Source organism: Mustela nigripes, chromosome 6, assembly GCF_022355385.1.
Source record: "Mustela nigripes isolate SB6536 chromosome 6, MUSNIG.SB6536, whole genome shotgun sequence".
NCBI lineage: Eukaryota > Metazoa > Chordata > Mammalia > Carnivora > Mustelidae > Mustela > Mustela nigripes.
This window is the reverse complement of record NC_081562.1, coordinates 103,546,043-103,689,378: the sequence shown is the minus strand read 5'-3', so window position 1 is coordinate 103,689,378 and position 143,336 is coordinate 103,546,043. Positions and strand designations below refer to the sequence as shown.

Genomic DNA, 143,336 nt, shown 5'->3' with positions numbered 1-143,336 from the left:
AACAAAATCAGAGGGAGCTGGCTTCCAATATGTGAAGTTATCACCACAAAAGGTAGTTAGATTCCTTCTGCAAAGAGAGGTAAAAAGGCTGGCTGTAAAAAAACAGATTTTGACATATACATTTGAGAGTACATCATACTGCTTGAGACAATAGCTTGGGCCCTTGACATTTCATTAAGCTGACAATAAAAAGCCAGCACTTAATAATCCTTGAGGTATGGCAACAAAGGAGGAAGGCTGCATCTCTTACATTAAACAAAATCTGTCTTTGGGGGCATGACAAGCTCTTCCTAAGGGTTTCTTCACTTTTGTACTGTATCTGTACCATCTTGTTTATGTCAAAACTCCCTCAAGTGGCCATTGCAGTTCCAAAGCGTGTGTCCTACTGTATTAGAGAAATAAGGAGATGCCTTCACACATTAGAAAAGAGGAAAGCAGCAGGCTTCTGGCCCAGGAGAATGCCATCTTACATAAAGAAGACCCAAAGAGAGCCAGAATAGACTGTAAGGAGACTTTCTGTCTGGAGCTTGGTCAAAGGCCAAAGGCTGATGGTCACCAATCAGGGGCCAGCTGAAAATCCTCTAGATTCCAGGCAGATGAGGCATTGGCAGAAGCAGTTTTCTGGGACAACACTAAGACCAAATCGGGAAAGAAGCCTTTTTGAAATGGTGATGTGTTGTAAAATCTGACCCAAAGAATTCTGATCTGAAGAGATCTCCTGAATTCCTTTGCTACGGAGACCAGCTTAAGGTTGGACTTCTTAGGCCTGTGTCTGTGCTCTTCCTGTTGATTTCTCCACCTAAAAACTAACAATACTTAGGACATTAGACAGACATATGAGCAGCTGTTAGAAGGCTACTCAAGAATTTCACTGAAGAATAGTTCAGAACTGACCAGGTAACTGAGAAGTTTCACAACATCAAATTTCTGGGAAAATAGAATAAGCTGAAAGCAGAGGGGCCTCAAAGAAACATGGGAATTCAACTCATTCTGAGCTTACCTCCTAGCCAGGAGCCACGTAGTTCCCCAAACAGGCACAGAGTTAAGAGGCTTCAGATGTGTGCATACCATAATGGGGATGGGAATCTCTTGGTTCAAGGAAGGGAGTGTTTCTGCCAACTCTCAGCAGAACTTTGATTTCTGCCAATAATCTCCAGTTAAATACCACCATCAAGAACATACCTGTGGGTTCATTGCCTTGTTGCAAGAAGGAAGAATGTGCACCAGTAAAGGGAATGTTAGAACATAATGAATTTTGACTTGTGTTTGGTGATTTTCCAGGAGTGTTTAGGAAGGTGATGGGGCTCTTCTCTCTGAGTTGACTCTATCAGTAAGCAAGTGTAATGCTGTGATTGTGTATCTTGAAAAATCTTATCTAAAGGTGAGAAGGTTGAGCAAGCCTCCAGTCGTGGTTTAGAAGCAGCAGTCACTTGTATTATCCAGGATGGGGAGGTGTTTGATAGTTCTGTGATTTGCACAGTAACCTGATTTTTTTTCAGGGCTTCGACAAGATTACGAAGTAGCGTTGTTTTTTTGTCTCCTTCCCATAGAGGGACTGTGTCTGATGTTGGTGTCCTGTGAAATTACGTTCAACAGAATATCATGGCTAGCTATGAACAAACTGAGCTCTAGTCATGAACATCAGGCCTATTCTTAAGTGTCGGGGCCACTTTTTTCTTTCTTGTATGAGCCAATTCTTCAGTACCAGTGGGAGACTCAAAATAGAAAAGAGGTATAAAAGGATTCATAAAAATGGAGAGCACAATGGAAATGAAGTGAATGACTTTTGACCCATTTCTCACCTGGGAGGCACTAATCCAGAAACCTTGGCCATTGAGAAAACAGTCGGGAAATGGAAAGCAAGCAGGTAACACTTCTGGGCGCCTGAAATAAAAATGCCCAAATACCCCACATTTTTACAAGATGTTAGAGTTTTCCTCAAGGTATATTAGTTTGTTTTGCACACATCCTAACAAGTTGTGCTATCATGCTCCCAGAAGATTAGAAACGCAAGGGAGAAGGTGAAGGGAATGCTTAGAAGCAGGAGCCAGATGAGTAGCAACAAGGTCTGGCACACAAAAAGGCCCTGAAGACATTATGCTAAATGAAGGGGCCAGATACCAAGGACCACAGAGTGTATGGTGCCATTTCTAGGGAAGTTTCCAGAAGGGGCAAATCCAGAGAGAGAGAGAGGGTAGACTAGTGGTTGCCAGGGGCCGGGCTGGAATGGAGAATGAGGAGTGACAAGTGATGGGTACGGGATTTCCTTCTGATGGTGAAGAAATGTTTGGCATTAAACAACTTTGCACAACTTTGTGAACTTAGGAAGAACCACTTTAAAAGGGTAAATTTTATTATATGTGATCTATGCCTCAATAAAAAATGTTAGAAAACAAAGAGTACTCAGATCTGGCATCCTGAGAACCTGATAGCAAAGCAGGATTCAGGCACTAAAGAAAAGTTGACTTCCAAAGCAGGGCCAACAAGAGCCACGAGCTCTGCCTGCCTCCCGGTCTATAACCTCTGGAACCTTCTTCCTTGCAACCCCACACATGCAGCCCACACCCCTGCGTGACCGCATGCCGGCCAGGGTGTGGAGGGATATAAAGACAACTAAGACATGGTCCCTGCACTCTGGACGGAACACATCTCAGGGCAACAAATGGTGTTCACACAAATGACCCCAAGCAAGTCATCACGAAAAGGGGACATTATTTTCAAAATGCTTACATTAAAAAGGCAAAGGAGTGGGTCATATGGAATTTATATTAAAAAAAATTCTATCAAAATTGCCAGCCTTTTAAAGGAATCTTAAAGTCTCTGGTGTCAAATTTCAGGTAGCTAGGAAGATAACGCATGTGAAATGGCTCATTTCCCCTGGAAGCTAGAGAATGAGATGCCACTGGACCTGCGGAAAGGCAACCAGCCCTTTACACCTCAATAACCCCAGAAAGCAGGTGTGTCAGAGTGTTTCAGATCCTCAGTCTCCTGGGCATTGGGATGTCATGGTGGCAACAGCAACAGTTATACTAACTTTTGTGATTTTTCCACAAGATTTGATGTGCCTCTTACTTGGAGGGCCAAGGGCAGCACTCAGCTACAGGGGAGGGAAAGAGATCAGTGCATAATGGAGGGCTGTGTTTGGGGCTGGGATCCACTGATGGGGGAGACCTGCTCAAAGCTGTCCCCTTCCAGCAGCTCTCTGTCATTTGTTTTCTCTTCTCAGTGGGGCAGGGGGGTGAGGGAAGGTGGGAGAACATACATGCTAGCCTTACCTCCATCTGGGCAATTACTGCTGGTATAGACCTATCTACTGGTTTTCTGGGTAGAGGACACGGGGCAAGTGTGAAGTGAGCACCCATTTTAGAATGGTCTCTCTGACTGTAGGAATTAGGCACCATCACAAACCATGGCCTCCAGTGCCCAGCTATGTCCATGAGTGCCCTCTGAGGGAGACTCAGGGACTGAGGGAGAGGATAAGGGAAGCCCTCCTTCAGCTAAACATGAACCTAGCGACTTCAGAAGAACTCCTTAGGTCTAAATTCCCATGTCCATTCTCAGGCTACTTCAAGGGACCCAAGCTTCCAACTTGCCACAGGTCTTGGGACACAGGGCCTACCCTTGAAAACAAGCACTTAAGAGTTTTTTTTTTTTTTTTTTTAAAGATCTAAGTTCAAGCCCACTACTGGAAAAGATACATTTCAAGGGAAGACACTCTGCTTTAATGTAGTGGCTTTCCACTGGGGCCACTGTTGGTGGAGTCTTGAGTTCTGGCAGACTATGAGGGGGGTCAGAAGGAAGAGTGGTTTCTTCATGGAAAAGCAAGGGCAATGATGGTGGTCCTTGGGGAGCGTTTCAGTGGTTGTGCTCTTAGAGACTGAGAGAACCAGATCTGGGCTGTTCTTTTTGGCAGAAATGAGAAGGGCAGGAAGGAGTGACAGAAATGCGGAGAGCCTTTGTGTGGTGACTCACCCGTGCTCCCCGCCCTCCCCCATCCATTCCCGTGAATCTGTATAGGTTTAGAGAGTATTAGTCAGCTTTCCTTGGGGGCACAGAGACCCTCTCAGAGGTGACTTCAAGTAATGGAGATTTATTGTAAGGATATTTCTGGAAATTGGGAGGGTGCCGGAGCCTTGGGGTTCCATAATCACTGAGGGCAGATTGGCTTCTAGGAGCTTGGAACAGGATTCTGGACCTCAAGCAGATCCAAGTTATCTCCTCCTCTCTACCACAAGGTAGAATTCCCCAATCCTGAAGCTTAGTTCTCTGCTCCTTTGTCTCTGCCTCTGTGGATCCCAAATGCCACTGCTCTGTACGACAGCAGGTGGTTTCTGCTTATTCATGGCTTCTGCTTGCTTGTGGCTTCTCTCTGTGTCTTTTAAGCTTCGAGTCACACGACCAGCTGCCTTTTCTTCTCACATTCAAACTTCTCCAGAGAATTCAATTAGACCACTGTTGCCGTGGCCCATGTTAGTAGCCCTTTCGTCCTAGGCCACCTCCTTGGGCCACTGGCCAATAAATGGGGTGTCCGTAAATCAGATGCCTATTCCTGGTCCAATAAGCAATTTCTGGGATAACAGCGTTTTCTCCTGTGTGGAAAGAGACTGTTGGTTGTAGTGTGTGTGTGTGTGTGTGCGCACGCGCACGCACGGGTATAGTGGGGACTGTGGGGGTGCTCAACGGGGGGAGTACAGGTTTTTTAAGACTTGGCCTATCTGAACTTCTATCCTGGCAATAAGAAATATGCAGCACTTGGCAGTGAGGGAGAGGGGTGCTTTGAAGAGATTCCAAAGGCCTCTGCAGAGTGTGTGTGGGAGACAGCAATGCCCATAGCACTGTTTTTCAAGTCACATCTCCCCATCAGGTTGCAGAGAGTGGTAGACTTGGAAGGTACAACCTCATTCTGACTCTCTCTTCCTTTTCTGTCCTGTAAATGAGAACAAGAAAAGGTGACTGGAAAGGTTTGCAGAGCTCTTTTCTGGCTCTAGGAGGTGATGTGCAGGTTGCCATGAGAAATGGTCCTCCTGTGGCCCTGGCTATTGACACCTCAGCTCCTCTGAACTTTTTCCTTTTTATACTAAACTTAACATTTTTAGTCTTGAAGTAGTATTTGGAACTTAGCAAGTGCTCAAGTGTTTAATAAATGAATAAATGGATGAGAATGAAAATACGAATTTGCGATCAGCCCTTCAAGGGAGGCTGGCTAGGAGAAGGTCGAGGTTCCTGGCTTTGGTAGAACGAAAGCCTACCTTTGAATTCTGGCTTTGCTACTTGCAAGCTGTGCGACAACAGGACAAGTTACTTAACTTCTCTGAGCCTCCCTTTCCTCAACTGTAAGGTTAGGATAATGTTCGCTTCAAAGTTCTTTGGGAAGTCCAAGGGACTACATACTTTGCTAGTGTGGGCTCTGACACAGGGTGCTCAAGTGTTGAGAGCTGGAAGTATCAGGAGGGGCCTGGAGGATAAGAGCAGGACATCTACCTGTGGACATGAGTGCACAGTTCCACTGGGAAATGAACGTCTTGCCTGTGACTATGGAGAGGGGATCATGAAGGGAAGCCCACACCCCAGCTGCTTGTCTCATCTCCACCTCCCGGGGAGTTAGAAAGGCTGTGCCTCAGTACTCAGTACTCCTCAGTACTCAAGTACCAGATCCAACAGGGTTAGGCTACAAATCCGGCAGGCGTGGGCTGTTTCCAAAAGTCATCCGATTTAGAAGCAGCCAGAAAACATCTGGATCAATTACTGGCTGATGCCACCTGTTGTGCCAAATCTATATGGGGTAAATGAAGGCTTAGTCAGAGAACAAGTCTGTGGGTCAGTTTGGGGAGAAAAGCTAAGAGCCAAGAGACAAATAGGTCAGAGAGTGGGAAGTCCTGGCGTGGGAGGGGGAGGATGCTCTGCCGGGAGAGCAACCTCTGACTGGAGGCCAGGAAACCTCCCCTTTGTGTCTTCCCCACCCCCCCCATCTGTTTTCAAGATGCAACTCTAGAGTCCCAGTGTGGGCCAGCTCGTGGCCAGGCAGGCTCTACTGGTCTGAGTCTGTGATGGGAAGTGGGGAAGGGAGGTTCTGGGCAGGGAGAGATGCTAGGTTCCTGGAGAAGCTCCAGTGGTGACACCTTGCTGCAGGTGACTGTTGCAGGCTTATGGTCTGGTGGAGACAAGGCTGCTGTGATTGCGAATGCTTGTCACTCCTCCGTCAAAATCACCACCTTCCTCCCCACTCTCCAGAAGTGCTCCACCTCTTAATGCTGAAATTCTGGGGTCTCTTCCATCCCGACTTCTGGTCTTTGCAGTTGTCAGCCTTGTGACTTCGAGGCCTCACTGTATCAAAGACTAAGCCTTTCCATTTTCTCCCAAGACCCCAAGAAGTCCCCTCATGCCATCACTTGCTTCTCTGTGATGCATTGTGCCAACCACCCCAGTGCCCCTTCACTCCTTCACCTCACTGTCTGCCCCTGTTAGCCTCTGGGGAGGAGCCAACTCAGTCTAGCTGGATGCCTGCTTTGCACCTGGCTGGGGTGGTGAACCGCTGCCCAAGGTCGCACCACCTCCTGCATTTAGGCCAGCACTGGGTTTCCAATCTGCACTTTGTCCTCAGTGCTGCCACTTGCCCGAGGCCCTTCCTTGGACCTGGCCAGCTTTATGCATGGGTCCCACAAAAGCTGTCACAACCAACCCCCTGCCTCCTGCCGACTTCGCTTTCTTTCCTACTAACTCCTCTGTTCCCACTTCCAAATCCCAGCAGGCTCACCTTGTACTTCAAGGTCAAAGTAAAGTTCATTGTGTGGAAGGATCTTGCTCACTCTCTGGTCCCTCTGGCCCACTCTTCCATAACAATGGCAGGCAGCTCTTACTTTTGGGTAAAGCTAATACTTGCCCCCAACATTGAGTCCCATCTCTTCTGAGTTCCTCAGTGAGCTTATTCCATGGATGCTCCTTCTTTCATAGAGACACAGCCTTTTCCTCACTGCCAGTGGTCTCCCATTTGCATTTAAATGTGCTCCTGGCTCTTTCAATAAAAATGACAAAACTCTCTGTCAAGCAGGGCCTCCCTCCCCCATCTACCATGAAACTATGGCCTGTCACTGCTTCTCTTTACAGTGTTCTTGAAGGTACTCTCTGCACGGTGCCCTTTCTCATTCACTTCTCAACCCTCACAGTCTGGTTTCCTAGACCTAGCTTCCATGAACACTCTGTGCAACCCAGATTTCAGCTGAAATCACTGTGGACCTCTGGATCCTAAAGCCCAGGGGATACTACTTCTCAGGCCTCCCAGATCTGCTCTTTCTCCTTTGTTCACTATCTTGATAACTATCGTCTCCAACCACTCAACTGGCCAAATTAACTTTTATGTGAGATCCAGCTCCTACTAACCCCACTGGGTGCTTTCTCTGTTCCTCCCGCTTAACTTCTGGCAGTTCATTCTCCTTTCTACCCAGACCCAGTCCATCACCAAGGTCAATCGATTCTACCTTCTTACTCACTGTGGAGTTCATCTTCATCTCCGCGGCCACAACCATACTCTGGACCCCCATTGTCTCTCACTGGGATTTAGGAGCAGGCTCCCTGCTTGCACTTCTTGCCTTGATGTGTGGACCCCTCCCGTCCATTCTCCACACAGTTCTCAGAATGAACTTCTAAAAAATGCAAATCCGTTCATGCCCTATCCTCTGGCCTAAAATTTTCCAGGGCTTCCCCGATGCCTTCAGGATAAAGTCCAAACTCCTTAGCGGGGTGTCCAGGGCCCTTCACATCATGTGGTAATAGAAGCATGACTAACTAGTGTTTGGACTTCGACAGACTCGGGACAACTCAGATAGACTCCTGTTTAAATTGTGGCAGCACTTTGGCTGTGTGACTTTGAGTAAGTTACTTAACCTCTATGAGCCTCCGCATTCTTATATATATAATGAGGGTAATATGCCTACATCAGGCAGTGCTGTGAGGATAAAATGAAGTAATGTATACAGTGTCTTTGTTTTTATACTTGTCTAGCAAAGTGCTTTTCTCATTGTAGGAATGCAGCACATGGAACCTGCTATTCATTGCCCCTCTCTGCCTCTTGCCTGTCGGCTTTTCACCAGATGCCCTCTGATCCAGTGCCCCCGAGCTGCTGTCCTCAACAGAAGACACCACACTTCCTTTTCTCCTTCTTCCCAGTTTATACTGTCTGCTGCTCTGTGCCTATCCTAGCCCCTTCCTCTCTTTGCTTGAATAACTCCTCATAATCAGTTAGGGTTCTCCTCTGGAAGTTTCACCTGAGCACCCCAAGACTAACCGCTGGGCCTGGATGTTTCCATAGCAGTCATTTCACACTCCTGTCAAGGCCTTCATTGTCTTAAAATTATCTTGTCAAATGCTCCTCCCTGTGCGAGGCATCCCCTCCTGGGTAGGGATCATGTCTTACTTATCTTTATATCCCTAGAACCGGGCGGTTAGTAAACATTTGCTGAATGAACAAACTTAAACTTGAAACTCTATCCAGGTGGTATTCAAATACTTACTCTCATTATTTATTTGCTAGTAACATGCACATTCTCGTTTATTTTTCTGTTCCTCTTGGGAGTAGGGGCCATCCGTCCTTCAGATTGTAAGTTCCCTGAGGGCAGGGTCCCTGGCAGAATGGTGCCGGTAGAATTAGCATGCAGGCGGCTCTCCTCAGGTATTGCTGACAACTTAGCCTCCGAGAGGAGGGAAATCTAATGATGAGGTAACTGGGTCTTCATCTTATTTTGTGCAAATCTCAAATCAAACTTGGTGGTCATGGAGGGTCCTGGGCTGGCTCCGAGGTACTGCAGTGGCAATGGTCACAAAGGTGGCGTTGGGGGCTGAGAGCAGGGAAGATTTGAGAGGGGGAGGTGAAGAGCAAAGTCCTAGAGGAAATGCATGATTTCTTATTCTGGTCATCTGGGAGAATTGTGGACATTTGCCCCGGGGACTGTCAAGCAAGGACTGACCTTTACCACTGAACTGGCTTTAGCTTTTGTTTTAAAATCAGTTTTCAGGCAGGTGAGAGTGTCTAAATGTCACTTCCCATCACTTCATGGGTGAACCTGCCTGTTTTTAGTGAGAGGGATCCCTGGGGGTTTCTCCCGCCTGATGACCTGAGTTGATCTTGCTTGCTAGTCCTCAGCATGGCAGAATCCTTAGGTCTATAGAACCCTAACATCTCCTGAGTTGTTAGGAATGACTGGGGTACTCATTACTTTTGATCTCTAATAGAAGTGGAGGTAGACTACAAGCCATCTGTAGACACCCCTGTCCCCCTACCCCATCTGTTGTCCTGCAAAAGCCAGGGCATTATTATTCCCTGTAGCCACACTGACAGGACAAGCTTGCCTCCATGACCACCCTACCCAGTAGGGTGTCAGAATGCTGAGTCCTGGGGAGATGAAGGTGCAGACGGCTGCTGAGCTCCCTCCCAGGACAGCCCAGTGCCCCAGGACACTCTTGTTTGTTAGGCTCACTCTCTTCCACGTCCTGTAAGTGTATGAGGTATGTGGAGGATGAGGGGCCAAAGACTGATTAATTTTGCACCTTAGATTCTTTTTAGACCCCTTTTCCATGTCAGAGCTCTTAAAGTTAGCTTTCTGATGACTTACTAAGAAATGAGGTTGGGCTGGGTGCTCAGGAGATCTTTAAGAATCAGGTATTTCGTCCACTAAGGGCCTAAGCATTTTTGAGGAGGGAAGACCTCATTTGAGTAACTGGTCTTAAGACTGACTTTAATTAAAATTCCTTTATCCTCTCTCCCAATACTGTGAGTTTCTAGAGCAGAGGCCCAAACATTTTCTGGCCCTACCGGGAGGCCAGCCCCTTAAAGGGAGTTTGAAATGTATGTGAGAACTGTTTAGGTTAGGCAGACACTTCTTGCTAGGAGTCGGGGTGCTTGGGAATGACAGAGGTTGAAGCTGCTTTTCCAGAGGCTTCTAAGGAAGATAAACTCTCCTCTGTGTGGAGGGACAGAAATGTGGCCGGCGGAGCAATGGAGGACTAAACCATCTGGTCTTCCTGAGGGTAGACCCTTTTTTAGATATCTGATTCTCTACTTGAATTAGGTTTTGCTATTGGCAGGTTTATAAACAGTGAACCAGGGAAGTGTCTGTGAGTGGGTCTGCATTTAGAGGGAAAGTCCACAGGTGTTCAAGGCCCCTCATTAGTAAACATATGTTCTCTCTCTTTCTCTCTCATCTCTTAAGGCAGGAATTTTGCTCAATACTGTGCAGAGAGGTCACGAAATGAGGCAGATTGAATGGGTCTCTGCAAAAACCCCCAAAAATGGGTCTCTGCAAAAACCCCCCAAAATGGGTCTCTGCAATCTCTTTCTCTACTTTCTGCCTAACAAAACGTCTGCAGCTGTTTGCAGTTCTGGGACTTGAGTATCCTAGCAGGCAGGTAAATAAGGACTAGGCTTTGAGTCTGCCCATTTGGCATGTGGTGGAGAGAGGAGGGCTTCTTGGGAGCTGGGCCCCCAAAGCTCCAGCCTTGGAAAAATCAGGCAGGATTTTTAAGGAAATCAGCACCCTGTATTGTCTTTTTTTTCCTTCGGGAATTTATATCTGTAGGGTGAGCCTAGAATGTGTTTTATTGTAAGAGAAAAAATTTTCCTTATGGTAGTGCTGGGAGTGAAGAGGAACTAAAAGATGAGTGGTGATGAGCACTGTGAGGCTGCAGTGGCTTATTTACAAGGCTTCCTAGTTGTTCAAAAATTATTTTAAAATACCCACGTCCTAATCTTCCTCCAGAATAACAAAGACTGTGAGCCTAATAATAAAAGTTAGAGGAAGGGATCAGTTTTTCAGATACATTCATTCATTCATTCAACTAGCATGCATTAGCACCTTCCATGTGTTTAGCACTGAGCCAGACATTGAGATGGAAATGAAACAGAAGGTTGTGACCCTGCTGTCTTGGAGCTTTCAGCTGAGAAATCAAGAGGAATGGCCAGGAAATGGCTAAGCGTCTGCAGCACAGAAGGGGAAAGTGGTTTGACTTTTCTTTATTCAACTTGGTTTGGACATGGGGTGTACCATATACTTGGATTTTCCTGCAGCAGATTTTTTTGTAACTTTTGAGTTCTGAAACGTTTTATTGAATACTTTTGATGGGAGAGCTTTAAAAAGATAACCTCTTCTGCCTTTTAAAACAATTCACAGAAAGCAATTTCATCTCTTTCTAATGGTTTGGTTCTAACTTGACCTTTTCTTGAATATCCCCCAAACTTTTCTAGTTATTGGTTCTTTCTTCCAAACCAATGGTAGTCATTTCTTGTCAAGTTCTACCTGTTCTAGCTGCTACTATACCCTAATTGTCTGTAACCATTAGAATTGAGGATGGACTGGAGAAATGAGAAAGCTATTTTTGTTTGATGAGCAAGCTTAACTTCACATTCAACTTAAGGGTAATAAGCTTTGGCTTGGTGGTTGGGGTATTGTATGGACACTGTGATAACTATTCTCCTTTTCTGAGTAGTGTTTTCCTTTCCTATAGCTGTGTTCTGCATAATCACAATTGTTGGATCTAACTTTTTTTTTTTTAAAGGGGAAAGCAACCGTGTGGTCTCCTGTCTTTTATTTTTTTTTTTTTAAGATTTTATTTATTTACTAGACAGTCAGAGATCACAAGTAGGCAGAGAGGCAGGCAGAGAGAGGGGAGGAAGCAGGCTCCCCACTGAGCAGAGAGCCCAACGTGGGGCTTGATCCCAAAACCCTGGGATCATGACCTGAGCTGAAGGCAGAGGCTTTAACCCACTGAGCCACCCAGGCGCCCCGGATCTAACTTTTGGCCAAGTAGGGCAAAATCATGTAAGATGAGGTATCAAAGTCAGTGATACTGTCTATTGCTGTGAAAGTTTAAAGAAAAGATTCCCTCAACTCCCTTTTCCTCTCCATCTCCCCTCGTCCTCCATGCTATTTGTTATGCTCCACAAATAAGTGAAGTTGAGGGAAATTGGAAGGGGGAGGTGAACCATGAGAGACTATGGACTCTGAAAAATAATCTGAGGGTGTTGAAGGGGGGGGGGGGGGGATGTTAGGGGAACCAGGTGGTGGGTGTTAGAGAAGGCACGGATTGCATGGAGCACTGGGTGCAGTGCAAAAACAATGAATACTGTTACATTGAAAAGAAATAAAAAATTAGAAAATTTAAAAAAAGAAAGAAAGAAAGAAAGAAAGAAAGAAAGAAAGGTAAAGATTCCCCATGGGCTGGGCGGCCACAGGAAAGTTTTCATGGAAATGAAACTTAGTGAGACCTTGAGGTCATGACAGGGCTTTAGTGAGTTGTATGGGAGTGGCTACATTGTTCAGAAAGGGTATAACTGTAATGCCATGTCATCTACCCTGCCACTCTGGTTGGGGATTTAGTCTACAGAATTTGGTTAAGTCCCTTCCACACTCTGTGGGAAGCCATGGTGCATTTGGTAGCCATAAGGGCTTCTTGCATTATGAGCATGAATTGCAGGACAGAAATGTGTACCCTGGCTTTCACCAAGAGGACATAAAATGAAACAGTATCACTGAAATTCTATGTGTACTTCAAAGGTAGAGGAGGAAGAAAACTGGGTTCCTCTCCTCCTTGTGCTGTCAAAGGCCCATCCTCTTCTCTAGAATCCAAAGTTTCCTAATACTTCATAAAGATTACAAAATTACACTCAATATCAGGAGCCACCAATGGGTATTAATATTAGCTCATGTGGGCATCTGTTATGAATGAAAAATATTAAGGTCTTTTTTTTTTTTTTTTTTTTTTGACTCACCAGTCCTTGGAAAATAAGGAAAGGCAAGAAAAAACATGCCACTTGGTCTTGATTAAGACCCTACTAACTGGGGCACCTGGGTGGCTGGCTCAGTGGGTTAAAGCCTCTGCCTTTAGCTTAGGTCATGATCCTGGGGTCTTGGGATCAAGTCCCATATCAGTTTCTCTGCTCAGTGGGGAGCCTGCTCCCTTCTCCCTTCTCTCTGCCTGCCTCTCTGTATACTTGTGATCTCTCTCTCTCTGTCAAATAAATAAATAAAAATTTTAAAAAACTTAAAAAAATATATACCCAGTGCTAGAAAACAAGAAATAATGTCTTTGGTAGATCCAAAACTGAGGAATCCTTGAAGGACAAAATAGTCAAGATCTGATGAAGGAAGCTATAGCTCCAAATGCTGCCATAGGATTCCTAAAAAATTTGTTTCAGGTCTCAAAATGGCAAATATGGAGCAGAAGGAAGCTCAGGCAAGAAGGTGATTCCCCAACACACTACATTTGACTTCCTTTGGGTAGGCAGTGAGAAATAGAGATTGCTTGGACACTTGAGTCAGAAAGTCAGAGTAGGCTCCAAGTGAAATCTTCTCCCCTATACTCCCTACTTTACTCCCTACTGGCTCACTATACTGACAGCAGCCACCTTCTCTCACTTATGTTGGACAGGCTGAAGTAAAACCTGCCCCACAATACATCCTACTCTTTCCCTCTGTTGACCAGGTTAACATAGGTTTTCTGATACAAAGATGAGCATGGGTGTAGGATTTAACAAAAATGTGTGGAAAACCAATAATGTGAAAAAGAGATACTGACTGCAGGGGAAAAAAAAAAAGTTCACACCCAAGGAAATGTTAGTAGTGCAAGCAGAATAATTTTCTGGAGCTTTTGAAATAAGTATTGCTATGGGTCTATTAAAAAAAAATCAACCAAAGACCTTGGAACCTAAAAATATTCACAACAAAATTTAAAAACCAACAAATGGACAGTACCATGGACATAGCCAAAGAGTAAGTTAGTGAACTGGAAGATGAAATGGAGGAACTCTCTTGTGTCACCTAAAAGGATCATGAGATGAAAATATGGAAAGAAAAGTTGAGATTTGGAGAACATGAATTGAGATATTTTGGTATCTGCCTACAAAGAATGTCAGAAAAAAAATAGAAAAGAAACAATATCACAAAATTTACCAGAAGGTATAAAATAATCAGTAGAAGACAAAAGTCCCAATATTCAAAGATGATGAATGAAAAAAGACCTGTAGCTGGATACATCACAATAATAAAGTTAAAGGAAATCTACTAAAAAAGAGAGAGAAAAGGAAAGAAAAAGAAAAAGAAAAAAAAACTTCCAGAAGGGGGAAAAATGAGAGTCACAACAGACTTCTCATGGGCAATGCTAGATGCAAAAAGGCAGTGGAATTGTATGCATATAACTGTGGGGTTGGCTGGGGAAGATATTGTACTGGAATTGTATACCGAGCAAAACTATCATTTAAGTGTATCTATGAAAAAGAGTCATTTTGGACATTGCAGATCAGTTTACCATTCACTAGTTCCCTCTATAAAGATTACTAGAGGTCATAAAAATGAAAGAAGTGGGAAGGAAGTCAAGGACCTACTCTGTGCTAAATGCACATACTTCTGTCATAGAGGAAGGCAGTTTCAATTAGTTCACATCTGGTTGAGGGAAAGTGAATGTATCTGTCCTCTCCATAGGACAATTAGTCAGATAGAAGCAACTGCCCAGACAGAAAGTATGAGCTGAGCTACCTGTGTTGGTTCACTGTATTAAAGAGTGGAATGGGCAGGACATGCTGGCAGTCTCCTCTCAATCCTGATCCAAGCCCTTGGTTTTATCTCTGGAGCCTAAAGAGGCATGGCTGGAGGTTGCCATTATGTACATTCTTTCTCTTCTCAAATCCATCCCATTAGTATTCATAGGGGATGAGGTTGGGGAAGCTATCTCTCTCCCTGTACTGATGGTCTGGATTGCAGTAAACCCACCTGTGTGACTTTTCCTGATTAGAAGCACTACAGTGGCAGTCTTAAATTGCTCAGAACATCAGGCATATGCCCAGCTGAGCAGAGGGAACATGGCCTGGGCCTCTGGGAACTCTGCCCAGTGACCTGTCAATTTGGGACACTGCCAGTTCTCCTGGATTGAGGGGGAAGACCAGTAAGGAAGAGGCCCTGGCAGTCCTGGGAAGAAGAGAAAAAAATTACTGTAGGAGGCTGTATGTACCAGAAGTCCAGGTGAATTCACAAAAAGCTACTTTGGGAAACCTCCTGGTGGGTATGAAAGGGGCATATGGGGCTGCCCCACAGGTCAGCAGAATCTGGGCCAAGACACAACAGATTCTGGCTGGGAAGTGGTCTGGGTCTGGATCTTCTCCACAGAGGAAGGTTTGGAAGATTTTAAAAAATTCATATGTTATTAAAGTAATTTCCCCCCCTCAAATTTCTGTCCTCTGTATAATTGTGCTTGAAAAAACCAAGTGGGGCTCATGTTCTCCTCAAGAGTTTGTGCTTCTCTGTCAGCTTCTCCTATTCGAGGTTGGGCCTGGTCTTAACCCTCCCTCCACCTACATGGGTCTTTGGTGATTCTCCCGACTCTCCAGATTGGAGGGAGGCTGGGAACCAACCACACTCAACCACTTGACTTCAGAAGAGTTATAGGAACTTGGCTAATATTTTTTAGTCCTTTTATTGTAATCATAGGTTGTATAACTTAGTAGGGGACACTTGGAAGCCACATGTCCTGTCCCCTGGCTCTAGGCAGGATGGAATTAAAGTTATTTTCCTCAGATAACACTCTTCTCTGCTTTAAAACAACAACAACAACAACAACAACAAAAACAACAAAAAAACCCCAAAAACCAAAAACCAAAAACAAAAAGCAAAAAACCTTCAAAGAAGCAGCTACTGCAGCATCTCTTGGGATGGCTTTCCTGTGTGTCACTTGTTGTCAGGCAAGAAAGGTTGAGACACTTTTCTGAAGACTCACTGGGGAAATGGCCAGCCTGAGAGTTCGTCCCACCCCCCGCCCCCCGAAAGAACTTTGAGTGCACATGAACTCATGCCATATGTGCCTAGGAATAAAAAGACCTCTTGATTCTTGGACCTACTGTGGGGAGTTTTTATGTGTTACATGTTCATGTCAGGTTAGACCCTCAGATGTTTTTATCCATGCTTCAGGCACTATATGCCACTTAAATGCAACAGTACAGGACTACAGCAAACTCTGACAGCAGGGGCAGAGGGTAAGAACTGTGATGGGAAGGTGATGGAGGAACAGGCAGCTGCTTAGGCTGCATTGCAAAGAGATACCCAGGAGTACCAGTTGACAGATGCATTTCATCAGCCTGGCCATAGCATGTACCTGGGTAACCCTAGCTGACATGTTTCTCTGTAAACTTCCAGCTAGACAGATCTTTTCTGCAATTCTACCATAGACACAGTATTTCATTTTATTTTTTTGCAAATTTAAAAAAAATTTTAATTTTTTTTAAGTGTTCCAAAATTCATTGTTTATGCACCACACCCAGTGCTCCATGCAATACATGCCCTCCTTAATACCCGCCACCAGGCTCACCCCATTCCCAACCCCCCCTCCCAAAATCTCCAGTTTGTTTTTCAGAGTCCACAGTCTCTCATGGTTTTTCTCCCCCTCCGATTTCCCCAACTCACTTCTCCTGTCTTCCAATGTCTTTCGTGTTATTCCTTATGCTCCACAAATAAGTGAAACCATAGGATAATTGACTCTCTCTGCTTGGCTTATTTCACTAAGCAGACAAAGTATTTTAAAACATATGATTCCTACCAGGAGACCATGAGCATTTGAGCTCCTCAAGGTGACATTTAAAGCCTGCCCCCCCCCTTTTTTCCCCCTAAACAAAAATTGCATTTTTGTTTACCTATCTAAGAAGATAGGTAGGTTTGGGTATTCTTAAGGCCAATGTACCTGAGACTTTGGAGCACAAACTTTTCTAATATTTTTTCCTGGGGACAGCATCTCTTCTCTGAACTCCAGCCACAGGGTTCACCAAATAGGATGAAAGAATTGAAAGTGACCCATGAATTCAGCTGGTCCAAACTCCTCACATTACAGAGGAAGAAAGAAAAACCAGAACTACAAAGGGCTGTGAAGGCAGAAATGAGCCTTAGTCACCCCCTCCTTTTACTCAGAGGTCTCTGTCTTGACACATCTCCACCCCAGGGTCCTCAGTAACTTGTGACAGAAGTGGAGCTAGAATTTGAGTTTCCCTATTCAAGTTCAGTGCTTTATCCACCCCCCCTCCCCCCAAGGAGCTAGTTCCATGCTTTCTCTGTAGCCTGTAGGCCAGGCCAGAACTCACTGGCAGGAAGAAGAATGAAATAAGTGTAATGATTCTATAGAGGGCATGTTGACCTTCCACAAATCATGTTCCCACCAGTCTGTCACTGATGCTTGACCTTCCACCATTAGAGATTCATTCTTTTGTAACTTGGAGGTGAGGTAGACTTCCAGAGTCTCCTCTTGAAATGTAAATACCTCTGGGAAGGCCACGAACAGTTGATAGCTAAGAAACTGCCAGGCCTGTTTCTCCAAGAGCATTAATAACCAACAGTGTGGGGGTATGGAAGGGAAGCGGAGGCAGAGAGATTTCAGAATTCACTGAACTAGGAGGACAAAGTTGGGATGGATGTGAGAATGGGTCCACCCTTTTGTAGGCGCCATGAATGCTATTTACCTATCTAATTAAATATGTAAGAACATGGCCCAGACACGTTGGTGAAAAATTCCCTTCTCAAGGCATGAACTAATGTTTGGAATCTCAAAGGGAAAGACTGTGCTGCCCACACCCTTCTGCCATCAGAGGGTGTCCAGGTTAGGGCTTTCTGTGTAATGGGCATTGAGAGATCCCCACTTCTACTTCAAGGCTTCCTTTGCATGAGCGGACCTGCATGGATATTTTTGTTTATGGCTGAAGAAAAGAGGAGTTTGTACTACTCTTCTGTGGGTAGAAGACTGAACAAGAGAGGGGATGGTGTGTCATCCGGCTACCCTGACACTGGCCTTTGTGCCCTTGTAGAACAATGGAAGAGTTCAGACCAGAAGCAGAGGGGCTGTTTCTCCAAGAGGCTTGAGGAGACACAAAATTCAAAGAGTGGGTTTGGGGGCTCAGCAAATCTACTCCTGCATTTCATGACATCCGGAAGTTGCTGGGTATGCTGGAAGATAACAGTCCTGGTGCAGCTGTCAGCATCCTCATGAGGGATGTTGCTGACATGGTTAACGGCAAGTCTCCTAAAAGTCCCCTCAAAGTCAGTGGATATGTGCTAAGGGAAGCCAGAAATGCAGAAGAAAGAGGAGGAAGAGACTCAATGTGAGTACATATGATGTTGTCCTATAGAGTCTCCTGGAAACCCTTGGGAGGCTCTTTGTAAAGGGAGAGGGTGGTATGGGATTCTCCGTAACAAGAGGTCCTAAGAAGAGGAAGTTTGGGTGATTTTTATTTAGTGTGACACAGGTGATTTTTATTTAGAGTGGCCTGGTTATACTGGAGTTCCTACTATGTCATTTGAACCCTCCCTGGCATGCCAATAGACAAAAACAAACTCTGATCCCAGGGCCAGGGAAAGGAGACCTTGGTTCTGATTAGAGAAAAGTCCAGTAGCTCACTGGTATAATCTCCCTCTTTCTTACCCACCCAAATTTAGGTCATGATTCTATAGGACTTGAAAGTTTATTCCAAACTCAGTCTGGGAAAGAGCAGTAAGAAGAAGAGTGTCAGAGCCTCCATCATCCAAACACTGGAAGGAAGGAAAAGCCCAATCTGGTCTTAAAAACTTGAGACAAAATGAGGCACAGGGAAGAAGACAAGATTTGTTCAGAGCCTCCCAGCTGGAAACCACTACCCGAGACTTCCAGGGTCTGGTTTATGGGCCAGGAGGAGAACATACAGATTTTTAAAAGACTTTAAAAAGAAAAGAAAAGGAAGGAAGGAAGGAAGGAAGGAAGGAAAGAAGGAAAGAAAGAAAGAGAAAGAGAGAAAGAGAGAAAAGGCTATCTTTGCAGGTTGGAAAAGAGCCAGAGCATACATGCAAAGTTGTTCTGGTATCATTCTCTCCCTTCTTCCTCCACCATCCACCTGTTAAAGTGCCGGGTCTTTCCTTCCTTCCTGTGATTAATCTCACATTTGTTCAGCATGCATTAACTAGGTCCTGATGTAGTTGTATGGCAGATTTGGCTACTGAATAAGCGGAGTTTTCCAGAAGTTGAATAAAAAATCAACATCCTCCATACCTGGGACTGTGGTATGCAACCCGGAATGACACCACGCAGAGCACTTACTAAGTGGATGTGACAGGAAGAACCGCAGCAGGAATGCAGGTTGATAGGTGCCATTTCGATGGAGTGACCTGTCTAGAGTCATTGTCAGGCTGACAGATACTCTGGCCTCTGGGAGTGGGGTGTACTTTTTATACTTGGGCCTGTGCTGGAGAGTCACATAACAGCAGGTGAAGTCTTGCTGGGTCAAGTCGGTCACATCCGGCCACATGCTGTATACCATCACACCCCTTTACTGAGTTCTACGGTGAGCCTCATTCTGGGTCAGTCACTTTATAACAACCGTGAAGTAGGTTTTGTCAGGCCCACCTTTTATTTATTTATTTTTTGCAGATGGGAAATTAAGGACTCCAAGAAGTGAAGCCATGTGCCCAAAGTCACAGTTAAAATGCAAGAATGTGGACTGAAAACCAGGTCTGTGAGGCTCTGGGGTCTGGGCTCCTTCCACTGGTGGAGTCAGAAAGATATGGGCTCTGAGCAGTCTTCAACCCCTTACCAGGTTTGTGACTTGAGCACAGGTCTTTAACCTTTCCAAGATGCCCCTTCTTGTTCTATAAAACAGGGGCAACGATGCAGCTAACTTCCGGGGGCTGTGTGAGGACTCGGTGTGGATAGTTTGCAGAATGCACTTAGCACAGTGCCTGGTCTGGAGTGGGCAATTGGCCCAAAGTCACTATTCTGAGGTCACCAGCTCCTTCTCCCTTTTGTGAGGCATAAGAGACTAAGAGACAGCTCTTAGCTGTCTTCTTTGCAAGCAGTGTTTTCAACCCAGCTGTCTTCTTTGCAAGCAGTGTTTTCAACCCAGGAGAGGAAAGCTTTTCCCTCTGGGAAGCCACAGCTGCATTTGAATTAAAAGCATACCTGGATGGTCCAAGAAGTGGAAGCCACTTTTCCCTTGCCATGTGATTTTTAAAACATCACCTAACCCGTATGTTGTTTTTCCTATGGAATAACTTGAATAATCCATGACTCAGACAGGTGTGTTAGGATGATAATTTATTTTTATTCTCCCGCAGGTAAATTAACCATAGAGTAGACTTGTCCTGGTAAGATGAAGACCGTGGCTGCTTCTCCAGCAACTCAGCTCACTGCTTTCTGGACCATCATCTGTGACCACTACTGTGTACTGTGAGACAGAACGTTAATTGGAATATGTTTCGGAGCCAGGAATCATTAGACAGGTAGAAATTCTATTTGAGTGTCCCTGGATACATAAAATCAGTCATAGAGAAGTGACTTTTGGATAATCTGCTGATTTGCCACATTCAGGCATTGATATGGACCATTGAGACTTGATGGGGTTGTGCTGACTACAACCTGAGAGCCTGTGTTGCCAAGAAATTCACTGGTACAGGCACCTGGGTGGCTCAGTCGCTTAAGCACCCACCTTCAGCTGAGGTCATGATCTCGGGGTCCTGGGATCGGCTGGAATCCAGTCCCTACTCAGTGGAGAGTCTGCTTCTCCCTCTCTTCTGTCCCTCCCCGTTGTTCATGTGCTCTCTCTTGCTCTCTCTCTCTCTCAACTAAATAAATAAAAATCTAAAAAAATAAAATCGCTGGTTCTCCCATTGAACTCTATCCTCTGAGAAGTGTTGGAGAAATCAAGTGATGACCACTTATAATGACTGTTTGGCTACAGTCTTTGAGGCTGCTAGCATTAGGAGGTACTGTTAAGAAAAAAAGAGGTGGGGGGGGGACTCCTTTTGACCTCTAGAAAGCCCTAATGATAGCCCAGTGCTGGAAGAAACATTGTAAGAAACATTATCTACAAGTCTCTTTTGTAAATCTCTGACCAGAGAGGAATGTAACTTTCCACTCAATCACTCTTATGAGTGGGAGGGAGAGGCTCATCTACTACTCCTCAGCCTTTGTTTAGGCCATCAGAGTTGAATTTTGGTTCCAGATGCATGTGACCAGTCTTCGTTGTGATGGGTGTGATTAGAATCATAGTTTACACCATGCATAAAATGACAAAGGGATGTAGAAAAGGGATGTAGAGCTTGTGTTCTGCGAACCTCCTCTTTTTAAGAAATGGGCTCAAGAGGTAAAGTGACTTTCTCAAAGGCACCCACCCATTTAATGCTGGAGCTGGGACTAGGGCACAAGTCTGGTGACCCCTGCAGCAACACTCTTTCTCCACATGGTGCTGTGTCTCATCTGATGTAGGTAGATACATGGTATTGCATGATGAGATGCTGGGAAGGAAACTGACTTTTATTAGAACGCTGTTTCCTAGGAACCACGTTAGGTGTTTCATCTACACCGGCTCATTTTATTGTCACACTCTTCTGCCAGGGCGAGATCACCATTAAGCCATTTTCCCACAGATGGAGAGAGGTTAACCTACTGGGCTGTAAGACCACAAAGCTCTTTCCTCTGGGAAGAGAAGATAGTGATAAGGGTGGTGAAATGGTCCAGAAAGGAAACAGATGGAATCTTGCACAGTTTTGTTTAGCTACCTCCACACATTGTGCATTTTCAGGTGGGGTTATCCCTGAGACACCAGAGAACAGCCCTGTCCTAGGGCAGACCATAATATGTCATGCCTCAAGTGACATCAGTATATAATATATCTGGGACAGGGACAAGGCTGAAAAATTTTTACCCATAAAAGTTGCAGAGGCACACAGGAACTTTAGAATCTTGAGAGAGAAGGTGTCCCCAGCTTTACTTGCAGGGAGAGGCTACTATGTTTCTGGTCCAGACCCTAACGCCTCCAGGATTTCTCTGTCCATATCAACAGATAAATATTTTTGCAGGGCCTACTTGACTATAAACCAATGATTATAGCTATATCTAACCTATTAGAACCAATCTATATGACCCTTGATAGGACCTAAATCCATTACCAACTTTTCCTGGGAGAAGAGGTATCATCAGGATAGGTATAGTCCTTTCATCTTTCAGTCCAGAATGCCTAGCACAGTTCTTGGATCCTAGTACTTAATATAAGGGCTAATGGAAGCAAATGTGTATTGAGCTACCGGACTGGATAAATGAAATCGCTTTCTAGTTAGCCTTGGAAGATTCAGGAGGGACTTTCCAGAAAAAGGTGAGCCTTTATGAAAGTTATGAAAAAAGAGGAAAGAAGTGGAGTATACAACTTCTTCCAAGAGGAAAAAGCCAATTTCTATTGTGATAGCATTTTAGAAGGGATATTTAAGTACCTTTATGTTTCTGCTACTATCCCTCTTCCAGGGCCCTTCTCTGAAGAAGGTTCTGTTCCATCATAGGTCACCGAGAAAACCTAGATGTCTTTTTGAGTCCTCCTCACCCTGAAAGAAAGGCAGGTAACAATGGTATTCAATTTTTTTTAGGGGTATAGAACACCAACGATTAAGCTATTAGTGTAAACCTACTGAGAAAATGCCTCTCAAGTATTGTGAGAATAAATAATCAAACCAAACGCTTTCATATCTAGCACAAAACAACAATGAATTGATTTACTCAGACACGATCAGAGCAAGAAAGAAATAACATTCTGGTTTTAATGGCCAAAGGAAAGGAAAAAGGAACCCAAACTCTGCAGGTGCTGGTGACACTCTGGCAAGTTGTCCTTTGGGATGTAATTTAAGAAATAACTGGCCCTTGCATTAGGGAGAAATAGGACTGCAGAGGCTTTTGTGCAGGAGAACTGCCCAGGTGTGGGGCTGCATGGAGGCTCAGCCAGGTAGCTAGCTGGCTGCTGCAGCCTTGGCGTGGCTCCCATTTGGCCCAGAAGACACTAAGAACACTGCTGGGTGAGCTGCCATGAGGTGGTGATGGATCGCGTCTGTGGCCTGATTCCTGAGGAGCCATGGATTCACTGCAGCGTGCTGTGGCCATATGTGAGCCCAGGCCACACGTGAGGTTCTCCTAGGAGGAGGAAGGAGAAGCCACATGACATAGCTTCTACATCTTTTATTGTAGCAATCATATTTGAATGAGCCAGAGTCCAGGCTTTCCCAGACAGCATGGTCTGCAAGTTAAGAGACTCTGTACCCTGATGGCAGGGCTATGGGATTTGGGGAAGCAATGAAGGGTTGACTGGCTCCTGAAGTTGAGCAACTACATGGTCTTCACCTCCTGGAGGGCTCAGAAATGAAAGGAGACAATTCTGGAGCCACCACATGGGATGGATGGAACCTCCGAGGCCTTGTTCAACCTTCTAGGGTTTGCAGTTCTCCTGCAACAGCTATGCCAAATGATTACTCTGACTGAACCCTTCTAGTGGCAGGAAATTCACTCTCTGGGGCATCTTACAAAGCTAGATAACTTTTCCAACCTTCCCAAGAGTCCCATTCCAACCTGTATATGCTGGGTCAACCATCAGCACATTTTCACTCTCAAGAACTTTGTGGCTGTCAAGGTGTGTGAGAGGTGTGTGAGAGATGGACCTTTCCATACCGGGAGGGTTCCTATAGTTTGGGGAGGGGGATCCTTTCTCTAATTTAGGGGCCTTCTTTTTCTGTGGGCCCTTTCATCTTTTCCACATATACTTATCCAAATTGTCCTCAACCATGACCACACATTAGAATCAACTAGAAAATTAGAAGAAAAAAAAAAATCTTAATGCCAGACCTCACCAAAGCATCCTGTCTGGGGTTTGAACCAAAGCACTGGTATTTTTAAAGTTCCCCAGATGATTCCACTGTGTTAAGTTTAAGAACCACTTGTTCTATTCACAGAATCTGGTTAACCTCTTTAAAAGGTCATGCTGCAGAATAAAACATCCCAGATTTGAGGCCTCTCTCATTTGGGCAGCTCTTTGTGTTGTTGTGTTCTCATGTGTTCTTTGGGGATAACAGCAGTCCTGTCTGAAAAGAGTTGTCAAAAGAACTGCCCGAGGACAAGCTAAGTCTAGAGGGTCTCTGGCATGTAATATGTGTTTTATAAAGTTTGACTCAGGGCCTGGGACAGGGCCTACCCAATGTTAGCGCAACATATGTGGTCTTACTACAAGCCAAGCCTTAGCCTATACAATTCATATGTACTGGTTAGCGGACTTTGTCACCTCGAAGACATAAGCAAAATGTGTCTTCAGGACATTTTACCTGGCAGGGCATATTGCTCCAGATTATCTATTTAATGTACCTCTCAGTGAAAAACCTGTATCTCTTGTCATCCCATATGTCTTCTTGCCTCCCACCAAAATCCCTCCTAAAGCTCTTCTATGAAAATTCTGTACACTTTCAAAACTAATTTCCGAGCTCCTCAATGGTCAGTCAACCTTTTCTTGTCCATTGTCAAGCCCACTGTTTGTTAATGAGCTAGGCATAACAGATGCCCAGTAAATTCTTTGTGGAATGATGAAATTGATCTTGGAATAACTATGCTAATATTTTTAGGCAAAAGAGAGGGAGGAAGACTGAATTCTCGGGAATGGTGAGGTAGTGGGGGATGCCTACTTATGTTCTAGGCACTTTTCATGCATCGTTAATTTTCACAACTGTAGGAGATGAATGTTCAGGTAATCTTTTGCTGTGTAACAAAGCACGCCAGGACTGAGTCTCTGAAGGCAACAATTCTTTAGTTTGTGAATTTGTAATTAGGTGGGAGCACAACAGGGAGAGCTCCCTGCTCCCAAGATAGCTCCACAGAGGACAGCAGCATCTTCTTTCTTTCTTTCTTTCTTTCTTTCAAGATTTTATTTATTAGATAAAGATCACAAGTAGATGGAGAGGCAGGCAGAGAGAGAGAGGGGGGAAGCAGGCTTCCCGCCCAGCAGAGAGCCCGATGTGGGGCTCGATCCCAGGACCCTGGGATCATGACCTGAGGTGAAGGCAGAGGCTTTAAGCCACTGAGCCACCCAGGCGCCCCTAGTATCCACTTTCAAGACCACTCCCTTCAGCCATTATGGAACAACCTTGGTAGCCTAGGGTCCTCACTTGCAACCCCAGGTTGGCTCTGGGTTGGATGGATTAGAATAGGAAACTCTTGCCAGGAGAATGCAGCTCTCTATCTCAGCCTCTCTACTCCCCATTCTAAGGGGAGCTGTGTCTGTGCTTGGGGAGAAGCCAAGCCAAGCAAAAGATTTCAACAGAGAACGGAGGAAACACACCCACTGAGGTTCTCATAGCAACACAATCACGCACAGGCAGCAGCCTATTTCGGTGGGAGCTTGTCTCAGCTCCCCTCCTCCCTGGTTAGTCACAGAATGGATGCACTGCACAGGCAGAAACAGTGTGGGGTAGGGTGGGGGGAGAGTGGTGTACTGAAAGTCCAGAAGCTGGGGAGCTGCTCTCAGACGTTCCCTCGGCTGACCAAAGGAACATGGACAAATGTCATCCTTTCTCTGATCGCCGGGTCATTATTTATAAAATGAGAGGACGAAACGCCATGAGGACCTTTCCTTTCTGATTTTCATTGATTGTATGAATACCGGGGCTCTCTTGGTAGGGGATGAGATTTCTCAATCTTTTGTTTCTGAGAAAGATGCTAAGAGAAATTTGGGTCCAAGAGGGTAAAAGTCATTCTTCAGGTTCATCACATTCATCCCCCTGTAACTTTCTGCATGTTGGCAGGCTGTGAACAGGAAGGAGGATGACCACATGTTGCAAAAGATTCTGCTCATTCACCCCAACGCTAGTCAAGGTCTGTGGTCTGAGAAAGGAAAAGGTTAAGGAGTTAGGCTCATTCTTTCATTTATATTCACTTCTTCTACAACACACACACACACACACACACACACACACACACACACACACCCCACACTCCCAGGAGCCCATTAACTTAAGCCTATTGCCCATTGTCTCATCACTCTTTTTCCTCTCCACTCCCACTTCTCTCCCTCCTCCACTTATTGCAGTGAATCCTCTCTTTCCCCTAGCATCAGGTGATGGAGGCATCTTTAGATTCTGGCCCATTTCTTCAATGGACTCTGAGGTTAGTTGAGGACAACCAGGCTCACATTTCCTGGCTGTCAAAGGTGATGATAAAAACAAATAGGGCATACATGCGGGACTGATCTCCCTATGTAAGTACGGGGCTGAAGTGAAGAGAGCCAGGGGGCTCAGGAGCGTCTTTCAGGTTCCTGTCCTTGACTTGTGGGTTGAAAGCTTGAAAGTGCAGCTGTCTTTGAAGAGGTCCAGCCTGACTGGCCTGTTGCAAAGGGAGAGACAGAGTGCCTCCCCCTTGTTCTATTTCCCACCCGCCTGACAGATGGCCAGTAAGACAGAGAAAAAGAAGCTCTCAAAGTGAAGACAAGAATGCATTGTATAAAAATTCACACCCCCTGCTGCCGCCCAAACTCCCTTAAAAAAGGATCAAGAGAATCCTAATGGGTATGTGACATCCTCCCTCTCTCCCATAGAAGGGACTTCAAAATCTGGTGACGATGGGGGAGGGGTGAAGAGGGAAAAGAGAAATGTGTGGGCAGGGGGCTGCTAGGGAAGACTGAGGTAGGGGGAACACGACTGCAGGCGCATCCATTTGACTTTCTCCTTCTGTCTTTCCCAAACCACCTCTGACTGAACCTCTGGCCCAATGTCTCAGCCTGACAGAGGCCTTGAGTGCCTGGACAGGGTCAGTGGGAGAAAAGGAGAGATGATCACACACTTAGTCCTAGAGTTGAAGGAGTTAAAGACCCTTCCTCACCCAGACACCCACCCCTTCGCTCCCGAAACCATAATTTGCCAAGGAAGGAACCAAGAACTGACGGAGGAGCTGGGGAGTAGGGGGTGGGGTGGGGTGGGGGCGAGGTAACTATGGCCCAATCTTGCCCAGAGCTGGTCCTCGGTGGGAGGACGAACACCCGGGTCTAAGAACCTGCAAGAGCCCAGCTCCGGCGCCTGCTTTCTCCGAGCCTCCCGCGTGCCCCTGCAGCGTCCGCACGGCCCTTGCCCTCGCTCAAGTTGTCCACAGCGCCCGGGAGTGGAGGCGGCCAAGAGACCCCTGGAGCCGGGAGGGGGAGGCGGCGGGCCGGGGGGCGCTGGGGGGCCCTCCGTCTGCGCCCAGCCGCCGCCCGCTCTACCGAACCTCCTACCCCGCCCCCACTCACCCGGCTCAGCCCCTAGGAGAGACGCGCAGGAAGCGTGTTGCTTCGCCCAGCCGATCTGCAGAAGTTGAGAGGAGTTGGTGTGGCTGCCTCCGGCCGGCCGGACTTTGAGATCAGCGGGGAGAGGAGACGCCGCCGCTGCCGCGGAGCCTTCGGGACTGCCTCCCTCCAGCTTAGCCCGCAGCGCGGGTGGAGAGGGGCGGGGAGGGGGTCGGGTGCGCGAGAAGAACTTGAAACTGTGTGAAGGAATCCGAAGCAGATGAGAAGGGAGGAAAATAAAACAAAGTGGAGACTGCAGAAAAGACTCAACCGTAGTTGATTGTATAGGCTGACGCTCCAGCAGAGGGGCTGGGTTGGTTTTTTTTTTTTTTTTCCCTCCCATTCTCTCTCTCTCTCTCTTTTTCTCTCTCTCTCTTTTAAAGCTACACCAGCTCTCTCTTTCTCTACTATCTCTGTATCACCAAACCCTTGCTGGCTCTTATGGGCATGAAACACTCCTCCCGCTGCCTGCTCCTAAGGAGGAAAATGGCGGAGAACGCTGCCGAGAACACCGAGGTAAGAAGGCGAGAGGGCCGGGGCTCTCGGCGACCCGGTCAGCCCACCCCGGACCACCGCGCCGCCGCCGCTGTTGCTGCCGCCGCTGCCGCCGCCGCCGCCGCTGCTCTGCACCTAGTGCCAAACTTTCCCCGGCTCCATCCCGCTTGCTTCTGCCGGCCGTGTGTGTGTGTGTGTGTGTGTGTGTGTGTGTGTGTGTGTGTGTTGGGGGAAAGACAGTGCCTGTCTCAGGTCCCCTCCCTCTTGAAAATGCAAAAGAGTCGCTCTCACCCCATCTTCCTCTCCTGCCACCCGCTGCTCGCTTCTCTTTCCCCAAGTCCCAAACCCTGGGCAGCAGGGCTCCCCTGCCCTCTCCTCTGGGCTGCATTAGGGGTCCAGAGTCCCGGCTTTGTGCAAAGCTGGGATGGGTGATCCTGGGGCCACGTTTGCTCCCTGCAGTGCCTTGACAACATCTCCAGCAGCTGCCTCAGCTTTACCCTTCAAGCTCGTGTCAGTCCCCAGTTCTCGGTCCCCGCAGTACCGCGGGAGAGCTCCGGGCCGTTGGGGGGTGGTGGGGGGCAAACCGCACCGGTGGTGGGACTTGGGCACCACCAACAGACCCTCCCGCCCAGATCCGGGCCCGGGAGAGGTCTGCAGTCCTCGAACATTTGAGCCGCCTCGCGGGCGCTAAACCCGGGTGGGGAGCACTGGCCGCTGCCACCTTCAGAACCAGGGACAGCGCCCGCTCCTGCCGCAGCCCAGCCCGCGCTGGTGGGGGCTCCGCGCCGCAGGCTGCAGCGACAAATCGGTCTGCAACCTCTGGTCCCGCAGCAGCTTTGGAAGAGGTCGCTCTGGCACCGCAAATTGCGTTCTTGCTCCCCTTTCTCTGCTCTCGAGTTGGCCGTGAGCCTCTAAGAGCCCTGCTGGGTTTTGCGTCCGGAGACTGGAGGCTGTGTTGCCTAGCCTCACACTGCTGTCGATACAACTGGACTAGTCCGTCGGCTCTAGGCACCTGTAGTCACGAAGGGGATCAGCGTGGGCAGCCCCCTTACCTTCCTGGAGAAACGGTGCGCCGAGGTGGGGGCGGAGTGGGGGTATGTGTGTGAAGATCATCCCTTACTCGGTGGCAGGAAAAAGACAGAGAGCAAACTCCCGGGCTCTATTAATAGCCGGGTGTCTGGTGGGGCTGCCGTACATTTCACATATGGTTACCCATATGCAGCGTGGGGCGGGGATGGAGGTGTGGCGCGGGGATTGTCCCTCTGTCTTGCTGGAATGCAAAAAGGTGCAGAGACCCTTCCGATCTTCTTCAGTAAGGTCTTAACTGCAGCTAACCCTTACCCCACAGCATTGGCAACAAAGCTTTTGCAATCCCTATTCTCTGAGAGGCTAGAAGCAGCATGCATTTGGCAATTGTTGATTTCAAAAAACAAACACGCTGTGGGGCTTGAAAACAGTAGGACATTCAGTAGCTAACGCTGTCTCCTTGAGTTAGGGCAAAGCCAGCATGCCTACCGTCCCCTGGACACTTCCTCTTCCCAGCCAGCAAAGACGCCTAGCCTCACAGCAGAGAGTTAGCTTTACCAATCCCCTTGCACTCCTCCCTCTGATCGCCCACCCCTGGAAGAGATTGCTAAAAATAGCTCAGAGGCAAGGCTGCACTTCTGTAAAGTGTTGGACCAGTGGGCACGTAACAGTCCCTGCAGCCAGGTGGCTGGAACAGCTTTCTCCTGCTCCCTGCTCTTCCCTCCCCCATCTCGGTTTCTAAAAAAAAAAAAAAAAAAAAAAAAAAAAAAGTTTTCACTGGTCTCTAAACCCCCGCACTCCGGCTGTTGTGCTTGGTCTGGGGTGCAGACCCCTGCCAGATTCCGCAGTGTGCAGTAGTGGCTGCTGAGCTCCCCACCTTGGCCAGGGTTAAAGGCGTCCAGAGCAGGCAGAGTGATGCACGCCAGGCTATTTTTACTTGCTTCCCCCGGGCCTCCAAGCTCCCCCTTCTCAGCAGTTGCACATGCCAGCTCTGCTCAAGGCATCAATGAAAACAGCAGTAGAGGCAGCCGAGTTCCTGGGAGGAAAAAAAAAAAAAAAATTAAAACACGTTGCATGCCTGGCACAAAGGTGGGGGTGGGGAGGGAGAGACCCAGCTGGGGCTCTTGGAGAGGAGTGAGTCTGGGGGTTCAGTACTTAGCAACTTCCCTTGAGAAGGAGAGGATATAGACTTGGTCAAACGTGCCCAGTGGAGGCATCCAGGCGCGTGACAATCACTTGGTTTTCCTCCAGGAACTGGCTGTTTTTGGAATACACCAAGACTAGAGCAGTATTTCCAAAAGTGGAGGTATTATGGGTTTGCCTGCATTATGGTGAGAGAGAGAGAGAGAGGGAGAGAGAGAGAGAGGCAAGGACACCTGTGTGTGTGTGTGTATGTGTGTGTGTGTGTGCATGTGCGTGCGCCCAGGGAATGCTGATTGTGGTAGTGGTCCTTGTTGACAATTCAATGTCTTTATCAGACACTGTAACCAGGAATAATAGGTACTTTAGAATGAAAGATGGAGGCAACCAGGTCCCAGCCCATAAGGAGCTCGCAGTCTGGTGGACCACAGTGCCCAGTAATTCGGATAATTCTGTAGCATGTTTTCTTGCCTTTTGTTAGTGTTGTTTGCAAGCACTTTATCTCCTTTCCTCTTACAATAATCCTGTGAGGTAAGCAAAGGTTAGTATTCATTTCATGTCCGCATATTATAAATGAGGACACTGGGGCTGGGAGGTCAAGCAGTTTCTGAGAGTCACCTGATGGGCTAGGATAGCCCTGGGACACAGACTGCCGCCACTTCTGACTCATTGCCCTTTGCCCTACACTTGCTACTTTAAAAAAGATGGCATGTGTGAATGGAGTGGGTGAGGAGTGGGGGGGGCAGAGATACTTCGGAAGGGAGAGATGCAATGTTGGCGTGGGCAAGGACGATGACAGAACGCATTTTTTTCACAAGGTAAAGACAGGCAGTGGGAGAAGAGGAAGAAAGTGAAGAATAAAGAATAAAGCTACTTATATTGTGAGCAAAGCCTCCCTCGTTAAGTGAAGTTCAGGGCTGGGGCAGTGGGAATATCAAGGGCGCAGGCTTGGTGGGCACAGTATGTTCTGGGTGGCCCTGTGTGCGCTCTTTAACTACTTTGACTTCAGTCCCCCATGGGTTCCCCTTATGGTACAGACTAGGCATAGGATACAAGGAAATGCTCTGACAGCCCCTGGCTCAGGGTATACACAAAGCAGTATTAGATCCACTTACGATGCTTTATCAGGTTCCTTGATATGTTTCTCCTCCTCAGCTATAGGTATTATCACTTCTGCTCCCTACACATCATCAGAAACTTTCTGACATGGCCTTCTGAAAGGTCTGCAAACCTCTAATCTGACTGTTCTGTTCTAATGTCTTATTCAGCTCACTATCAGTGCCCAAGGCCTGTTATCTTCACTTTTGCCTTCACCACAGCAGTAGTGTATCAGCCACAGGTCCTCTTCTCTAAACCCACCCCATTATCACTCAGAAGCACAAATTTGCTCAGGATCACACATCTCTTTAAAAACTTGCCATGTTGTCCTACTGCATACAGTATACAAGATAAAGCCCAGTTTCCCTAGAATAGTGTACTAAGTCCTTTAATATCTCCCCAGTGCAATTCGCTGAATAGACCACTTCCTGCCCAAATGCTTTTGTGTGTACTGGTCCCTCTGCCTGGGCTGCCCTTTCCCCTTCTTCTCTGGAGAAAAAAAAAAAAAAAATCTTCCTTAACTGGGTGGAAGGTCATTTCAACTCAAAAGTCATTTTCTCTGGGCAACCTTCTGGGATCTCCCCTCATGGACAATGAGTACTCATTCTCCTTCTTCTGTGTTCTTACCACATGTCTCATTTTTCCCATTGTAAGCTGATTGGCTTTTTATATGTCTATTTCTTCAGTTAAATGATGAATTTTTGTTTTTGTTTTTGTTTTTTGTTTTTTTTTTTTTTGTTGTGGTATACCCTGTTCCTAACACTGTGCCTGACACACAGTAAATAATAAATGTTGATTAAACTGATTTTTATGATTATGCACAAGCAAGCTCATGAACCTTCTGGGTTTTAGTTACTCATGACTTTCTGAAAATTGGGCTTTCTATCTCCTACCCCTTTGCTACACTTCTGCTCAATTGTGGACATTTAAAACTCAAAATGAGTAAAGATTCTTGGAATCAAGTTGCTGCAGCAACTCAAAACATGGATACCTTTTGGATATTCATGTACCTATTCAATATTCTGTAATGGCTGACTCTTATTATGGGGTGTTCATCTGAATATCAGATAAATTGATTAATCACAATGCCCAATTATGAGCCATGGGGGAATAATGGGCTTTTCTGAGCTGTTGCTTGCTTTGCTGATTTTTGGTGAAAGCCTGATGCATTATTTATGATAATGACTCCCTGATTGCGGTTTTAGCACCTCAGAGGAGAGCCCCCAGGGGTGAGAAAAGAGTTTTAGCAAAGGAATCATTTTGGAGACTTTTTTTTTTTTTTAACGTTCTATTGACTTATTGACCCAGGGAGAAAGAATAATTATGGGTTGGGGAAAATCTTACAATGGGACAATAGGGTTAGGGTACCAGTGAGTGCTGCTCTATGAATTGTAGGGAGCACAGAGCTGACTTCTGACATGGTGGAATTTGGTGGCTGTGGCTGAGGGATTCCTCTCCTCTGGAAGTTCTTTTCAGCTGAAGAATGTGGTTCTATAGTGCAGAGGTCAGTGATTTGAGGAGGAAGAGAACAAAAGATATCAGGATACAGGCCCGCTTCTTTGAGGATGGTCTGCATCCATGTCTCTTTCCAAAGAAAGCATGGGAGCTAACTATCTCAGCTCTAGAGTCAGACTGCTTGACTTAAAATCCAGCTCGGAACTCAGTAGATGTGGTGTTAGGTTGAATATAACTTAATCTCTCTGGGCCTCATAAAATTGTTGTGATGATTAAATGAGTTAATTCATGCAAAGGGTTTAGAATATGGCGAGTGCTCAATAAATGTTTATGATTATTATCCTGCTAGCTTTTAGGAGTCTTGCTGAAAAAGTGCAAACCGGATGAACTCTCCCACTTCCTTACTTCTCCAGCTGAAATGATCCATAAACAATAATCCACATTGATGTTTCCTCCCTCAGCAAACACCGATTTCAATCCTTAAGTGAGCTCAGGAGAATTAGGAAGATACCCGCCCCCCCCCCCACCCCGTGAAATTCAGCTTTTCAGAGTCCTAAATTGGCTTTTGGCTGTCAAGAAGGGTGAAACACAACATTCTTGTCTCCAATTCAGGAGTGGGTTTCATTTCCTCTTCTTTGCTAACTGCAATGCAAAGTGATTATCACATACCAGTGTGGAACGTGCAAAAATCTATAAAAACAGTGCTTACACCTTGGAGTCTACTGTGCCAGCAGGGGAAAAGTGGGCAGCATGACAACGTGTGAACTGCCAAGGTAACTGGAAGCCGATTGTTGTGTGACTGTACTTATGATTGCACCATTGTGGAATGACTTAGTGAAAGCACGGAGAGAACACCAGCAGATAGGGACCTCCAAAAGGTCACTCTGTCCACACTCTCGCTGCTGAACATACTTACTTAACCCAGGACACCAAGCTGGTTGCTTGGTCTCTCACTGAAAAGCTCAGGAGAAGGTGATTTCCCCATCTTACGTATTTTGTATCCTGGTGGGAAGTTCTCCCAGAAGTGGAGTTCAGTCTCTTCTATTATAAATCCAGTCACTCTTGTTTATATTATTCCAAAAGGAGATAAAAACTGTCTGGTTGCCTTTGCATTTAGGGGCTGTGTTAGGACTGTCTCACCCTCACTACTGGCTATTGTTCCAAGGTGTTTCAGCCCCGTGTCTGTGATATTCTGACATTAGCCTTCTCCAATGAATAACTACCTATGATGGAGAGGGTTGTTTGTGAAGACTTGCCTTTCCTGTTATCCAGCCCATTGGATAGTTCACACATCAGATGGTTTTTCTACTTCACTTGTTATTAGAATTCCCTCAAGCACACGCTTTCCCCAGATTTGTCATGGATGACCCGTAAGTAAAGAGCTCTTTTAAAAGTGTAATTTTATAAGAGCAAACAGCTTTTCATTAAGTCATAGAATCTTAGAGCTGGATGGAAACTCAAATCATTTAAACCAAGAGATGGAAAATCTTCCCCAATATCACAGAGATTGTCAGTGCTGATGTTGAGACCATGTTTACAGCTAGGTCAATGCCATTTATACATTGGCATTTATTCATTGCCTTTGGTCCTTTAAATGTAGCATCTGATTTATTGCTCTTATTTTTTGTGCTAATTTTGTAGTATGTCCTGAAATGTAATATCAAAAACCAGAGTCTCTATACATATAATCTAGGAACTGTGTATAATGAGATCACGGTCCTTTTCAAATGACATTGAAAATGCTTTGGCCTATATCATCATGTTCAGTGTATGACATCACACATCATATACATACACACATGCAGAATATAGCGTATGTCAGACATACATACATAACATTATGAGTTACATATTATCCCCATCATACAGATTAAGAAGCCAAAGCATAGATGGTTAGTGTTACTTGCCCAAGATCCCACAAGTAGTAAGTGATGGAATCGGGATTCAAACTCTTCTAGCCACCAAGACCCGTGCTTTTTTCCAGTCTACCAGGTTATGAAGGCATCTGAGGAACAGAGTAGAAACTTAAAATATGAAGAGAAAGAATGGAGAAATTAAGAGGAGAAATGAAGAATGGTGGATTTGGAAAAAAAGAAAAACAAGACATCAGTTCCGCTTTCCTTTTTCCAGGCTTTCTTTCCCTGCCTCCCCCACCACCCTGCCACCCTCCTTTTCACAGTCACCAGTGCTATGCCCTGTGGGTGGCAGGGACCTGATATGACTTGTGGCTGGGACAATCCTCGTTCCACACCGCCTACTCATGTAAGATATCCTTATGCCTAGAGTCCTTGTGGTGGGCTAGGGGAGAAACTCTTGTCTAACACAGTATGCCTCTTTTGGGGGATGGGGTGAAAAGAATAGCAAAGACTTCAGAACAGGAACTTTGGGCTTTAAATGTCTCTTTGTGGTTTTATCACCTGTGTTTGTTTTCTAGGGATGCTGTAAGAAAGGATAGCAAACTGGCTGGCCTAAAACAACAGTAGTTCATTCTCTCACAGTTCTGAAGTCCAGAAGTCTGAAACCCAGGTGTCAGTAGGGCTGGTATCTTCTGGAGGTTCTTAGGGGGCGCTTCTCACTTCTTTCCTAACTTCTAGCTGCTGCCAGATATGCTCGATATTTTTTGGCGTGTCAACACATTGCTGCAATCTCTGCCTTCATCTTCACATGGCCCTCTTCCCCATGTCTATGTGTGTGTCTGCATTTCTGCCTCTTTATAAGCACACCAGTCATACTGGATTAGAGTCCAACCTAATCTAGTATGATCTTGTCTGAACTTGATTATGTCTGCAAAGAACTTACTTCCAGAAAGTTTCATATTCTTGGTGCAGGGGTTAGGACTTCACATTTTTGGGGAGGGTACTTGATTCAACTTGGTTCAACCCACATCCTCTGACACAGGGTCCACATGTATTAGGTCTGAGTTGAAAATGAAGACGAATGACTGAATGAATACATATTTCAGCCTGAGAATCGTTGCAAAGTTGATGAAGGTAGTTTCTCTCTTTCAAGTCCCTTTCCTCCTGCTAGCTCAGCTGTCCACCTTGCCCACTGGCTTCTCAGTGTCTCGACTGGGTCTTCCTCCCTTACAGAATAGAAATAATTATAATAAGAGCTGCAATTTTAACGTCCATATTGTGCATTGGGCACAGTGTTAAGTGCTTTTAAGCATCACTTTATTTAATTTACCCAAGAAGATTACAATGCAGCTCTTTCTATTTCTATTTTGCAGTTAAAGAAGTGGGAACTTGCAGTGGTTGATTACAGAGCTAGAAAGTAACCAAGGTGAGGTATTCTCAGAACTGTAATGTGCTTTGCTGTTGACTTGGGTCTCTCTCCTGTTTTTATCCACATCCCCAACTTTGAGCTTATTTGCGTCTTTGCCCCACACAAGCTCCCACTTGCTGAAAGCTTGGGGGATTTGGGAAGGAACTGATACACTTCTATGTATATTCCAGAAAGGCCCTATGGTGAATTGGAGCCCCTCCTTCTGTAACAGGCTCCATGTATTAGATTGCCTCAACCACCTAGGAGGTTTGCTTTGTCTTTGCCAAAGGAATTATTTCAGAGGTAGAACTGCGAGCCATTACTAGTTTCTTTGAGGGGAAATTCTGGAAGGCAGGAGGGATAAGGATTTTCTTGGTACCTTCCAGTTAAACCATGTGGGCTGCTGACTTCTCACTGGAGGTGGTTTTGTGTGAAGCGTACAGCCCCTGGGACTGGGTAGGCCTGGGGTGGGTACCATCCCAGGTACTTGCCTGCGCAAGGTACCATCATTGTCTGTGCCTTAGCCTCATCACCTATGATGGTGATAGCGGTTTATCCCATTTAGTTATCATGGGGATTAAACAAATTATTTCACATAAAGCACACTCCAGGCACATGGTAAATGCTCAAGAAAGATAAGCTATTATTTGTAATCTGGGCTTATCCAGTGCTGTCCCAGAAGGGGGGTGGATGGATAAAGGGCCTTTACCACTGATATGATAGAGCCAGTTTTGGCAGAGCTAGAGCAGAACAGTCAAAGAAGGGCATCTTTGATTCAAATTACTCAATCTCTGAATTACCAATTCAGCAGGAGCCGTGAAGACAAGGCTCTTTAGCCCCCTAGGGCTCAGGGACCACTAGCCCCCATGTGAAGTGTTTCAGTCACAGGAGGGACAAGGTTCTCTGTGACCCACAGGCTGGCCTACCCAACTCCCAGCTCTCGGAAGCAGGTGTTCAGCAACATTTAAAGAATGAGATGGAGACCTCACTGAGTATCTACAGATGTGAGAGAAATGGGAGAGGAGAGAGTTTCAATCATGCTTGGTTGTAGACCTTCTGAGGGACGGCCCAATACCTCAGACTTGTCTGTGCCCTTTGTAAGGCTTGCTGCTAGGAAGAGAGCAATTCCTTCTTGATTACTGGATTGATCAATAACTTTCCCCCATGTTCCTACTGAGAGAAACTGAGGCACAGGAGAAAGGAAGAGAGAGGATAGAGATATTGCCCAGGCTCATGTGACAAATCAGATGTTTAATGACTGAGTTAAACTCCCTGTCCTCTTTGCCATGAATCTAGTAGAATACATGCCCTGCATGTGAGGCCTGACCCGAGGGAGGTTCAGCTCAAAGAGAACCAGGCTAATGCCACTATAAAGGGAAGGGCCATTAGCAAATTCATCAATTAGGGCCCTATTTGTAGCTCTATTGTGAAAGGTAATCTCTTGTTAGAGAAGTGAAGTACAGTGGTGGCCGTTGAAGGCTGGGCCTGCTGGAAAATGAAAGGCTATAATTCCCATAGACGCCTTAAATTCAAGGACTTCATTTGTCCCTGACAAGCAGTTATGACAGTTGCTCTCTAAGGAGACTCCTTCAGACAGTCCTACAAAAATGATTACAGCCCATCAGAAGTGTAGACAGGATTCTAATTAAGGAATGCTCTTTACTTATGCACATTTGGTCAGCTCTTGCCTCCAGGTACATAGTAGGATAGCGAATAAAGGTAACAAACCTGCATATCACACATATACCACACCAGCTTCTTTTTGTTAGAATCTCTTTCTCCTCCCCCTTCTCCACAATTAAAATTGTTCCAGGCTGGGACAGGGAAGCTCTTTGGAGTCAGACTTGAGTTCTCCTCTTCATCATTTTGGGATTCTAAAACCCATTTTACAGGTTAGCCATGAGGATTAAATCTGATCATGGAGTAAGATATAAAGAGGAATCTCAACAAATGTTTTCTTTTTTTCCCTTCCTGTTATAAATGTTTATCTGCCCAGGTTTTGTTCTGTTTTTAGGGAAAAATCTGTAGTTCAAAGTGAGAACAGTCCGTTCTAACATTCAGTTGAGTGGCTATAAATGACCTAATCCAGACTGGAGGGTGTGTGGGTGTCTCTAGGCAGGGATGTGTGTGTACACCTAAGTTCGGAGGTCTTATCATGCAGGAGTACATGCCTGTACACTTACCTACTTATCCTATGTGGTTTGCAATCTGTAGTAGGAGATACGTAAGGTGCACATTTAATTACTAGCCTGGAGCTTCTGAGCCTGACCGAGGATCTGAGGAGACAAATGGGGGAGTGTGTCATATGTGGGACCCATGCTGGTGTGAGGCTGAGTGTGGGAATCTGACAGAGAGTCTTACAGAGACAGATCTGACTTGTAGGGTCAGGAAGGTTATGCAGCCCTGACTTTGCTGATGGGTAACATTGATTATGCAATTCAGGCGCTGTGGCTTTCCTCTGGGCTGGGTTCTGAGTCACCTTCTTTTCTTACTACCCACCCAGGCCGTCTTATCCCCTCTCCTGGCTTCATTACTAGTTTATATGCTGATCATTCCCGGACTCCAAGCTGTAGCCTAGATCTCTCCTTTGAGCTTGGGCCCACATAGCTGACTGCCTACAGGACATCCCCACTTGGGTGTCTCACAGGCTTTCCTGAGGGATAGCATTCCCTCCACCACCCTGCCTGCCTCTCCTCCCGCTAATCCTCATCCTGCTCGGTGTCCATTCACCCGTCGTAAGCCCGGACTCTCCTATCACCCCTTTTCCACAATGAGTGATGATTCTACATCCCACGGGTTTGTCTCTTTGTCCTGAACTTGTCCTCCCATTTCTGGTCCCACTTTTGTAATCCTGGTTCATGGCCCCCCAATCTCTTGCTTGGATCTCCACAGTGATGTCCTGGACACTATCCCCACACCCTCCCTTTCCTTGCTTAGATTTATTCTCCCAGCAGAATGAATGTGTGTTCTAATGTGGAAATCTGATTCTACTTCTCACCTCTTTAACCCCCTTCAGTGACTTTTCCCTTATTATTTGGAGAAAGGCCCCCTCCTCAGCATAGCTCATAGAGCTCTATGAGTCATGCCCCTGAGCTCTTTTCCATTTTCCTTTCCTTCTTTTCTTATAAGTCCTTTCTGCCCGCTCCAACTATGCTCAACTTCTTCCCTCTATTCTCTGGGTACCTACCACTCTTCCTTCAGGTCTTTGCTTAGACAGCACCACTTCCTGGAAGCCTTCCTTGATACCAAGTCTGGCTTAGTTCTGTCACCCACGTGATCCCATAGTACCTGTGCATTCCTTGTCATGGCACATATCACACTGTACTTGCTGGTTTCCTTGTCTATAAGCCCCCATAAATTTTGTGAGAGTAGAAAGTCTCTGCTGTTCACCATTGAATCCCAGCACCCACTACAGTGTCTAGACCCATTAGAGGTTTAAAACCATTGAATGATCAATTCAATCAATAATCATCAATGACCATTCAATCAATTTCAATCAATGATCATTGAAAATCAATGAATGATCATTGCTATATACACCTTTCCTGTATTGAAAATGTCCTATGGATGCTATTGTTTAAATGGATATCTATTGGTCCCTTCCTAACACACTGGTCTCAACTATGTCGCATAGGATCCCCTATAACAAGAAATCTTCCTGACCCAAAGCATGCTGTAGTTAAGTGTCCCATTTAGATGTCCCAGTAGTGTAGAAAGAGTTGCTGATGAATAAAGCTAGAATTGTAGGAAGAAGGTTTATAGTCAAGGCAAACTGGCTAAGAGGAGATTTTTGAACAAACAAGGGTGTAAGTTTAATACCCTCCTGAACAGTCAAGGTGTCTATTCCAGAAAGGGTGGGGGTCAGGATTTTGCCTGGGTGATTGGGAATTACCTGTACTTTAGTAGTGGCAAGATGCAGCAGAGAGACCATGGAGCCTCCCCTGAAAACTCTGAGGCAGAAGAGTTTGGGGGTTTGGATCAACAATATATTTATTCCCAGCCTTACAGGCTGATGTGAACAGGAGTCCTAGTGGTGTATGTCCTCAGATAAGAGATTCTGAACTACCCTGAGGCTTTGGCTCCTAACTTCAGCCTCCTGCTCTGGGGCTCAGATGCTCTCTAGAGTGAACATGACTCCTGCCCCTAGCTTTGCCCAGGCTCCTTTGTTCAGGGTTATATTGGTCCAGCACTGCTATTCATTCCTGTGTTTATGAGGTTAAAAACAAGATGCTCCATATTCTAAGATGTAGAGAAAACCATATCAATGTCTTGAGCTGCCAGTACTGCAGGGTCCTAGGACTTTAGCCACAAAATCAGATCTGGTGGCTTCTCTTAGAGGCTTCACTGAAGCTCTACCAGACCTGAACCCACCTCCTTTTCTTCTTCCAGCTCTACTCCAGCATCAAAGATCCACAGTCTCAGAGTTCTTGAAATCCACTCCCCCACCCCTGGAGTGTACTCTACTTAATCTAGTCAAGACAATCAGGTCCTGCCCTAAGACTAAGGAGGGACTGCCTCAACTTGCCTTGATTATTTGCTCCAGTTCCTTAGGCCCTCAGCTCATAGTAGGTAGTATAGAAGGAGTTGAGAACAAAAACAGGCAGAGCCCATGATCCTTACTCTTTTGTCATCTGCCTTCTACAACTCTCAGCTACCAAATGAAAAATGGATGAGTTGATCCTAATCTATCCTACTTGATAGGGGTGCCTTTGAACTAAATGAGACAAAGGGAGTAAGGCCATTTGGGAAAGGGAGGAGGTATTGTGCAAGACTCAAACTTTGTTGTGATTCACTTGCTATCTCAAGTGCCTCCCAGAGCAACGTTATGCCAATTTCCCCTTATTGAGTTGTCAGTGGAGTTGGAGACAAGCTCATCGCCATCCTCCACATGGCTTCCCCTTCCAGACATGCCCACGTGTGCTAAATTCGTGCTGTGCAAAATGGGAGATGTTTTCCCCTTCGGTGGCAAATGGCATAGAACGTGGAGGTTTGGGGAAAAGCAAAAAGTTGCTGTCAATCTGGACTTTGGCTTGGTGAGGAGCAGACCTTTTTAGGGTCCTGATTTGAACAAACAGTGTCAGGGTAGAGCTTTCAGGCAGCTACTTATCTGGCAAAGAGTGAATCTTCCTCCAGAAACCTCTGCCTTCATTTTTGTTTTCCACCTGCTGGCTCAGTCTGCTCTGTTCTCTCTCATTTCCCAGGCATGGCTTCTAGACTTCTAAGAGTAATGGCTCTTTCTTTTTCAGGCAGGAGAGAAGATGAAGGGCTTATCATTCAGGTGGCAGGGGGAGACAACCTTAGCTTCTTGGTTCTGGGCTCTGTGGGCCTGGATCTTGGAGAGCATCCAGGCTCTGGGAGCAGTTCTTTAATACCCACTCAACCAGGCAGCTGAGCATAACTTTACTGGTGTCACAGGTCTAGCCTGTTCTGAATGTGTGCAGGACTAAAAGGGCGGGGAAATAAAAGGGAAGATTTGAGCTTCAGATTTTTTGAAGCCATACTTCTTCATCTTCCCCAGTGTGCAGTGCAAGACCATCATTTCTAAAGTGCTGGGATCTGGCTTATCTCCCAGATACAAGCCCTAGCCAGGATGTCATACTCCTTGGTGTACCCTGGCTGGAGCAAGAACCTGAGCTTCATACTGAGGGCCTGGGGAAGGGCTGATCCAATGTTATGCTCTTCTGATGTGACCTCATCACCAACCTTGGAGACCTCCTTCCCCTATTACCAAATGTTATGGATTCTCATTGCACATGACCAATCTATGACATTAGACACTGTTGGTAGTTGTGTTTTTCTTGATAGCATCTCCTCTTTGGTGTTTGAAGCCCTACTTTCTCCTGCCTCTCCCACATTTCTGATTTTTCTCCCAATCTCTCATGTGGATTCTTTTCCCCTTCACCTCTTAGTGATCCTCTTTCCAGCTTACTGTCCCTCTTCCATGCCTTGTGATGTCCAGACCTTGGCTGGATTTCTCTTTCTCAGGGTTTTGCAGGCACTTCAATTTCAACATGACCCAAAATGAACTTATGTTTCCTCTGAACTTGCTCATCTGTGTCTCCCCGTGTGTGCCAGTCTTCATGAAGGCATTTCCATTCTCTCCTTCAGTCTAGTCAGAAATCGGGAATCATACCAGAGGCTTCTCTTATTCTCACCTCCCCTACCCTAATCCCAGATGATATATAACATAATCCTTTTTAACTCTACTTTTAATTCTACTCTAACACCTCCTTTTCCTTATCCCTATTGCCTTAGATCAGACCCTCATTGTGTCTTGTCTGAGCCACTGTAACTGGCTTCCTTCTTCCCAGTTCTGCTCTTGCTCCTTGCCAGTCCTTTAGCTACACCAAAGCACAATGCTAAGGCCGTGGAAGGACTCAGTGATGTTCGTTGAATGAATGAATGAGTGAGTGAGTGAATGAGTTATGAGTAGAGATTACCTACTCAGAGGAGCAATGCAGGGTGATTGTTCTGAACTGGTTGCCTTTGTGAGTTAACATCAGGGGTTCTCTATCTCATTTGGCATTGGTGCTGAAAGTTGGGTATTAAGTAATTTTAGGATGAGGTCTAAGGGATTTGGGAGACCTGGTGATAGCCCAGGCTCTGCATCTTGCTTGCTATGGGACAGTTCTTTTCCGAGGCTGTCCTTGACCCTGAGAGTACTGCAAAATAAAGAATCGGGGAGTTTGAAGTTCTCAGTTTGTTCTGCATTTACCATATAGCATTATCCTTTAGGAGGGAGAAGAACAAAGATTACAACAAAGAACAAAGATTATCCTTTAGGAGGGAGAAGAACAAAGATTAGTGTGACCCTGGAGAAGTGGTTGAAGCCATAAGGAAGTAACCAGGTATTTCCTTACATGAAACATTGTTTAATACCCCCAGCATCATCCAATTCTCTCAGAAAGTTCTAATGTGAACTTCCATGCCCTCATTCTCCCTCTTTTCCTTATAACAGAATGGGCTTTATTCCTGGGGAATCTGGAAGCCTTTTGTCAGAGCTCTGACTTGTAAACCAAATCTAGTTTGTACCTATTGAGTAAGGATTTTACATTTAGTTTGTGTAGCTGGTGTAGTTTGTCTGGGTGACCCTAAGAAGTCCCTTAGGCTATTTAGGCTGAGTTAATAACATTTTACTGATAGCCAGGGAACAGAACTTCATGACTCATTGAGGTCGCTTTCAGGTCTCTCTATCTGTTAAGTCAACTTTTCCAACTACAGGTTTTAGTGAATATAATTGTGCTCTATATTTGTACATGGTATCTTCTCTATCCATGGTAAGCTTTCTGTGTATCTTCTATACCTTGTTGTGCCTGGATCTTTTTGGAGAGTCGGCTACTTGCCTTTTCCAGGTCATTTCCCCACCGGTGTCAGGAAAGTGCATCACCTCAGTCCTTCTCAAGGTTTCTGGAGATGAGAACCAGGATATGAGTAAAGAAAGCACCAAAAGTTACCAGTCTTAGGAAAATATTTAGTAGCAACTATTTTAATTCAGTCCATCACTTCAACAGATCCATTCCTTACAGTATATTGTTTTGCAGTAGTTCATGCTACCCAATTTCAGATAATGAATAATCACTATTATATCAGGTATTGCTCTCAGATCCAAAGAATCTAGGGTGACTTGGCACATCTGAAAGATGAAGCACATCTTTCCAGGTACCACATCTGAAGAATAAGGAGGACCCAAGTGGAAAAGAGGGCAGGAATGAGAGTGACTCTTTCAGATGGGGAGGTTCCGAGTAGAGGCGATTTGTCAAGGTCAGAGTTGACTTCAGGGCCACAGCCAGGCTCTAGGCACGGATGATGCTATGTGTCAGGTTACTGTGTTTATTTTCCAATCTCTGCTAAATTCATCTTATCTTTTCTGCTTATTGAAAGTTGGTCTATTATGCCTTACAGAAAGCCAAGGAGTTCAGTTTTCTCCATACTAGGTGCCTAGACAGCTCAGTGTCAGAGTCTGGCTAGGTCTTGAACCAGGATCTTCTGGCTCACTTTTCCAGGAAGGCCAGTGATGAGATTGATGTTGGGGTGTGGCCTGCATTTTAGGCTGCAGGATGTGGACTGAATGTATTAGCTCTTTCACTGGAGGTCAGCAATCTGAGTTGGATTAGGGGTCAACCTGCTTCAAGGTCAGGTGTAGACCAAAGATATCTGGAGGCTCTTTTCTAAGTGTGTTGGTATCTTGCATTTGTTCCTCCAGTTTGTTCTCATCCTTTTCACTCTGATTTGTGCCCTGAAAGACTGAATTATATTGGACTGTGTCAATAGACTCTCTTTCCCCCTCCCCCAGGCCTCTGGCTGGTAGAGTTCCACTAGAGGGGAGCATCAGCAGATCAGAGAAGGGAGGGGAGTGAAGTCAGAGTAGTTATTCTTCCAGATCCTTCCCTATGGGGTCACTGTCTACTCTTTCTGAGAACTGAAGTTTTCATGTAGCCCACTCCGTATAGCCATCACCATCTCTGGGTTCCAATAACTTCTCTCCTGTTGCCTCCTCATACCTAGAGGTCATCATGGAGCTCCTGTGTTACCAGTCCCAGTGTACTGCCACTGGAGCTTCTACTGAGCTCCTTTTACAAACAGAAATCCTTGATGACATTCATTGAGTACTTACTATGCTCTAAGCACATTTCAAAGCTCTTTACATGGACTATTGAATTTAATTCTTCAGTGATCTTTTGAATAGCTACTAATAATGTCCCCAATTTATAAAAGAAGGAATTGAGACACAGAAAAGCTTAATCAATTTCCCAGGGTCACATAGCTATTACATGGTGGGCCTGGTTCCAAATATAAATAGTCATATACCAGAACCCAAATTCCCATTGGTTACCAATGTGGTCCCTGGACCAACCAGGTGGCAAGCATCATCAGGGTACTTGTTAGAAATACAAATTCTCGGGACGCCTGGGTGGCTCAGTTGGTTAAGCAGCTGCCTTCGACTCAGGTCATGATCCCAGCATCCTGGGATCGAGTCCCACATCGGGCTCCTTGCTCCGCAGGGAGCCTGCTTCTCCCTCTGTCTCTGCCTGCCATTCTGTCTGCCTGTGCTCCCTCTCGCTCGCTCTCTCTCTGACAAATAAATAAATAAAATCTTTAAAAAAAAAAAAGAAAAAAAAAGAAATACAAATTCTCAATCCTACCTCAGACCTACTGAATCAGAGACTCTAAGGGTGGGTCCTGCAATCTATTCTTCAGGTAATTCTGATGCACTCACGTTTGAGAACCACTACTCTACCCTGAATCTGCACATCTAAACACTCATCACTTTCTTTGAGAGCAATTCACTTTTTCTGTACCCACTGAGACTTAACATGGCTAAATTAGCATGGCCAACTTCCATTCTCCAGCCTATCCTACATTACCTTAAATATCATGCATTGTTCTTGGTTTTGGCAGTTTCTATCTTCCGTATTTTGGTTATTCTGATCAGCAGAAGCTCAGGTTTTCCTCATGGTTGGCTTCTCAGGGCTGTGTACCTATTTGTTCTGTTTTTGTCTTTCACTGACCTTCTCCTTTTTCCAGACCTCAGCTCTCTAGCTGAGAACACAACAGTGAAAAATAACGGGAACACATGAACCAAACCTGCGCATAGTTTGTTTCATTTGGCCTCATAGAGGCAAGCATTTAAAAATCAAGATATTTATGATCAGAAGATAATGTCATGGGATACTGGCCACCTCTTAGAGAAGGTGCCCATCCTCTCCCTGCCATAGTCCCTTACTTACCTGCGATGGGTGTCATCACCCACTCTACTGGTTCATGTCCCCAGCTTGGTCCCCTTGGACAAGGACATGGCTTTTAGATCCCTGGGCTCTGCTGTATTGAATCTAGTCCCTTCTCTTTCTATAGGCAGGAATCCAAGGCCAGGGAGGGTAAAGACTGACTGAAGGATGCACAGTGAGTTGGTGGCAAGCTGGAGCCAGAAATAAGAGCTGTTGGATCCAAATATGGCCCTAAGTAGATGAATTTGAATGGGAAATGTTTTGGGCAGGGGCTGTCATCGTTGGCCCTATAACCGAGGATCTTGACCTTACAACAACACTGTCTCTCCTAAGTCTATGTTAAAATTTGGGAGGCAGGTTCCTCTAGGCTTGATTCCATGTTCTTTCAATTTCTAATGCAATGACCTTGAAATAAGAGTTATATATTCTTTCTTCAAAAGATTGGTGTAAAGATCAAGTGAAAATAGTGAACGTGCACTTAGCATCGTTTCTAGTTAACATGGTAGCTCTTGTATTGTTTGTGGTGGTGAGTGCTGATCAGGATTGCTACATGCTCACCTGTTTTGAGTGAAATCAGAAAAGCAGACCTGGTTTGTGTGTCAAAGTTAAGCCCAAACAGATTTGAGGTCACATATGGGCTCCAGCCATCTGGGAAGACACCAAGAGAATGGAAGGGGAAACTGGACTTGGAAATCCTGCCTAGCGCCAACTCTGATGGCATGGAAGCCCTGACTTCTGCCATTTGCTGACATCAGGGACCTGGGAGGAAGCCACACAAACCCTGAGCCTTGGTCTTCTCTACTGGGAATGTTTGTCCACCCATTCATCCATTTTTCCATTTAATTAGTTGCTCCTTCAAAAAGCATTTACTGAGAATAAACTATGTGCCAGCCCCATGTCAAGCATTATGATAAGCCTTGGGGATGCAACCAAGTAAGAAACAGTCCTTGCCTTTGAGGCATTTATGCTTTAGTAGGAGAGTCAGACAAGATACAAGCCATTACAAGGGTATTATGGAGACTGAAGGAGGGGTGCCAAGGGAGCATCTATAGAAGGATGCTGTTGGGGACACCTGGGTGGCTCAGTCAGTTAAAGCATCTGTCTTTGGATCGGGTCATGATCCCAGGATCCTGGGATCGAGTCCTGCATTGGGATCCCTGCTCAGTGAGGATCCTGCTTCTCACTCACCTGTTGCTCCCCCTGCTTGTTCTCTCTCTCTCTGACAAATAAATGAGTAAAATCTTTAAAAGAAAAAGAAAAGAAAGGGTGCTGTTGGGGTTTGAAAAAGGACAAGACTTGTAATTTAAAATAAGACCTCACCATTTGCTAAGAACTGCAACACAGGAAAAAGAGAAGAAAAGTCATGCCCCCTGAAGGCTGTATGCTTCAGTTACCTCTGTTCCTTAACATTTCTTAGCACAGCAAAACCATAGGCTTTCTTTTATAGAGAGATGAAGGCTAAGTCTTCCCCTCCCTTATCTTGCTGTTGTGCAGGATAGGAATTTCATGACATTCACCAGGGAAAGGGACTAGGGCTTCATGGAGGGGGATATCCCATGATCCATTTTTAAAAATTTAATTTATTTATGTGTGAGAGAGAGGCAAAGGGATCATGAGTGAGGGGAGGGACAGAGGGAGAGGAAGAAGGAGAAGCAGACTTCCCTCTAGTGGGGAGCTCACCAGGGGCCTCAATCTCAAGACTTGAGTTCAAGACTTGAGCTGAAGTCAGATGCTTAACTGACAGAACCACCCAGGTGCCCCAATCCCATGACTCTTAATAAGAGATCTTAGGACCCTCTGATTAGTAACCTTAAAAATATGTCCTTAAAAGGAATCTTGTGAAGCATTGAGGACCTATCACTCTGTGGAAATTTATCTTTCTCTGACAGACAGATTGCATGTTCTGTGACCAATTTTTTTAAGGAGGGAGTTTATGTGGTGGGGAAGGTGATCAAAGAAGACTTGCTATAGGGAATGATATCTGAGTTTCCTTGAAGAATCACTGGAGTTGCCAGGAGTGGGCTGGACAGGCATGTGGTAGTAGACAGGGAGGATCGGGTGATTCTAGGCAGAGGAATAGCAGGTACCAAGGCCAGGAGGCCTGGGCACAACGCATCAGGGACACAGAGAAGGGCAGTAGGACTGGAGCAGCCCTGGAGGAGGAACCTAAGGAGGAGAAAAGGTTCAGATAATGGCAGAGAGTAGAGAGCTCTAACTCTTGGTAACAAATTTGGACTCTATCTGTAAGGACTCTGGTAGCACCAGCTTCTGCTTAGGCCTCATGAACAAAGCGTTCGCTAACAGCTAACCCAGTTTTCCTGGGCTCTGGAGTGCTCGACCTCCTTTGAGATAAAGCAGGGCAGAACAGGACATTCATGTGGAGAAACATCTGAGAGCCTGCCCAGAGTGGGGCCAGAGTCAAGCATGGACAGGTGGCAAAATGTGCCCTGGGGGCTCTCTGGGATGGAGCTGCCTGGTATAGGATGAGAGTGGGCCTCCAGGACTGACTTCCAACTCTCTATCATTCTCTCTATTCTCTCTATTCAGCACTTTTCTTTGCATAGCTCCTCCAGATACTTTGTCAAGAATCAATCATTAATTTATTTATTCATTCATTCATGCCTTCAACAAACATTTAATGAACACTCCCTCAGTGTTAGGCACAGTTCTATAAACCGGGGTTACAGTAGCACCTGATGGTGCCTGTATTTATAGAGCTTTCATTGCACAGGGAAGACAGACATAAACAATATCTATTATCAGGTACTAATAAAAGTTCTGAAAAAAAATGAAGCAGACAAAAGGATAGACTATGATGAGGTGGTTTGCAGATTGGGTAACCTGGAGAGGCCACTCTGCAAAAGTCATATTTGAATAAAGACTTAGATGAGGTGAATGAGGGAATTATTCAAATATATGGACAAAACAGGTGGGGCAAAGTTCCTAGGTGGAAGCAAGTTTCAGGTGTACAAGCAGTAGAATGAAGTCCAGGCTGACAGAGACTAAATAGTGGAAGGGGGTTGGAGAAGTTGCAGGTCCTTATAGGTATGAAGGGGATGCAAAACTTGGGGATAAAAGTTTGAACTCAGAACACTGAGGGGATGTCAGTTGGACTCTGTGCCTTCCTACTTCAACTTCAGCACATGGCATTTCTTTGCTTCTAGATACTACCTTTCCCAGACTCCAGGACCCATAGGTGTTCGCTGGGCAAATGGGCTCTTCATCTTGCCCTCTTCCTCTTTCCTATCATCATTTCTTTTCCCTGCTTCAACTTTATTAGTAATGAGGAAGACATTTTATTCTGCTTTTCTCAATTTTCTTCTTTTTTTGTTTTTATTTTATTAATTTTTAATAACTAACATAAAATATATTATTTGCCCCAGGGATACAGGTCTGTGAATCATCAGGCTTACATACTTCACAGCACTCACCATAGCACATACCCTCCCCAATGTACATAACCCAATCACCCTCTCCATATGCCCCTCTCCCTGGCAACCCTCTGTTTTGTGAGATTAAGAGTCTCTTATGGTTTGTCTCCCTCTGATACCATCTTGTTTCATTTTTTCTTTCCTTACCCCCAACCACCCCCCCACTTTGCCTCTCAAATTCCTCATATCAGGGAGATCATATGATAGCTGTCTTTCTCTGATAAACTTGTTTCACTCAACATAATACCCTCTAGTTCCATCCATGTCGTTGCAAATGGCAAGATTTCATTTCGTTTGATGGCTGCGTAGTATTCCATAGTATATGGTGCAGCCACTCTGGAAAACAGCATGGAGGATTCTCAAAAAGTTGAAAATAGAGCTACCCTACATATCTATTCTGTTCCATTGATCTATATGTCTGTTTTGTGCCAGTACCATACTATCTTGATGATGACAGCTTTGTAATAGAGCTTGAAGTCTGGAACTGTGATGCTGCCAACTTTGGCTTTCTTTTTCAACATTCCTCTGGCTATTTGGGGTCTTTTCTGGTTCCATATAAATTTTAGGACAGTTTGTTCCATTTCTTTGAAAAAAATTGATGGGATTTTGATAGGGATTGCATTAAACATGTAGATTGCTTTAGGTAGCATAGCCATTTTCACAATATTGGTTCTCCCAATCCATGAGCATGAAACATTTTTCCATTTCTTTATGTCTTCCTCAATTTCTTTCATGAGTACTTAATAGTTTTCTGAGTAGAGTCTTTGCCTCTTTGGTTAGGTTTATTCCTAGGTATCTTATAGCTTTGGGAGCAATTGCAATGGGATGGACTTTTTAATTTCTCTGTCTTCTGTCTTGTTGGTGTATAGAAATGCAACTGATTTCTCTGCAATGATTTTATAACTTGATGCTTTACTGAATTCCTGTACAAGGAATCAAAAAGAAAAGAGAAAGGACCCAATAAAATCATGAATGAAAGAGAGATCATAGCCAACACCAAAGAAGTACAAACAATTATAAGAACATATTATGAGCAACTATACACCAGTAAATTTGACAATCTGGAAGAAATGGGTGCATTCCTAGAGACATACAAACCACCAAAACTGAACCAGAAAGAAATAGAAAACCCAAACAGACCCATAACCAGTAAGGAGATTGAAGCAATCAATCTGCTTCAGCAGGTTTGGAGTGGAGTCTTTTGGATTTTCCACATAAAGTATCATATCATCTGCAAAGAGTCAGAGTTTGATTTCTTCTCTGCCAATTCAGATGCCTTTTATTTCCTTTTGTTGTCTGGTTGCTGAGGCTAGGAGTTCTAGTACTATGTTGAATAGCAATGGTGATAATGGACATCCCTTCTGTGCTCCTGACCTTAGGGGAAAAGCTCTCAGTTTTTCTCCATTCAGAATGATATTTGCTGTGGGTTTTTCATAGATGGCTTTGATGATATTGAGGTATGTACCCTCTATTTCTACACCGTGAAGAGTGTTGATCAAGAGGGGATACTGTACTTTGTCAAATGCTTTTTCAGCATCTACTGAGAGTGTCATATGGTTCTTGTTCTTTCTTTTACTAATGTATTGTATCACATTGATTGATTTGCAGATGTTGAACCAAACCTGCAGCCCTGGAATAAGTCCCACTTGGTTGTGGTGAATAATTCTTTTAATTACTTTTGGATCCTATTAGCTAGTATTTTGGTGAGAATTTTTGCATCCATGTTCATCAAGGATATTGGTCTGTAATTTTCCTATTTGATGGGGTGTCTTTGTCTGGTTTCAGGATAAAATGAGTTTGGAAGTTTTCCTTCCATTTCTAATTTTTTGGAACAGTTTCAGGAGAATAATTCTTCTTTAAATGTTTGGTAGAATTCCCCTGGGAAGCCGTTTGGCCTTGGGCTCTTGTTTGTTGGGAGATTTTTGATGACTGCTTCAATCTCCTTACTGGTTATGGATCTGTTTGGGTTTTCTATTTCTTTCTGGATCAGTTTTGGTGGTTTGTATGTCTCTAGGAATGCACCCATTTCTTCCAGATTGTCAAATTTACTGGTGTATAGTTGCTCATAATATGTTCTTATAATTGTTTGTACTTCTTTGGTGTTGGTTATGATCTCTCCCCTTTTCATTCATGATTTTATTAATTTGGGTCCTTTCTCTTTTCTTTTTGATAAGTCTGACCAGGTGTTTATCAATCTTATCAATTCTTTCAAAGAACCAGCTCCTAGTTTTCTTGATTTGTTCTACTGTTCTTTTGGTTTCTATTTCATTGATTTCTGCTCTGATCTTTATTATTTATTTTCTCCTGCTGAGTTTAGGCTTTCTTTGCTGTTCTTTCTCCAGATCCTTTAGGTGTAGGGTTAGGTTGTGTACTTGAGACCTTTCTTGTTTCTTGAGAAAGGCTTGTGTCGCTATATACTTTTCTCTCAGGACTGCCTTTGCTCTGTCCTACAGATTTTGAACAGTTGTGTTTTCATTATCATTTGTTTCCATGAATTTTTAAAAATCTTCTTTAATTTCCTGGTTGACCCATTCATTCTTTAGTAGGATGCTCTTTAGTCTCTATGTGTTTGGGTTCCTTCCAACTTTCCTCTTGTGAATAAGTTCTAGCTTCAGGGCTTTGTGGTCTGAAAATATGCAGGGAATGATCCCAAACTTTTGGTACCAGTTGAGAGCTGACTTGTGACCCAGGATGTGATCTATTCTGGAGAATGTTCCATGTGCACTAGAAGAATGTGTAATCTGTTGCTTTGGGATGCAATGTTCTGAATATATATCTAAGTGTATCTGGTCCAGTGTTTCACTTAAAGCCTTTATTTCTTTGTTGATATTTTGCTTAGATGATCAATTCATTTCAGTGAGGGGGGGTGTTAAAGTCCCCTACTATTGTTGTATTATTGTTGATGTGTTTCTTTGATTTTGTTATTAATTGGTTTATATAGCTGGCTGCTCCCATGTTAAGGGGATAGATATTTAAAATTGTTAGATCTTCGTGTTGGACAGATCCTTTGAGTATGATATAGTTTCATTCCTCACCTCTTATTACAGTCTTTGGCTTAAAATCTAATTTATCTGATATAAGGATTGCCATCTTAGCTTTCTTTTGATGTCCATTAGCATGGTAAATTGTTTGCCCACCCCTTTACTTTAAATCTGGAGGTGTCTTTGGTCTAAAATGAGTTCTTGCAGACAGCATAGCAATGGGTCTTGGTTTATTTTAATTTTTTTTATTCCATCTGATACCCTTTGTCTTTTGAATGGGGGCCTTTAGCCCATTTACATTCAGGGTAACTACTGAGAGATATGAATTTAGGATCATTGTATTGCCTGTAAGGTGAATGTTACTGTATATTGTCTGTGTTCTTTTCTGGTCTGTTACTTTTAGGCTCTTCCTTTGCTTAGAGGACCCCTTTCAATATTGAAAGGGGTATTTCAATATTAAAAGTTGGTTTGGTGTTTGCAAATTCTTTTAGTTTTTTTGTTTGTTTTGTTTTTGTTTTTGTTTTTTGTCTTGGAAGCTTTTTATTTCTCCTTGTATTTTCAATGACAACCTAACTGGATATAGTATTTTTTTTTAAGATTTTTATTTATTTATTTGACAGACAGAGATCACAAGTAGGCAGAGAGACAGGTGGAGAGAGAAGAGGAAGCAGGCTCCCTGCCAAGCAGAGAGCCCGATGTGGGGCTCAATCTCAGAACCCTGTTATCATGACCCAAGCCAAGGACAGAGGCTCTTACCCACTGAGCCACCCAGACGCCCCTGGATACAGTATTCTTGTCTGCATATTTTTCTTGTTTAGTGTTCTGAATGTATCATGCCAGTCCTTTCTGGCCTGCCAGGTCTCTGTAGATAGGTCTGCTGCCAATCCAATGTTTGTATTATTGTAGGTTACAGACCTCTCGACCCAAGATGCTTTCAAGAGTTTGTCTTTGTCACTGAGACTTGTAAGTTTTATTATTAGATGACAGGGTGTTAACCTATTTTTATTGATTTTGAGGGGGATTCTCTGTGCCTGCTAGGTTTTGATGCTTATTCCCTTCACCAAATTAGGGAAATTCTCTGGTATAATTTGCTCCACTAAACTTTCTGCCTTCTCTCTCTTTCTTCTTCTTCTGGGATCCCAAATCTTCTAATATTGTTTCCTCTTATGCTATGACTTATATCTCGAATGCTCCCCTCATGGTCCAGTAGTTGTTTGTTTCTCTTTTGCTCAGCTTCTCATCATTTGGTCTTCCATACCACTAATTCTCTCTTCTGCCTCATTTATCCTAGCAGTAGGAGCCTCCATTTTTTATTGCACCTCATTAATAGCTTTTTTAAAAAAAGTTATTTATTTATTTATTTGACAGAGAGAGAGAGAGAGAGAGGAAGAGAGATCATAACTAGGCAGAGAGAGGAGGAAGTAGTATCCCCACTGAGCAGAGAGCCTGATGTGGGGCTTGATCCCAGGATCCTGAGATCATGACCTGAGCAGAATGCAGAGGCTTAACCCACTGAGCCACCAGGTGCCCCATTAATAGCTTTTTTGATTTCAACTTGGTTAGATTTTAGCTCTTTTATTTCTCCAGAAAAGGATTTTATTTTTCCAGAAAGGGATTCTCTAGTATCTTCCACGCTTTTTTCAAGCCCAGCTAGCCCCTTGATAATCATCATTCTGGACTCTAGTTCTGACATCTTACTAATGTCCATAATGATTAGGTCCTTATCTGTTGGTATAGCCTCTTGTTATTTCTTTCTTTATTATTATTATTATTATTTGTGGTGAGCTTTTCTGCCTTGTCCTTTTATCCAGATAAGAATAAGTGAATGAGAGAACAAAATACTAAAAGGGTAGTAAGGACATCAGAAAAATAGACACTAACCACATCAGAAGAGACCCAAAACTAGTGGGAGAAGAAAAGAGGACAAAAAAATAGATGTATGCATTTATATATATTAGACTGGTGAGTAGAACAGAGGCACACACTTGATTTTGGCTGTATTTTGGTCATATTTTGGTCTGTTAGAAGAAACTGCCTCCAAAAATTTTAAAGAAAGAAAAAAGTATATATATATATAAAATAAGGGTAAACACGATGAAGGGATGGAATATGACTGTAAAGATGAAAATTTTAAAAGATTCTAAAAAAGGAATTGATAAGATAGGAAGTTGGTTGAAAAAAGAAAGAAGAAAAAAAAAGGGAGAGAATGTGCTCAGGCTGGAGACTAGAACAAAGCCATATGCTAGATTTAGGGTATATTTTGACGTTAGAAGAAACTGTATCCCAAAATTTTAAATAAAGAAAAACCTATATGTATACAAAAAATAAGGTTAAATACAATGAAGGGATAGAATATGACTATGACAATGAAAATTTTAAAAGATGTTTTAAAAAGGTACTGATAAGATAATATGTTTAAAAAGGTTAAAATAAGGAAGAGGAAAAATTAAAAGCAATAGAATAAGAAAAAATAACATTAAAAAATTTAACTTTGAAAGACTAAAGTATTATAGGAAAAAGCCGTGAATTCTATATTTTGCTTTCCCCTAGCTCTGGACTTCCCCAGTTCTCACTGATCAGTGAACTTTGTCTTGGGTGGATGTTCTTGCTAATCTTCCGGGGGAGGAGCCTGTTGTAGTGATTCTCAAATGTCTTTGCCAGAGGTAGAATTGCGTTGCCCTTGCCAGGGGCCAGGCTAAGCAATCTGCTCGGGATCGCTATTGGGAGCTTTTGTTCCCTGAATGCTTTCCGTACCGCTTTGGTGGACAGGAATGAAAATGGTGGCCTCCTGGTCTCTGGCCCGGAGGAGCCAAGAGCTTGGGTCCCCTCTCCTCAGTGTGCCCTCAGATAAAAGCAGTAAATACCCCCCCATCTCCCTGGTCTCTGGCCGTACTCTGAGCTCACCCAGCCTGTGACTGAGCATTTCTATCTCTGCCCATGGCCCCTTTTGGAGTCTCCAAACCCAGCAGATTCCTACAGCCTGCTCCTTTCCTGCTCCTCCTGGAGGAGGAAGGAGGGGGTCTTCCCAGATCTGTCACTTGTGGGGTCCCTGCCTCCAAGAGCGGTGGCCTGACTATGCCTCAGATCATGGTTTAATGGTAACCCTGATCTGAGACCCCACTGCTTGGCTCTGTCTCTACAGCCGGCTTCCCTGCTCTGATACCTGAAAACTCTGCCACACTCAGGCAACCCTGGTCTTTCTGTGACCCTGCAGGTCCTGAAACCATATTGTCCCTGCAAGGGCCCCACCCTCTCTCAGCCTCTGGAGCGACATCCCCCAGTGGAGCAGACTTCTAAAAGTTCCAATTTTGTGCTCCACTGCTCTACTGCTTGCTGGGAGCCAGCCCTTCCCCCCGTTATCTCTCTTCCATTATGTTGCCTCAGATTCACTTCTCCACATGGCCTACCTTCCAGAAAGTGGTTGCTTTTCTGTTCCTAGAATTGCTGCTCTTCTCTTTGATCTCCTGTTGCGTTTGTAGGTGTTCAGAATAGTTTGAAAACTATCTAGCTGGACTCCTCGGGCCTGTGATACTTGGGTCTCCTACTCCTCTGCCATCTTGCTCCACCACAGAATTGTTTTCAACATCACCATGGCATGGGCCATCTTGGAGCTTGAGATGAAATTCAGCTGACAATTTTCATAAGATGTGGTTTAAAGAAAATGGTCACTACTGTTCTTGAAGTTTCTGGAGAAGACTTTGTGGAGGCTATACAAATAACATTTTGTTTATCCATTCATTTATTGATGGACACTAGATTTGCTTCTACATTTTAGCTTTATGAACAATGGGTGTATACATATCTGTTCAAGACTTTGCTTTCAATTCTTTTGACTATGTACTTAGAAGTGGAGTTTCTGGATCATATGGTAATTCTATTTTTAATTTTTTGGAGGAAATGCCACACTTTTTTCCATAGCGGCTACCTCATTTTACATTCCCACTAACAGTGCACAAAGGTTCCAATTTCTCCATATCCTTACCAAAACTTTATATTTTCTTTTTCTTTCCTTCTTTTTAAAAAATATTAGCCACCCTAATGAGCATGAGATAGTATCTCATTGTACTTTCAATTTCCATTTCATTAATAATTGGTTTATTTGGTTTTCATATTTTATATATCTTTTATTAGATGAATATGCATTTGAAATTATGTTCTCTTCATGAATTGATCTTAATCATTATGAAAATATCCTTTTTCCTGATGTTATTGGATTTTACATCTATTTTGTCTTATGTTAATATAGCTACTTTAACTTGCCTTTCATTAGAGTTAACATAGTATGCCATCTTTCATTCTTTTACTTTTATATGCTAAAAGTAAGTTTCAAATAGGGTAGCATATGGCTGTGTTTAAATCTAATATGACAACCTTTGCTTTTCAGTTGGGGTGTTTAGACCATTTATTTATTTTTTTAAGATTTTATTTATTTATTTGACATAGAGAGAGTGAGCAAAAGAGACAGAGAGCAAGCGCAAGCAGCAGGAATGGCAGACAGGGGAGAAGCAGCCTTCCTGCTCAGCAGGGAGCCTAACGGAAGGCTTGATCTGAGGAGTCTGGCTGGGATCGTGACCTGAGCCGAAAGCAGCTGCCCAACTGAGTGAACCACCCAGGCTCCCCATAGACCATTTATATTTAATGTAATTATTGATGTTATTGGGTTCAAGTCTACCATCTTGCTATTTGTTTCTATATCATTTATCTGTACTTCATTACTTTCACCCCCTTTTTCAACTTTTTTTGGGGGAGTAATACATGAGTATTTGTTATGATTTCATTTTATACCCTTTCCTGGATTGTTGTCTATAACACTTTTTCCCCCTCCTCATGTGGGTTTTATTATTTATTTATTTGTTTTTACTATATTATGTTAGTCACCATACAGTACATTATTAGTTTTTGATGTAGTGTTCCAAGATTCATTGTTTGTGTATAGCACCCAGTGCTCTATGCAATGCATGCCTTTCTTAATGCCCACCACTGGGCTAACACATCCCCTCCACCCCATCCCCTCTAAAACTCTCAGTTTGTTTCCTGGAGTCCATAGACTTGCATGGTTCATCTCCCCCTCTGAGTTACCCCCCTTCATTTTTCCCCTTCCTTCTCCTAATGTCTTCCATATTATTCCCTATGTTCCACAAATAAGTGAAACCATATGGTAACTGGATTTCTCTGCTTAAATTATTTCACTTAGCATAATCTCCTCCAGTTCCATCCATGTTGATGCAGAAGTTGAGTATTCATCCTTTCTGATGGCTTAGTAATATTCCATTGTATCTATGGACCACATCTTCTTTATCCATTCATCTATTGAAGGGCATCTTGGCTCCTTCTACAGTTTGACTATTGTGGACATTGCTGCTATGAACACTGGGGTGCAGGTGGCCCTTCTTTTCACTACATCTGTATCTTCAGGGTAGATATCCAGTAGTGCAATTCCTAGGTCATAGGGTAGCTCTATTTTTAACTTTCTGAGGAACCTCCACACTGTTTTCCAAAGTGTCTATACCAATTTGCATTCCCACCAACAGGGTAAGAGGGTTCCCCTTTCTCCTCAGCCTCTTTAACATTTGTTTTTCTTGTCTTGTCAATTTTTGCCATTCTAACTAGTGTAAGGTGGTATCATAATGTGGTTTCAATTTGAATTTCTCTGGTGGTTAATGATTATGAACATTTTTTCATGCATCTGTCTTATTTGGAAAAGTGTCTCTTCATGTTTTCTAACCATTTTTTGACTTGATTATTTTTTGGGGGGTTGTTGAGTTTGACGTTCTTTATAAATCTTGTATATCAGCCCTTTATCTATAGTGCCATTTGCAAGTATTTTCTCCCACTCTGTGGCTTGCCTCTTTGTTTTGTTGACTATTTCTTTTGCTGTGCAGATGCTTTTTATCTTGACAGAGTCCCAAAAGTTCATTTTGCTTTTGTTTCCCTTGCCTTTGGAAACATGTCTTAAAAGAGGTTGCTGGGGGCCAATGTCAAAAGGTTATTGCTTATTCTCCTCTAGGATTTTGATGGATTCCTATTTCACACTGAGGTCTTTTCCCCATTTAGAGTTTATCTTTGTGAGTGGTGTAAGAGAATTGTTGAGTTTCATTCTTTTGTAGCTGTCCAATTTTCCCAGCACCATTTTTTTTCCATTGGATATTTTTAACCAATTTGTTGAAGATTATTTGACCATAGAGTTGAGGGTCCATATTTGGACTCTCTCTTCTGTTCCATTGATCTATGTGTCTATTTTTCTGCCAGTAACATGCTGTCTTGGTGAAAACAGCTTTGTAAAATAGCTTGAAATCAGGTAACGTGATGCCCCAGCTTTGTTTTTCTTTTTCAACATTTTCTTGGCTATTTGGTGTCTTTTATAGTTCCATACAAATTATAAGATTGTTTGTTCCAGCACTTTTAAAAATGCCATTGTTGTTTTGATCAGGATGATGGTGAAAGTATAGATTGCTCTGGGCAGCATAGACATTTTTTAAAAAAAGATATTTATTTATTTATTTATTTGAGAGAGAGGAAGAGAGAGAGAATGAGAAAGGACATGAGAAGGTGGAGGGTCAGGAGAAACAGACTCCCCCACTGAGCAGGGTGCCCAATGCGGGGCTCAATCCTAGTACTCCAGGATCATGACCTGAGCCAACGGCAGTCCCTTAACCAACTGAGCCACCCAGGCATCCCATATAGACATTTTAACAATGTTATATTCTTCTGATCCATGAGAATGGAATGTTTTCCCATCTTTTTGTGTCTTCTTCAATTTCTTTCAAAAGAGTTTTGTAGTTTCTGAAGTATAGTATAGATCCTTCACCCCTTTGGTTAGGTTTATTCCAAGGTATCTTAAGGCCTTTGGTGCTATTGTAAATTGAATCGATTTCCTAATTTCTCTTTCTACAATTACATTGTTAGTGTATAGGAAAGCAACTGATCTCTGTGTTTTGATCTTGATCCCCAAACCAGGCAAAGATCTCATCAAAAAGGAAAATTTTAGATCAATATCCCTGATGAATATGGATGCCAAAATTCTCAACAAGATCCTAGCTAATGGGATTCAACTGTACATTGAAAGGATTATCCATCACGATCAGGGGGGATTTATCCCTGGGATGCAAGGGTGGTTAATATTCACAAATCAATGTAATAGAATACATTAATAAGAGGAAGGAGAAGAACCATATGGTTTTCTCAGTTGATGTAGAAAAGCGTTTGACGAAATACAGCATCCTTTCCTGATTAAAACCATTCAGAGTGTAGGGATAGAGGGAACATTCCTCAATTTCATACAATCCATCTATGAAAAGCCCACAGCGCATATCATGCTTAATGGGGAAAAGCTGAGAGCCTTTCCCTTAAGATCAGGAACATGACACAAATGCCCACTTTCAGCGCTATTGTTCAACATAGTACTAGAAGTCCTAGTAACAGCAGTCATACAACAAAAAGACATAAAAGGTATTCAAATTGGCAAAGTCAAACTCTCTTCACAGATGACATGATACTTTATGTGGAAAACCCAAAAGACTCCACCCCAAAATTACTAGAAGTCATACAACAATTCAGTAATGTGGCAGAATATTTTCTACAACATTTTGTGCTTTTATGAAGTGGCTGCTTTAGACAGTATATATATTTAATTTATCACAGTCTATCTTCAAGTAAAATTACAGCACCTCACATATATTATAAGAATCTTGCGATACTTCCATTTCCCCCCTTCTGACCTTTGTACTACTGTTACCATACATTTTATTTCTGTATATGTTATAAATACCATAGGATTTTTTTTTCTTTAAACAGTGATCTTTTAAAGATATTTAAATAATAATAAAAAAAGTGGTTTTTTAAGATTTTATTTATTTATTTGACAGACAGAGATCACAAGTAGACAGTAGGCAGAGAGAGACAGGGGGAAGCAGACTCCCTGCCGAGCAGAGAGCCCAACGCAGGGCTCGATCCCAGGACCCTGAGACTATGACCTGAGCTGAAGGCAGAGGCTTAACACACTGAGCCACCCAAGTGCCCCCAAAGTGGGGTTTTTTAAAAAAAATATTTACCCATTTTCAGAGCACTTCGTTCTTGATGTAGATCCAAATTTCTGTCTGATGTCATTTTCCTTCTGCCCAAAGAATGTCCTTTAACATTTCTTATAGTGTGGGCCTGAGGATGATGAAATCTTTCAGCTTTTATTTTTAAAAGATTTTATTTATTTTGACAGAGAGATCACAAGTAGGCAGAGAAGCAGGCAGAGACTGACGGGGAAACGGGCTCCCTGCTGACCAGAGAGCCTGATGCGGGGCTCGATCCCAGGACCCTGAGATCATGACCTGAGCTAAAGGCAGAGGCTTAACCCACTGAGCCAACCAGACACCCCAATTACTCAGCTTTTGTAAGACTCAAAATATTTTTATGTTGCCTTTATTTATTTTTAAAGAATTTATATATTTGAGGAGTGAGTGAGTGAGCGAGAGAGAGAGCAGGAGCTGGGCGAGGGAGTGGGAGAAGCAAACTCCCTTGCTGAGCAGGGAGACCAATGCAGGGCTCAGTCCCAGGACCCTGGGACCATGACCTGAACTGAAGGCACACGCTTAACTGACTGAGCCACACAGGTGCCCCAATTATGTTGTAACTTGCTGTAATTTTTTCTGCTTCATATTTCTTATCCTCAGGGTTTGTTGAGTGTCTTGGATCTGCAAATTTATGGTTTTTATTATTTGGAATTTTTGAGCCACCGTTCCAATATTTCTTTAACTATTTTTCTGTTTCACCTTTGGGTGCTACAATCACATGTCAAGTAGGACACCTGACGTTGTCCCACAGCTCACTGATGCTGTTTAACTTTTTTTGTTATTCAAATATAGTTAATGTGCAGTGTTTTATTAGCTTCGGATGTAATATATAGTGGTTCTCCAATTTTATACATTTCTCAGTGCTCAAGATAAGTGTACTCTTTGTCCCCTTCATTTATTTCACCCATCCTCCCATCCGCCTCCCCTTTGTAACTATTAGTTTGTTCTGTACAGTTAGGAGTGTTTTTACTGTTATTGTTGTTGTTCTCTTTTATCCTTTTGTTTGCTCCTTTGTTTTGTTTCTTAAATTCCACATATGAGTGAAATCATATGGTATTTGTCTTTCTCTGACTATTTTATTCCACTTAGCATTATACACTCTAGGTCCATACATATTGTTGAAAATGGCAAGATTTCATTCTGCTTCACTACTTTTCAGTATTTTTTCCCTCTTTGTGCTTTATTTTAGATAGTTTTTGTTGTCTTGTGTCAAGTTCACGAGTACTTTTTTCTTTAATGCTTAATCTGCTATTAACCTAACCCAGCATACTTTTCATCATGTATAATTTTTATGTCTAGAAGTTCAGTTTGGGTCATTTTTCTATCTTTGATGTCTGTACTTAACAAGTTTAATTTCTCATCTAGTTTCTTGACCATATGAAGTAGTTACAGTAACAGTTTTAATGACCTTGTCTACAAATTCTGTCATCTGTCTCCTTTCTGGGTTGATAGTATGAGATTGGCTTTTCTCCTCATTATAGGTAGTATTTTCTCAGATCTTTGGTAAGTCTGATAAATTTTGACTGAATGGTAAACACTGTAATCCAAACCTTGAGATATTGTTGGGTACTGGATATTTTTTGATATATCCTATTTCTAGGCTTTGTTCTGGGATACAGGTAAATTAGTTGAACAGTTTAAACCTTTCAGGCCTTGTTTTTTAAGCTTTATTTGGTGGGATTAGAACAATCTTTAGGGCTAATTTCCACTACTAAGGGAAAAAACCTTTTAGCATATTCATGAATTATGAAGTTTTCTACTTCATAAGGGAAGTAGAAAGCCTTCAAGGGAAAGAAGTATTCCTGTCCCTCTGTGAGAACAACAAAATGGTCCCTCTGTCTTCTCAGTAATTCTTTCCCTGGCATCAGGTAGTTTCTTCACATGCATTGTTTGATCCACCTCAGCTGAAGGCTTGATTGACATTCTCTCCAGGTCTCCAAAGCCCCCCGACCACCTGTAGTCTTCTACCCTCCAGTATTTTGTCTTGTGGACTCTCACTGTCCTGCTATCTCCAGAGTCCCACCTCCATCTCTTCCATTAAAACAGATTTATAGCTGGGCTTCCAATCCCTACACTGTAGCCTGATACTCACAAACAGGAAACAAGCTGGGCTGTTGTAGAATTCACCTTTTTTGTTTGCCATCTCAGGGATACAGTGTCCTGAAAATTGTTATTTCTTATGTTTTGCCTAGCTTTCAAACTGATCATGGGCTTTGCCTGGGAGTGCTTTGAATAATCCAGATTCCTGGAATCTGTCATTGGCCCATTTGAGGCCACCTTTGGAATAGTGGCCAAATATATACCAGATGGCTGACATTGTTCTCTTTCTAACTGGAATGCCAGTATTTCCTGTGCACACTTGCATCAGAATCTCTGATTAAAGGAGTCAGTCATTTCTGCTCAGGATCTGAGTGGAACAAGTAAATGTATTTACTTGTTGTAAACGGGTTTGCTAGAACTACATAGAAAGTGTCTGGAAGAGTCCATGGAAACCAGATGAGAATCTAATGGTGTGGCTATGGTCTTGAAAATAACTTGTGATTTTCTTTCCGATGTATGAGCTCACTTTTATTCAGTCATCAGTTTAGTAGCAGATGATGGGGACTGAGGCTCTGTGAGGGTCAGCTCTGAGGTCCAGACCAGGTATGTTATATGGGCTGAATCTATCAGTCAGCTTCCCTGAGCTACGGTATCATTACCTGCATTTCTGGCACTGCATTACTTGGCGTGAAGAGGTTCTTGGGAAAATGTCTAACAGATACACTTGAATCTGTACTTGAAACCACTTGTAGTCTGTACAGCTGGAATTATGGGTACTGAGTAAATCCATTCCATATTTGAAAGATATTTTTTTCTTCTAGAAATCTCAGGAGATCAGGAGATAAGACACTTCTCGATAAAGACATGTGGCGTACCCTTGAACCCTCTAAGGAGTATTAAGTATTATTAAGATTCTGATAATTATTTTTCTCAGTTTTGTCTTTCTTCCTGCTGTCTCCTCACCCTTTCAAGGGGAATGAAAGGTCTCTGATTACATGGTGGGGAAAAAGTCTCCTTCATTCCACTTTCATAATATATTTATGAAGGACAACATCGACCCAATTGAAGTGTAAGGATACTGTAACCAACACATCTTTATTGAGCCCCAGCTCTATACCAAGTATTAAAGGAGAAATAATGACACATAGGATCTGGTTACTGGTCTGAAGGAATTTACTTCTTGGTTGTAGAAGCAACACCTACAATTGTGAGACCATATTTCAACAAAGTAGCACAGAATGTAACCAGTAGCTTTAGACCAGCAGATGCCATATGAGCTCAGAATAGAGTAGATGAGACCAGGTGTCAGGGGCTGGAAAAAATGACTGACTTTCCATGATGACCATGTTCCTGAAGATAGCAATTGCATAATACTCAGGAAGCGCCAAGGAGGGTGGTAGAATAGAGCCTAGAGAGTGGACAATGTGGAGGGGGAGGACCAGATTCAGGCAGGCGGAAGAACAGAATGCTAAGAGTAGCCAAAGCCAGTGTCTAGTGCCAGCGAAGAGCCCAGAGGACATCCAAAAATAGTATAAGGGCATAAATTCAGACTGCCACAAATGGAAGTCTCATACTTCTTTACCACATTTTAGAATTTCCTGCAAGTATTTACATACTCAGCATCTTTCAGTCATCACAGTAGGCTCATGAAAGAAGCAAGACACATAATTGTTGTCATTTGACAGAAAAAGAAACTGAGGATAGGAAAGGTTAAATTGCTTTTGCATAGTGACCTGACTAGGATAGAAAGAACCAAGACCAAAACCCACAGATGTCCCATCTGTACAGTCTCTGCCCGATACGCCCTGTCTCTATGGATGACCCAGTCTGGGGTGGGAGGCCATGAACCCAGCTCTGGTCCTACAGGGATGGTTTGACCCAAATACAAAATTAAAGCTTAGTCCAACTCTGGGTGAGGTGTGGGTGTGAGGACATTGGTTATGTCTTTCTGCACATGTGCCCGTACAGGAAAGCATAGAAGGAAGCCAAGTGAATGGTGACCTCTTTGAAGTCAAAGGAGAGAAAAAAATCTCCTGTTGCCTTGGGGAGGGAAAAGGGAGGAAGTGAAGGGAGTGGGGGAGAGTCTGCTTTTTAAGCCCATTAAGGAGGCAGAGCCAGGAGCCAAGCATCCAATTAACCTGACATCTCTTGCAGCCAAAATATCTGAGGATATAAGAAGAGAATTTAATATGTGGAGGCTTGGGAGAAAAGTGACTAATAGCTGGAAAACAGCCCCAGTTTATTTAAAAAATAGGTCAGGCCCAACAAACCCAATAGATTCCTTCCCAGCAGTTACTGATCCAAGAGACAGAGGGAGTGCCGTGTGGGTGCAAAACCATTTTGACTTGAAGCAGGCACTGCTGTTGTACCACAAAGAGACAGCCAGGGGCTGATGGGAAGCGCCCAGACACAGTGCACAGCTGCAGAGGACTGAGACACATCATGACCCTGGCAATGACAGCAGGTGAGGGACTAGCCCAAGGTCACCTGGCTCCCACAACGAAAGGTGACGCAGCTACACTCAATCTCAGCTCTTTCGTTGTGGGAGCTAAGGTGCTTTCTGTGAACTGCTGCTGCCTCTGAACCAGGTGTCCTTGGCTCTGCCCTGACACTGTTTGGGGTATCACAGTAGCACCAAGGCTACTCCAGGCTGGCCCTGGGGACTGCGTTAGGGGTCGGAGAATAATGCAGACTGCAGGTAGCTGTCCTCAGCTCTGTCTGGACCAGGATTTCATAGGGATCAACCAGGGGAGCTTGTTAAATGTGTAGCTTTTGGGGGCTTGCTCCCACAGGCTCTGACTTCCATTGGTCTGCGGTAGGGCCTGACTCCCATCCCAAGGTGGTAGATGGAGATTTTAATAGAGAAACACTATCCTAAATCAGAGTTCCCCAGATGGTTTCCTCAGAACATTAATTTCTAGAGATGTTTATAGATTGCTCAGAAAAGAAGGGTGTCGCAGCCATAAATTTGGTAGCAAAAGACACCCTCTCTCCCTCTTGGAGATTCACAAATTTGTTTTAGTAAAGTAAAGGTTTAAAAGTATTGCCATTAGGAAATCTCGTTACATGTTTAGTATATAGATATATCAAATCATTGTGTTGTACCTTAAACTTACATGTTACATGTCAATTATACCTCATTAAAGCTGGCGGGGGGGGGGCGGGGAAGAAAAAGAAATCTCTACAGCTTATTTGTCTAAATGTACTTGACCACAGAACCCCTTTTCTAGGAATATCTGGTCTGTGGAATACAATGTGGAAAAATGTAACTCTCTCGACCAGTGGAGCTCAAACTCCGTGATACATCAGAATCACATGGAGGCTTGTTGGAACAGATTGCTAAACCTTACCACAGAGATTATGATTCAGTGGTTTCTGGTAAAGGCTGAGAATTTGCATTTCTTACAAGCTCTCGGGAGATGCTGATGCTGGTGGTCTGGGGACTAGTCATTGAGAACCACTGTCTTAGACCCCTCTGAAAGCCCTGGATCAGCCAAGTGTCCTGCCAGGCCTCCTGGCAACATTCCTCAGTGCAAAGCATTCCGCAGTCGGAAAGTGGGGACTGACAACAGGGGGTGGCAGGACCCAAGGGAAGAGGATTCCAGGAAGGGCAGGCTTGGAGGGAACTTGAGTCTGAAGTAATTAGGCATGTGAAGATAGTTTCTGCCAAAATGCCAGTCATAGTCAGGGACACTGTAAAACAGGATGATCCCAGTGGGTGACAGCAGCTGACGCTCTGTGACAGGCTTCCGTGCCTGGGCTTGGCCCAAGGGGTTCTAGAGAGAGTCTATGACTTTAAAGAGCTAACTCTAGTGGGGGACATGAGGGTGAGTGTTGACATGTACAGGCCAGGGTGTCCTGGTGGCCATGTACAGGAAGGCAACACAGTTTCGTGGGACCAGCAGCATCGAGATGCTTCTTCCTGTCCCCCAATCTTGCAGGTTTCTGACTCCGAGAGTGAGAAGCCATGAGCTGGGACTACGTACTCTAGTACATGTGGGACTATGTACTCTAGCATAGCACTTCTTTGCGGGGAGGCTGGCTTCAATATTGCTTTGCTGGGGATCATCTTCAGCCCAGATGACAGGAAACACGGCTGCAGAAGGGTAGATGTAAGGGTGGAAACAAGGTTGTTTTTGGCCAAAGGCAGACATGAAAGCTATGTATTTTTGAGGTGATCTTGGACAACAGGAGAGGTCCACATGCCCAACAAAGCACTGTTGCCTGACATTCTACCATTAGAATTTTCTCCTTTCAGTTAAAGCTCTGGTCCCTATCTAAAGGCAGACAGATGGTGCCAGAAGAGCTCACCCTAGGTGATTATCAACTACATGGACCACAATATCACAATATTGTGAGTAAACATCAGAATGAAGAAAGGGTGTGATTAGTGTCTGGGGGGGCCCCTGGGGCAGGGGCCACATGTGAACATGGGCTAGAAGAAGGTGGGAGGGAGAAAGAGGCATCTGGGAAAAAAGATGTGGTGAGGACTGGCGAGGGGCTAACCCCTCCTCCCACACTCTCCTCTGCCACCTTGCAATGACCCACCCTTTGCAGACCCCTTTCTGTCCCCTCCATGGGACCTCAGGCCAGGCAGGCTGCTGCTAAGGACAGACGACTCAGGTTCGAAAAAGCTCTCTTGACATTTGGAAAACAGAGCAGGATTTGGCTCCTCCAGTGGAGCCTCTTGTTCTCAGGAAAATCGTTTTTACAGCTTGGGCTGGTGCCAGTAAGTGCCATTTATAGCCCAATGGGCTCGGGTTAGCTTCAGCTGCCTGGTGCAGGAAGTGCTGGCTCCTCTCTGCCCCCTGCTGCCTAGCTTCCCCCTTCGTATCTCCTTCCCCTCCCTTCTCCTTCCAAAGACCTCCTTCCCCACTTCCCCACCACTTCTTCTCTATTTTCTTAGAGATTTCAGCTCTGGATTTGCCTGTGTGACCCTAGAATGTGTCTAGGGTGGGCTTATGTGGGCTTCAGTTCCTCCGTCTATAAATGGGAGCTTACTGTTTGTTCCCTTTTGAACTCAGTTCCCTTGGAGAGGTACCTACTTCTGCCTACCTTCACCAAAGCATTTTCTTCCTTTTAGTGATTGCCTGTTGACCCTTCTTCCTCTCCCCAGGACTGGGGCTTCCTGTCTGGGGCAGCTTGGCCACCTGTTTCTGAGCACAGAGCTCATAGCAGTAGCTCAGTTAAGCTTGGTGTGACTGAACTGAGCTAACCACAGCATCAATGTCAAGAGCATGACTTTGGGGTCCAACAGATATCAGTTAGGCCCTGGTTCCATTACTTGTGAGACCTGACTGAATTTTTTGAGCATCAGTTTCTTTGTCTGTAAATTCCAGTGCCTCATGGAGTTATCATGAGGCTTTTATGAGATCCTCTTTGTAAAGTACTTAGCACAGTGCCTACTGTTAGGGATCTATCCATGTTAGGGATCGATCATTATCATTATCATCACCTATCGTCTACCCTTATTTTCAGATGGCAGTGAGTTTGGGGAAAAAAATGCCTCCCTAAACCGCCCCCCCCCTCCCGACCCCTTTCCACCCTCCAAGGACCTGCTCAAACACTACTTCAGGAAGCCGTCCTCATTTTGGTCTCCAGTTTTGGTGTTTCCACAACCCTTTATGTTATCTCAGGGTCTAATGGGACCTGGGCCCACTCAGCCCAGCAGAATGGGGTAGACTAGGAAGATCACTGATGATTTACTGCTGAGAAAAACTGCCGAAGATGCCTTGGGAAAGACCAGGTCTAGAGGCACGGCACAGTGTTTAAAGAGTCCCAGTCAGCAGTCGACACTAAGAGCAGAAGACAATGTCACAAATCCTGACAGTGACAGGTGCGCCTCAAAAGAGCAGGAAGGCAGGCGACATGCTATCCTGCAAATAGTGGTGCCCTGAGTAGGTGGGGGGTCCTTGGAGGAGGTGGGAGAGTGAGACAAGCTGGTCTGTGTGCACTGTGGTACCAAATATCCCACTGCACCAAGGATGGACCTCGAGAATAATGTGAGCACAGACAGGTCTCATACTGCAGCACTAGAGTGTTTAGTGGGAAGGAACCTGGGCACAGGGAGAAAATCGGAGCTGTGATAGCCACAGCTGTGGGGAGGCTGGGAGTCAGTCTGGTCTCCATCTCCCACTGTGATTCCAAACCCTTGTATGACTTACTAGCCAATATAGACAAGGTAAGTTGAAGTTTGAAGCTGCCTTCACTCAGAGCCTCTGGTTGGCCTATGGAGGAGTCAGGGCTTCTGACTTCCCAGATGAACTCACCATCTTCCTCCAAGATCCAACCTCTACATTGCTCGAGTCTTTCCAGGGCCATTCAGGGTAGGTAGATGTGGCAAAGACTAGGTTTCCAGATCCCCTCCAAAGGACCTTCCAGTATGGCCTAACCAACTTTGATAGCTTCCACAGAAAATTCTGGATTCCTATACTGGTTCCTATATGCCCATATGGGGATTTGGAGGGTTTGTATACACCTCGGTTCTTCTGCAGAAGCTGCACAGCACCTTGCCACAGCTGATATTCAGTAGGTATTTATGGAATGAAAAGCAACACCCCAAGTAGCCGAATGCCTGGGGACCACAGGCCACTGCTGTTTCCCACCCCACTCCCAGCCTCCAAGGATAGGACACATCTATCAGCTAATGGACAGAGGGCAAGTCCCCTCTGCAAGGGGCTGAGCCAGGCTGCCAGCCTTTGGGACCCGGGACTGTGCCACAGTCAACTCTTTGTCCTCATGGGTTGACCTGTGGTTATCAAGGTAAATGCCGCCCCCCCCACCCCCACAAATCCATTCACCTGCTTACCTTATGGGGTGAATGCGTGCATGGGACATGCATGGGACATGGTAGACACTTTGTAAGTTGGCCATGGAGGAAAGAACCTCAGGAACCCTATGGAGAAGGAACATCGGAGTCAGAGCTAAGGGGCGCAGGAGGCCCTTGTGATCCTGATGACGTATGCTGCCCGAACCAGCTAGGACTTTTTCTCTCTTTAATGTATTTAAATCGAGTCAAGATTGGACTCTACTTCATGCATGGAGACTTCTTCAGCTCTAGACGTGACGGCACATCTAGCCGTCACTAGCACAGAGTCCTTCTGGATAAGTGAAGCTAGATAGAAGTTGTCTTTGCTTTGGGGCTGTTAACTGGACACTGGAGTGCCTCACCTGGATTGCACATCCTCAGAGGAGGGCAGACACAGAACTGGAGGGATGAGGACACATTCTCCCTAAGCCTCTTCCCCCCAGGTTCCCAGGTGTCCCCAAGGTCCTCAGAGAAGGAGGCTTCTGGCTTCTCTCCCTGGCCCAGCCTCATTCCCCTCGACCTCTTTCCCTGGGGTTCTCTCCCAGGTGATCCCCTCAACCTTTCTCTGAGTAGATGGTCTCCATCTAGAGCGCTAGCCTCGGCTTCTTTTCAGAGGTCTGGGATCACATTTCTTTCTTTTTTTATTATTTATTTATTTTTATTTTTTGCCGATGTTATTATGCTTTGCTCTTTTCAGAAGCAGTACATGTTAATGGCATACATTTTACAAAGTGTCAACACAGGAAAGGAAAGAATTAACTGTTTTCCGTCCAACACCCTGTCGTAATTGCTGCCAATTCTGGTGACTTCTTTGAGTCTCTCCCCTAACACAGGCATGGATAGGTTTTAATTTTAAAAATGTGATCACACTGTCTATTCTTCTCCCACTTGTTCTCCTCAACCCACAGTTTATCGTGATCATATTTCTTTTATTAAACACTCTGCCACAACATTACAAGCGGATGCATAGCATTCTGTTGTGTGGATGTACCATCCTTTATGTAATCAGTTTTGTTTCATGGAACCTCTAGGTTGACTCCTATTTTTGTGTTGTCTGCCATGATTCTTTCCTCAGGATGAATTCCAAAAGAAGTAATTACTGGGTTTAAGAATTTGTGCTTTTAAAGGCTTTTCATGCATCTTTATCAAACTGCCTTCCAGAAAAATCCTCTCTAGAATTGTATAAAAGTACTTCATTCTCTACAGCCTTTACAAATGCAGTGTTACCGTAGTTGTGGGAGGAGCCAAGCTTATTTAATAATTAAAAATGATAGCTTTTGTTTTAATTTGAAGCTACCTGGTTTCTATAGAGGCTAAATATTTTTGCCTCATGTTCATTTGCCATTTGTGTTTATTTTTATGTGAATTGACCATAAGATTCTTTGTCCAATGCTAAATGAGGGGTGCTTGCTTTCCTTTTATTTGTTTATAAGAGCTCTCTACATATTAAGGGTATTCACTTTCTTTAAAACAAAAAGATTTTATTCATTTATTCGACAGAGAGAGAGAGAGACAGTGAGAGACTGAACAGAAGTAGAGGGAGTGGGAGAGGGAGAAGCAGGCTTCACGCCCGATATGGGGCTTGATTTCAGGACCCTGGGATCATGACCTGAGCTGAAGGCAGATGCTTAATAACTGAGCCACCCAAGTGCCCTGACTCAATGACATTTTAAACTTCACAAATCTGGAGTACCTGGGTGGTTCAGATGGCTAAGCATCTGCCTTCTGCTTAGGTCATGATCTCCGGCTTCTGGGGTTGAGCCCCACATCAGGATCCCAGCTCAATACGGAGTCTGCTTTTCCCTCTCCCTCTGCCTCTCCCCCTGCTCATGCTCTCTCTCCCTCTGTATCTGTCTCAAATGAATAAAATCTTCACAAATCCAAATGGAAATTCATTATTCCCCTCTCTCGCCCTAACTGTTCTTCCTGCTGACTTGCTTTTTCCTGTTAATGTCACCACTGTTTTCCTGGTCACCAGGCTTGAATTTCTGAGGTCATCTTGGGTTCCAACGTTTCTATTTTCCTCTCTATCCCGTCCATTACCAATCCATAGGCAGTCTCTATGGAGATTCGATTTCTGTGGTTTCCCTGGTGGGCAGGCCCTCTAACACAACAGTAGTTCCCGTTCTCATGATTTCTTGACTGGACTTTGAACATGGCCTCATAAGTTCATATCTTGCTCCCCCAACCCCGGTTCCTTGACTTGTCATTTCTCCTTGCCCCTCCTGTACCCTGCCACCACATTAATCTTCCTAAAGTAGAGCTCAAGCATGGAACTCTCTGGTAACAAAGCACCAACAACTCCCCCTTGTCTTGTATTTAATTACAACCTGTTAACCTGGCCTTAATTTCCTTTCAGTGGAATCTTCCACTATCTCGGCCCAGTTGCTCCTTAAACAAGCCCACAGTTTCCCCCCCTTCTGCCTTTTTGCTCCAGCCATTCCCTCCTCCTGGAATTCCCTCCCACTATTTCCACCTAACAAAACCCATTCAGGAAGCTCCCAACCTACCCCACCGCCAGCTATCCCAAGATTTTCCTATTCTTTAAAGTGAATTCTCTCTCTCTGAAACTCCCAGAACCGTTTGCTTGAGCTTTTCTTGTGAAACAAATCCTATTCCCTCATCTAGTGGAGCCCTCAAAAGTCTTACGTTCCTACCAGAAAGCAGATCCATTTGAGGACACTCTTCTTACACGTCTCTGCTCTTCCACAGAAGCTGCACAGTGCCTTGCCACAGCTGATATTCAGTAGGTATTTATGGAATGAAAGGCAGCACCCCAGGTAGCCGAATGCCTGGGACCACGGACCACTGCTGTTTCCTGCCCCACTCCCAGCCTCCAGGGATAGGACACATCTATCAGCTAACGGACAGAGGGCAAGTCCCCTCTGCAAGTGGCTGAGCCAGGCTGCCAGCCTTTGGGAACAGGGACTGTGCCACAGTCACCTCTTTGTCCTCCTAGTTTGACCTGTGGTTATGGAGGTAAATGCCGCCCCCCTCCCCACCCATTCACCCGCTTGCCTTACGAATGCAATGCGTAGGACATGGTAGATACTTTGTAGGTTGGCAACTGAGAAAAGGATCTTGGGGACCCTATAAGAAAGAGAACCTTGGAATCAGAGTTGAATGGCAGCTAAGGGGTGCAGGAGGCTTCTGTGACCCTGACCATGCACACTGCCTGGACCAGCTAGGACTTTTTCTCTCTTTAATACATTTAAATAGTGTCAAGATTGGGGTGAGCTTCATGCACGGAACCTTCTTTAGCTTTAGAGGTGACTCTGCAGCCAGCACGGGAGTATGCAATTGACACAGTCTATTTTTAGCCTCCCAGAGACCGTGACCAACATCCCAAGCCGAGGGTGGGCACACCTGCTGCATTCTAATGAGGCAGCCTCGATTGCCTCTGCCAGCCAGCCGGGATCTCACCGACCTCAAACCTGATGTTGCTAAACTGGGAAGTCTGCTTATTTCCCAGAGGCTGTAGCCTAGATACACCAGGAAAATGGGACCATCACCCTCCCCTGAGCTCACTCCTCTCCAGCCCAGGACACAGGGCAGTCTGGGGGCTATTCGCAGGGCATAATGGAGAGAGGGAGTCTCTTGGGTTTCTTGAACTTGCTCTGTCCTAGGGCCTCCCTATTTCCCTTGTTGGGAAGGACATTAATAAGTCTGAGCTGATTCAGCTCAGAAATTAGAAAATCATGGCATGAAACAGAGACATGTTTATGTAATATGAATAATAATGGTAGTAATAATACTAGAGCTTACTATTGCCAGGCACTGTTCTGAACACTTCACAGGTATGGACTCACCCAAACTTTTTGATGGCTCTCTCAGAGGAGTTTCATCATGATGTCTATTTCATGGTGGAAGAGACCGAGGCACATGGTGACAAATGACTTCCAAAGGTCATTCGCCAGCCACTAAGCAGCAGGGCGGTGTTTTAAAGCCACGCAGTGTGGCCCCAGGATTTACGCTTTACACCATATCACCTGCCTCTCAACATTTATTTTTAATTTTACCTGTGGCAGACTGGGATCCAGGAATCCCAGAGGACCAACTACTGGATAATACTGCTTCTCAGTATTTTAAACTTCTGCCCTGCTTTGAGCCCTTTGCTGTGCTGTGCACACCTGGATTCCTATGCTCCGGGGAGCGAAGCTTCTTCTCCTAGGTTGACTTTGTGTCTGCAGTCAAGCTGAACGTTGGGGCCCCAGAACTCCCTGAACTTTCTCTCCTTCTCCCTCGTCCCCTTAGCCTGTGAAGGAGGAGGGGCTGGCCAGTGACCCCCAGCAGCAGTGGGGTGTAGCGCGGGGCTTCGTGGCAGGGTTGGGAACTCAGAAAGAGCGAACGTGCTCGTGTGCAGGCAGGAGGCCCCCATCAGCGTGGGCTTTTGCAGTCCGGAGGAAACTTCTGCTAAAGTTCAGAGTAAAGCTCACAGAAAGCAGGAGGGGAGACAGCAGGAGCGAGGCCCCAGAACCTCAGAGACCTACGTTTTGAAGGACAAGTGCTGCCTGCTGGAGAGAAGCCCAGGAACTCAATCTTCCTAAGGGCACAGGCAGGTTTCAGTTTAACAGATACCGAAGAGGGGCGCCTGGGTGGCTCAGTGGGTTAAAGCCTCTGCCTTCCGCTCAGGTCATGATCTCAGGGTCCTGGGATCGAGCCCTACATTGGGCTCTCTGCTCAGCAGGGAGCCTGCTTCCTCCTCTCTCTCTCTGCCTGCCTCTCTGCCTACTTGTGATCTTTCTCTCTCTCTGTCAAATAAATAAAGTCTTTAAAAACAAAACAAAACAACACAACAACGAAAAACCAGATACCGGTTATGTGCTAGGCCCTTTTATAAGCACTTTACAAATACCAACTATCTGATTCTAGGGGTGACTCTAGGACATGGAGATCATTTTATTCCCATTGGAGGGATAGGGAAACCAAGGCAATGAGAAGTTAATAATTTTGCCCAAGGTCGGGCGCTAAACTCCCAAGTGGCAGAGCTGGGGCTCTGGTTTTGGCAGACTGGTTCTGGAATCTAGGCTCCAACCTCAAGGCTCTGTGATGCTATACATCTCTCCCTTTGGGGGTGTTCACTATTCGCCTGTTAAGGAATGTATTTTTGCCCTTGTTTAGCAGATCTGGAAACTGAGGCCTTTTGATTGACTCAGATCGCCTGACTAGTTAGTGATGGAATTGGGTTAATTTGAGGTCTTTTTGGCTCCTCAGTAGCATGGAACCTCTCTACAAATCACAGCCCTCAGCTGGCCTGCCAGAAAGCTGGAAGGGTCCATCGGCATCTAAGGGTTGCTGCTGAGCAGACGGGAGCCGCGGGGCTCAGGGAGGGGAAGGAAGGCGGGGCGGCATCTCAGAGGGCAGGACCTCATTGCTTCTGCTGACACCAAGCTCTTCTCTTCCCCTCAGGTGAACAGTCCCCCACCGCAACCCCCTCAGCCCGTCGTCCCACCCAAGCCTGTGCAATGTGTCCATCATGTGTCCACTCAACCCAGCTGCCCGGGACGGGGCAAGATGTCCAAGCTGCTGAACCCAGAGGAGATGACCTCGCGAGATTATTACTTCGACTCCTATGCCCACTTTGGGATCCACGAGGTAAACCACACTGAGCTCAGCCCTGCTGTGCCATCACTGTTAGAAAACAGTGTTATGTGTTCAACTGTCTGCTGTCAAAAAGTGGGTTTTCCCAGTGGCCCAAGGTCCCTGGCCCTCCCTCCTGAAAGTCTCTCTGGGAGAGGGTCAGGGCCAGGCTTGCAGCAGGTGAGTAGCTGGAAGCATATGTTTGTGTGTTTCTCTGCCAGAGAGCAAGGGCTGGAGGGGCGTGGGGGGCAAAGCTTGGGATTTTTTTCTTTTATGGTCCAGCACCTGTGTCTTCTCAACCCTAAGCCCAGGTGATCCAGGTGGACCAGATGTCTTTGCTCTAGATCCCTGCTCTAGGAGCTCAGATGCTTTGCAGCTCGAATCCTGAGGCTGAGAAGACCTTCCAGAGGCCATGCTGTCTGGTCTTCAGGGAGGCCTTAGGAGGCCTTAGGTCCTAGACCAATGAACACCTCCAGGGGAAGAAATACAGCAAACTTCCTTGGAAACCTGGCCCAGGTCTGCCATCCTGATTGATTCTCAGGAAATTCTTGTGTCTCAATGCTTGTCTTGTACCATAGCAGGGAAGATTTATGTTCCTTGATCAACAGAACAGAGTTTCCCTGCAGCCAGGAAGCCTGCACCTGCCTCTTCTCCAGCATTTTCTCCAGCCACCCAGCCTGGGGACCGTTCACTCATTAACCAGTGCTTACGCAGTGCCGAGCATGGTTCTAAGCACATTATACGTATCATTTCACTTAATCCTCCTAAGAACTCTATGAAGAAAATATTTCTATTATCTCCTTACTGTATGAAGAAATACTGAAAAGGGAACAAAGCCCTGCTTGCTTTGCAAAGCTCCTCTTTCAATTAGATGCCTGTGTACACCCTCCCTGTGACAAAATGTTAACCCTGTCACTGCCGGAAGGGTATTTAAAAATAATAGCCGGCACTCCCCCCACCCTCCCTCCCCCTTTTTTTAATGTTACAGCATGCTGGGGGTTGTTCCAAGATTGTACCTGATTGGCTCATTTATTCCTCAGGTCAGCCCTATGAAGTTGGTATTGTTATTTTTGTCCTCAATTATAATTACTTATATGTTTGTTTTTAGGCAAACCAAATTTGTATTATTTAGTATTTACTTTTGGTGTTTCTGTTTTGATTTCAAGTATTCCTTTTTTAAAGAGACACATTGTCCCCGATGCCACCAACTCACCAACTTATGAAATAATACAAATTCATTATAATGAACTCAGAGAATACAAGATCATTGGTCCCCAGTTCGTACATGGGGGTGTGAGATCTTAAGAATCCAGGTCAACTTTCATTCCTTCTTTTGCACACAACGTCACAAGATAGTAAGTGGCAGAGCTAGGAATGAAACCTTTATCTTTGGGGCCCAAAGGCTTCCTCCCTGATTATCATGCCATATAGACTTTAAACGAAGTCTGTCTTTCTTTCTGGAAACTTTGACTTTGTTTCTGGTTGTTCCTTTGCAATTCCAGGAGGAGACAGAGAGTGAAGGAGGGGTGCCTCAGTTAATTCTAGACTCAGAGGTTTGTCTTATTCACCTGAGGGATACTCAGGGTTTGACATCCCCCCCCCACCCCAGAACTGCTGTCCACATAAAAGTGTTAAGCTTGGGATCTGCAGGAAGGAAGACTGGGCCCTGTGTTTCTCCTGGGGGTCCTGGCTCCGGGGTCCTGAGCAGCTGAGCCTGCTGTTCTTGGTGGCTCACATGTCATCATGGGCAGATAAGTAAGCAGCTGTACCTTCCCTCATCCTACTCCCCATGGATGTGGGGGTCGGGGTGAGGTGGTGCACTGAGCCCTGTTCTAGGCCTGTGAGAGGTTCTGGGAGGAAGAAAGACGTCTTTAAGAGCTTGCCCTGTCCCTAATTAGAGGACATGTCACCCACAGGCCAAATTCCAAAAGGCATGTAGCTCTGGGCACCTATTTCAATGAGGTGGATTCCTAGCAGAGATGCCAATTCCAAAAAATGCCTCCCCTGGGGCTTGCCTGAAATCCCTCCACTAGAAACCAACCAATTATGACATGTGCATCATGCTTATCCTTGCCTGGTCTTCCAGCTCCACTCCCCCATGGAGCCTTCTGCGACTGACTTCTGGGACACCTCCCTCACTAAGTTCTTGCTCTGCCACCCTTTGGCTCCTGGGAACGGGCTTTCCTCTGCTTTGATTAACTTCTATAATCCCCTCAGGACTTAGTTCCCTGGCCTCTAGCCACCGCCATGACACGCTGATTTGTGGTTTCTTGACCTGGTGGCTAATCTGATCACTCAGGTGGTGCCTGGTCAGTACATGGCTGGGCATCCTGGAGGGTGTCATCTCCAGTGGGAGAAGAAAGCAAGGGGCATCACATAAATACTATACCAGCTTCCCTCCATTTCATATATTGACAGAAAGCCCAAACCTGAACATAAACATATATAAGTATAGAACAGACTGAGCTAATAAATATGGAGCAAATGATCATGTAACATTTCTTTCCTTAGTAACCTGCCCTGGAATAGTTTTAGCAATGCTTTGCCTCTGGAAGTACTTCTGATTACCTACCTTGAATCCCTCCTGCTGCCGTAGGCCATCTGTCTCTAGATCTGGCTTCTGGGGAAATGCATAGGTCTTCTTGTTGGGGTAGCTACCTAGCCTTCCTTCACCCTTGAGGTTTCCCTCCACCCTATTTGGTTTCCAAGATCATCTGACATAAAAAAAAAAAAAGAAAAAAAAAAAGAAAAGAAAAGTAAGGGGGGGATGGACTCTGAACATTGTTCTTTGCAGAGACAGGGCCTGCTCATGTCTCATTATCAAGCCCCAGGGATCCCCGTTCTATGCCAGACAGCTAGTGGCTAGTGCCTTTGCCTCCTCAGTCTGGACAAGACTCACCCCTCACCATCCAGAGCTGAGCTGGCCGTTTGGCAGTCTTCTCCCTTCATTAACAAGACACTCCCAGGGCTGGGCAGTAGCACAGCCAGCTTGCTGATTAATAGTGATCAGTGAGTGTTTAGAAACGTGATGCAGGGTGGATTGGGTTTGATTAGTCTGTAGATGTAAACAAGAAGTGTCGAGTTTGGGGGAGGGCACTCCTGGGGGCTGAAGAGCACAGTAAGAAGTGATTCTGGACACTTCTCTTCTTCCATCCCTGTTACAGGGCATCTCTGAGAGGAATGGAATCTTGAATGGGAGAGGAAATGACAGATGGGTGCTTACTGAGGCTTCTGCTCGGAGGGGAGGGGACCAGATCCATGACCTCCCAAACCCCACCCCTGAATTCCCAGAGTCTTTGATAGTCAGCCCCTGGGGTTGGTTCCTCAGCAGCCAGAAGAATCCCTGCCAGTGGGGCTTTGTTCCCAGCCCCCAGCCCTGGGCGCTGATTCCACTCCTGGCCAGCTCTCTTCTTTTGACAATCTTTTTTTTTTTTTTTTTTTTTTTTTTTTTTTTTTTTTTTTTTTTTTTAAAGATTTTATTTATCCATTTGACAGAGAGAGAGAGATCACAAGTAGGCAGAGAGGCAGGCAGAGAGAGAGAGAGAGGAGGAAGCAGGCTCCCTGCCGAGCAGAGAGCCCGATGCGGGGCTCGATCCCAGGGTCCTGGGATCATGACCTGAGCCGAAGGCAGAGGCTCAACCCACTGAGCCACCCAGGTGCCCCTTCTTTTGACAATCTTGCTACAGGTTCTTTTGAAATAGATTTCTTCAGGGCCTCATTTCCCAGCAATTAGTCAATGTGCTGTCATGTGTTTAATAGGCAGAAAAGCTGCGAGACAAAGGCATCCATAGCTGGGGGCGGGGAATTGTTTTCAACAAAGAGTGGCAGGCTCTTGTCTGAAATGTCTGGAGACTTCTTTGGGCTTTTCTCTCCAAGGGATGATTAGAGCAGAGGTAGAGGCACAGGAGAGAGCCTCTCTTTTGAGGGGCTGAACAGGGGAAGCTTTGTTAAGTCACAACTCTTCTCCCAGAACTTGCACGTTTGAACCAAACTCTTGTGGTCTGGAGCCTTAGAGGAAAGAAGAGGTCAAAGCAGTGATGGAAAGCTTTGATTTAAAGGCAGGTATCTGGGAAGCTCCCCTTTAGCAACAACAGAATCTGCAGAGGCACTGGGCCAATCTAATTCTATCAAGACAGGCAGCAAGGACTTCCAACTGTAGCTATGGTTGACGAATCCCAAAAACTTCGCTCCTATTTCACCTCCATTCCTCAATTATGGCTCATCTTCAACTCTTTCCTTGCATGGAGGAAAATGGTGACAGTTGTCACCAAGAGCCAGAGTTAACACTTTTATAACACTTACTACATTTATTTAATCATCACAAGAATCCTATGAAGTAGGTACTGTTATCATCCCATTTTCCAGAAGGGGAAATTGACACACAGAGGCTAAATGATGCTCTGGGTTAAAGACCTCAAAAGCATGGGAGCTGTGATTTGAAGAAATATAGGTGGATCAATTTTTAAAACTGGTGTAACAACAACACACCAGCAACACTCTGTATGGATTTTCTCAAGCAATTAAATAACATCTGGAACAGCTGCTGTAATTGGAACCACCACCTGATTATGTTTATCATAATCTACAGTCATTCTCCAAGATCCATTTCTGTTTTCTCACAGACAAACAGGCCACTTGAATGGGGATGTGGGTCTTCTGGAATTAGTCTCCTAGACTAATGGGTCTCCTGGAATTGGTGTCACTGGCTCAGAGCCAGTGTCCAATAATCCTCAAAACTTTGTTTATTTTCCCTTCTCCAATGCAGTCACTCTGTAATGTGGTAATGGCTGCAGATCCAGCATCCATTTTTGGCACTGTAACAGAGTTTTTCTTCATAGAACATGGCCTTTCCTTCATTCCAGTGTTCTGGGTCTGTTAACTGTCTCACGTCTCTGAATCATTTGAGCAGTATGACTCTAGATTTGGTGATTCAAACCAATTTGATCACCAAACCAATTTGGTGATTCTATTCACTAGACCTATAATTTTTCTGCTTCAACAGATCAAGTAAGAATTCAGTATGCTTCCCAGCTATTTCTTTTCTAGACACTCTATAAACTCTTTTCTAGAGACCTATGGCCAACACCATAGGTCTCTGCAAGTCAGAGTTCTGAATACTGCTTTTGCTCCCAAGTCCTTTGCAGTAAACACACCCATATAATACATGGTGATTAAGTGCTACAATTTGACTTGTGCTTCTCTAGAATCCCAGTTTGATATAATTCCCATTGCCATGAGGGGTCTCAGTTTGATGGTGGCCCTTCCCACTGTAGTTTCTGACCTATAGAGAAGAGCAACCAGAAAGCTCCTCAAGGACGCTGGACTCCCCTGCAAACTTAGTTTTCACAACTGTGGTAAAAGTCCTGTTCTGTGATGTTGGTGAGTAGGTCTCACATGACAAATGCGCTCTAACATTCCAATCTTCTAAGGCTTTGGATACCTTTCTCTTCAGCATACCAAGGAAGTTCTAGCATCTCGACTTTGTGTAGTGGGGGCTAACCTTGGATCCGTATTTCAGTTACCCAAACAAACCAACCATTACAGGCATTCGAAGCCTCTAAGAAAAAAAACAATAAATCTGGAATTTCTGTTTAGTGAACCCATATTAATAAACTTGGCCCCATTCAACTTTATATTCCTTCCATATTGATCCCACAGCCTTAATACACATCCCCATACATATTCCCCAGGATTCAATCTAAGCAAGTGAGAAACAACGTGTAGTTCTTTTGGAGTGTATCATACCTCACATTTTATACCTCACCCTTTGGGGTCTGATTAGAATTGAATCTAGTTACAGAGCTAGCAGCAAAGAAAGAAGGGGAGGTCCTGAGGGGAATCAGCAGTACTTCCAGCAACTACCTTAAGGGAGGCCAATATGATTCTTCAGGAAAAGGTAAACAAACTCCCTCAGGCAGGGGTAGAAGATTCTTCTACTGGCAGAGAGTCTGTAATTTAGGAACTTGAGGTTCCCCATTGATCATATGTTTCCTGTTTCCATTCCAATTTTTAGGATCCTGTTCATTCCCAGCAGATGCCTCGGCTTTAACAAAAGAGGCCTTGCAAGGATGGGAATGTAATTTGTGTTCTAATTCAGGCATTTGTAGGATTAGATTTTGGATTTGGTGTTTGGAAATCTTGACCCTGTACCTACAGGAAATGTTTTTGTTTGTGTGTTTGTTTATTCCAGGGAAATCGCAGAAGCTCTTGGGTGCTATATGCAGACCTTGATCTGGGAATTTAAGTTCTTAAAGTCATTTTCTTTCTCCAAGTTTTTTTTTTAGAACAGCTAGTAGCAACCAACCAGCTAACCCACCCATTATGCCTCTTATGTTGACTAAAATGTTCTTAGATAACAAATACTTAGTCATCCAGAATCTGGTCTTTATTAATACTTTATTACAGGTATCTAAAGTAATACCTGAGTAATTCATTTGCCATCTCATGCTGTTGACCACTGGTGTCCTCCTTATCAGTGGCAACAGAGGCATTAGTGCCTTTAATTCTAATAAGATTCCAGAAAACTGAAAACTAATTCAGAAAATACATCATTATATTCAGAGACATTCCTAGCATCAAATTCTGTGTCAGTCAGAGTTCAACCATGGAAGTTGATCCAGCAGAAGATTATATATATATATATATATATATATATATATTTCCACACATACACAAAGAGAATTGGCTCACGTAATTGTGTAAGGCTGTGTCTCCATGTCTGATGCTGGAAGTTGAAGTCCACAGGGCAGGTAGTCAGAAAGGAAGATGAATGTAAAATATGGGGAACTCAATACTAGCTAGAACGAATAAGCATAAGCTTGAATCCTATAAGGACAGACTGAAAGACATGCCCATTCTATTGCCTTTGACCTTGGTGATGAGCATATCCTATGGAGGCTGGGTGTTTCACCACGGAGCTAAACACACATACCCAGCCCAGGAGACAGAGAAACTGAAGAAGGCCCAGCTGCTCCTTCATGCCAACAAAGTGAGTCAACACATCGTCAATGACATGTGTGCCCTACAAAATGATTCCTACCTCCTTTTTACCTTTTGGATCTCACAAGAATCTTCTCTATAGCCAACTTTAACTGGTAACATAGTAGAAAGAGAATTCTGGGAAATGCAGAGTGGCCAGCCAGGGTGACACATTACAAAGCTGTCACACATGTGTGTACAAAGTTTCAAAAATGTGAAGCAAAATTTATAGAAGGAGAAAAATACAAATCTCCAACTATAGTTAGAGATTTTAAAAAAACACTTCTCTCTTGATAGTTGGTGGAACACACACACACACACACACACACACACACACACACGATTACTAAAATGTAGAAATTCGGATGATACAACTAAATAACCTGACCTGATAGGATTTTGTAGAACATTGTTTCCACAAACTAAAAGAATAGTCGTTACTTTTAAGTACACATTGAAACGTTTGCTAAGATAGATCATATGCCTAGACCATAAACAAATCTTAATATATTTCAAAAGACTGAAATCATGCAGAATACATTGTTCTGATCATAATGGAGTTAAACTAGAAACCAAAAATAATAAATTATTAATAAAAATCTCTAAATGTTTGGAAATTAAGCAACACTGAAAACAGGGTCAGAGAAGAAATAACAAGAGAAATTAGAAAATATTGCAAACTAAATGATAGTGAAAACACAAAGCAGTGGACTCAATGTTTGTATCCCCTTCAATATTCATATACTGAAGTCTTAATGCCTGGTATATTGTTATCAGGGAGTAGAGCTTGGGGACGTAAGTGAATCATGAAAGTGGAGTCTTCATGAATTGGATTAGTATCCTAAAAGGAGACATGATACAATAGTCCCAATAAGTGAAAGAAGAAGGCAGGAAAATGAAGTTAGAGTCAGAGAGGGAGATGTCAAGACAATGGAGACAGAGGTTACAGTGAGGAAGTTGGGGCTTTGAAGCTGGGAGGAGCCATGAACCAAGGAATGCAGGTAGCTTCTAGAAAGGCAAGGGGATGGATTTTGTCCTAGAACTTCCAGAAAAAACACACCTGATTTTAAGTCTGTGAGACCTGGATGAGACTTCTGACCTCCAGACTGTGTGAAAACAAATCTGTGTTGTTTTAAACCACTATGTTTTGGCTGATTTGTAAAGACAGCAATAAAAAACTAACACAGTCTCCTAAAAATTCCCCTAAAGTTCTTTTTTTTTCATATTTAAATATTTATTTAATCTTTATTTTTAAAAAATATTTAATCTTTAAGTAATGTTATATATCCTGTGAGATTATGGTCCAGCCATATTTTTATATAGATCGTTAGGCACTATGGCATCATTTATTAGATAGTCTATCCTCCTCTCAGCAAAATACATTTATAATGTATTCTGGAATCTTGAAAAAATAAAAAGAGACGTGAGGGCTTGCTTTTTCACTCTGCTCTCCATCACGTGAGGATACGAGGAAAAGATGACCATCTGCAAACCATGAAGCAGGCCCTCATCAGATAATGGATCTGTTGGCACCTTGATCTTGGACTTTCTAGTCTCCAGAACTGTGAGAAATAAATGTTTGTTTTCTAAGCCACCCAGTCTATGGTTTTTTTGTTAAAGCTGTCTGAACTAAGATACAGACACATGGAAATTTGTGGGATGAAATGAGAGCAAAACTTAGAGGGAAACTTATAACTTTATATATTTATTTATAGAGAGTGGGGAGGGGCAGAGGGAGAAGGAGAGAGAGAATATTAAGTAGGTTCTATGTTCAGTGCAGAGCCTGATGCAGGGCTCGATCTCACAATCCTGAAATCATGACCTGAGCTGACATCAAGTGTTGGACACTTAACCAACTAAGCCACCCAGGTACTCCAGTAATTTATAACTTTAAGTGCTTATATTAGACAAAAAGCAAGGTACAAAATCAGTAATCAAAGTTTCTACTTTATGAAGCAGAGGAAACAAATAAACGCAAGTAAGTTTAAAAACGCAAATAATAAAGATGAGAGCACATATCAATGAGGTAGACATAAAACAACAGAGAAAATCAACAAACCTTAAAATTAGTTTTTGAAAAGACTAATAAGATAACCCCTAGTTAGACTGATCAAGTAAAATTCAAGTGAAATACAAATTATTTATGATAATTTGGGTATCATAAATGAAGACAAGGATATCAGTACAGATAATATAAACATTTGAGAGGCAATTTGAGAATATTATGACAATTTTATGCCCATAAATTTGATCTCTTAGCTGAAATGGATAAATTCCTTGGAAAAACACTTTGTCAGAACTGATGTAAGAATGCATGGAAACTAAAACAGACCTCTATCTATTGAAAAATTGAGTCTTCCCACAAAAAGGACTCCAGACCCAGATAGTTTTACTGGTGAATTATATGTCAAACATATTTTTTAAAGATTTTATTTATTTATTTGGCAGAGAGAGACCACAAGTAGGCAGCGAGGCAGGCAGAGAGAGAGGGGGAAGCAGGCTCTGGCTGAGCAGAGAGCCCAATGCGGGGTTCAATCCCAGGACCCTGAGATCAGGACCTGAGCTGAAGACAGAGGCTTAACCCACTGAGCCACCCAGGTGCCCCTATATGTCAAATATTTAAAGAATAAAAATACCAATCTCATACAAACTTATTCAGAAAGTATATGAGAGAACATTTTCTAACTTGTATGATGAGCTCAGTCAGCATAACTTATTACCAGAGAAGGTAAAAGAAAATTAGAGATTAACATCTCTCATAAATATAGATAGAAACTTGTGTAATAAAGTACTAGTAAGTAAAACACAGCATTACTTTAAATGGATAATACATCATGACAAATTATTTGTTCAGCATTCGAAACCAATCTATGGAGTTTAACATGCTATCAGACTAAAAGAGAAAAGTCACATACCATTTCAATAAATGTAGAAAAAACATGTGACAGAATTCAATGCCAATCATGATAAAAGCTCTCAGCAAATTATAAATAGAAAAGAATGTCTTCATCTGATAAAAGACATTTATAGAAAACCCACAGCTAACGTTATGCTCAATGGTGACATTTATATTATTGGAACAAAGAAAGAATGCCTGTCTTCTCCTATTTTATTCAATGTTTTATTGCATGGCAGGCCTTTCCAGTTCAGTAAAACAAAAGGAAAGAACAAAATAATATAAGGCATACAGATAGGAAAAAGAAGTAAAATTGTCTTAATTCACAAGTAACAAGAGTTTTCAGGTAGAAAAACAAAGGAATCTACAAAAAAATCACAAGACAATTAATATGTGAAGTGAGCAAGTCTGAAAAACACAAGATCAATATGTAGACTGACATAAAACAATTGGAAAATAAAATTTTAAAATATCATATACAATGCCATAAGGTAAAATAGTTGAGAATAAATTTAATGAAAGAAATGCAAGACTTCTAAAATCTATAAAACATTGCAGAGAGAAATTAAAGAAGACCTAAATAGATGGAAGACAGTGTCAATGTTCTTGGACTATAAGATAATATTTGTAAAATATCAATTCTTTCCAAATTGATTTATAGATTCAGCGCAATTCCAATCAACTCCAGGGGGCTGTTCTGTGTGAATTCACAAGCAGACTCTAAAATATAGATGGAAATGCATAAGCTCTAAAATAAACCTTGTAAAAGAAGAACTAAAACTCACACTATTTCAAAGTTAATATAAAGCTACAGTGATCAAGTTAGTGTTGAACAGGTATATTAATGGAAGAGACTAGAGAAGCTACAAATATATAGTTAATTGATCTTTGACAAGGATGGCAAGGTAATTCAATGTAGAAAATGATAATTTATTCTACAAACGGTGCTTATATCATCTGTTTTGTGTAAAAAATGAACTCACGTGCCTTATTTATACCATAGGAAAAAATTAATTTGACATGAATAATAGACCTAAAGTAAAAGCCATAACTATAAAACTTCTGGAAGAAAACATAGATGACTATCTTTGTGAACTTGGGGTAGACAAAGATTGGACAGAACACAAAAAATTCTAATCATTAAAAAAAAACCACCTAAGATTTGGCCTTTATCAAAACTAAAAACTGCTTTTCAAAAGACAAAATCAAGAAAATGAAAAGGCAAATCTCAGATTGGAAGAAGATATTCATAATACATATATCTGACAAAGGATTTGTTTCTGGAATATATATATAATATATATATATTTGTTTCTGAAATGTTTCCTACATTTCAGTAAGGGAAAGATAAATAGGTCAAGAAAAGGTGAGCAAAAGACTCCAACAGACATATCATAGAAGATTTATATGAATAGCCAATAAGCTATTCATATAACTATAACATATAACATAAATATTCATATAACATTCATATAACAATATAAATATTCATATAACACGAAAAAGTTATCTATATCAATAGATATAAGCAAAATGCAATTAAAACTGCCATGAGATACCAGCTCAAATGTACAAATGTACAAGAATGAATACAAATTTTTTTAAATATTTTATTTACTTGAGAGATAGAATGAGAGGAGAGAGCATGAGAGGGGAGAGGTCAAAGGGAGAAACAGACCCCCTGGCCAAGCAGGGAGCCAGATGTGGGACTAGATCCTGGGACTCTAGGATCATCACCTGAGCCGAAGGCAGTTGCTTAACCAACTGAGCCACCCAGGTGCCCCAAGAATGAATACAATTTTTTATAAGTGATAATACTAAGTTGCTGGCATGTGAAGCAGCTTGAGAGCTAATGCAATGCTGGTGAGATCATGAACTAGAGCAACTATTTTGGAAAACTGGTGATTTCTTATGAAATTCAACAACTACCAGGAAACCCATTTCTAGGTATTTACCTAAGGAAAATGAGGACATATCCTCAAATATACTTATTCAAGAGTGTTAGTACCTGCCTTATTTGTACCAACCCAAATACCCATCAACAAGTGAGTGGATAAACTTCCATACAGTGGAATACTAGTCAGTCACAACAAGAACAAGAAAAAAGGAACAAACCTTGGATATGTGCAATAAAGTGGATGAATTTCCAAAACCTTATGTTGAGCAAAGGAAGCCAGACACCAAAGTATACCTACCATATGATTCAATTTATATGAAGGCAGAAGGAAGCTATAGTGATACAAGTTAGATGATTGATCATCTGGGTGGTGGGGGGGGATTGAATGCCAAGGGGCATTAAGGACTTTCTAGGAAGTTAGAGATGTTCTATGGCTTGATTATAGTGGTGGTTACACAGGGATACATTTGTCAAAACTCTTACACCTAGGAGGACAAGTGATATGATGAGCACTGGGTATTAGAGGCAACTAATAGATTATTGAACTCTACATCTGAAATTAATGATGTACTATATGTTGGCTAATTGAATTTAAATTTAAGAAAAAAACTCTTACACCTAACCATGCATTTAAAATTTGTGCTTTTTATTGTATGCAAGTTGTACTAAACATTATACTAAAATTGTACTATAAATCCCAATACTATTGATGATGAATTAGTCAAAAGCATTTGGGGCACCTGGGTGGCTCAGTCAGTTAAGCATCCAACTCTTGATTTTGGCTCAGGTAATGATCTCAGGGTTGTGAGACTGAGCTCCATGTCAGGTATGGAGCCTGCTTAAGATTCTTGCTCTCCATCTTCCTCTGCCCCCACTCCTCTACCTTGCTTGCGTGCTCTCTCTCTCTCTTTTTGGCCACAAAACTCTTAACTAATGGTGGACAAAGAAATATGTTTTCCATTCTTTAAAAAAAAGCAAATGAAAAAGGTATGCACACACACAAACCACAAAGACTCCTCTAATAACGTGTTGGATGACAATTCTCTCACCGTGGCAGAAGATTCTGCTTCAGGTTTAACTCAAATCCCTCAATTTGCATTGCACTGATCTTTCCTTTTGTTCTTTGGTGGGTGGGGCTTTTGGTCCAGGGCTGGACATGAGTGTCTTTTCTTATAGTACATAATTATCTTTCTTGGGTAGAGTTTTAAGGCTGGAGTTGCTTGAAAGTGTCAGGTAACCCCTAGTCCAGCTGCTCTATAGTACTCTCCCGCAGCTTGGGCTAATGACATCATTGAGATTTTTGTACATTTTTTTTAAAAAATTTATTTATTTATTTGACAGAGTGAAATCACAAGTAGGCAGAGAGGCAGGCAGAGAGAGAGAGAGAGGAGGAAGCAGGCTCCCTACTGAGCAGAGAGCCAGATGTGGGGCTCAATCCAAGGACCCTGGGATCATGACCTGAGCTGAAGACAGAGGCTTTAACCCACTGAGCCACCCAGGTGCCCGAGATTATATTTTTTTAAGATTTTATTTTTAAGTAATCCCTACACCCAACATGGGGCTCAAACGCATGACCCTAAGATCAAGAGTCGCAGGCTCCACTGACTGAGCCAGCCAGGCATCCCCATCACTGAGATTCTTGAAAAATTTGGCAGAACAGTCCTGGCACCAGTCGTGACCTTGGTGTGTTTCTGGGTGGCTTGAATAAACTGACATTGCCTTTCCTTTCCTTCTACAGGAAATGCTGAAGGATGAGGTGCGGACACTCACCTACCGGAACTCCATGTATCACAATAAGCATGTGTTCAAGGACAAAGTAGTGCTGGACGTTGGGAGTGGTACCGGGATCCTTTCCATGTTTGCTGCTAAAGCAGGAGCCAAGAAAGTGTTTGGGGTAAGCACGTCCCTCCTTCCCTCCTGTTGGCTTCTGTAGAGCCAGTCCCTGCCTCCCACCTTCTCCTGCTCCTCCTACAAGTACAAATCCGGATTCATCCCTTGCTGGGGCCACACCTCCAAGGAGAAGTAGAGAAAGTCAAGTGTGACTCTCAGAAGTGAGGGCAAGTTCTCATGGCTCCCTGTCACTCAGGCCTTGCTTCTGGCTCTTTGCCCTGACAAATGTTGATATTTGCCAAGGATTTTTGACTTTCTGGAAATCATGCCAGTGTCATCATTACCTTAGAGTGCTTAGTCCTACCATCATCTTGAGATGCAGTGCAGTGTGGTCATATGTGGGAGCTCTGGCTTGAATCTCTGCTCTGCGTGACTGTGGACAGTTCACTTCTGTACCTCGGTTTCCCCATCTATAAAATGGCTCTAGTAACAATACCTTGCCCATGGAGTGATTGTGAAGAATAAATAAATTTAATACATATGTAAAGTGCTTAGAACAGGGCCTGGCATATGACCAATGCTCAGTGTCTAATACTAATATAGTTGGGATGAGGCCCTAGGGGATAATAACAAGACAATCTCCTTCCTTAGCTTGTTAAAGGGCACGTCGGTAAGTTTAAATTTGCTACTCTGGCTGCTGCAGCCCATCCAGATAGAAATGGAGGCCAGTGCTCTGGGAAGGCTCCCAACCTTCCTCTGGCTCCCACTACATAGTTGGGCAGTGCTTGATGACAGGGAGGCCTCATCTCAGCCCCTGTCTGGCTGGGGCATGGGTAACCGAGGTCTGAGGAGTGAAATGGCCTTGCTGCCCCTCACTGGCTTCTAAGTGGCCAGCGCTCCAGCTAAGGAGCTGTCAGGAGGTGCCCATGCGACCCCTCCCCGCTGTGGTGACTATCCCAACCCTCCTAATCTGTTTGCCTCCTGGTCTTTTGATGTCACAGCTCTTTTATAAACAGCTCCCACATCTAGCTGGGCCTCTTTCCTGATGGCTCATTTCATGGTTTCTCCTGTTCCAAGCTCTCCCTTCTACCCACTGTTCTTTTTGACAGAGAGAGAGAGAGAGAGCGCACAAGAGATGGCGAGAGGTAGAGAGAGTGAGAGAGGAAGAAAAGGAGAGGGGTGAGGGAGAGAGAGAGGGGGAGAGAGAAGGGGAGGGTGAGAGATGGAGAAAGCTAGAAGGAGAGAGACAGAGAAGGGGAAAAGGAAAACGGGCATAGGGGCAAAGACAGGAAAAGAGGAAAGAGGGCTCTAAGGCCACCCCGGTGCTGGGGCTTGGGGCCCATCAATGCTCTGAGGGGTTCACATGCTTTGGATTACCTCACAATGACGAAGAAAACAGGGACTGTTTCCTCACTTATGAGGAAACTGAGGCACAGCTGGACAGTGGCTGAGGCCGGGTGTGAATCCAGGCTGCTCAGCCCTGGGTCACGCATTCTTCACCATGAAACCCCTCAGCCTCTTGCAGATGGAGGTCCACGTTGCGAGCAGGGGGAGGAATTGGAGGAACACAGTCCCAGGGAAAGTGGGATCGAGGCCACAGGACTGGCAGTCCAGGAAAGGGCCCAACCTCTGGGGCCCTGAGCCTGACAGAGGTCTGTCCTCTCTGATGGAGCCTGCAGGCGCCCTTACCCATCCTCAAGGCTTGATGGAGGCTGTGGGCAGCCCCCTCGGGTGTTCCTATGCAAATACTCTCTGGGAGGCCCCGGGAGCAGTCTGAGGGGAGTCCGGAGTGTGGAGGTGAGTGGCAGCCTCTGTGGGGAGGGGCCAGCTAAGGAGGTGAGGGCAGCTCTTAGCAGCGGCCCCTCTGGCTCCAGCACTCTCTGGCCCTCCCCTGACAGGTGGCCCATTCTGGGGCTGGATCTCCCGCCGTTCCCACAAGGTCCGGCTCTCAGCTGATGGTCAGCTGATTTCTCACATATCCTGGCCCTTTGCTTAGGAGAATTTGGGAGCTCGGAAAGTTTTGTGGATTAAAAGGAATTAATTATCTCAAAGGCGGACACCACAGAAGGGGTGAGACTTCCCTTGTGTGTGACCTGTGTAGTGGGATGGATCTCAAGACTGGCCCAGAAGCCCTGTTGTGACATTTCTTTCTCCTGGGATGCACCCCGTTGAACAAAGGGATTAAGGGGTGGAGAGTAGGGACAGTCATGTCCCAGGAGACTCATAGCAGCTCTGGCTGTGGCTTGCCTTCCATGTCCTTCCCCAGGAGCACAGGAGCTATGCAACCTCATCCAATTCTCTGGCCAGGAGGAAGCCTACCAGCTCCTTCTGAATCTCCTAACTTGGACACCAGGTGGTCCACTGTGGAGCAGCAGCTCCACTGTGGATTTGCAGCCACTGGCCTGCAAATCAGGAGGGCTGCCCTATAGTTTTCAATCTGCCGCAAAATAACTGTATGGCTGTGGGCAGGTCACTGTACCCCTCTAGGCTCAGCTCCTCCGTTGGTTAAATTGGTACTGGACATGCTGTCATCCTTTATTGCCTCACTCCTTTGTTCTTTGCCCTTTCTAGATCGAATGTTCCAGTATTTCTGACTACTCAGAGAAGATCATTAAGGCCAACCACTTGGACAACAGTAAGACATACCTCCACGTGTTTTCCCATGGATGGAGGGGGTGAGGGGGCTTGCATTTTCTTATTTGGGTGGTATAGATGGACGTAAGAGGGGAAAGTGCAGAGCACTTAGCCTTGGGATGGTGGAGCCCAGCTGAGGCCCTATTTGCAGGACTGTGCCCACAGGGTTCTGAGGTTCCCCATCCCACCGTGTCAGCCAAGGACACGTTATCCCAGCTCAGCTTCCATGGCTTAGCCTCCATTCCCCTGCTTGGCCCCAGCTGTAGGCATTCTGTTGAGTTTTGCAAAATGGCAGCTATTCCTCCTCTTCTTCCCTCTCCACAACCCCCAGCCCAACTTCTCCCCATCAGCCAACCAAGGGCATCCTAGTAGACCCCAGGCTCTGCCTTTGGAGAAATGTGGTCCTCTACTGCCCACAGGCCCTGTTGCTGATGACGCTGTCTTGGCAATTAGGCTGCTCTTGGGAGTGGGACCTTCTCTAAGCTGGAGTCTGAGTATAAAGAGAGGTGCCCTCTCTTCCCTTCCTCCCCTCACTCCTTCCCCATGCATTGCAACATTTCCCAGGCCCTTCCTCCTGGAACCTATCTTGGATACACTCACACCCACAAGTGTCCTCGGTCCAAAGAACTCCTTGCATCTTTTATCAGTCAGCCTGATGAGATTTAGGCCCCAAGTCCTGTGCTGAGCTGTGCCAGGTAATGTAGGATTTTTAAACTAGGAAAACCAAGTTGGTTTTTTTTTTTTTCCTAAGGATGTTGGAGGCATTTTGGAGAATTTTATGCAAGGAAGAAGTGGTTCCTCTGGAGTATGGATTAGAATGGGTTGTAAGCACAGACACATTCGGAGGCTATTTCAGTGCCCAGGGGATGTACTGTGGCATGGCTGGTGGCAAGGGTGGTGACAGGAAGGTGAAGAAAGGTGACCATTTCAGGCTAGAAGCAAGGGGCCAGCTGATGGGATACATATGGGAATGATAAAGAAGACAGGAGCAAGGGCTATTTTGTTGCCTTGAGTGATGGGGGGGATGGAAGAAGACTGAAAGTAGAACATTCCTGGGGATGATAGGAGGGAGAGAGGAATCAGAAGTTCTCTTCAAACGTGTTAGGTTTGAGATGGACATCCAGCAGACATGTTGAGTAAGACAGGATATATGAGTTCCAGGGAGAGCCAGAACATGGCATATACAGTTGGGAGTCTTCAGTATATGGATTTTATTTGAAGGTACAGCACGATGTCACTTAGGGACAAAGTAGAGCTGGAAGAAAGAAATGGGCCAAAATAGGGCACGGGGGCATTTTAATATCTGGAGGCCAAGCAGAGGAGAAGAGACAAACAAGAGGCAGAGAAGATACCCCAGTGAGGCTGGTGGACCTTCAGGAGTGAAATGTACCATGAAGCCAAGGGAAGGAGGAAGGGACAAGTGTAGGGAATGCTAAGAGATCAAGTAAGGTAAGAACAGAGAAGTGACCATTGAGTTTGGCCACATGGAAGATACTGGTGTTCTAAACAAGAGAGGACTCAATGTGGGAGTGGGGGAGACTGAAGTCCAGCTAGAGTAGGTTAAGGACAGACTGTGAAGGGAGGGCTGTAAGTAAGTCTTCTTGCTGTGCTGGGGAACAAAAAAGTGGAACTATAACTACAGGGGGATGTGGGGCCAAGGCAGTGAATTGTTTTTTAAGGATAGAGATGGGAACATGTGTGCTGGATTCAATTGTCCAGGGGAATACAAGGGGGATACAGGAGAAAGGTACAGGATCGAGGCCCTTGAGTCCAGAGCATAGATTCAGGGGTTGGCTTTTTCCTTGGAGTAGGGTACTAGAGGGAAAGTGGGGGTGTGGGTCCAGATAGAGGTAGGCTGGCAGCAGAAAGCCCCTGGTTTATTGCCTCCATTTCCTTTTTGAAGAGTAAGACAATCATTGGCAGAGAAGAGGGGGATGAGAAGAGACATGAGAAGGAATGGAATGGTCTTTTAGGAGGCAGAAAGGCAAATAGAGTAGTAGGACGTGTGGGAACTGCTGGGGAGGGGTCAGTGCCCACTGGAGATGAGTCAACACAGTTAGGCAGTAAGTTCGGTCCATGTGGGAATTTCCGCTTACCATGGTCACCAGCTTGGGTGTGAGGAGAGCTGCCTGGACGGGACCTTTGATGGGAGAGCACGGAAGTTGTTTGCAATAATGAGTCATGGAGTCTAAGCTGGGTAAGGCAGGAAATGAAGAAGGGAAAGCAGCAATGGTGAGTGAATGACCGCACCAAAGGTTAGGGATACTGGGTGGGCCATAAGAGGGGTCCAGAGGATTCTTTCCAGCCTGAGTAAGGAAAGCGTTGCTCAGACACCTCCAACCTCTGGCTTTGGTGTCCAGCCTCTCTTGGTTCACTAAGGGAAGCGAGCTGTTTTGTACATTCCCAGAAAAGTATCTGATGTGGGCAGAAGGAAAACAGAGGTGAGCGCTCTACTTGCTTACTAAAAATGGAAAAAGAAAACTGGCCAGTTCTTTCTCTGCAAGGATGAACCAGCCTGCCATCCACATGTTTTCATCTGATATCCCTTTCTCCTGCTCTGTGCTACAGCACCGGAGGTTTTCCCCATTTTACAAGTGTGAACGTTGAGGTTAGGAGAGCTAGGGTAGAACCTTCAGTCTCGGCTTGCGCTCTTGTCCTCTCTCCTGAAGGGTGTTTACATTGAGGTGGAAACCCCAGCAGTGGCTGCCAACCCTGAAAATGAAAATCAAAAGCTCTTAGGAGAGGAGGGTGAGTGCAAAAAGATGTCTGATCAGATGTCCTCTCAGTCCCATCCCTGGGCCCTAAGGGGCCTTCGAAGAATGTTTAGACCATTCCCTGCCTCTGTACAGGTTCACTTGCACAGGGATGCCTGCCCTCAGAGGGAGGCTCTACCCAGCCTCCCTTACTTGTCATCTGTCTCTTGCTGCCAGCTCTCAGGACCTAGAACCGTAGCCTCCCTGGCTTGCAGAGGGTGGCTGCTGGCAGCCATTGGTAGCAGTGTGTGGGGTGGGCCTGAGTGGGAGAGGGGAGAACATTGGCTGAGGAGTGCCTGACTACAGGAGAAGGGCGGCTGGGCTCTGAAGGCTTGCCGGGAAAGAGAAAGCCCACAGCTCCTCATCATGCCCTCCGGTTGCCCCTTGAGGGTCCCCCCTTCTTCCCCGTCCTCTGCTTCAGCTTCCTGTAAGTTGTTTTATTCCCTTTCCTTTCCTTTTTCCCTTCCTTCTTTCAACCCCCAGAACACTCCACTTTCTAGAAAAGGTGCAAGTTCCTCTTTCCTCCTGAATGCTTTGAGAGCAAGTTGTTGACATGATGCTCCATCAGCCCTGAAGACATGAATGTGTGTGTCCTACAGACAGGGACAATTTTTTGCATAGCCACAATACAACCATCAAAACCAGGGGACTAGCGTTCTTCCATGATCCTTATCGAGTGCTCAGATCCTATTCCTGTTGGCCACTGGTCGAAATAACATCCTTTGCAGCAAAAATATTCTGTTTCAAACCATGGGCTGCATTTAGTTGTCACATCTCTGATTGCCTTCAGGCTGGAGCAGCCAGACCTTGCTCGACTGTTGTCACCTTGATGCTTGAGGATTGCAGACCAGAGTTCTGCAGGATGTCCCTCTGTCTGGGGACATGGGATGCTTCTGCACTAATGGGTGCAGCTGAGATGCTGTGTCCTTCTCCCTACACACTCTCGGAGACATGCAGTCTGGATTTGTCCTGTCACTGACAGCATTCACTTTGATCCCTGCTTCAGGGGATGTCTGCCAGGCTTCTCCACAGTCAAGTTGCTCCTTCTCCTTTTATAATGACTAGGCTTTTCTGGGGGAGGCAGCTGGAAACCATGTAAATATTTCATTCCTTATCATTAATTTCTTATTTTATTCAATAGGTTATGTCTATTTTTATCAATATTCATTTTGAAACCCAAATTGTTCCTAATTTGGTCACCGGACCCCCTTCAAGCTGGCTTCTGCATCCTTTTGACATTCCTTCTTCATTTTTGGTGTGAGCCTTCTTATTTTCTGGCACAGATGTTCCAGGCTCATCTTGTACTTTAAATGGTTTTGTTTTAGAATCTGTATTTTTCCCAAGGAGCCTTGAAGTCCCTTTAGTGGACAATGGCATTTAGAAACTAGGACCTGGGGCTAAGTGTGCTCATTGATTTTAGGGTGTTGATATCCCCAGGCTGCTTCAGTGGAAAGAAGTAGAGTGTGTAGTGTGTGTGTGTACATGGGCATTTGCATAACGTGTGTTTCTGAATCTATTTATACATACTGTCAAGTGTGAGTTCACACGATACCCCGGCTCTAACCCATACCACAAGGTGCTCTAACATCCTCCCTCCCTGTGTTGGACGTTCTGTTCTCTGACAGTGAAAAACCTGGCTCCCGCTATCCTACTATGTTTCCTTATTGAACCAATCCCCCTGTATGAGCACCATCTCCCACTGTCACCCCCTCCTGCTCTGTGCAGATATGTCTGTCCCCTGGTGCTGGGCTCTGTCGTCTGCATGGGCCCTCTCCTCTCCCTGCTCGACTCCAGTCCCCTGAGCCAAGCCCCTTCTTGTGTAGAGACCCCCTTACCTCCCTGGACTTCCCCCTCGCCCCCAGGCCACTCCTTCATAGGGATGCCCTGCTTACCTCCCTGGGGCTCTGACGTGCTGTGCAGGGCCACCCTCACGCCCCCCACCCCAAGGAACCATCATGGCAGCCACACATCCCTCTTTTTGCTTAGTCTCACCTTATGGCTTTAGGAGGGAATCATTCCATGCTCTATATTTTGGTGGCTCACCCTTGATCCCGTGCTACTGAGCAAAGGCCCAAGAGGACAAGCCATTGTCCCCCAGCAAACAGCCTGCCCCCATGCCTTGTACCTATTCCTACCCTTCCCAGCCAGTGTACTGAGGAAGAGGGAACTCCAGGGCCAGGGGCCTTTACAAGGCAGCGTTTTTCCCACATCTTCCTTCCTGGGTACAGAGCAACAGGCAGCTTGAGCTGGGGAGGCCGCCCAGGGCCCCGTGTGTGGCACCTGTTCGCTCAGCCTTGGCGTGTGTACTGGAAAGAGGACAGCTTGACTCTATGAATGCTTCCATGGAAATGCTTTTGAAATGTTGCAACAGCCAATTGTGTGGGGCTCAGGAGTGTAGGTGTAAAGACATAAATAACAACACAGGACATAAAATACCTGCTACCCAGAATCAGTCAGGCCCTCTCCGCCTCCACCTCCACGCAGCTCCTGGGGTGGGGTTTATTCATGTGGAGACACGCACCTCCACGAAGCCACCTGCCGTGGTCACGCAGCTTCACGTGCCTTCTGCCACACTCATGGCCCACTCACATGCTCGGAGGCTCCTCTCTAACTTAAGAAGCATTATTTCCCCCATTTCCCTGCCACCGAGGCTGATGGGCTGCCGAGATGCCTCAAAAGGTAGATCTGTTTGTGGAAGTTGACATAGGTGCTCAGGGATTGATGAAATTTTATGGTTCTCAGAAATTTATTTCTCAGAAAACTAAAGGGAGAAAGAGTATCCCTTCTCTTCTCTCTCTTTTCCTACCTGTGCATGTCCTAAAGCAGGAGTATCATGGACAGAGAGGCCTGAGCATGATGTAACCCAGCAGAATGGCAATGGACACCAGCTCTGTCACATCCCAGGAAGGGTTGTTTGTCCCTTCCCCTCACTGGCCACCCAGAGAGGAGCTCTGTCTCCACGCAGCCTGGGTTCCTGGGGAATGCGAGATAATGTTCATGGAGTGCCCAGTGCTGGGCTTCCTGCAGAGTCGGCACCCCAAAAGCATGACGTGTGGGTCCTTTCAGGTACTTTGCTCTTTCTTGGCCCAACACTCTAAGACTTGCCTAGATGCTGCTTGCCTTCTCTGTTGTGGCAGGTTTCCTCCCATGCCCTGGGGGCTGGGAGGTCACACAGTGACTGGGGTCACACAGTCCTTGAGATGCCCCTGACAGGGAACTTGCCACCAGCCACCTGCGAGCCATGGTTGGGAGAAGCATTTGCTTCTCGGGGGCATCCTCCCCCCCCCACCCCCGCAATCTTGCCCGTGCTCCCTTGTTCTCCTCTGGGGCCACACGGCCAGGGCTTCTAACTTTTGTCTTGAATTCAAATGGAGAGTCGCCCTTTTTATTCATCACAGACTTCATGCTGGTAGATTTGGACCTTCCTTACAACTGCTAGGGACTCCCAACGGCCTGGCTCTCCAGGGTCACCATTCTGTGCTTGCTGTTCCTGCACATCGGGTGGGTGCCCTGGGGGTAAGCACAGAAGCAACTGCAGGCTGGTCTTCCTTCAGGTCTTGATCAGTGCCTGTGGCGGTGGATCAGTGGTGAACCATACAGTAACATGGCATATTCATGAGGACGCCACGGACGCAAGGAAGTGCCCACACGGGGCACGGCAGGCATGGGGAGGGGGCCAGTGAAGAGCATTGACTCTGGACCCAGGCTTCCTGGTTCACACTCAGCCCGTGATCTTGGATCCCTTATTTTTTGTGCCTCAGTTTTCCTATCTGTGAAATGGGAACCATAGCGGAGCATACCTCCTAGGGGCGTCGTGACAATTCCACGTTACTGTGCAAAACCGTGGTGTGCCGAAACAGGCTCTTACAGGCTCCTGGGGGTGAACTGTGAAACTTTCAGTCTATTTGTGATGTGGATGGAGTTACTCCGCTGGCTTGAAATTGGCCACCATGGGAATATTGACACCCGAGAGAGCAGCAAATGCTACAAATCAGGGCTCCTTCCCCGGGAGCCTCCGTTGTTCAGTATCGACTATCACACTGCTGTGTGAAACACGACGGTATCCCGTGGGCAGTAAGCAGCCAATAAATATTAGCTAGCGTTACTCTTATTTCATTTATTAACTTGACTAATAACCCTGTCCAAAGAAGAAAGGAGAATAATCAGATATAATTGTTTTTAATGAACCTGTATTAGTGACTCCTGGCAATTGCTACTTCCGTTCTAAACTGCTCATGAAGCAGCCTAAGCTGGGGGCTGGTTTTCACCCACTCAGTCCTTCAGGCATTGCTGTGCCCCACTCCACACTCTGTGCCAGGTTCTGGGGGTCCGTCGCAGAGCTGACAGACAGGCTCTCTGCTCTGGTGCAGCTCACCGTCTCACGGAGAGGACCCATATGGACACCAGCGAACAGACATCACAGTAGAATTACAGATCGCGATGGGTCTTAGAACAAAACATGATGGGTTCGTTAGAAGAACAGGTTGCCTGCTTCCGAAGCAGGGGTCATAATGGCATACCGGGGCCGGTTTACATGGCTCACAGTGCCTTGCTCTTTTCTTCCCACCATTCACAGGTGACGTCTGGGGTGGGGGGTGGGGGGCAGGAATCAGCCACAGTGAAGTTACTTATACTGCAGACATCAGCAAACACATTTTCCTCGCTCCTGGAGCCGGCTGTTAGACCCTGACCACAGGACCAGAAGTGAGGAAGCTTCCAGAGGGAGGGCACTGAGGCACAGACCCAGTGGACCTTGAGGCCAGCTGCTGAGTGGACAGAAATATGACAAGCAGAGGGATGGCCCATGCCAGCTCCCTGAGATGGGACACACTTTGTGCCTGTCCCGTGTGAACTCTGGATGGTGAGAGACAGTGACACCTGGGATGATTTTCTGAGTTCTGGAGTCTAGGGGAGTTTTTGCTGCCTTCTACATTGGCATTGATTCAACCACCCTCTTCTGTAGCACTGCCTTCCTCATCCCTGCCCCACATGGACAAGCCATACAGTCTTCTGCCTGTGGCCAATGTGTGAGGTTCCAAGGGTCCTAATTGGTGGGTGATAGCATGGGTAAGGGTGCATCCTGATGTGGTTTTGGTTGCCTGATTGTTAGTCCAGCTGTGCAGGGTCTCTGGGCAGGGAAGGTCTCTGGCCAAAGCCAGCAGGACTTCAGAGCTCTAGCTAAGCAGACAAGGTCCTCAGTTCTCAAGGGAGCCAGAGCAGGCTAGGATGTGAAGCCAGTCAGATGATGTACCAGGGAGAAGGCAGTAGCTCAAGCCCTATGTTCCCAGGTGAAAGGGGAGCTGGGGACGAAAGAGGGTACCATATTGAAGTTTCTACTATATTGAGGCTAAAAGCACCTGTGGCTAATCTCTGCCAGTCCAGTTATGGGGTCTGTTGGCTGTAGGGTTTATTCCACGTCGCACCAGATATTGGGGATAACATTATTGTTGTCATCTTTGTCTCACCACAACTGGCTCAAGAATGGGCTGGGTCTGACCTTTAAGAGAGGTTTATCCATGTACTTGGACCCTGGGATGCCAAGGAAGAGCTGGTACCAGGGAGATGAATGGGCTCCTCCTCCACCGGCCTGATGGGCTCATGAGGGCCCTATCACTCCTCACTCTACTAACCAGTCTGACAGCCGGCAGGAGAAGGACGAGCCAGTCCTTGACCTTCTGTGATTTCTTTCCCCCCATCATTCCCAAGCAGTTGCTTGGTGTCCACAACAATCCCACGAGGTAGATAAGTCAGATATTATATCCACTGGCAGATGACGGAGGGGAGCCCCAGGGAGGCTGGAGACTTGTACCAGGTTATGCAATAGACCTTGCTTTTTGGCTCTACTTTTTGCTTTCTCTAAACTCCAGCTTTCTCATTAGGCAGATGGAGTAATAAAACCAACACACGGGTTCCTGTGAGGGTTATGGAGATAATGTAAGTGAAATCACTCTGCAAAGCTGCTATTCAAATGCTAGTAATTTTTTTTACTATACTAATTAGGACTGGTTTGAGGATCTTTTGTCTTTGAACCCAAATACCCTTTTTTTCAAAATGCTTATTCATCCATTCATTCATTCAGCCATGATTTCTGAATGTTTGTGAGGAGGCAAGTGCTCTGCTAGGTCCTGGAAATAGGAGGCTAGAATCGACAACTTAAGAGGAGGAAATCATAGCCTGGAGGCGAGTCAGGCCCTTGGAAGGTGTGTGGCAACTGGCGTGGGTGTCCCCAAAATAGGCATGTGAGCAACATGGCAAGGCAGCTGGGGGGCGGCTAGTGCCTGTGCTGTGGTGGGGATGGCATCAGAGAGACCCCGCAGCCTCAAGATGTGCCCCGCCTCACGCTCATACTCTCATGCCCACTCCTCTGTGCTACAGGATCTGCTCTGGGGGACAAAGTCTAAATGGGGGAGACCACTCTCTTCGGACCTGTGGGGTCAGTTGACTCTGATGGACATGCTGGAAGCCCAGATGACATCAGACTGGCCTGATTGTTTTGTTTTGCATTTTTTTTTTTAAAGTCAAACAAATAACCATGAGTTAGTTTGGCTGGCTCTCTGTAGTAAACACTCAAGATAAAAAGAAAACAAATCCAAAAAAAAAAAAAAAATCTGGATGTCTAATTGGTGAACTTGCCATTACAGAAGAATCTCTCAATTTAGAGTTTAGAGTGCATTGCTCCCTGTTGTACACTTGGTTATGATTAATCACTCCAAAATTTATGAGCCATGGTCCTGTTGTTGGAACAAACTTCCCATCATCTCTATGGAATAAGAACCTAGCTTCAAAGAGGGACCTCAGGGCAACTTTGAACTAACACCGGGTTGGTGATGTGGGGTCCAGATTGAGAGTGGGGCTCTGCAGCCCTTAGCTGCTCAGAACCCGAGTATCAATGGCTAAGATTCCCCTTGAAAATATTGACGTGGAGAAGGTTCAGTTGCCCACAAAGTTCTTGGAGCCAACCCACTGCATTGCACTGACCAGTAGCCCCCCATTTAGTTGCCATACAGCCCACCACAGGAGGTAGCATTTTGCAGACTGGGACATTGAATCTGGGAGTTTAAATGGTTGCCGGTGTGACTGCAGAAAACAGAAAGACCATCCCTGATGATTCAATTATATTTGGGTCCATAAAAACAACATAGCCTCTTAAAAAAAACAAAAAATTAGCCTCAAGGAACTGATGCAAATTGGAGTCAAACTGGACATTGCAGGCCTTGTTTCTTTATCCGTGTCAGCTACTTCTCCCAGTACACTTTGCAGAATGCCTTTTGCATGCTTAATATGTGTCTGAAGAAGCAAAGCATTTTGGCACAATCCAACCTCTTAGGGATGTTTGGGTTCAATTCCCTTCCTTTTTTCCCCCACAATAAGGAAATGGAGGTCCCAAAGGGGAGGAAATGCTTGATGAAGGTTTATTGTCACCTGGAATAAGAACAGAAGTTGTCTGGCTCTCAGACACTGGCAGAAGGTTGTGAAAACAGAGCATTGTAGAGAAACACCCAAGCAAGGGAATGAAGGGACTGAGGGGAGACCTGCCTTTTTCCTTTCACAAAGGGCCCATCTACTCGCCAAGCCAAGCCGGGGCTACACCTGCTCTCAGAAATGTTTGGATGCAGAAGGGTGACATTAAACGAAGTGAAGCACAGACTAATTTTTAAAAATAGGGTTAATTGATTCCTTCTGCCTTTCTAAGACCCACCGTGTCTCTCCCTCTTTCTCTCCCTCATTTATCTATCTACCTGCCTGCCATCTACCATATCCAGAGTGATCCAGATAGAGCAGTGAGTGGAGAGAGCCCTACTGCAGAGGACAGGGACAACATGCACTTACGCTGGGGACACTCCAGGAATATTCTGTACATACCCATCTGTCACACTAGACTCTAAGTCCTTGCCCATCTCTACTTCTTGCAGTCCTACTGGAGTCCTGTCCATGGAACGATCCCCGGTGAACCATGTACTAGGTATCCAGAGTGGTGGCTGTGGGGCCCCACAGGCAGGAGAACACACCTACCTGAGCCACATGGAAATCATGATCTAACGTAGGAGATGGAGAAGACCTATAGCCCCATACACAGAAGCAGATAGTAGGGAAGAGCCTTCAAAGGATGTGCAAAGAGAAAAGAAAAGGAGTCCACCTTGAGGGCATCACAATAAGTGAAAGAAGTCAGAGAAAGAATAAATACTGACTGCATGATTTCATTAAGAAGTAGAATCTACAAAACCAAACCAAACCCAGACTCATAGACACAGAGAACAGACTGCTGGTTGCCAGAGGAGGGGTAGGGGGTGGTGGGGAAAGGGTGAAGGCATTTAAGAGGTACAAACTTCCAATTATAAAATAACTAAGTCATGGGGATGGAATGTGCCACATGAGAAATAAAGTCAATAATTTGTACCAAGTTTGTATGGTGACGGATGGTAACGAGGTTTTTCGTGGTGATCAGTTTGCAATTTACATACGCAATGTCAAATTACCGTGTTGTGCACATGAAATTAATATAATATGATATGTCAGTTATTCTTCAACAACAAAGATTTGCAAAAGTAAGACGAACCAGGCTTTGCACTCAAATAACGAGGCAGGTGGGGCAGGCGTGTATCTGTCAGCTCTTTCTCAGGATGAGAAATAAGTTAGGCATTCTCTTTGCATTTTCAAAGATCTCTTACTTTGTCCCCTTGTGAATCCTCTCGAGTCATCTGGGGCCCTGCCCGCTTTCTTCCGGCTCTTGGGTTGTGGAGTACCCCTAGAGGAGCAGAGTTTTGACACCTACTCCTCCCAGCCCTTCTGAAATTTTGGAGAAGGCTAGGCCTTCCTGATCTTACCACTCAACAAGTAGTTGCCACACAAGTCTGGGCCTCACTCTAGAGTGATCAGAACCAAAGTGCGTCTGCAAAGTGTCTGACTGCTTATGGAGCAGGACTTACCTGATTAAGACTTGATTAAACGCCGGTACTGGAGAGCAAAATCATCATTAGAGACTGCTAATGGGCACTTCCTCACCTGCATTATCCAATGTGAGGACATGAAACAAAACCCTTTTGTTTTGTTTTGTTTGCCCTTTGTCATCCAGGAGCCTCTAATCCAAATTCATTTTCGTGAAGCTCAGATTCAGGACAGATGTGTTCTCTTTGTGTATACATGTTTTTGTTTTTTGTTTTTTGTTTTTTGTTTTTTTCACTCCTGAGTACAAGCTATTGTTCAATTTTCCCAGCAAAGCTCAGGCACGGTGTGATTTTTCAGAAGATGGTGCAGAAAGAGAATTCAGAGCATGAATATGTGTATCCTTTCAGCAGAAATGTTCGGATGAATTCAGCCAACCAATACATCACCTGTCGATTTCATAACATCATCTAAGATAGTATTTGCTATGATCTTTAGAGCAACAAATGCAAAAAAGAGACTCCAAAATTATGTGTATGACTGTGTCAGATGATCAGAAACCCAGCTAAGACGCTTCTCCTGCCCTGGAGTGATCGGAAGGTCTAGGAAGTGACTCATGAGCAGAGGTCAGTAAGAGCAGGAGAGTGGTCCTGGCCTTATGCCTTTCACCTCTCCATCACTGGTCAGGAAGGGGAGAAAGGTCAGGTGTTGTCTACCTTCCCTCGAGCCCTGGCTCTGAATCTGGCACTTAACATTTGCTATTTCATCATATCAGTTCAACTACCCACTAAGTAGATACTACTTTCCTTGGTTGTTTTCTGGGGAATCAGAGTTCAGTTAGGTCAAGTAACCTGTGCAGTCATATAGTTAATAATGAGAAAATCAGGACTTAAACCCCTGACTACAGAGCCCATGCTCTTGTCAAGACCCCACGTTGCCTTCCTCCCAAACGTACTGGGAGGTGAGCCCTGGACATGAACATCCTTACCCTTTGGATCTGAACCATCATAGTGGCCCAAAATGGGATGGAGACTGTGATCATGGTGTTAAAGTCATAGCATATTAGACTTGGTCTCTACTTCTGCATCCACCGTTGAACCCCTCTAAGCCTCACTTCTAAAGGAGAATAATAATAATGTGCTTACTTCATGGAGTCACTAGGAAGATGACATGATAAGGATCACAGGCTCGGCACAGGGCCAGGACATAGTCAATGCCCCATACATTTCAGGGAGAAAACATGCAAGTAGTTTTCAGTTCTCTGTGTAAAAGTAGCTTGGTTAAGGGTAAGGTATGTTGCATTCTAAAAGCAGGATCAGAGCAAGGCTAGGAAACAAACAAACAAACAAAAAAACGGGGCTAAGACCTGTAGGTCTGGCCCTGATGTGGGGCGCTCGTGGTTCCAGGCTAGGGTCCCTGCAAAGTGTGGCCGTGGGGTTCCTATTTTCCAGTCATCACCATATTTAAGGGTAAAGTGGAAGAGGTGGAGCTGCCTGTGGAGAAGGTAGACATCATCATCAGCGAGTGGATGGGCTACTGTCTGTTCTATGAGTCAATGCTCAACACGGTCATCTTTGCCAGGGACAAGTGGCTGGTAAGTGTCCTGCATGCTGTGCCCTTGTTGGTCTGCTGGCTGTCCTGCTGCTCTGCTCCTGGCCGACAGTCTAGGAAGAACACGAGGACTCCAGAGAGGGCTTGGGCTGGAAGGTCACTCCCTCCAGACCCCTTTCCTTAAATCAGATCTGCTTCAGAGGACAGAATGATGGCACCCAGGTCCAGCATGTCTGCCACATTTTTCTGTAGGTCTAACCTGGGCCTCTTTGGTTATAATCAACACCCATTTTCTGTTGTCAAGACAAAAATCTATTCTGGTCAACAGGTACTTAGGACTTGTTTCTCTGCCAGAGAGCTGAGCATGCTTCTGTCTCTGGCTTATCCAAGCTAAAGGGTCATTATCACCCTTCACTGTTCCCCATTGAACTTACCTTTGCCCCAGTTCATTTGTCCTATGGTCTCTACCTAGGTCCTTCACATTCTCCCCTCTCCCAAATAAAAATTGAACATTGCCATCCTAGCCCTAACCCTGGCCAGGATGACAGTCTGCTGAATGAGAAATGCTGGCAAAGGGGGTGCCTGTCTGGTGACTCTATGTGCAGTTCAAAATGTGATGTCTTTGTCAGGTGAATAGATTACGAGATCCATTTCCCCACAATTCATCAACAGAAACCCGGAGGGCTTATGTTTCCAGACCGGGCAGCTTTGTACGTGGTAGCAATTGAAGACAGACAGTACAAGGACTTCAAAATCCACTGTAAGTTGCCTTTTAAGTTTTTGTATGGCTTTTTGTTTTCTTTTTCACATTTGGGGTGGGAGGTACTACAGTGGCCCTGAGATGAGCATCCTGTCTCATGAATACAGCTGCTATGCCTATGGAGGAGTTTACCTGTGACTTATTCTGGATTCTTCTCTCCAAGTGTTTTCCCCTGGTCCCAAGGGTGGGAGGGCTACAGAGAGAAAATAAGCATCGCAGTTGATTTAAGAGACATATCCTGAGGTGAGAGAATGAATGCAATGTGAATGAAAAATGAGTTGAAGCAGTAGAAGCTGATTTTTGTAGGGATCATCAGGCCAGGGGGCTGGGAGCCTGTGAGGTTTGGTTATCCCAAAAGTCTACCACAGGTGTCAGAAATGGTGGGTCACTAGGCAGCTCTGCCATTCTAAATCCTGCTTGCATGCTACTTGAATTTATTGGAATGATAGTCACTCTTCTTTACATTAAGTAAAAAATATATTCTTCTTTGTGGTGCTTTTGGGGAAATGGGGTGGGGAGGGATGGAGACTCTGCACATGTGCACATGGGTTGCCAGGGACTCACATCCAAACCTATATTCATACTGCTTTATCAGCTGAGAATTTGTTCTTTTAGGGGGAAAAAAGCCAAACAAACAAAACCCTTTCCAATGTTTTGTCTGGTCTGAAAAGGATGCTTTGTTCTTTTAAATTTAGAGGGTAGCATTTCTCAGTGACACAGGCTAGGTCCTCAAGCTTATTCCAAACGTGTTTTCATCACTTAGAAACAGCCATGTCTCCTCAGCCAGAAGAAAACATGACAAAGGAGCAAAGAACCCCTCACACAGGCAAGCACAGGCATAGTCCAGCCCAAAGCAGGAACTCCACACAGTGCAATGGAGTTAGCAGACTTGGGGTTCCTGTCCCTGCAGTGACCAAACCCTCCTTGGCAAGACCACTGCAGGGGGCCTCACAGACTGAACACCTGGTCAGCGCCTTCTGCCCCGAGAGGCTGAGACTTGATAGTTCGACAAATCGTTGCTCCATTGAGTCACCGAATTGCCATCTAATTCTTGTTAGCACCATTCATGACTCCCCAGTCAGACTGCACCATGGAATGTGTACACTGGTGTGTGTGTTCACACTCTTCTGGAAATAGAACATGAGAGCACAAAATTCAGAGTCAGGTTCAGGAGAAGACAGAAGTGGGACAGTTACGCAAAGCTCTGTGCCCTTTGGCTTCAGCCAGTCTGTTGTCATTTCTGACATTTGATGAGCAGTGGGAGGGAGAGCAGCCTATGTTAGATGATCACGCTTCAAAGTCTGCCAGTCTTGGGTTCAAATCCTACCTGGATGACTTGGAAGAAATTTCCTAACTCCTTTGGCCTCACTGGTAATATCACCAATCCTATACACTAGCCATGAGGACCAAGTGAGATAATGTATATGAAAGGATGTGAGAGCTCTTGGAGGTACATGGCATCAGACTGGACCGAGGCATTGAACACATCACTAAGCCCCTTTCTGCTTGTAGCTCTGGTAAGTGAGCCTGACTGCCAAGCTTGTTGGCCTCCAGTGGCTCAGAATCTAGGACAGATGTGCTCTCACGATAGATCGCAGAAACAACTCAATGGTGAGCATTGATCAAATGTATGTATAAATAGGACATATTTTGCCCTGAAGCTTCATTATAATGCTGTTTTTAGAGTTCTGGATGTGCAACTATACAAAATCGTGTTTTGAAGAGAACCTTCAGGTTCATTCTTCATTCTTATGCACAAATATTTATTGAGCCCTGACCCTGGGCACTGCTCTTTAAGGGACTTCCTCATTTCCTAAAAGCCAATGTGCCTAGCCCTTCTTCTTTCTCTGGATTATGTCTAGGCCTCTGTGGCAGACACACCTTGTAGCAAGGTAGCTGGAGCTGGAGAGGGCTGCATGGACCCTGACAGGTGCAAGAGGGTGGTTGATGCTCCTCACGTGCTGGTCCAGGACTGGAGAACGTGTGATTTAATCTTACGCTGCCCACTGCAATTTTGATAGGTTCTGGGAAAGAAAGAAAAAATTAAATCAGCTTTAAAAAATTTAAATCCTCTTTTCTTGTGAAGTGTTTCCTCTGGAGTCTTCTATCCAAAACCACATACCCACCCCCCCAAAACCCCAGACCTAAAAAATAAAAATCAAACATACATTTAAAATTTATTTGAAAAACTGTGAAGCTTTCCATTTAAAAATTTTTTAATGATCTGTTTTTGTTTTTAGTAAAGGAAGCAAGCCTGTTTAGAAATCTGTTTCAAATAAACAGAGATTTTGGTTACTCTGAGTTTTAAACCAAAGTAAAGCATAAAGGATGCTGGTTGCTAAGGGAACAATTGTAAGCAAATTTCAGTTGATTCAAGAACTGGCTAAAAAAGAAAAATCTTAAATTGGGGCAGGAGAATGAGACAAGCCCAGACCCTTTCCTAAAGTAAATTGTTATAAAACAGCTTCCTCCCCGCCCCCTCCTCCTTTCCATGACCTCCCCCTTCCCCCTTCTTTTCCCTCCCCTCTCTCTTCTTCTCTCCTTTTCTTTCTCAACCACATGCAACATGGAAACACAAAAATGAGTGAAACACAGAAGTTGCCCTCATTTTGCTAACCGACTTCTGGAGAACACAGAAAAAGAGAGGCAAATGACTGGCATGTACTAGGCTCACAAAACACATTTTGTTGAGTGAATGAATGAAGAAACAAATGAAGGTGTAAAAATAAGCAGTTGAGGAATGTTCAAGGCACAGTGTTTAAACACAAGAGAGAGAAGCAATCTTTTTTTAAAATTTCTACTATGGAGGAGATTTATAGGATCTTAAAACTGGAAAAAAAAAGTGGTAGGTGTTCTATCCAATACATGAACCTGACCTAATACACGAATCTCCAACCTGCTGAAAGTCAGGGGTATGGACATCAGCTTCCTGGCTCACGCAGGAGAAGATGAAAAGGAAGGCCTCCTGTGGTGTCAGTGGTGGCGCAGCCCAGGGTGGGGAGTGCAAAGGCAGGACCGCTTGGGGGGCTCCGTTGTTCTCCATATGGTTCTTTCCTACCTTTATCCCTAACACCCAGAGTTCTAGTCTCTGGCTCTCTCCTATTTTAGTTTACTTTTTTAAAAAGATTGTATTTATTTATGTGATAGAGAGAGAGTGAGTGAGAGAGAGAGAGAGAGCACAAGCTGGGGGTGGGAGGGAGATGCAAAGAGAGAGAGAGGAAACAGACTGTCCACTGAACAAGGAGCCTGATGCATGACTCGATTCCAGGATCCTGGGATCATGATCTGAGCCAAAGGCAGATGCTTAACCAACTGAGCCATCCTGGTGCCTCTCTCCCCTATTTTATACAAGGAGTTGCCTGTGCCTGAGAGACTAAAATGTATGAAACTATTATAAACACCTTCCCTTTTATCCAGAGGAGAAACTGTAAGAAGTGCCTCGCAGAACTTGCTCTATTTCCTGTTAACCCATCCAGAGGCAGTGCCCTTTACCCTAGTGGAAAAACTGAAACTGTGGGGCCAGGGTGGGGGAGGAGGATGCAGCTCCAGCTCTCTCCAGTGAAACGTCAAGTTGGTTCCCCAGTACTTCATATTTCTTTTTCTGTAACTGCTTTTGAGATTTTTCTCTTCATTTTGATATTCATCATATTGATGCTGACATGTCTACGCTGTATTTTTCTTTGTATTTATCCCGCTTGGGGTCTTGGATCTATAAGTTGATGATTTCATTGATTCAGGAAAATTTTCAGCCATTATCTCTACGAATACTTTTTTCCTGCCTGATTCTCTTTCTCTTCTCCTTCAGGGACTCCAATTACACATATGTTAGATACTTATTGATATTGTCCCATGGATCTTGGGTACTGTATTTTTTCTCTTTCTGTGTATAAGTTTGGATAATCTTTTTTGACCTATTTTGAAGTTATTCACTACTTCCTCTGATATATGCATTCTTTTAATAAGCACATTGAAAGGATTCTTCACCCTGATATTGTGATTTTCTTTTCTTTTCTTTTTTTAAAGGCTTTATTTATTCATTTGACAGAGAGAAACACAGCAAGAGAGGGAACACAAGCAGTGGGAGTGGGAGAGGAAGAGGGAGAAGCAGGCTCCCCACTGAGCTGGGAGCCCGATGCGGGGCTTGATCCTGGGACTCTGGGATCACAACCTGAGCTGAAGGCAGATGCTGAGGCACCCAGACACCCCTGATACTGTGATTTTCATCAAGCATTTCCATTGGCTCATTTTATAATTTCCATCTCACCAGTGAAATTCTCCATCTGTTCATGCATGTTTTTCCATTGGATTCTTTAACTTCTTTATTATAGGTACTTTAAAGTCTCTATTGGATAATTCCAACACCTGGGCTATCTCTAAGTCTGCTTCTATTGATTATATTTTCTTCTGATCATGGCTCATGCTTTTTTAGCTTTTTCATCCATCTTGTAATTTTTTTCTTAATGCTGGGCAATGTCAGTAAAAGAACAGTAGAGACAGATGCACAATAGTTATACCCAGAAAAGAGTATGTGTTTTCTCTGCCAGGCTGTTAGAGTGGGGATTTGAGTCAATTTAGTCTGTCATAATGATAGGTTGGGGCTTGGCTGTTGCTTTAGTTACATTCATTGTGCTACATTGCAGTCCTTTCTGAGAGTTTGTTTTTAATCCATAAACAAAATCACAGATCCTTCTGATGTTATTGTTTAAATTCAAATAAGAAGATTAATAACAATATTTCTTGGCAGCCAATGGCCCTCACTCCACATTCACTCAGTCAATAAGGAAGACAGAGTTGCAACAACAAAAAAAATCTGTTGGATTAGTGTTGTCTCCCATCCCTGCTCCACTTCTACTAAAGGAGCTAGTGGGAAATAAATGGTTAGCAGAAAAAAGAGAAAACAAATGTAATGTCCTGGGCAAACTTTTTCTTGAATAACTAAAGGCAGGGTGGTCTAGCTGGGAAGAAAAACATGAATTAACCTCTGAAAATGTAACTAAAATACTGGGCATTGCAAAGCAGTGTAGAGCATTAAATATTTGGTAATGAATTTCAATTAAAAAAGCATTATCTGTGTGCTTATATTGTGCTAGATACTGGCTATAGGTGTTGAGGATATAGAAGAAGTAATCCTATAGTTGGGAATAGTTAGGAAAGGCTTCACAAAAGCAGGGGATATTAAGCTCATCATTTCTTGACTTTAAGGGAATTTTCTTTCTTTCTATCTTTCTTTTACAAAGAGAGAGAGTGTGAGAAAGAGAGCATGTGTATGTGGTAGGAAGAGGACCAGAAGGGGAGGGAGGGGGGGATCTCAAGTAGACGCCCTACTGAGCACAGAGCCTGATATAGGGCTAATCTCATGACCCTGAGATTATGACCTGGGTTGAAATCAAGAGTCGGACTATTGACTGACTAAGTCACCCAGGTGCCCCTACTTATATAGATCTGTAAAATTCCACCTTCCTGGATCCCAAATCTGGAGATTCTGATTCAGGAGGTCTGGTATGGGCCCAGGAATTTGTACTTTTAAAAAAGCATTCCAGATGATTCTGGAGCACAGAACCACTGAACCCAACTCCTTACTTTACATGCAAGCCTGGAGAAGAGGCTTGATCTGTCCACAGTAACACAGCTCAGATGGTGACAAAGCCAGAGCTCACATCACATAATGATAACAACCACTGTGTATCAGCTGCTCTATGTTCCAGGCATCTCCTTACATAGTCTACTTATATTATCACATTTAACCCTCATGACAACCTAATAGAGTAGCTGTGGTTATCATCATCTCTATTTTAAAGAAGAGACCAACTCTTTGAGAGCTAAATTTTTGCTAATATTACATAACAAATAAATGGCAGAGCCCAGAGTTGAAGTGTGAAGTCCAGGTCTTTAAACATCATGCACATAGACTCTCTTCTATATTTGCCCAACACGTGCCCTGAGCTTCAACTTAAGGCAGGGCTGAGAGAGAGAAGGAGCAGGAACATGGCAGCAGCAGGTGTCTTAAGGAAAGATTTTAAATGAAGACAGTGTATTTAGTGTATATATTTTATCCAGGGACTTCTAGACTCTAGAAGGGGGTCTTCCCTGAAACACGTCCCATTGCCAACTGAGCAGCTTCCTTCTCCAAACGTAGGTTTCAACTGGGAATTTGGCACCAACCTCATGTGATTTAATGGATATGACTGGCATCTTATCCTCAAGCCAGAATTTCACAAGTGCTCACCCTCTGGGAGATGATTATTTTCTCTGCCTCTTCTCCCTGAGGAAGGTCTTTGTGTGCTTTAGAAAGGAGTCAAAGAAGCACAGCTTTCACTGACTGTTCCGACCTCCTTCCTCACACACCCCCTCTCTTAAACATACAGAAACATAGTTCATTTTAAAAGGAAATTTAATCCTATAAGATTTTAGAGAAAAGCATCTCTCCTTCGATGCATTTCTAGACCCATCTGCATAAACAGACAAATGAGATTCAGCTGCTCGGTAACTAAAGCTGCTGCTTAGGCCACACCCTCTGCAGTACTGGGAGAGGAAATTGCGTTCCTGGTTGCTGCCACAACTGGGTCAGTGCAGCTGAAGGATCAGGGGACAAGCTGGAGTGAGCCCTAGCTCCTCCATCTCCCTAATGCAGGATCTGGACCCAGATATTGTATGTGGGCCAGATGCCAACTTCCCCCAACCTATTTCATTGACTGTCAATGGAAGTATCCCCTGGAGGTTGCTGGATAGATTAAATGAAGAGTCTGGCTTGAGCTAGGTGGTCAGTCAATGGCAGCAATGATTGCCACCAATTAAGGATGGTCTTAGGCCATCAGATGTGCATTCCTTCACTCACCACCCTTGCATCCTACATCTTTCTCCCTCTCAAAGCATCTTATGAGCAGCCGTAAGGGGCCAATGAGCACCACTGGGTTGGTTGTGCACTACCTGGGGGATATTTCTTATGGGATGGATTCTTAGTGAGTACATCATGGCATGTGAGAAAGACAGACTCATGACCCAACCTCCCCCCTCATTTTCCAGTTGAGAAAACAGAGGTTCAGAGAGGTTAGGGAATTAGCACAAGGGCCTAGTCAGTAAATGCTGGTGCTGGGATTCAAACTAGTCTATATCATTTTAAGAGCCCATGTGTCTCTTTGCTTTGTTGAAGATTCAGTGGGTGGAGACAGGAGAAGGGAGAGAGATGGATCTTCTAAGTGTGCAGAATGGCTGAGCAAAGGCACCAAGATAGAAATGTGGGTGCCAGATAAGAGTTTGTAGGTGATGCTGCTGGCTCAGAGAGAGGGAAAATAGATGAGGAAGAGGCAGGCAACCTGGATTCCAGTCTTGATCCTGTGGCATTCTAGCTGTGTGACCTTAGAGAAGTTTTTCAGCCTCTCTGAGTTTTAGTTTTCCTAACCATCAAGTGGGATCTGTACATCCTGCCAAGCTCTCCACTCGATGAGCAATTCTTCTATTCTGATTTCAGGGGAACATGGGCTGCCCCTTCCCCTCCCTTGGGGATACTGTGCTCTACACTCGGGAAGGCTGGGAAGACTTCCGGGGGTCCTGCTGCTGGCCCTCATGGCTCACTCTGTTTTCGCAGGGTGGGAGAATGTCTATGGCTTTGATATGACCTGTATCCGAGATGTTGCCATGAAGGAGCCCCTGGTGGACATCGTGGATCCAAAGCAAGTGGTGACCAATGCCTGTTTAATAAAGGTCTGTAGACTCCTCCTGCTCGGGCCCAAGCATGCTGGCAACCCAGCTGTGCCACCCTGGAAAGCCATGGGCCTGGAGTACCCCGGCCTGGCGAGGCAAGGCCAACTTGGCCAGATCCCCTGGCACCCCAAGGTGACTGCCCGTCAAAAGAAGATGCTCGCACAAGGCAGAGCCACAGAGAGAGCCACTGGACTCCACGGGGGCACAGCTGAAGGGAGGGAGTCGGGTCACATCCCTCGGTGATTCAGGGGGAAGGGGCCTGGGGGAGGGGGTATCAGTGGAAAGGCAGGAGGGTATGCTCAGGTTTGGGCAAGCTCCTCCATTCAGAGGTGGATGGCCCTCTTGGGGAAGCAATCCAATCCCTCCAACAGCTCTGTAATTGGCATTATACTCCCCCCTCCAAGGGCACATCTGACCTGGCCAGACAGAGCTCCTCAACCCCCTTCCCAAGAGTGGTCTTGTTTGCACATGCTCTAACAGCTTTCTTGACAAGATGTTCTTCTGTGCAAATGAAGAACAGCTGGCCATCATCCTTGGCACAATGATCCCCCGCGTATTCTTATTAATAAATATTCAAACGTATCAAATTTGATAGAGTGAAAACAAAAGCTCCCCTTGACCTTCCCTCCCTCTCAACCCCACACACGCTTTTCCTGGAGGTAACACTGTTCACATGTTGGCTTGCTCTTTCCAGCCCTTTCCTGCGAATTTACATCTATAGACACAAATATATTATGTTAAACCATATAGACTACTAATACTTGGTCTTTTAAAATCTGGAAAGACATCACTTTCATATGGTTGAAGCTAACTTTTTAATGTAAAAATCTGGGTTCATTCTCTAAGTGTTCATTGGCCCACCCAGCCGCCATCTTAATGAAACAGACTTGCAGGCTCTGGTCCTGGACGTGTCACTTCTTTGTGGGGAGTATTGGGCTGGAGCCCGGCAGCATCTGCAGTGGATAAAGGGGAAGAGTCCAGTTCCCCTGGGGATGAGGTTCCTGAAGTTCTGATGTAAACTGCTGCTCTGCCAGGTTCACAGCTGTCCTTTGTCGGTGGGCACAGTCCTCCTAAGAAGAAACTCAACTCTTGGTCCCGAGTGTCCCTGTGGCATTTAGAAGGGACCTCCGAGGACTAATAAAACCAGCTGAGCCTCACATAGCTCATCAGTTGATGCCTCTTTCTTATGACATTCTGCCTAAGAGGTATAGCTGGAAGTCTATGTCTTCGGCTCTCTGTTGACAGGGTTCTCACTACTTCTTAACTCAGCCCGTTCCAAGTCCAGGCAGTATCAAGGGCAAGCAAATGTGTCCTTTAAGTTTTTCTCCTACCAGCCTATGGTCCCTAAAGCCTCTCCCTCTCCCTTCCCCAAACAAGAAACAGGGAAGTAGACCCCCAAACTGGTGCAACTGAATTTGCCCAAATGACATGGGGCAGTTTTATGGAACTGTTAGGCATCTGTGCACCATGGCCTTGGCCGAAGGCATGACTGTTTCAATGTGCAGGGGCCCCAGGGAGCTTTCCACCTTTGATGGTAGGCGTGGCCACTGTGCTTGCCTGGGTCTACTGCAGGTTGCGTGGTGGGCTGGCCTGCTTCTCCCCCACCACAAGGCCACTCTGGCCTACCCACTCCCACCAAGGTTTTTTCCCTTGGTTATACCTGAGTGCAGCCAGGGGCAATGCAACAGAACTTGGGGAAGGGGACGCAGATGGATGGGAACTCAAAGCTGAGGTCCTGCTCCCCCCCTTTGCCCACACCCCTTCTTTCTCTCTTCCCCGGGAAGGGTAAGGACTGTCTGTGCATGCTTCTATAACCAGGAGAGCCCTTCCATCAGCTTGCCTGCGGATGTGCTAAGCAACATTTTGCCAAGCCTGTTGGGAAAACACTTGCCCTTCTTCACACACTTAATTGCTACTTTCGTCGCTATTAACGTTGCAAAGTGTGACACTTTATTATAATTAAGACTCTGTTTTGACCAGACTTCTGCTCTGAGACATCCATTTGTAACGTTATTTAGTGGTGGGGATAATGGAGGCCAGGGCTTTTCTGAGCAGTTGATGTTTCCAGAACCCTCCGCTTCCTGGGGCTTCCCTGAGGCCGAGTCGGCGGTGGGGGGGGGGGGGGTGCCCTCTGCGGTGTCAGAGACGCTGTTGGAGCAGGAAGACAAAAATCCTTCCAGTGCAGGGCTCTGGGCCCTAGGGAGCCACAGTAAAGGGTTTGGCTTTGTAGGCTTTGGGTCTGACAGGAGGGTGGGCGTGAGCTTTGAGGGCCTCTGTGTCTCCGAAGCCCAGCCACAGCGGGCCGCCTTCGCAGATGGCTCTACCCCTATTGCCAAAAATCAACCGCCTCCACTGTCACCATTTTATGTCATGTCATGTCATGTCATTTTAGTGAGCTCTATGCCCAGTGTGGGGCTCGAACTCACAACCCAAGAGTTGCACGCTCTACTGACTGAGCCAGCTGGGCACCCCTCCATTGTCACCATTCTAATGTATAGCTTCATCACGTCTGTCTCGAAACCTTTTGCTCCTTTGGGGACCCCTATTAAGATGCAAATGTCTGTAGGACGCAGTGAACCCTGTCAGCTAACAGAGGAGTCGATAGCTGACAGTGGTTGATACACACGTCTGGGAGCAGGACTCTAGGGAGGTGGCACTCCTGATTCAGGGGGATGGTGTGTGTGTGAGCGCATGCCCTGAATGTTGTGAAGAAGTGAGGGGGCTGCCCAGAGAAAGGAGCCATGTCCAGATGTGTCCCAGAGCCTACCTTTGGGGCTCACTGTCTGTGTTCAGGCCAACAGGTCCACAATCTGTAGGTAAGCCATATGGAGTCATGTAAGGTTTTGGATTCAGAGAGCAGTGCAGTCTGAATGGATCTGAGGGATTAGGGGGTTGGTTTGGAGAAGAGGCCTGGGGCTGGGGGAGGGAGCTCTGTCGAGCAGGGAAGCCAGTAGGGAGAAGATGGAGGACTGTCAAGTGCTAGGTTACACAGCGGGAATACACAGACCCATCACGGGCAGTCTCTGCCCTGAACTCCAGTCTGATGTGGGTGGGGGCAGGGAGCAAGCTGCTGAGACAAGCCAGATGTACCGTGGAAAGATCAGGTGAGGCTGAAAGCAGAGGGACCAAGAGAAAAAGAAAATGAGGACCTTGGAAAGAGCCTGGAGCCTGGTCGTCTGGCCCTGGCGAAGAAGGAGATGGTAGTCGGTGAGTGTGGGCACCAGAAGCCTTGTGGGCTATGCCGATGCCATTAACATATATGGTTAACCACATCTGCCTCTGGGTTGTAGACCTGAAGGAACCATGGGCAGCCTGTGGCCAGAGGGCTAACGAACGTCATATACGCTGGCAGGTGCCATGAACCAAACGTAGCAGGATGTCATAGAATGGAGGACCCTACATTCAGTGTCCAGGACAAAAGGAAAAAGGAGCATGAGTGAGAATGTGGTGAAGGGAGGGCTTGGCTGACTTTGTGCTGTCTGAGCCAGCAGTGTGCTTTTTGAGATCAGAAGCTGCTGCTAGAAGTATGTCCCAAACAAGGAGGGTGGTGGAGTCAGAAATCATGACTTATGAGAAGTGAATGAGAAAACAGACAGTTTATGTTGGAGAAGAAAAGGTTTAGGGGGCCCCTGTGAGGTGGAAGAGGCATTAGCCCTGGGTGGAAGTTACAGAGACTAGTGGGTACTCTCCTCACTCATTTTGAAGAGGGAGCTGTCCATTGGAGATGTCAGGAGATGGAATCAGCTGCCGGACAGGTAGTGAGCACATCAATCCCACAAAGGTGTTCAAGCCAGCACCAGATGGCCACTCCCCAGGGAGCCTACCAAAGGGGCTCTTGCACTGATGATTTTCTAATCCCATCAAATTCTGCATGCTTGACCCATGGCTTCCCATTCCCCTGACTTATTTCCCATCCTTGGTTCTAGAAGCACAGTAAACTTGCATCTGAGGTGACATCACCAAGAGGCTCCCCATTTCCCTACATCTGCACTTCTACCCTGTTCCCAACCAACACATCAGATCTGCAGCTTCCCCCGGAAGACATGATGGCTCCACACTAGAACAGGGCTCTGATCAGACTTGCCTCCTTGACCAAACTTCTTCCTCTGTCTCTTTCAAGTCCTTGGAATGCTTTGCGTCTGCTCTTCCTTTATTTGTTCTAGAAATATGCAGAGATAAAAGCCATTTCTGTTACATCATTCTGTGTCTTCCCTGCTCTAGTTTCCCCACCTTCAGACCCTTCTCCTAATTATCCCCAACACATTCCATCATCCGGGTCTCAGGAGAACCCCCTTGGAACCAGTCCAAGCACAAGAGTTTCTGTCTGGTTCTTACAGTCTTCCTTCCTTACAGTCTGGTTCTTACAGACCTCTGTCCTTGCTACACAAACCCAGCTATGGGAAGCTTCCTTAGACCTCACGGAAAGCTGTCTGGATGCCTCTAAGGCTCTTGGAAGGTTTGCCCTGTCTCACCAGAGCCAGCAAACAGCAGGTCAGCATCCTTCACACAGAAAAGAACAGCACATTGCAAACTGTCTTTCATTATACTTGCTCCCCACGCAACATTGATTTTCAGCTACTTCCCAACTGAAATTGTTAAAATTATTAGTCCTTTGTGTTTTCCATTCCCCAGTCAGAACTGAAAAATTCTTACTTATTTCTCTCCCTTTTTTCTTTCTTCCTTTCTCTTTTTCCCCCTTCATCTCCTTTCCCTCCACCTCTCTCCCTCTCCCCTCCCCTCTCTTCCTTCCTTCCTTCCTTTTCTCTCTCCTTCTTTCCTTCTTCTCTTTTTCTCTTTCTGTCTCTCCTCCCTCCCTCCCCCCTCCCCCCTCTTTCTTTCATCCAGGCTTGGTGTAGATGGTCCGCAGAACTTTCCTCAGTTCAGCCTGTGACTGTAGTTGGGCTCCTACCTTCACTCCCAAGATAATACTAAGTGTCTCCTGTTGCTCAGAACTTGAATATCAAAAAATGGGGAAATGACTAATCTGGTTCACCCAAATCCCTGGGAGGGCTTGGAAAAGCACCAATCAATCTCTGTGTTGATCCCAGAGGTCTGAGCTGCCATCCCCACCCCACCCCCACTCAGAATTTGTATCCAGGGGATGCTAATGCCCTTCATTTGGGGCCGCACTCTGAGAACCTCTAGATGAGGGAGCGATGCTGAGCTAGACTGCTCTGAGGCCACTCAGTTAGGTTCGGGAAAGCTCTGTCTCATTCATCCCCCTCTCCCCTCTCCTTCCCTCTCCTCCCCTCCCATTCCCAGAAGGCTGACCTTCCTTATTCTGTTCCCCTCACATTCAAATGTGTTTGCACCATTTCCTGAGCATACCCCACCGTAGAAAGGATGGAGGGGGTCACTGGGAGGGCGGTGGGTGGACTGGGGAGCCACCCCGAGGGTAATGATCCCCCCCGACCCCGGGAGAGTCTACTGTGGGTGGTCTTCTGAGGGAAAGAAGCTGCTGACCAGGACCCAGACCTGGTGGCGGCGCTAAGTGTTGGCATTCTCTTTCCTCCGGGCTGCAGGAAGTGGACATTTATACGGTGAAGACGGAAGAGCTGTCATTCACATCTGCCTTCTGCCTGCAGATACAGCGAAATGACTACGTCCACGCCCTGGTCACCTATTTTAATATTGAATTTACCAAGTGCCACAAGAAAATGGGGTTTTCCACAGGTGAGCCTTTTGTGGGCACTCACTCCAGACCCTCCTCTGCCTCCATGTGGAGGCTTTGCAGAAGTAGCAGAGGCTGGCCTTGTCGTGGGGGCAGGACCTGGGGCCAGAGCGGGGGGCCCTTGCTTGGCATCTCGTAAGCCTTCTCCAGCACTTCCCCAGGCTTTTGGCTGCCAAAGGAGAAGGTAGATGGTAGTGAGTATGGTAAGACCAGAGCCGAGAGTGCGTGTTGGGCAAGGAGAGGCAGAGACGGACGGACCCATTTTGAAGGCACATTTGTTCACTGAACATCTACCAAGCATATTCCGTGCAAGGGGCAAGGATACAGAGTGGAGTAAGGTTTCCCTGTCTTCACTGCCTCGCCCTCCCACAGGATTCAACGGGTCTCCCTAGGCTGCAGACCTAGGAAGACCATGTCTCCCTGTCTCCTTCCTCTTTGCTGCTTCTCCCCCAATCCTTCCTTCATCAAGCTCCTGACACTGTTCCCCAAAGACCATCTGTGCTCTCCCCTCGGCCCAGCTTCAAAGGTGTTTCATTTCCTGCAGCAGATGAGCCCAAATTTCTTAGCCTGGTAAATGGGGGTTCCATGTCCCAGCCCTAGCCCACTTCTGTCACCTCATTTCTCACTGCCCCTCCTTTGCTTTGCCTTCCTCCCTTGTCCCTTCACTGCACACACAGCCCAGTCACACTGAGCACCTTGCAGTCCCCGAGCTTAGCAAGGCTTCTTAAGTCTCTAGGCCATGGTCTCTGCCCATGCCAACCCCTGTTCTAGGTGTGTCATAGGGACAGGAAGATCTTGTCAGAGACTCTTGTCATCTCCTTCCTCCCATATTTGTCTGGTAGGGCTGCCATAACGAAGTACTACAGACTGGTGGCTTAAACTACAGACATTTATTTCTCATAGTTCTGGAAGTTCAAGGTGGGCAGGTTTGGTCTCTCCTGAGACTCTCTCCTTGGTCTGCAGGTGGCCTCCTCTTCTCTGCGTCCTCACAAGGCCTTTCCTCTGCTGCTGCCCTCATCCCCTCTTTCTAGAAGGACACCAGTCATACTGGATTAGGGCCCACCCAAAGGTCTTATTTTAATAGTCTCTTTAAAGGCCCTATCTCCAAATACAGTCATATTCTGAGGGACAGGGGCTTAGGGCCACAGCTCATGAATTGTGGGGGACACAGTTTGGCCCCAAACACCTCCTCCATCCCACCCCTCGTCTGGCCAACTCCAGCACAGGTCTCATCTCCCACCTCAGCTGTTAATGGATGCCCTCCTCCACTCCTGGTCAAGGTTAGGCATCCTCCTTGGGGCTCCCTAATATCCTGTGCTCATGTCAGTCAGTCATGGCGCTGTAAAAAAAAAAAAAAAAAAAAAAAAGTAAAAAATCAAGGAAAAAGTTCTTTTTCCATTGCATCTCAACTCTGGCTCAGAGACATATGTTAATGATTTCTTTTGTATCCTTCCCAAACATTTCAGTGGAGAAGCACATGCATACCTATATACACCTTTGTATTTTTGGCTTTTCATTTGAAATACTTCTCATATAAAGTTGCAAAAAATAGTACATAGAGTTCTGTGAACCCTTTGGTGGCATCTTAGGTAAGTACAGTAGCACATCCCAACTACACCTTTTTTATGAGACTGACGCGCTACCTACTGCGCTAACGAGGCACCTTCAACTACACCTTTTTAAAAACACCGGTTGGTTCATATGAAACGCACAGCCCTCTGCCTCCTTGTCTTTATTTAACAATATACCCTGGAGAGCCTTGCACAGCCTCACAGGTGTAGCTAGTATTTTTTTTTTTTTTTTTTGAGACAACTACATGGGATTCCTGAGCCAGATGTACCATTGTTTAGTCAGTATTTTCACTCACTTTACTTAATTCTCAGTCTCCCTGTGGGCTGGGGTCACATCTCCTGAGTCTCTGTCCTGTTGCCATCTGGAGGAGTGCTTGGCTCCCAGTAGGTCCTAAACACATTTCTGTCCAACGAGTCTATCAAGATCCGAGTCCTGCCCTTGGGAAGATGTTCCTATTGATCACGCCTGCGAAATCCTCCTGGGAGGTGGGAGCACATCGTTGGGGGCGAGGGAGCTTGCATGTGGCAGGGGTGAGTGGGTTCTACAAGAATCTGAGGATATGATTATTCACTTTTTGGAGCCTTGGTGACAGTGATCCTCTTTTACTTGTGGACAGAGGGGCAAAAGACTTCTCTAACCCCTCCTATAAGGGTTTTTTCCAGAACTGGTGTCTCTTGACCACCAAGACCACAATCTGCTGGCCCCCACAATCTAGAGCAGGGCTGGTACCCCCCCATCTTGGGGAAAAGCGGAGACCCCCCCCAATTTGGGTCAGTTTCAGCTACTGCCCTTCTTAGAGGGGCAGCAGATGAGATGGCCTTCCTGGTAGTCAGGAGGGGGAAGGGAGGTTTTACCTGGCCCTTGAAGGCTGGGTGAGACTCAGCCTCCCTCACAGTAATGGGGCAGTATGGTAACAGTGGGAGGGCTGAGCAGGAGCCTGCTTGAGGACCGTGCTGTGACTAGAAGCTGGGAATGGAGCCATCGCACCTGGGCCTGCCTCTACTCTCTCCAGGATGATGCCTCTCCTGGGGCCTGCCCTGCTGTAGGCGACGAGGAAGGGTCCTAGGGGTGCTCTGGAAAAAGTTCTTCTTGTAAAACCTAGGATCTAGCCCTATAGCTCGCAGCCCATCACTCCCCCTTATCCCTTCCCTGAGTTTATTTCCATTTCTTGAGGTCAAGCAGATAGCCTGCTGGACCCCTGTCCAGAGATGGCTCTGTGGTGGCAGGGACAACACTCCTGATGCCCCCATATGAAGGAGGATTGTTTAATCTCAAATTCAGAATCAAAGAGGTCAGCCCTGGGCGGAGGGATGGTGAGGATTTGCTCCCAGCATTCAAGTCTCCATCGAACCCACTGGTGCTGTTTCACCTTATTTTGTGGTCACAGCCCCACTGTAGTTCCTCACAGGTCCAGGGGAGAGAGATGATGAGGACTGTGTTTCCTAGGCTCAAAGACTAGGGGTATAGACCAAGGTCTGAGCTCACTCATCTGTCTTTTTGCAACTATGATGTTATGTAGACTCCTTTTTGCACAGAACCCCAGAAACTTAGGTCTGAAAAGTCACCCAGAGGTCCTACAGCCTTCTGTTCTCCATGCCTTGGTACAGAGATTCTCAAAGTGTGGTCTGTGGCTGGCAGCATCAGCATCACCTGGAAACTTGTTAGAAATGCAAATTCTCAAGACTTACCCCAGATCTTCTGAGTCAGACACTCTGGAGTGGGACCCTCCAGGTGACTGCGATACACAGATCAGTCTGAGAACTACTGCTCCTGTTCATGACTGCTTGAACAAGATGATGGTCAATGCCTTTCTAGAAAGATAATTCCATATCCTTACTATGATATGCCGTTTTTTCTCCTCAAGGTCTTTGCCTTCTGGCTGTTGTAGGTCCCTCTCGCTGCAGCATCCCCATATGGTTAGAGATCAGAGGAAATAATTTGCTTATCTGCTTCCTCAGCCACCTGGGAAGGGTGACCACGAGGGGTTTTGCTTCCAACACGTGGCATACATTTTTACCAGGTAGTGTGGGTTTGGTAGTGGGCTTTTCAGACTCTCTGCACTCTGACCACCCAGAAAAGAGGATTTACTTTTTGTTTTTGAGGACCTCAGATGCACAGAATTAGATTAATCCTAATTCCTGGTTCATAACATCGTTGGGCCAGGCACTGTTCACTTTTTGCTAGCTTATTTATTAATATAATGAACACCTGTGAACTCACCACTAACTCAGTAACTAGAATGTAAATAGTATTATTAACTAGAATGCAATAGTAACTAGAAAGAAATGTATTACTGTTATTAGAATGTAAATGCATTAGTTAATATCAAGAAATGAACTATTACTACTAATTAGAATATAAATATTAACCTGAATTACATTATTAATGGATATAATGATGCTATTTATAATGAATAAGTAAGTTAATTCACAGCCACATAATTAATCCCTGTGAGCTCGCCACATAACGAAATGGATGCTCCGTCCCATCCCATCACCCCCCTATATTACCTCTAGATGAACATTACTCTGAATAATTTTGTACTCTTTATCCCTTTGCTATTTTAAAAGAAAGTTTGATCACATCTACGTGTATGTCAGAACACTGTATTGTTTGGTCTCAGCTATTTTCAAAATTCATGCAGAGTGTAGCCTGCGGTATGGGCCACCTTCCCATCAATTATCTGCCGAGCTTTCTGTCTCAGCCCAGCCACAGCTGGCTCCGGGGGGCCCACTCGAGAACACATCACGTGGTGTGCAGCTTGAAAACAATCCTTGTTAATGGCTCTGGCGTCTCCTCTCTGCAGCTCCAGGCAGAAGCTGTTGCAAATGGGCACAGGAGCCCAGGGTTCCAGGCTGTGCCCGCCAGCGGGCATGGCTGCCCCCCCATCCTCAGCGGGTGGGGGCAGGATGTGGGAATTGGGACCCTTGGGACAGTTGGAGAGGGTGGAGGGGCAGTTGCTTGAGTAGAAAGCAGGCCTGGGTTGAAATCTTTGTTTTTCCAGGAGTTCGCCAGGTAGGATGGCCAGATACAGGAGATGGACCTTGATTAGGTTACATTCTGGGACTCTGGCTTGTTATCTGTGAGATGATGTGGCTGGACTGCGATGCTCAGCAACCCCTTCCAGCTTTGCCATCCAGTGACCAGGAGTCAATGCAGCAGGTCAAAGAAACTTCTTGGTGCATAGTCTTTCATTCTCCAAAAAGCTTCTGATCCTCTAGGAACTATATTACAAATTGATAGCTAGAAAATATTCTAAATTTCAGGAAAAGCTACCAGGCACTTGGACACTGGGAAGTAAAACGGGAAGCAAGTTTCCACTCCCTTTCTGAAAGCACTGGGAAAAGAATTCTTGGGAGGGGCCCTTGCCATTCGTTCCCCCAACCCCCTGAGCTCTACTGTCCTTGTCCTTGGTCATGAGGATGACCCAGTGGCCTGAGTGCCTTCTCACTGAGGCTGCAGGATGTGAAGAGGAGGCAAGGCTGTACAGGTTGCTGTTTCCCATATTTAGGACCATAGCTGGCACATGAAAGGCATCCTGAATTGATGTCTGTTGAGTGGAGTGCCTACTGGGGACAGTACTGGTCACACTCACTTCAAAATATAGAACAAAAGCTGTTCACAATCCAGAGCCCAGAGAGACTGGGAAGGGGAGGGAGAAAAGGGGAGGTTGGCGTGTGGGGTCAGGGTATTAAGAGTATAAAGATATCTTCATAACAGGGAAAACTGAAAATCAGATGCATGACTTTGAAGGTTACAGTTGGGGCAGGGGAGGGAGGGAGGGCCTTATTCCCTGATGAGAACTCTAGATGTCACCCACAGCCCTGTGCACGCTCATCCTTGCACCTGCCACCATTCTAGATGCTTCCCTAGGACATTCTGCACTGCTAGAAGGAGGCAGCGTATCTTTGCAGGTCAGCACCATAGATCATGGATAAGCAAAATGATATCTACCACTTCCCATAGTGATGATATCAGAATTATATCATAATGGCTTATTATATTATAATGGCTTAGTAATACCCTCACGTTGGCTTAGTGTGTTGTACAGTGACCATATAATTTATCTTTCAATTAAGGACACTTTCATAGTGAAAGGGAGAACTCTTCATAGTTAAGCCACAAAAACAAGTAACCTGGAGCTGTCTCTGGTCACCCTTTGGATCCCCTTTTCCCTTGTCATCCCATCTAATCCTCAAGGGATTATAAATATCACGCCCCATATTCTATAGATGTAGAACATGAGTGCGAGGGTCATAATGCAAACACATGGCAATGGGGAGGCAGGAAACTGGGCCTGCTGTTGCCTCATTAAATGTCCTTTCCACTCTTGCCCATCCAGAGATGTTACTAGACGCAAAGACTGGGTTCACAGTATGATTTCAGCCATGCTGTGTGTCTACAACACCCGGGGGGAGATATTTAAGTCTTGGCAAGTCTGCCCCCTTCACGTCCCCCCAGAATGACCAAATTCAAGTTTCTAAGAGTAGAGTTGAGACATCTGAGTAATCAGTTTCTCTTGGGCATCTTGATGGAGAATTAGTGTTTTTGAAACCTGGTTTAGATAATTAGTCCACAACCAATGGACCCATCACAGAAATGAAATGTTTGGGGAGATTCTCAAACTTCTGATGTTGATGTCAAGGGGAAAAAGAAATCACTTTCCTCCAACCCAAGCCTGGGATACATTTGGACAATCATCAGACACACCTAGGCTTGATGGCTGCCAACCCTGAGCCAGTGAAATCCCTGGGACTCTCCTAAGGCATCTGATTAGGTGACAGAAGGAAGCTGCTTGAATCTCCTTGCCTGAAGGTCTTTAAGAACAGGAGAGACACCTGTCTGAGCTGGTGTAGGAGGAAGTGGGGGCGAGAGTGCTGTCAGTCATAAACTGCCATTCTCCACACACACCAGAGACTGTCTTTTGACAATTTATTTAGATGTAGTTGGTAGGGAAGGTGCTGGAATGGATGGACATTTTCCGTAGATAGCAGTATGGCTTAGAGGCCACAAAGGCTGGTATGTTTGGGGATCTAGGATCTAGAGGCACAGACTGCATATTCATGATCCTCCTTTGATTGTTTCTAAGTGCTCAGGGCAGGGTGCTTTTCCCCCACCATGACCTTGAGTTTGCATTGATTTCCCAAATGCACACATTGAAGGTTACACAAGTCTTTAACCAAACCACTGACATTTGATCAAGCCAGATTATTGCAAAGGGTGAAGAAAGACAGACCCTTCACCACCATTTAAATAGGTCTTGGGGTTTGTAAGATCTCAGAAGTGACCTGGTCTGACTCAGCGCTTGATAAATCCCGTTAGTGGTTGTTGTAGGCACACCTCAAGACTGGACTTTGGGTAGCTCAGATGATTGCAGAACAGCCCTAATTTTTCCCGATGGATTAAAAATTTGCATACTAGTTATTCCAGTGACTAGCCTTTGTTCTGCCTCCAATGCCGTATATAAGGCCATGTATGAGACTATCCATATGATGGCTTTTGAAAGGCGCTTATTATATTCTCCCAAGTCTTCTCATCTTTAGCTCTGGTCCTAAGCAAAGAGAAAATCAGTATCAAGGAGTCCTGCATCCAGGTGGGGGAAGGTAAGACCCTAACAGGCCAAGAAGAACTTACTATAACGGGTTCCTCGACTACCTATAGTTTTCAAAGCCTCCACTGGAATTGAGCATCTATAGTACCTTGAAGCATAACAAACTTATTTGGGTTTTTGCCCTCACTCACTTATTCAGTACTTATAGATCTAGCAAGTATAGGTGCCAAGGATATCACAGTAAAGAAGCCTGGCCTGGCACCTGTCCTCATAGACACTGTAGTCTTATGGAGGAAGCAAACAGCTGAGGAAAGACAAAGGCCTTTGCACTGCAGTGTGACAGGCTCTGTGGTCACAGAAGCTCAGGGTGGGCCCTGGGCAAGGCTTCCCAGAGGAAGTGACCCTGATGGTTGAGGGAGAGCCTGCTGAGGCGCTGAGGAAAATGGCCCATACACAGGACCCCTCATTTGGCTCTTCAGCATGTAGTGTGTCGAGGGAGAGGCTAGATTGGATTCAATGGCTAATACAGGGAAGGCCCCAGCATTGGTCTGGCTTTGGATCCTGCAGGAGGCGTGAGCTGTGTACCAGTGGTGGGTCTGTGGGATGAGAATTATCCCACATTTCCTTTTTTTAAAGATTGATTTATTTATTTGAGGAGGAGAGGGGCAGAGGGAGAAGGAGGGAGAGAATCTCAAGCAGACTCCCTACTGAGCATGGGATCTGACATGGGGCTCAATCTCATGATCCTGAGATCATGATGTGAGCTAAACTCACCTTGGTTGGTTAGTTGGCACCCCATCCCTTTTCTTTTTGATCCAGTTAGGAGGACACTGCTGAAACCCCACAGCAGGCTTGGGCCAAGGAGACTAGGTTTAGTTCTGGGGCAGAGAAGTGGCAAGGAAAGCTGTGTATAGGACGGGCTGTCGGTGGGACATGGGTTTAGCTATGGAATTTGCATACATGATGTCACTTAAAGGGAGCCAGGATGGCTTACCTACAAATCTGCCCATTACACTACTTGAATGTCTTCCCTCTGTTGAACTAATTAAAAACAGTAGCATTTTGAGTTTCATCTGCATTAATGAGTTCAGTTGCTGAGAGGGTACACATCCCACCCCTTGGAATGAACTTGTGATACCAGCGTCTTTCTCTTCTGATTCCCTGGAAGATCAGGAGCTCTGAGAAGATGGAAATTCGATGAAGCAAGAGCACCGGGGCTGAATGAGGGTTTCTGGGGCAGCAGGCTATAGGGGCTGGGCCCTGATCCTGCAAGAGTGCTGGGTGTTGGTTCAGTGAATCTCAGAAGAAGCCCAGCAACTTCTAGGCAGGGTCTCGGCCTCAGTCCTTCTGGAGATATCTCCTGTGACCCTTCCTTCCCACCTCCCCTGTTCTTGTCCCCTCAGCCCCCGATGCCCCCTACACCCACTGGAAGCAGACTGTCTTCTACTTAGAAGATTACCTCACTGTCCGGAGGGGGGAAGAAATCTATGGGACCATATCCATGAAGCCAAATGCCAAAAATGTGGTGAGTGCTGAAGCCATCTCTGCCTGGGGCAGGGTCAGAGAGAGGAAGGGACCCACGGAGCTAGCTCCCCACAGCTCCCAGGACCCTCTTGCCCAGGTGCCCGGGTGCCTTGTGCACCAACAGACCAGGTACTGGGGGAGGGGCAGTAGAAAGTCAGACTAGGTGTCACTGAAGGCCTCTAGCTGTGGTCTCTTAACACTCAGAGATGAGAGATTTTTCTTCAGGCCCAGCTCTGGCCTCTCAGCCTCGAGGACAGTTTCCAGTTCTTCATCCGGGGTCTTTGGACACAGAGGCTGTGTTTCAGCTCATTTAGAGCAAGCCAAGAAATAATAGCTTCTGCTGGCCTGGAAGATGTTCGGATCATCTTTCTTCAGCGGGCCTGGTGGGTTGGGGATTGTGCGATTCTTTCTGAGCAAGGGCAGGTGCGAGCCTGTGTGTTGAAAGAGTCTGAAGAATGTTCTGAGGGCTGTGCGACGGAAGACTCAAACACCCCACTCTGTTTTCTCTCAGGATGACCTCAGAGGGAAGGCTTCTGTATTATAACAGGAAGGGTTTAGGTTCGAAATCAAAGCACTTCCTGTCAGGATAATGAGACACCAGAATAGATTCCCAAGGGCTGCTCGCGGGAACCCCTTCGCTAGAAAACCTTAGAAACAGGGTAGTCACCCATCCCCCTGCTGGCAGGAACCGGTGGGGGAGGGAGCGACTCCCGACCACGCTAACCCCAGGACCCTTCACCCCTCCTTTGCAGCGAGACCTCGATTTCACGGTAGATTTGGATTTTAAGGGACAGCTGTGTGAAACATCTGTATCTAATGACTACAAAATGCGTTAGCACACGTGGGAAGCTGCAGAGAGCGAGCAAGAAGAGAAACTCTTCCCTCCATCTGCGGCTCCGTAACAAGGACTCCACGCTCGAAAACCAGAGTTTTAAATTCTGCCTTGAAGATTGGTGAACTCACCAGGGCTCCCGTGGGCCCTGCCACGGGACACAGAGCCTCCAGCTCCCCGGCTCTTCTCTGGGAGCCCTTCACTGAGGCTTTGCTGTCGCCCACACAGACCAGCCTCCAGTGCTGGGGTTGGGGCCCCGAGGATGGGAAAGTGCACACGTATACCCATTGTCCTCCTTAACTGTGAATCTCCGGAACTTCCAAGTTTTGCATGCTGCAGGCATCTAGGACAGACTGCTTCACTAGAACCTGGACACGTAGTGTCTTTGATAGCGTAAGCCAGATCACCCGTCTGTGCGGCGGCGTGTGCATGCGTGCGTGCGTGCGTGCGCGCCTCCAGCAGACCCATTAGTTTCTCTGCCCACACCACCTGTATATGCATGCATATACAACCACGTGGGTATACGTCTGTGTTCATTCAGGGTGTGTGTGTGCGTGCGTGCGTGCGTGTGCATAGAATATATATTACTCTCAGAGGAGATTCTGTTGCTTTCGAATAGGAATTTGTTTTGTGATTAGTTTCCCCCTTCCCCATCCCTTACAGATGTTAAGCAGCTATGAAACGTTCTCTGTACCAGCTCTGGTCTCCTTTTGATAGACTGTGGCTCTGAACCCTGAGCATAGTACCACGCACTCTGTTGGCGCTCAATAAATGCACATGAGAGTGAAGCAGTGGTCCGGCTGTGTTCTTGGGGCTCTGGGGTGGGAGGGCTCAGGGTGGACATGAGAGGCCACACTGGAAGGGGAGATCCGAGGAGCAACAGATGCTGCTGCAGGTCCCCATAGGGCAGCTCGTGGTTGAAGCCGCCATGACATCAGGCCTTGTCCAAGGTCATGTTCCCTGCCAACCCTCCAGGGGGTGGGAAGAGGGACTTAGCGGTGAGGTGGGAGGACATGAGCTAACCAAGAACACTCTAGAACAGGAAGCTACCTGTAGCCTGGAGAGAGGCCAAGCTCAGGAACCAGATAATCTGGGATACATGTCCTGCTGGGAGGGCCTGGACAAAGCAGGAGATGGTGGTCCCGGGTCCCTGGGGAGAGACTGGAGCAGGGTCTGAATGGAAAGCCAGTGAGGAGATTGTTCTTGTCCGAGGTGCTGAAAGTTTGCAGCACCGCACAGGGGCTCATCCCTGCTCCCTCAACGTGGCCAGTGACTTGCTGGCCTTGCTACTCTCCGCGCCAACAGGAGCTCACCCACCTCAGCCGAGGCCTTCCCACTGAGCCCCGGTAAGACACTGGGTCCCAGGATGGTACCGCAGGTTCCCACTGCAGCTTCTCCCTCCAGCATGGTTGGGGTGCCCTCAACATCTTCAGACCTGCCATCTCTTAGATTCTAGACTCTGGTTCCATCATGGAGAGGGCAGGACCAGGCTAGAGAGTTCTGTGGCTGCAAACAATACCCTGAGGGCAGGGACCCAGGCCCTGATGCCTTGAAGATTCAGTTGCCAAGGAGTCTGAGGGCCTGCTTCTTTGCCCTGTGGGAGGAAACAGGGCCTGGATCCTGAGCCATGGGGGGTGTAGGTTTGCCCCCATGGGCCTTGGGCAAGTCACATCACCTTATCATGGCTGAGAAAAGGGGGCTGGACCAGGTGAATGTTTTCCACACTGTGTCCCCTCCGGCTTAGGGGAGCAGCCAGGGTCAAGGTGGCCAGAGCTCTGGATTTCCCTCTCCCCAGGTTAAAAAAAGAAACAACCCAATGCTTCCCTTCTCTGTTTTTAATTTTCTTTGGGAAAAGGATTCTACTACTAAAACTGAAAATGAAATAAATATTAAGGAACCAAGACCAAAATCAAATGCCTCTGAAAATGATGTATGCAGGAGACCCCAAATACTCTGAGGTCAGTGGAATCTTGAACCTTCTCTCTCTCTTTCCTTCTCTCCTGCTGCCAGATCTGCTCACTCTCACTAGAAGCTGCCCTCAAGCAATATTTGGGTCTCGGTTGGGTGCTCAGAATCACATTTTCACCTACCTGCATCTTTATGTTATCTCTTGCCTCCATCAGCTTTGAGATATTCTCATCACTCAGAAAGGGGGGCCGGCTCTCTGGGCAGATAGGGGTTCTTTGCCTGGATTTTAAAAGGGGCCTCCTGGAGGCATACATAGTTCTGGGGATGTTCTGCTTCACAGGCAATGTGAATTTCAGTATCCCCTGCCCCTTGGTCTAGTTTGAGCACTGCACAACGGTACTCAGGGGCCCCAAGAAAAGCTGTGCTTGGCCCCTCAGAGCCCATGTATGTTTCCCTCTAGCTAGTGAAAGGCTGCCCTGTCTTCCTGGGCTGAGCCAATCATGTTCCCATATAGAGAGCTGTCAGCAAAATTAGCAGCCTCTGTCCAAGTGTGGTAACTGACTCTCCGTAGGATGGAAGCACATGTACTGTGCCAGGCGTGGTAGTGTTTTGATTTGGTTTCAGGTTGGGTTATTCTTAAGCTTCTGGGACAAGTGATCTCATCTGCATCATCTCCCCTGGGAGACATATCCCAGGTGCTGGGAAGGAGGAAGGGCCCTTTAGAGGAGTTGGTGGGGTCTACCTCGCCCAAGATGGGAAGGAGGCAGAGGAGGCTTTGGCTTGGCTGCAGGTGGAGTGTCCGGGGGCTGGCAGTGCCATTGAGAATGATCAGTGAGTCCAGCAGTGATGGTCCCTACCCTTCCATAATGTACTTGTGGGTTTCCCCAGAGTCCTGGGAGTTAGGGGCAGAGGAACCCCACCCGTTCTGTAGCCCCACTGAGGCCCCAGGAGGAGGAGTGGAGTTGGAGTGGAGCTGGGCGGTGAACTCAGTCCTGCCCATGGTTTCTCCACCGCTTGTGCTGGTCCCTCCGAACCCAGGTCTGGAGGCCTCCCCTTGTATCTGGACAAAGACAGCTCACCTCATGTAGTCCATGTGTTAGACAAGAAGGACAGGAAAACTGGAAGGGACAGCAGTGAATGTGTTAGGGGAGAGAAGGGGGCTTGAAAAAGGACATGGGCGCAGGGGCTCTGTCCAAGGGCATTTAAGGGAAACTTATTAGTGGCTTTTTTCTGTGGTGGCACTTGGGGAACCCCTACCTTCTGCTTTTCATTGGGTAGGGAGCCCAGCCAAGTTCACGGAGGATTCCATCCATGGTCAATGGGGTAAAATCATAATTGGCAGGAGCCAACGAGTCTGATGACCCCACCCCCCAGGGGCTCCAGGCATTTGGGGCCTGTAGGCATCCCTGACATTCCTGGGGGACAGGGAAGGACTGGGCTGAACAGAGAGGTCCAGAGATCTTTTGGACCTCTCCAGCCACCAGAAGGGAAGGTCACCCCTGAGGCTTGTCCTGGCTCTGGGTCTCCAGCCTCTGCTGCCCCATATTCCCATCTCTGCTCCTGGACTGCTGGGGTGAGGCCTAGAGAGGCACGAAGGAGCTCTTCCCCAGAGCAGCCCCCTCCTCCTGCCCACGGGAATGCTGCAGTGCGAATTGTAATTTCCCTCTGATCTGTTTGGAGCCCGTTCTGAATCGAGGTCAGTGTGTGAGATGAGGTCTTCGCATGACAATAGGGACACTGCAAAGATGACTTCATGTATGAAACCTCTTCTGTCCCTGACTCTGCTTTTTAAAATTTTTTCTTAGAGACTGTACAAAACCTATTAGTGGTACTCCTGTCTTTCTTCTTCCCTTCTTCCTCTCTGGGGGCAGTCCTCCCTTCCACTCCCAGCCGACTTCTCCCCAGACCCCCAGCCCTGAGGCCTCTTTGGAGGTCTTATCCAGGCTGAGTCACTTTGAGGGCCATTGTGTGCATGATCCCTTTTCCCCATAGAACGAAGGCTCTAGGCACGGGAACCGGCCTCTCTCTGTCCATCCCCTTGAACAGCATGGGGGTGCAGGTGGGAAAAGACAGGGAGACAGCTGGCCAGCTTGACATCATGGAATGTGTCCAGCGGCCGTTCAAGGCCATTCGACTTCCTGTCCTTCTATCTGTGCCCCTGGGGAGAGGCAGACATTTTCCTTACTCGTAAAAACCACCCCATGGAGGCTCTCTCCCCTGTGCCCGGCCCTCCCTTCTTCCCTGTCTCTGCTGCCTTTCTCCCTCGTGGCATCACAACTGGCACTTCACCCCAAAACCCAGCCTGATCCGGACCTCTGGCACACAGTGAAATTAAGCTGGACGTCTCAGCCCATTCTCGTGCCTAGGATGGGTCACCCGGTTAAGAGTCTGTCGTCGGCCTAGTGGGCAGCCGTGATCATGGGGTAATTTCCTGCCTTCCATCTTTGATCTATCTGATTCTTGCCCCCCACCCCATCCCTGCCCCTGCACAGAGGGAGGGGGCCCACGCTGGGTTCTGGAGCCCTGTTCCTGAAGACAGATTTTTTTCTAGGTCCCTGCCTGGAGTCTTGAATGGCACCCCCTGCCCACCCGGCTCCGTGCACCACCCCATCCACGTGGCCCTCTCGCTTGCCTTTGACCCTCGGGCTACCACAGGCTGTGCCCCAATCCTCAGCCTATGGTCTTGGGGCTGCCAGGATAAGCCTGCTTGAGGATGGGTGATCTCCTCACACCTATGTAACCACATCTGGAGCCTTCCAGGCTACCCGGGGCCCAACCCTTGGGAAGTGATGAACTCCTATTCAACTAAGGCTCAGACATATCATGTTCAATGACCAGAAGGTTGGCTAATAAGCGTCTATCAGCTTCTCAACGGGCTCCATCCTACAACATCCATAGTCTGAGCCCAGCTCAGTGACACAAGCTCTGTCAGGGAGGATGGTGACGTTTTAACCTCCTTATTATCTCTCCGTTATCAAGCCTGTGAAATGGAAGGAAAATGTGCTCTCTGTGAATCCCATACAAAGATCCAGATGTCCTTTTCAGAGAATGGAGCATTCAAGTAAATCCTTTTCGATCCTAACCATAAGTAATTTATCAGAGCAGAAGTGAAAAAGGTTTCCCAAATTCTAGGCACCAGCTAGCGTCTCGGCCTCAAGGGCCGAGCGAACTGGCCAGAAAAAACTCCCGGGATGCTGGGTCACTCGGCCCAGGCCCTGTTGTCCCCGCTTCCAAAGGGAAGCATCAGTCACTGGACAACTCGGCCACACGCCGTAAGGGCTGGAGCCAAAGAGGGAGGCAAACCCCAGGGGGGCTGCTTCCTGACTGTGTGACTTTGGGCAAGTCACTCCACCTCTGTGAGACTCAGGAAGAGATGACCCGGATGCAATGAGGTTAATATAAAGCATGTTTGGAACCTGTAAAGCACCATCGGAATTCCAGTTATAATTGCTATTTTAATCATATTTCTGCCCTGTACGCGAACTGCATTATTGAGAAGACTGTCTGGATGCCAGTGCCTGCGGGCCTTGGAAGGTTCTGGGGTGGGAGACTCTGCGGTCAGAGCCAAGGTCAGCAGCTGGAGAGACCCCCTGACTGCAGGCTTGTCTCTGCAGGTGACACACATGTAGGGTTTCTGCCAAAAGCCCTGGGCAGAGTGGTCCACTTGGAGGCTCCTGTCCATTAGCTCTTTAAAGGCCTCACAGGTGGTTTGCGGAGATCTCCCAGACCCCCAGCAGGAGGTGACTGACTGACACAACAGCATGTGTCCTTCCATTAGAACGAGAAGATCCTCGATTAGTGAGATGCCATAACCCCACCCGGGGCACTCCAGGAAGGCCCCTGTCCTTCCAGCTCTCTCCACCCACATTTCCAGACACAAGGACATCCTAGTGAACTTGAGACAGAGCCTAGAGCCTACATCTAAAGCCTGGCTCATGTCCCGTAGAGAACAGCCATAGCTAATCCAAGAGGTTCTCTCTCCTCTACAATCGGACACATGGTGCCATTCCCAGTAGAGTTTTCCTCTAGCGGTATTTGGTTTTGATCAATAAGGTATTGAGTTTGTGTACTCAGAGGACCTATTCTTTTTGAGGGCAGTGTGGTAGCTCGGAAGCATACTCCGGGCCTGGCAAGAGGGTTGAGGTGGGGACCCAGCTGGCAACCTCATCTGGACACACCACAGACATGCTTAGATGAGAGCTGTCTGGCTCCACTTAATCGGCAATAACCAGCCACCTCCCCAGTGTCACAGATTGTCATTTATGTGGTCGAGGCACATGCCACTGTGGCATTGCAAGTCAGAAGGCAATAGAAGAACAGAACAATAGGAAGCCTTCTCTGTGCCCAAGGCAAGGATGGAGCCTCCCAAGAGAACATCTGTGCAGGGAGGAAGGAGCAAATCTAGAGATGCAGAAATATTTGTTGCACATACTGTTGCGTGTTGCCACGAGATGTGGAAGATCTACCCTCGCCACCTGTTGTCTGGGGACTGGGCATGGCTTTTGGATCAACCACGAGATGCTACTTCATCAGCAGCGCGAGGGCTGTGGGTCCAGTCCCAGCTGGAAGGAGAAGAGCCAAGTAGGTAGTCGTTCCTAACTTCCCCCGTTCCACAGAGACTTCTCCAGTCCCTTCCACGGAGCAGACACGACACTAGGCGCTCGGAACACAGGAGTGAGCACCACAGATGCGTCCGCCCTCCCAGAATGGACAGGTGACCGGAGGAGCAGAGCCTGAATGAGAATGACAGATACAATGGAAGAGGAAAAGCAGAGGCTGCGGGAGGCTGTGGTCATGGTCATGATCTCACGGTCATGGGATCCAGCCCCATGGGGGCTCCGCGCTCAGTGGGAGTCTGCCGGTCTCTCTCTCTCCTCTGCCCTCTGCTCCTACCCCTGTTGCACTCTCTCTCCCTCTGAAAAGGAAAAATCTTTTCTTTTCTTTTCTTTTTTTTTTTTTTTAAGAGAGCCTCTCTGAAGATATGACTTTAAGCAGGAACTTGCAAAAACAGAGACAGAGGGGTGAGGCAAGGGAGGGAAGGATGGGGAGGCATCTATGTCAAGACCCAGCTCAAAGGCAGCCAGAGAGCTGGACACATTTGGAAAAAGAGGAAAAGAGAAGAACAAAGGCCAGGCAGGCCAGGGGAGAGCAGTGAGAAGATCCGGGGCCCAGGGTCAAGAGCTCCAGGGACCACCGTGTCAGAGAGGTGTTTGTCTTGGACACTGAGAAGCCACTGAGGGTTTAGTCAGGAAACTGACAGGATAAGATTTGTACCCCACACATGCTCGCCATTTAATGAGCTCGAGTTGGCAGTTCTTTCTGGAATCTGGTAATAGACTTAACCCGCTGCCTACTTCAGAAAACCACAGACGACCACAGACAAGGTCAACGTAAATCAGGCAGAGCCTCTAGGAGCCACGAGCGGAGGGTGGAGATTGAGGCTTTCTCTGGGATGCTGCTGTGGAAAATGGCTCGAATACAAATCGCTTCATTGTAGGATTGCCTTGTTCACCAATCAGGGATCCACAAAGGGGCAGTTTGTGCCACTCTGAGATTATTTGTGTTATCCTTTCTGGTGTCATGTCATACTGTTCTCCCCACAAGGATGGCTTCCCTCAGCTCAGAGGATGTGATTGTATGGGAGGCGAAAGGGGGAGGGTAGGGTTTGTAAGAGGCAGGCTCTGCATCTCGGGTTGGTTCTGCAGCATCTGAGCCCCAGCAGCAGTTTACAGGGGAGCAGAAAGCTCAGCATTGCTTCCAACTCACAGACGGATTCTCAAAGCGTCTTTCTGAGGCTTCATGGATCATAATAGGTTTCTGATATTATGACAATTGCTTCCTGGACACGGTTGGTTAGCTCAGTTGGATACAATCTTGTGCTTGAAGCCAAAGATGCAGGCTTCCCAGATTCCCCACTCAGTTTCATGGTCATGGATGATGCCTTGAACTCCAGCCAGAGTTAGAGATAAACAGACCTGGGGCAGAAGGCTGACTCCTGCAGCCAGGGGCTCTGAGACCTGCTGAGAGTTACTTGGAGTCTTTGTTCCTGCGTGAATCCTTCCTCTGTTATGTGCAGATGAGGGGACCACCTTTCTGCAGGGTTTACAAGCGTGGATAAGATAGTCTGAGATGGCCTGCTGACTCACCCCACACAGCAAGCAGCACGTGGCAGCTGCTTATAAATGAGGGTCCCTGTTCATGGAATCGAGGGCCCCAGATGAGGACATGCAGGTTCTCTTAGGGAAGAAGGAGGGAGAGAAAACTCCCAGCAGTGTCTCTACCCACAGTAGACGGGAATGCTTGCTTTGTGGGGCCAAAGAGAGAAGGCACGAGATCCTGTTGCTTGGAAACAATCCTGAAGGTGGTTTTGCAGAGGTCTGGATGAGAGACACCGTGGGCGGTCAGAACAGGGTCAGGGCTGGGGGAAGCTGATGTCGTTAAATGTGACTCGGGCCTTAGGCCACCAGCTGCATGGGGCGGCGTGGGACAATGAGCTCATAGTTGGCCGTAGTGGCAGGAGGCTGCCCACAGTGTCCTAACCGAGGATCCTGGGAGCAGAGTCACCTGGGAGCAGAGTCACCTGGGAGCAGAGGAGCACGGGTCACGCTGGAGTGTGGACTCTGGAGCGAGGACCCCAGTTCCTCTCCTGGCTGTGTAACCACAGGCAAGACAGCTGGCCTCTCCTTGCCTCAGTTTCCTTGACCTATAAGCTGGTGGTACTATTCTCCACGGAGGAAGGTGGGAAGGATGAAACGAGAAGAGTGCCTAGGACGCAGTCAACAGGACGATGTCCTCTATCATGGTCGATTACAGGCTAAGGCTCAGACTCATGCCGGGCTCTGAGGGCCTCCGGGATTTGGACACGATGGCCTCTGCGAGCCTCCCCACTCGGCTCCCTGTGTCTCTGGGCCACTCTCTGTGCCCACATCTACGATGCTGTCTGTATTAGCAGTATCTGGTTTCGTGCCCGGTCTCTCGGCCCTGAGACAGCAATGTCCTGGAAGGAAGCTTCTAGAGCTCACTTAACTTTGTGCATCCTCGTTGAGTAGAGTCCCGGGGCCCATCAGAGACCTGGGATCAGTACTTGCCGCAGAGACAGATGATGACTTGCTCCTGTGACTCTCTTGCCCATTGCCAGTTACACCTGTTGCTCCTGCTCTTGAGACCTCCTGTGTGGCCCCCTCTAGGCCCAAGGGTTCTCGTCTATGTAACCAAGGTGCTCTCTGGGCATGATCTCCTGGGGGCCCCCTCCCCGACCCTCCCAGGGGCCTGAAAATCTGACTCTCCCTTTCTGCACTTCTACAGGTCTTATTTTGTGACCCTGGGCTCAGAGTTTTCTCAGAATATCCTGTGCCTGACCTTTCACTGGGGGAAAGGAGGAGGACTGCTGGCCTTTTTTGTGGGGTCCAGGGTCAGGGTGAGAAATAAAGCTCAGAGGGAAGAATGAAGGTCCCCTCAGGACCGCAGACAGACCGCACAGATGCTTTGCCGGTGAGCAGCCAAGGGAAACAGGACAAGAGGCCCGGGTGTGGGTCTTCTCCGGGTGCCTGACTGCACTTCATTAGTCTGTGACTCTCCTGCAGTGGGACTATCTCTTGGAAAATCATTTTAATAACAAAGAGGAAATGGAATTAGGGGTCCTGGCTGCCTGCTAGCTGGGGCTGACCAACTCTCATCCAGACGGGGACTTCCTCTGGCTCTGCTAATATTGCTTATTGACGATCTCTGATTAGATTTTGTGCATCGCTCCCCAGAGTATCCCCAAACAAGGAGGACTTGGAGAGAGGTGGGCTTCTGAGGAAGGTGAGGGAAGGGGTTGGAGGAGGAGGGCTGCAGAGGAGTTCGGGATCTGGGTTGAATGGGCAGGGGGTGGGGGGGCACTGGAATTGATAAGCAGCAGATGGAAGTGGAGGGCCAACAATGGGGTCACATCTAAGTGCCGTGACTCTGGCCCCTAACTTCAGAGTTGGGGGGCTGGACATATCCTATCGCTCTCTGCTTACGGCCTGGTCCTGGAGGAGGTCCTCATGCCCACTAATTCCCCAGTTGCACAGACGGAAGATGATCCGCAGACGGTGTCGTAGAAGAATCTGGTAAACTCAAAAATTCTGGGCACTCCTGGGTTTCCTGTTACTCCTGCCCAGTCCCCAGATCACATCTAGCTTTGACTATTTATGTGCGTAGGAGGAAAGCTGGACCTGGAGAATTCAAAGTAGTGGATGACACAAGATCTACTTTTATTTGGTTTGAGGTTTGCAGGGTATAATCCCTAAGCTCCCACTTCCTTCCGAGAAACCACCTTTCCTAAAGCTCGCTGGATTTAATCGGAAAAAATCCGTGGTTGAGATTTAGTGACTCAGGGTATGGGGTTGAGGCAGGCTACCAGGGACCAAGGACACAGCCAGCAGGGTCCAAGGTCCTTGGCTAGGAGCAGAATAGAAATCAAATGCAAGCCAGCAGGAAGTAAGAACAGAGTTTACTGAAGTTACAGAGAGCAAATACAGACGGAGCATGTGGGAGACTCCAAAAAGAAAAGGAGAGAGTCTCATCTTTGCTTGGGGCCTGGGGTTTTTATTGAGGATTGTGGTCCAGTATAAGCGTCCTCTCAGGCATCCTGGAACCGGTTTGAACAAGGGCCCAGGTGTCCGCTGTAAGTCACTCATTCCTTAGAGCCTCGGGGTCTTGGTGCCAAGATGTACAGAACCCTTGGGCTGGAGTATGCACATGATGACTTCATGGAGGCATTCTCTCCCAGTTCTTCCTTAGATGTGATCTGTTGTGCTCCATGACTTCCAAAGAAATCATTAACTCCTTGTCCCTTACAAGGAGGACACATATTATTTGCACTAAAAGGCAAGTGTACAGTGGGGGTGCAGGTCCTAGCAAGGGTAGAAGCAGGACAAGGAGCCAAAGTCAGATTTTGATGGAGCTCTTCAGTTTCCCTATCCCAGAAGGAAGAAGGAATGGCCAGCCTGGGACCACACTGGGCTGTGGGAAGGTAGAGAGGAAAGGCCAAGGTTGAAAATGTGGTCTGGCTCATGGGCAAACACAGGTCATGTTGAAAGTTGAGGCAGGCGGTTGGTTATGAGGTTCTTTCTCCCTACCCCCCACACCCTGGTCCTCTCAGCACAGGGTCTTGGGACCAGCGCCAGAAAGCCTTACCTGTCTTTTTGCCCAGAGTCACAAATCTGTCACTTCCCTGTTTAAAACCCTCCACAATTTCCTCATCACTGACCAGGTAGCATTTAAACTTCTCTGGTGCAGGCAGGCTCTCAAGGTTTGGCCTCATCCGCTTTCATCCCCAGATTCATTCTCCACTCCTGACCCCAGAATCCTCTTCCCACATCTGCCCACAAGTTGGGCAGCCAGCCCTGCTGGATCCCCAAACTGCCTTCTCTCACTTTCTTCCTGTCATCACTATTCCCCACTGTTCCCCTTCCTTCTTTGCCTGAGGGCACAAAAGGCAGCTTCCCCCCAACTCCAAACCCAGGGACAACTTAGTCTCACTAACTTCCCGCATCCCAGGGCATTCTGCCCTGTCCCTCTCATTTCCTGTCTCTCTGCGAGGTAAGTCTCACTGACTTTGGGATCCTTGATTTTTTTCTCCTTTTTTATGGTCCAAGGGCATAGTGTATTGCTTGACACGATGGCACATATTCTAATTCTCATGGAAAGTATTTCAAGCCATCAGTGGTGGGGACTATTGGGGAAGGAGTTGGGATGAAACCAGAATGGGTGGAGTGTGCGTTTTCCTCAGTGTGTGTGGTGTGTGGGTGTGTGGTGTATTTGTGTTGGATACAAGCATGAGTGTGTGGGGTCTGAGTCTATGGTATGTGTGGTACATGGGTGTTTAGTGGATGTGTGGTGTGTGGTTGTGAGGGTGAGTGTGTGGTGTGTCTGAGTGTGTAGTGTGTGGTACATGTGTGAGTGTGTGGTGTCTGAGTGTGTCATGTGGGTTGTGTGGTATGTGTTTGGTGTGTGTGATATGTCTGAGTGTGTGGTGTGGTGGTGTGTATGTGGTGTGTGTGGTCAGGCACGAGTGTGTGTGTTTGAGTATCTGAGTGTGTGGTGTGTGTGTATGGTTCTGTGTGTATCTGTACGTGTGTGAGGGCTCTATAGCACAATGGATTCGATGTCGCTCCTGAGCCCCAGCTGCCCCTCTTGAGTGTTGAGCATCGGCACATGGCTGCTCTCAAAGGCCTGGTCACTGAGAGGGTGTGTAATGCCACAGAGGCCTCAGAAACTCCTTAGGCCATTGGCCTTACTGAAGGCCTGCTGCGTGGCCATTGAAAGTCTCTTCAAGAATCCAGCCAGAGGGGAACAGCATGGGCAAAGGCACGGAGGCACACCAGAGAGATCCAAGGTCAAGAAAATATTCACACACAAGCAGAAAGAAGCTTTTTCACTATTATTCCATGCCATTATTTTTTAAAATGAGGGAGAGAGAGACCGGAAGAGAGGGAACACAAGCAGGGGGAGTGGGAGAGGGGAAAGCAGGCTCCTGATGTGGGGGGTCGATCCCAGGACCCTGAGATCATGACCTGAGCCGAAGGCAGATGCTTAACAACTGAGCCACCCAGGCGCCTTTCCATTCCATAGTCTTTTACTGTTAATAATGGTAGTATTAAATTTTTTAAAGCTCTTTTAACTTCTACTTACATCGGAAATTTTGATGTGTGTGTAGGGGGAGCGAGGTTCGGCATTATTTTTTTAAAATCCTGAAACAAGTAGAAGTAGCATAAATAAAAATAAATAAGCTAGTCAAGAAAAAGAAAAACTGCCCAGGTGATCCGAGTGGGCATCCAAGGTTGAGGACCTCCAGCCGGAACCACCGCATCTGCCTGAGCCATGGGCAGAGTGGTCTGGCCGTTTCCAGGTGAGGCAGCTCTCCTTGTCTCCCCATGGTAGCCCCAGAGCCAGCTGCTGCCCCACAGGCAGAAGACATGCTGGGGGTGGGAGGGCATTTATCAAGTCTCAAAGAGATGACACCCAGGGCCTAGACGGACTATGGCTTAAATTATAGCTGGAGAAAACTGGGCTAGGTCCACCAAAGTGAGACAAGGCCCCAGAGAGGGTCCCCAGTGAATAACGGGGGAGGGGACAGAGCAGGTACCCTGCTGTGACTGGAGCCTGAGAAACTCTCATGCGAGGATTACTGGGAGCCGTAGGGCTCTTGGGTAGCAAATATCCTTCCCGGAAAGCTGCCCCAAACTTGCTTGGGAAGGCAGGTTATGGACTCCCAGGGCAGTGGGCCAGGAGCCAGCACAGCTGCTCACGGGCCTCTGAACCCAGCAGGTCACCCCTTTTGCCTGGGCCACAGCCTCCTCATCTGGGACAGGAGGGAGGTGGGTGAGCCCGTTCTGGGTTCCATCTGGGGCCGCATTTGTACACAATGGTCCGTGCAGAAAACCACCCCCGCCTGCCTCCCTTGCCTCCCGCCAGCCACACTGGGAGCGAGGGTGCCAGTGTTCACTGCCCAGTGGCCTTATTTGTGTCCCGCTGAGTTGAGGCAGGAACGTAGACCCTGGAGGCTCCCAGCCATTGCTCAGGCTGAAGACCGCAGTGCCAGCTAGAGAAGGGGAAGGATAGGGAGGGGGGAGATGGGCCTCGTGAATGAACACGGCCTTGGGAGGGGGCAGAAGAGAGTGGGAGGAAGGGAAGAGGGCGGGAGCACCGAGGGCGGGGTGGGCACCGAGGGAGGAAAGCGCGGCCTCATCTGCCTGTTTGTGTTTCTTGTACTTAGGATGCTGACTTCTAGCATATTTTTAAATCCATCAGACATGAAAGCCTGATTTAAATAGACCCGCAGTGTGAAGCTGGTAATTTCACTTGCCACAATAAAGGAACTGGCAGGACGCGAGCAAAGACGCAGCACCTCTCCCCATGCCAGGCAAGCTGCAGAAGCATGGGGAGACTTTGGGGCCAGGTGCTTCCAGCTCCCTGCCCCAGGAGCCGGCTGGAGGAGGGGGTGGTGGAAAGAGAGAAAGATAAAGAAGATGGGAAAGGGAGGGAAAAGTAGGGCAGAAGTGGGGCAGGGGAGAAAGTGGAGAAGGGTGAGTGGGAAGACGAAGTACAGAAATGGACAGGCTCAACATTCTCCTGGTCCACGGATGCATTCTGGTCAAGTCATCTAGACTACCAGGCACGCCTTATCCCGTATACTTTTACTCTAGTCTCGGTTCAAAACAATCCCAGACTCTCAGGTTTGGTGGGGTAGAGGTAGAGGGAATCTTAAAAGCAGAGTGTTCAACATCTGCTTGAATACCTCTAGAGTTAGGGAACTCACTATCTGGTGAGGCAGCCTATTCCATTGCTGGGCAGTGCTCACAGGGACAAACTTCCTTAGGATAGGTTGCAATCCCCATGCTCGGTGCTGGCTGGTCCTAATCTGGCCTGTGAAGTCACTCAGAACAAGTGTAACACCCAAGTCAGCCCTTCATCATGGAACACAGTATTCGGGTTCTCTCCTACTTCAGTCCTCTTACGCTAGTTCCTAGTGTCCTTACTATAAAGGATTACTGCATCAATCTTGCTAAACCAAAGTATTTCTGGATGCTAATGAGTGTGTTTCCCACTGTAGTCAATGCAACAAAATTTCAGGAATAATAAAAGGCTTTTGCCATTCATTTTTTGTGTCATTCAACACATTCTTATTGAGTCCACACTCCGGGACCACGTTAGCCCGTCCTGTTGGCACAGAAGATATGGAAGTCCTTTCTCCAGGAGCTTATCTACAAGGAATGGAGCCAAATTCCTAAAGAGAAGAAGGGTGAGCAGGGGCAGAAGTGTCAGCAGAATCCAGGGTGGGGTGGAGCTGGTGGAGACCCTTAAGGGAAAGGGATCCGGGGGATTGTGGTCACGGCATTTTTATGAAATGCTACTGTATACTTGTGGGTTTCTGGGTATTTCTTCCCCTTGAGTACGCTGAAGCATCAAGGGTGTTAAGTAACTTGTCTTCCTTTCTTGCTCCCTTATCTCTGATAAAACCCTCATTGTTGGGCACTGAAGAGAGAATCAGTCCTATAGTCATTCATGGAACATAATTGCTTGTAAAAGTGTTTTCTGAAAAAATACTCGGGCATTGAAGAGAGTGAATCCTATATTCATTCGTGGAACATAATTGTTTGTGAAAGTGTTTTCTGAAAAAAAAAATGTATTATGGTAAAGTATACAAAACATAAAATTTGCAGTCTTAACCATTTACTACTGTACAGTGACATTGAGTACAGTCACAATATTGCATGGAACCATCATTCCCCTCCAACTCCAGAGGTTTTCATCATCCCAAAATGAAAGAGTCTATAAACCATATGTGTAAAGTGGGTCAATTAGTGCACTATCTGAAGTCTGGACTGGGCAACAAATCTACACGCCTAGGATTTATGATGTAAATAGAAAACCGAATGAGACCAGAACCATGCCAGTGAGAACCCTGTAGTCTGCGACACTGTGTTCCTGTCCCATTTTAAGGCAGAGTGGAAAGATACAAAGCATTCTTAGACAGAATTCTGTAGCCTGAAGGAATGCAAGTTTTCCTTATTCTGCTAGCCCAGAGAAATGGGAGATGCTCTCCCCTGAGGCCCCAGCTTCTCCTGGTTACCAAAAGTGTGGAGCTTTCTTTCTTGCTTATTCTGTTTTTATGTCTTTTGCACAGAGAGACAGATGATGTAATAGCTGACATTTGTCTACAGGTTTTCAGTTGACTTAATCCTTCCCCAGAGTTCTTGTTTGACCTTCACACTAGCAGACAGTAGGGCAGAGGACACTATTTTATGGATTTGGAAGCTAGGGCTCAGAGCACCAAGAAGTTCCAGGTTTTGCCTAAGGTCACACAACTGTGTTCATGTTCTTATTCTGAGCAGATCGTTAGGGATTAGAGAAAACATCTGGGAGAGGCACAGCCTGGGTAAAGTTGGTCAGTTCCACACCAGAAAGGAAGAAAACCAGGCAGGGAAGCATCTTTTATGCACAGAAGCATGGAGCCTAAGTCAAATTAAGTTGTTGAGCCACCTGAGGGTAATGGATTGCTACTAGCAACAGCTGGGGAGGCTGCTGGGGTGATGAGATGGAATGCTTTGATGGGCATCACACTGTCTGAAATGCAATTGAATCACAGCAGCTGGAATGCTTCTCAGCACTCTGTTTTAAGAGCCAGCAGCAGCAGCTCATTTTGAACCAGGGAGGCAACCCCATGG

At 46.0% G+C, this 143,336-nt stretch overlaps 2 protein-coding genes and 2 long non-coding RNA genes across 8 annotated transcripts in view; 2 read left to right on the top strand and 2 right to left on the bottom strand.

The window, feature by feature from the left end:
* LOC132019957 (uncharacterized) overlaps nucleotides 1-20,176 on the top strand; it is a 68,520-nt gene extending 48,344 nt beyond the window's left edge. The window contains exons 2-3 of the long non-coding RNA XR_009404876.1: nucleotides 19,414-19,579; nucleotides 20,097-20,176. This is a non-coding gene — a long non-coding RNA (uncharacterized LOC132019957). The remainder of the gene's footprint in view (nucleotides 1-19,413; nucleotides 19,580-20,096) is intronic.
* A 2,366-nt stretch (nucleotides 20,177-22,542) lies between these two features.
* LOC132019955 (uncharacterized) lies at nucleotides 22,543-27,148 on the bottom strand. Its single transcript, XR_009404875.1, has 2 exons — nucleotides 27,059-27,148; nucleotides 22,543-22,935 (listed from the first exon to the last, which is right to left on the bottom strand). It is a non-coding gene; the product is annotated as an uncharacterized LOC132019955 (long non-coding RNA).
* A 379-nt stretch (nucleotides 27,149-27,527) lies between these two features.
* On the top strand, nucleotides 27,528-128,015 carry PRMT8 (protein arginine methyltransferase 8). The gene is made up of 10 exons (XM_059403790.1): nucleotides 27,528-27,610; nucleotides 74,030-74,215; nucleotides 87,710-87,865; nucleotides 90,373-90,436; nucleotides 103,523-103,665; nucleotides 104,295-104,382; nucleotides 111,968-112,083; nucleotides 117,606-117,756; nucleotides 126,281-126,402; nucleotides 127,154-128,015. Exons 1-10 carry the CDS (start codon nucleotides 27,536-27,538, stop codon nucleotides 127,235-127,237), a joined length of 1,185 nt encoding a protein of 394 aa, XP_059259773.1. The 5' UTR covers nucleotides 27,528-27,535; the 3' UTR covers nucleotides 127,238-128,015.
* A 9,596-nt stretch (nucleotides 128,016-137,611) lies between these two features.
* Nucleotides 137,612-143,336, bottom strand: part of CRACR2A (calcium release activated channel regulator 2A) — a 130,603-nt gene continuing 124,878 nt past the window's right edge. For 4 of the 5 annotated variants that reach the window (XM_059403787.1, XM_059403786.1, XM_059403788.1 and 1 more), the window contains one exon: nucleotides 142,223-143,336. This exon is cut by the window's right edge and continues 7,130 nt beyond it. The gene's annotated coding sequence lies outside the window, so the exon portion shown is untranslated. Of the gene's footprint in view, nucleotides 138,130-142,222 lie in introns of those variants that run through there. The other variant, XR_009404874.1, reaches the window with a different exon arrangement.

Bases quoted from the DNA above. Each gene is read 5' to 3' on its own strand.
- PRMT8 (XM_059403790.1), top strand. From the start codon at position 27,536: ATGGGCATGAAACACTCCTCCCGCTGCCTGCTCCTAAGGAGGAAAATG. The intron at 87,866-90,372 runs GTAAGCACGTCC...TGCCCTTTCTAG, and splicing joins GAGCCAAGAAAGTGTTTGGG to ATCGAATGTTCCAGTATTTC. The intron at 112,084-117,605 runs GTCTGTAGACTC...TCCGGGCTGCAG, and splicing joins CCAATGCCTGTTTAATAAAG to GAAGTGGACATTTATACGGT.